The sequence below is a fragment of the Cucumis melo genome, chromosome 1 (genome assembly GCF_025177605.1).
Source record: "Cucumis melo cultivar AY chromosome 1, USDA_Cmelo_AY_1.0, whole genome shotgun sequence".
Taxonomy (NCBI): domain Eukaryota; kingdom Viridiplantae; phylum Streptophyta; class Magnoliopsida; order Cucurbitales; family Cucurbitaceae; genus Cucumis; species Cucumis melo.
Genome location: NC_066857.1, coordinates 22,137,126 through 22,281,304, shown reverse-complemented (window position 1 = coordinate 22,281,304; position 144,179 = coordinate 22,137,126). Strand labels below are relative to the sequence as shown.

The 144,179-nt window shown below is 36.4% G+C and overlaps 3 protein-coding genes and 1 long non-coding RNA gene across 18 annotated transcripts; 2 read left to right on the top strand and 2 right to left on the bottom strand.

The window, feature by feature from the left end:
* The first annotated feature begins 28,324 nt into the window (after nt 1-28,324).
* LOC127148281 (uncharacterized) lies at nt 28,325-30,843 on the top strand. 3 transcript variants are annotated; one of them, XM_051081745.1, is made up of 3 exons: nt 28,325-28,429; nt 29,590-29,929; nt 30,030-30,708. In XM_051081745.1, the coding sequence occupies exons 2-3, from the start codon at nt 29,840-29,842 to the stop codon at nt 30,606-30,608; spliced, it is 669 nt and encodes a 222-aa protein (XP_050937702.1). In that variant the 5' UTR covers nt 28,325-28,429; nt 29,590-29,839; the 3' UTR covers nt 30,609-30,708. The 3 variants fall into 3 exon arrangements, with proteins under 3 accessions (XP_050937702.1, XP_050937708.1, XP_050937704.1); XM_051081751.1 differs by having other exon boundaries at nt 28,383-29,480; nt 30,030-30,843; XM_051081747.1 differs by lacking the exon at nt 28,325-28,429 and adding an exon at nt 28,475-29,499 and having other exon boundaries at nt 30,030-30,758.
* Nucleotides 30,844-46,487: 15,644 nt separating this feature from the next.
* LOC107990858 (uncharacterized mitochondrial protein AtMg00750-like) lies at nt 46,488-46,820 on the top strand. The gene has a single exon (XM_017044847.1). The coding sequence runs from the start codon at nt 46,488-46,490 to the stop codon at nt 46,818-46,820; it is 333 nt and encodes a 110-aa protein (XP_016900336.1).
* A 2,422-nt stretch (nt 46,821-49,242) lies between these two features.
* LOC103489697 (la-related protein 6B) lies at nt 49,243-89,347 on the bottom strand. 7 transcript variants are annotated; one of them, XM_051086568.1, is made up of 13 exons: nt 89,207-89,347; nt 88,520-89,109; nt 83,948-84,029; nt 83,644-83,738; nt 83,467-83,538; nt 83,167-83,246; nt 82,980-83,079; nt 75,398-75,445; nt 75,239-75,307; nt 65,215-65,355; nt 62,657-62,717; nt 52,251-52,314; nt 49,243-49,942 (listed from the first exon to the last, which is right to left on the bottom strand). In XM_051086568.1, exons 2-13 carry the CDS (start codon nt 89,036-89,038, stop codon nt 49,759-49,761), a joined length of 1,515 nt encoding a protein of 504 aa, XP_050942525.1. In that variant the 5' UTR covers nt 89,039-89,109; nt 89,207-89,347; the 3' UTR covers nt 49,243-49,758. The 7 variants fall into 7 exon arrangements, with proteins under 7 accessions (XP_050942525.1, XP_050942542.1, XP_008447184.1 ...); XM_051086585.1 differs by lacking the exons at nt 88,520-89,109; nt 89,207-89,347 and adding an exon at nt 83,835-83,868 and having other exon boundaries at nt 83,948-84,035; XM_008448962.3 differs by lacking the exons at nt 52,251-52,314; nt 62,657-62,717.
* A 28,736-nt stretch (nt 89,348-118,083) lies between these two features.
* On the bottom strand, nt 118,084-120,900 carry LOC103489698 (uncharacterized). Of its 7 annotated transcripts, XR_007818862.1 has the most exons (6): nt 119,801-120,840; nt 119,602-119,701; nt 118,904-119,340; nt 118,649-118,702; nt 118,418-118,545; nt 118,084-118,315 (listed from the first exon to the last, which is right to left on the bottom strand). It is a non-coding gene; the product is annotated as an uncharacterized LOC103489698 (long non-coding RNA). The 7 variants fall into 7 exon arrangements; XR_001762613.2 differs by having other exon boundaries at nt 118,418-119,340; nt 119,801-120,068; nt 120,709-120,900; XR_007818860.1 differs by having other exon boundaries at nt 118,649-119,340.
* Nucleotides 120,901-144,179: the final 23,279 nt, after the last annotated feature.

Sequence of the window (144,179 nt, the reverse complement as noted above, 5' to 3'; positions counted from 1 at the left end):
CAATCATATTGAATTTGATACACGATCATTTAAAGACGTTGATCGTTTAAACAATTGTATTGAATTTGATGCACGATCGTTTAAAGACGCTGATAATACAAACATTGAAAATTTGTGTTCATAAAGATGAACGATCGTGTTCATATAACAAAACGATCATCTGTATATTGTTAAACGATATATTACAAAAGAGTTTTATATTAATAGAGGTAAACGATCTTCAAAATGATCGTCTGTATATTGATGTAAACGATCAAGTAATTCAATGAAAATTATCCTGAAAACTTCAAACTATCGATCTTCATAATAAAATACACAATTCTTACAGTGATTCTTAAAAGTTCAAAACGAAAAAAAAAACCTCAAATTGTTACAAACAATAAAAAACTCAAACGACATTCATACTGAAATATATATTCTTAAATCAACGTAAACAGTAATCAAAATCTTCAATGATCTTCATAACCAAATACAGAATGTCTTACAGTAATACCTACATATTCTAAACAATCTATCTTCACACCGAAATATATAATTCTCAACGAAATTTTATAATAAACTAAATAGTTCAAAGAAAAACCAATATTTAGAATACCCATCGAAACCAAAATAAGTGAGATGATATTAACAGAGCAATATACACGACCTTGAATGTCCAAGATGACAAGAGGAGAAACAATGTTATCGAAGATGAAAGATATAACAAAACAGAAATGACGAAAAATATATGAGAGCAAATGTTGTTGAAAATTACAAAAAAGGCAAAGAATGATCAAGATGAAAGATATATAAAAGACGAGATGAATAACTTAGAAATGACGATCGTGAAAAATAGGAAAGAAGAAGAAAATCATATTTGAAAGATTGTTATAAAAGATTAAGGGCAAATAAGGAATTTTGAAAAAATAATTTTCCTTAATGGACTTGTTATACGGACTGTAAATAGTTTACAGTTTTGTTACATTTATGTAAGTTACCCAAATTAATAGCTGCATTGAAATACCAAAGTTTAAATTTACGAAATTATAACATATTTTATATGAAAAAACAGAGAGAGCGAGAAAGAGAGAGAGAGAGAGAGGGAGAGAGAGAATACTCTTACATTGTTCGTTTGAAACAAATACATAAATAAGAAAAATACATCATCTCTCATCGCTAGACATCAACTTCGAACAATCTCACACCTACAATCACATGAAATTAAAATACATTACTTAAATTTAAAACAAACCAAAATCGATGCCAAAAACGAAAACCTTTTTCACAAACAATTATCAAACTTTACTCCATGATCGACCTACCATTTCATAATAACCAACAAACTCACTCTAACATCAACCTACCTCATAAAAACCCAATGTAGCAACTTTGACTCTTTGTACAGATGTAACAACAATAGAATACAAACTTGTTACACAAAAAACTAACTTCGGCATGACCCACATAAGGTAACAATGACATTAAGACATTTAAAGTGACGTTTAAGCCTTACCCCACCCCTCTCAAAGTCACTCCATGATCAAAATGCCCGATAATAACCCAACCTCTCAACTTTGACTCTTTCTGTAAATACAACAACAATGGAATCGCTAAACCTTGACTTCTTACACAAAAACTCACTTCGGCATGCCATCCAATGTAATAATTACATTGAAGCCCCCTTCGCTCAAACTCACACCATGATCAAACTACCTATCACGTCCTGTCCTAAACACCACTTCCTACGACCAGATGAGAGAGTACCACCTAGACACCCACTGCGTACCTCACTGCGAGATGATACGATGAATTCCTAGTAAGCAAAATAACTCAGTTCAACTCGTCTCATTGTGAAGGCTTCACCTCAAACCTTAGAGATTTACTTATCACATAAGAAAATATATAACTTTTAGACTTTACTTTATCGCCTAGTACTCTTGCCATAACTCAAATCACTTACTAGGTGGTAAAATACAAACAATGCAACTGAATAAATGTAACTTCTTTCTTGATTAACTTAACACTTTACTTAAAGTTCACACTTAAAAATTACATGCCTTTTCTCGCAAGGCACATAAATAAACCTAAGTTGATCTACACGTCTTCCTTCACCCACTGAAATCCTGCTCCTTGCAGCAAGTTATTTAGAGGTGTAAGGACCTCATTTTCATCCTTCTCCTTGTCGCCCATCAACCATTTCAGGGACAACCTTCTAGGCTTCCTTTCCCTGATTCAGTCCTTTCACACTCATCTTCTTTGGCCTCACCAACTTTGAAGTGTTAGATGATCTTTCTCCAATCTAAGCGGTAGCCCTTGGCGTTAAGAAGTGAAGTTCTTACCTACTAACTCCTTAAGAAATGAACCATGAGATTCTCAGGAGATGTTGATGATTATGCGATCATTACAGTAGGTTATGCGTAAGAGAGATTCATGTTCTTGGTGTAAGAAAAAGAAAAGACTAGTGGGTTTCTCAAATGAGGCGTGAGAGCTTGTTTTACAGATTGTGATAATTGAATGTATGGTTTTTCCCCCCCAAAAAGATTTGAAAATATTACTCACTAAGTATTTGACATATGTGTTAAATTTCCCTTCCTCAGGTGACAAGGTGTTGTTAAGATCGAGTTATGAAGGGTTGGGAAAATTGCTACGCAGTGAGGCATTAGTCAGGAAATCTAAGTTTATACTCAAAAAGCTGAGCTAGGCATTGAAAACCTTAAGTTTATTTTACGTCTTATTGTAAAGAGAAAGGCATGAATATATATTGTATTTTGGAACACGTATTTTTAAGTTAATAAAAGATTTTTTGTTATATTTTTCCATTGTCTTAGGGTGTTCTTTATTAGATTTAAGATTATAGTATTCAATATCACTAATAATTTCTCAATGACGACTTTACTGAATAGAATATGACTAGAAACTACTGGTGATGACACCAAGCCACTAAGAGAAAATGCAATGGTGCATAATTTCACTAATAGTAAGTGGAAACTGAGGTGTTGAAATTGGGTGAACTAATTACATGCAATAGTTGCATGTAATTAGGTTTTTCGTGAAAGGTTTTTCAAATTCTGAAAAACTTTTTTTTTATAATTTCAAAATTTTAATTTCTTTTTTAAAGACATTCTCCACCAGAAATAAAATCTCAATCTTCAAACCTTAGAATATTTTTTTGACCTACCAATTTCATCACTTTCTCTCTCAAATCTATCTCACGATTCCTTCATCCATCAGATCCCACAACTCAATTTTGAGTTTGGAGAATAGTGGGTGACTATTAGTGGTGGTCCGAGTTCATGATCGAGGAGTAAAGGATAAATTCAGAAGCAACAAAGGTAATTTCTAATAAAACCCTAAATCAATTCAGTTTAGGGTTGTATGTTAACTAGAAGTGATTAGGGTAAGTTCTCGATTCTATTTCCGTTGCACATGTTTAAATTTCTGCAAGTGGTATCAAAGCATGCTTATTTTTACTTTATTGCATATAGTGGGTTCAAATTTATTAGATAAATTATGGTGAACTAAAATAGATACATTACATTTTTGGCTCTAGATTAAGAGAATTTTGTATTAAGTATAGTAATTGGCTCGAGTTTTATGGCCTAATTTTCATGTTAAAGGGTCTATATTTTTCTAAGAATCTTTAGAGTTGTAATTTGGTTGTAATTACAAAATCGAGAGAGAGAAAGTGAAAGTTTTTGAAGAAAAAAAGACAGACCCAAAAAAGGCCTTCAGACTTGGTCCAGACTTTTCAGCCTGACCTGTGACCCTACATCCCTTGCGCACGCCCAGCTTTTGACTTGTGGTCCCTCCTTGTGCATGATACGCCTTCGCTTGGTCTTATGCACTTGCTTCGAGTACCCAATATGTGTGTCCATTCTGCATCTCACGTGTGCACAAACCCGTCTAACCCGTGCTACGCTCCGACCTGACCCTTTTGGTGGCTTGTGTGTAGATTGATGGGTTCTGAAGGTTTACGCGAATTCAAGCCCAATTAGTTGGGTCTTGGGCCGGTTCAACATGTTTTGGTTTTTCTTCAACCAATTCGACTTGGTTTAGGATCGGTTCGGATTTCTTCAACGTATTAATTGTAATAATTTAGCTTTTAACTTAATTTATGAACCAAAACTAGTTCATTTTAAGGCGTTTTAATTAACTATGCATGTTGATGTATGTGTTTAATTAAATTATATGTGCATAATGTATGCCATATAGATTTAAAATCCAACCATAATTTAGCATGTTCATTATTGAATATATATTATAATGGTTATAATGTATATTATGCATACTTATTCATTAATATGGAAATAAATTAATATGATTAATTAATTGTTTAATTAATTTAATTAATTTTGATTAAATATGATTTAATGAAGTTAATTAATTAATTAACTATTGGATTTATTTAATTTAATTAAAGGTTAAATAAATTAAAATCTATAACAAAGATAACTTGCATGCTCACTTAGGCTAAACAATATTAAACAAGCTTTTCATAGAAATATGTTGATATCTTGTAAAACTAGTTATAAGAGGTCCATCTGATTCAATCGTTTCAACAAGTCAGATAAGATGACTGAGGTTCGAGGTTCTTAATTTGATGGTTTACAGCACATTTGCTACTTGAAGATCGTAATCAGTTCTTTAGCCTAGTTAACCTAGTTTTATGAGCATGCGAGAGAGATGTAAGGTAATAAAACTGGTTTATCACCTAGACATCATAGGTTAAAATATGGTATAATGGTTATGCTCGGATGTTTCACCTAGACTTATGATTTGTTTAAGTTAGCCTAAAATAATCCAAAAGTATTTGAATACCCTCAAAATTGTTATAAAACACTTTAGCTAGTGAGAAGTAATGAACTTTTAGGTATAGCGTCCCTAAAAGTTCACACCGTGAGGTCCATGCAGGACTTTGGGTCGTGCATAGGAGCGAACTACCTTTATAAGTGTTTGCATGGATCAATATCAAGGTGAATAGGGGAAGTAGTTCATAGTAAGTGGGTGAGGGATATGTGACAACACATCCCACGTCTCTTTCATTAGGTCACACCGTGAGATTTTTATAATGCGCTTGTTTGTCTGTCTTGGAGTGAAATTTCCTTCAAAAGATTGTATTATAGAATCCGAAATACTGCAAACTCCAAATATGGATAGGTTTTATTAGATCGGTTTTTATATTGACTTTCTACTTTTAGGAGCATGTTGATTTTGATCTCTGAGATCCAAAAATGGTGGGTTACACTTACAAGAATTACTAAGTTGTAAATACATTCTCTCCCAAAGTAGCGATAACTAAGTGCTATAAAGAATAAAAAGTTATTCTAGAGTTAACATCTAGTCAAAATTGTCTTGGTTTAAAGGAAGAATAATCGACTACCCTTCTATGAAGGTTATTTTAAACATTTGAAATATCGTTGCTAAAAGAAAATAATGAAGGGTACATTATTAGTAATTGCTAAACCTGATTGGTTTCTATATGATTATAGTTTTTACTAAGAGAATATGTTTGTCTTTTCCACATGAATAACTCAATAGTTCAACTTTTAGCTTCTGAAAAACTTAATGACGATAATTATGCATAGAGAAATCAAATCTTAACACGATACTAGTGGTTGATGATTTAAGATTTGTCTTAACTGAGAAATGTCCCCAAACCCCTGCCTCTAATGCTAACCAAACTAGTCAAAAAGCAGATGATCGATGGGTGAAGGCTAATGAAAAAGCCTTTGTCAATATTCTCGCCAATATGTCTAATGTTTTAGCAAAGGAACATGACTCCTTAGCCACAACTAAAGAGATTATGGATTCGTTAAGGAAAATGTTTGGACAATTAGAATGATCCCTAAGAAACGAAGCAATTAAATGCATTTATACTGAGCGAATGAAGAAGGAGACCTCTATTAGAGAACATGTCCTGAACATGATGATGCACTCCAACATCGCTGGAGTAAATGGTGGTGCCATCAACAAGGATAATTAGGTTAACTTTATCTTAGAGTCTCTTCCGAAGAGCTTTATACCATTTTAGGCAAATGCATCTCCCAACAAGATGGAATATAATTTGACAACTCTTTTGAATGAGCTCTAGCGATTTTAGAACCTTACCGTGGGTAAGGGGAAGCAAGTGGAAGTAAATGTTGCTACCATAAAAAGGAAGTTTTCAAGAGGATCATCCTCTAAAAAAAAGTTAGACCCTAAAAAACCAAATGCTCAAATAAAGGAGGAAAAAAGGGAAACTCCTAAGCAGAACAAGGGAAAAAGAAAGCTGTAGAAAAAGGTAAGCGTTACCACTGTGGCCAGAACGTGGCACTGGTTAAGGAATTATCCAATGTCCCTTGTAGAGAAAAAGACAGAGTGATTTACTAGTTGTTCAAACATGTTTAGTGGAATATAAAAATTAAACCTCGATACTAGATTTAGGAGCCACTAACCATACTTCCTTCTCATTTCAGGTAAATAGTTCTTGGAAAATTCTTTCAGAAGCTGAGATTACTCTCAGGGTTAGAACAAAAGAGATGGTCTTTTGTATTTTTAAGATTGATATATCATAATTAAGAAGGTATTGTATGTATCTCAATTAATATCCATCTCTTGTACTTTGGAACAAATGTATAAAATATTTTTTGAAATTAATGAAGCGTTCATTTTCTAAAAAGGTATTCAAACATGTTCTAATATACTTGAAAACAACTTATATAAGTTAAGACCAACTAAAGTAAATTTTGTCTTAAATACTTTAATGTTTATAACAACCAAAACTCATAATAAAAGACAAAAAAGTTTCTTCTAATGCCTATTTATTACACTTAAAACCTGGTCACATAAATTTTAATGGGATTGGGAGATTGGTTAAGAGTGGACTTCTAAGTCAGTTAGAAGATAACTCCTTACCTCCTTATGAATCTTGTTTTGAAGGAAAAATGATAAAAAGATCTTTTACTGGAAAAGGTCTTAGAGTGAAAGTAGCTTTAGAGCTCGTACATTGGGACCTCTATGAACTAATGAATGTCAAAACTTGAGAAAGGTTTGAATATTTCATTATCTTAATTGATGATCATTCAAGATTTGGTCATATTTACCTAATACTGATTCTCTTGAAAAGTTCAAAGAATATAAGGCTGATGAGAATGAATTAGGTAAAACAATAAAGAAACTTTGATTAAATCGAGATGAATAGTATATGAACTTTCGATTCCAATACTATTTGATAGAACATGGAATCCAGTCACAACTCTCTGCACCTAATATGCCTCAGCAGAACGGTGTATCAGAAAGAAGAAACCAAACCTTGTTGGATATGGTTTGCTTTATGATGAGCTTTGCTTAGTTGCCAGGTTCTTTTTGGGGATATGCTTTAAAGACAACTATATATATTTTGAATAACGTTCTCTCTAAAAGTGTTTCTAAAACACCTTAGAGGAAGACCACATCAGAGATCACCGACCTCGTAGTAAACTAGTATTAAATAAGATTTCTAAAGATGCTACTGACATACCTTGTTCAACCACTAAAGTAGTTGATAAAATTAAAAAATCTAATCAATCACACTATTCTCAAGAGGTGAGAGAGCCTCGACATTGTAAGAGTGTTGTTCATCAATCTGATCGCAACTTGGGTTTAACTGACACTTAATTCATCTTACCTGACACGTCGTTTGGGTTCTTAAGGTGGTGACGTAATAATTACTTTCCATTTAAATTTGAACGTGATGTTTGGTGTTCTTGAAACTCTAAATATTCCATGGCTTTTTCAATACTTGATAAACTTTGCAAGGAAGTAATAACGCAAGATATGTTTTAGGTTAAGCTTATTTCGCAGGGTGGTCTTATCGCGTATGTACCCTATCCTTATGGCTTAATTGATGTGCGAAAGAACTTGTAGTCTTCCTAACTTGTTAAAACTCACTAATCTAAAAAGAAAATAAATAAAACTATAAAAGAAAGTTTTACACAAAAGAAAGAATATACACAAAATTGTTGATGCCTTTTTTGGCAAAGATAGAGAAAGTTATACTTTACAAAAGCATCTATGCCTTCAAATTCTTGAGTGTGAATGACTTGGTCTTATCGCGATCAATGCTCCGCATAGCCATCGCAATGCATTGTCCCTTTTTAAACGACTTTGATCAATTGCTACATGATTCTCTGCTCCACGACCGTTCATTGCAATAAGTCTCTGCTACAGCCGCTCATCACAATGTTGCAATTGATTTTATGGTCCTTTCATCGCGTAGTCAGGTAAGACAAGGCATCTTACTATACTTATCACTTGGAAACTTCTTTGACGCCGTAATAAATGTTATTTTCTATAAGAGATTAGACAATTTCTGACTCAAGGTGTTTGAGGTACTATGTTTCATTTGCGTTTAGTCGCATCAACTAAGGTTTCTCTTGTCATAGCCAAAAGATTCACTCAATCTCTGAAAGGAGTCCATGCATCACAGAATGCTCCGATATCATCAACTTTTTCAGGCGATCTTCAGCTGAACGTATGATTCACCAGAATTGAGTGTTTTACCCAAAATTAAATTAAAACATCATATCTAATTTTGAAAAAGCAATTCCCCTCCAATGGCTCTAAAAGCTTGCTTGTTGATTAGTTTGGATTGAATTGGTTTTGGTTTGCAACGAGTCATGGTCATTCCATGCGAGATGCTCACTGTCTTTAGGTCAGAGCTATGCAATAAAAGGTATAAGCTTCTATCCTTGTGTAGTTACTAAATCCTCAATAAGTACAAGTTTTCCTATCGCTTGCCTAAGTGTAAGCGAAATGATAGGTTTTCTCGAACAGAGGGAATTGCTATCAAATTTTAGTTATAAAGTTTACTTCTCATCTAGACAGTATACAAACTCTATATAGTATAAAGTAAAAGTGTGTATATGTACTAACTCTACTATGTACACTAGAGATTCATTACAATGAACAAATACAAAAATGGAAAGTAAGAAAGAAGATGAGTCGAGTCGAGAATGCCTAAGCATTCTTTGGCTCTTTTACAAGTTAAGGGGAAGAAGATGATGGAACCTCTTTCTAGTCTCTCTCTAAGCTCCTACTTATAAGATTAACTGGAGAAAAGGATGAAATTTTACAGAAGGTGGAAAGGCTAGTCCTTTCCACTAGCCTTTCCACCTAGCCTTTCCACCGGCTTCAATCGAACTCTCTAAATTTTGGTCTATTCACACCTTTGGCTGCTCCATTTAGACATTTGGCCTTTTTTACTTTGTTAAGATGAAGACTATATAGGCTACTTTTCACAGGAATCCTCTATTCTTTCTGTTCAGGTCGACCTCATTTGCAGCCTTCTCATTATTCTTCTGATCAGATCGACGCCGAATGTGCATCAATGCTTGTAGTCTTTGTCAATTCACATCAACTCCAACTACCATTCTTGTCTTCTAGTGAATCTTCCTCGCTTGCTGATGTGGTTCCTCGCCTAGAGATGTTTAGTCGCTAAATAAGCTTCTTATCGCGTAACAAGCGCACCTTTTTTATTTATTGTCTTTCTTCTTTTCTTGATAATCATGCGATATAACATTGAAAACAGGGTAAAATTGACATGGAGACTTAAGCAAGTTATATTCTCTTTTGTTTATAAATTTGTTATAGAAGCTACACATTTTGATACATTTATCTCGCATTTTGGCTCCCTTGTTCTATCAAAAAGGCCATAATAACTTGTATTTCTACAATTTATCATTGTACAGATATAGAATTCATTTGTCAAAGGAACAATGTCCAAGAACACCTCAAGAGATTGAGGATATGAGAATATTCCATATGCTTTCGCTGTTTGGAGTTTGATATATGTAATGTTATGTACTAGAACTAACATATGTTACTTAGTAGGGATGGTCATAGGTATTAGTCCAATCCCAGATGTGATCACTGGACAACTGTTAAGAATATTCTAAAATATCTTAGAAGAATAAAAGACTACATGCTCGTGTATGGTATTAAGAATCTGATCCTTACTAGATAAACTGATTCTGATTTCCAAACTGATAAAGGGTCGGTTTGGATTGCCTATGAAAAAATAGTTTTTGCAAAATGAGTTTAAGATCTAAATACTCACATGTTTGGTTTGACCTATTTATAAATGTTTATATACAAAATTATGTTTGCTTTGATTTATATTTATGAAAAAATTTCATAAAAAAATATAAACATTTTGAATCTTTTTTTCATAAATATATTTTAAAATTAATTGTACATTATCTTGAAATTATTAATTTTTTAGTTACTTGAAACTAAACATTAATTTCATTTTTTGTATTAATTGTTTTAAAAATTCAATTTTAAAAGCACAAATATCTTGAAATGTAAATATATATTCATAAAAAAAATTGATTTCCATCAACAAAATATAAATAAGACTGTTGAATAAGAAATTTTGGAACCAATCACAAATTGCCACATCATTTACTAAAACAATTGTATTGGGGATTAACTAAAAATTGACATGTGTCCCAAATTAAATTTAAAGACAAATTGGACAATTCTAATGATCTCTAGTGTATTTATTATGGCAATTGGATCCAATTAATTATTTTGGTTCAATTACATATTATTTACTTAGGCTAAAATTCAATTGAGCCAAAAAATAAGCTTAATTTAGCCTAAAATAAAATATGACCCAAATCCATGTGATTGAGCCCATAGGTATGATCCATGGACCAGACCTGGCTCAAGTCCATAAAAGCCCACCAGAGAACTCTATAAATAGAGGAGTCCTTTCATTTGATGAAGGCAAAATTTTTTACTTCAGAAGGTCTAGAGAGAATTCTTCCAAGAGATAGAAGACTCCTCAACTCTGAAGCTCCTTTGAAAAAATAAGCTTTCTTCCAAGACGCCAAGAACACCTTCGAAGATTGAAGCTCCTTTGAAGATACAAGGTTTCTTCAAAGTCTCCAACTTCAAGAACACCCCCGAAGATTGAAGCTCCGTTGAAGATACAAGCTTTCTTCCAAGACTCCAACTTCAAGAACACCCTAAAAGATTGAAGCTCCTTTGAAGATACAAGGTTTCTTCCAAGACTCCAACTTTAAGAACACCCTCAAAGATTGAAGCTTCTTTGAAGATACAAGCTTTCTTCGAAGACTCTAACTTCAAGGATACCCTCGAAGATTGAAGCTCTTTTGAAGATCCAAGCTTTCTTCCAAGACTCCAACTCCAAGAACGTCACGTGCTTCGCTTCCTCAAATCAAGCATAAGCATCCAGTCGAGAGAGAATCAGAGAATCAAATTCTAGAGATCGGACCACATCGCATCAAATCAACGTAAATACAACATCAACACAAGTTTAACTCCACGAATCAAATTTCTCAGAAATCTCATGTGAAAAAATTAGCACGCCCAGTCGGACATCTCTACCTCTCATCTCTCTCTCTCGTCATCCATATCTACAAGAAAATCAATGGCATCAAAGAAGGTTGCATCCAAATCTTCCTTTGCAAGCGACAGTTACATGGGACCCATCACCCCTAGTCGTTCTAAGGGAATCACTCAAGAGCAGGATCAAGGTTCTGATGTCACTCAGAGCATTCTTAAGCAATTGATAGAGTCTCCTAAAGCTGAGATTGTCATCAAGGAAAATCCTTTGTATGATAATTATGATTCTGCCTCTAGCAAGTGAAAGAAGGAAGCACATCTTGACGTGATGTCTATTATGATGACTGATATAACGGTCGAAGCTGCCATGGCAGAGATGGAGAGGAAAATTAACTTCCTGATGAAAGTTGTGGAGGAACGAGACCATAAAATCACAGCTTTGAGGGAGCAGATGCGAACTCATGAAACTGCTAAGTCAAGTCAAACTCCTGTTGTTAAAGCTACTGATAAAGGGAAGAATGTGGTGCAGGAAAACCAACCACAACAACAATCAGTCCCTGTTGCTTCTCTTTCAGTTCAGCAGCTACAAGATATGATCGCGAATTTCATTAGAGCTCAGTATGGAGGACCGCCGCAAACTACTTTCATGTACTATAAGTCGTACAACAAAAGAATCGATAACTTGAGAATGCCACTTGGGTACCAACCTTCAAAATTGCAGCAATTCGATGGAAAGGGCAACCCAAAACAACATATCGCACACTTCGTCGAAACATGTGAGAATGCAGGATCAAGAGGAGACCAACTTGTCAGGCAATTCGTTCGAAGCTTGAAAGGAAATGCCTTCGAGTGGTACACCGATCTGGAGCCAGAAGTCATTGATAGCTGGGAACAGTTAGAAAAGGAGTTCCTCAACCGTTTCTATAGCACCAGACGTACCGTAAGCATGATGGAGATTACAAATACCAAACAGCAGAAGGGAGAGCCAGTCATCGATTACATAAACCGATGGAGAGCTCTAAGTCTTGGCTGTAAAGATCGACTCACCGAACTGTCAGCGGTAGAAATGTGCACCCAAGGCATGCATTGGGGACTCCTCTACATTTTATAAGGAATAAATCCACACACATTTGAAGAGTTAGCAACTCGCGCTCATGATATGGAATTGAGCATTACCAGCAGAGGAACCAAGGATTTTCCCGTTCCTGAAGTAAGAAAAGATAAGAAGAAGACAAAGAGTGCCGAAAAGGTAGTGAAGAGCACTGTAAAAGAATCTATGGTCGTAAACACGACACCACTGAAGTTCTCTAAAAGAAAAGAAGGGAGAGCTGAAAAGAAGGATGATGGAAGCGAGAGACGACGTCTTACTTTAAAAGAAAGACAGAAAAAAGTCTACCCATTTCCTGATTCAGATATTGCTGACATGCTAGAGCAACTATTGGAGAAGCAGCTGATTCAACTGCCGGAATGTAAACGACCTGAGCAAGCAAGAAAGGTGGATGATCCCAACTACTACAAGTATCATCGGGTCATCAATCACCCAGTAGAGAAATGTTTTGTGTTGAAAGAGCTAATTCTAAGGTTAGCTTGTGAGAAAAAGATCGAACTAAACCTAGAGGAAGTAGCTCAAACAAACCATGCTACAGCAATGATAATGTCAGAGGCTCTTTCGCCAAGATTGATTTTTGAGTAAAGGGAAACCTTGGTCCAGTACGGAACCTTCGAGCCTGTAGTGGTCCAATTCCATCAGAAAGTTGCACCCAAGGATTCTTAAGAAAAATAAATATCGATCGAAGAAGACGATGAAGGGTGGACTGTTGTGACCCACCGAAAGAAAAGAAAGTCAACTCTGATCCAAAAAGAGCCTCGCTTCTACAGAAATTATAGAAGAGGGAATAAGGCTCAAAAGAATAAGAAAAAGAAGAAGACTTGAAAGCTTAAGCTCGTGACGAGGAAGATAAGGATTTCCTCGAACTCAGCGCTTAGTAACCTTAGCATACTTCTTTCCAACAAGATTCCTTTGTGATCATCAGGATGAAAACCCAGGAGTTGTTGCATGTCATGCTATTAATGCAACGGAGGAAGAAAGCATCCCGCTAAGATCATTAAAGGAGGAAGGAGTGTCAAAAGACCTATCAAGGTTCAATGTGGATGATTTGTTATCACTTCCTCAAGAAACCAAAACCATCCTCATTAATGCATTGTTGAATTTAGCAGCATCAAGTTCAAGTGCTCCAACTTCGACATACGAGAGTACTCTTTACTGCATGTCTATAGACTTCTCAGATGAGGATTTACTATTGGGATCTAAACTTCATAATAGACCCTTGTATGTTTCTGGATATGTTCGAGAACAGAGAGTCGACCGAATTATCGTCGATAATGGATCAGCTGTCAACATAATGCCAAAATCTACTATGAGGCAATTAGGCATCTTAATGGAGGAACTCTCAAATAGTAAACTGGTAATTCAAGGTTTCAACCAGGGAAACCAAAGAGTAATAGGTATGATACGCTTAGAACTCATAATTGGTGACCTGAAGGTTAGTGCATTGTTTCATGTCATAGATTCGAGGACCACTTATAAGTTGTTATTCGATCGTCCTTGGATTCATGGAAATGGAGTAGTAACATCGACACTGCATCAGTGCTTTAAATTTTATCAAGATGGCGTAAAGAAGGTTGAAGCCGACTCCAACCCATTCTCTGAGGCTAAATCTCACTTTGCAGATGCAAAGTTTTATTTAAAGAATGACAGTAGCCCAGAAGCCGTGTATGTAGAAGTTCCTCTTGTAAACAGAGAAGATAATTTACAACTGAAATCACTTGCAAACAGTGAACCACATAAAAGTACAGGAACCTTTCATTCTGGAAAGAGTGAGGCGTCCACAAGCACCGCAAAAAGTGTGATCTTGATGGATGAAAAGACTTCAAACCCATCGATTTTGCGCTATGTCCCCCGTCGAGGCGCAAGAAAGGCGAATCACCATTTGTAGAGTCCCCACAAGGCTTGAAATTTGGTGACATTGAAGTCCTAAAAGAAAGCTTCACTACACCGCTTACCAAAATAACTAAGCAAGAAATAAAGATAGACCTGACAAAAGCAAGCTTACCTCAAAGGCGGACGAAAGACGGGTTCGACCCCAAGGCTTATAAATTGATGGAAAAAGCAAGTTATGACTTCACAACTCACACCGAGTTTAAAAGTTTGAAAATTCACGAACAACCTAAGCTTTCCTCAACCGAAAAGAAGATGTTACGAGAAGGACCTGCTATACCCATGTCAAGAAAAAGACTCAGATACAAATCGCCAGAGCCAATCCGTATAACTAGAGAGGGGAAGGAAAAAGTGGTTGACAGCAATCATATAACTGTAAAGGAGGTCGATAGTATGGAAGAAAAAGAAGGTGACAGTCAAAGAACCTCAGCATTTGATCGAATTAGTCCACATGTTACACGCGCCGCAGTATTTGAAAGACTAAGCATGATAGAGGAAGAAAGAAAAAATCATCAGTCAACATCTAACCTTGATTGACAATTGACCTTTCAAAGGGTAACTGTGACCTTTAAAAAAGAGAAAGGTATATGTTAGGCCTCGATGACTACAAGACCATCGGCCTTTGAAAGGATAAGCTTAGCTGAAAAGAAAAATGCACAAACACCTCGTTCTCCAATTATTAATCATCTTGGGGATGGAGACCCACATGTCCAGACTGATTCTAACATACACACAAAGAAGAAGGAATCAACATCTCGCACGTCAGTCTGACACCGAATTAAGCATGTAGACGTCGAGAGTTGCCATGGTAAGGAGTTTCCTTGTGAGGTAAAGGGAGAGAGAGAAATTTGTAACAATGTTCCTTCCTGAATGAAAAGAAAAACTTTTGTTACTCTCAATACAAGTCAAGGTTCCTTAAAGGTGAAAAGACATGATGTTATATTAACTAATATTGAAAAGGAAGACCCAGAACAAGGAGAAGGTGAAATCTCATGTCATCACATCACCATTCTTGAGGAATTAGAGATTGAAACTCCTGAAGAAGATGCGAAAGATGCCCCACAAAGTCTAGAGGATGGTGGCCAATCTACCATACACGAGCTGGAAGAGGTAAACCTTGGTACAATAAAAGAACCACGCCCAACTTTCATTAGTGCATCTCTCTCTAGTGAAAAGAAGGGTAAGTACATGAGGTTGCTTCCAGAGTATAAGGACATTTTTTGCTTGGTCGTACAAGGAGATGCCAGGACTTGATCCAATGGTAGTAGTCCATCATCTCGCAATTAAACCAGGATATCGACTGATTAAGCGAGCACAACAACATTTTTTACCAGAACTTATTCTCCAGATCGAGGTTGAAGTCAACAAGTTGATTGAAGCATGATTCATTCGTGAAGTCAAATATCCCACATGGATAGCAAATATTGTCCCTGTTAGAAAAAAGAACGGGTAGTTTCGTGTTTGTGTAGACTTTCGTGACCTGAATAATGCATGCCCTAAAGATGATTTTCCTTTACCCATCACAGAAATCATGGTTGATGCAACTACTGGACACGAGGCACTATCCTTTATGGATGGGTCGTCTGGATATAATCAAATACGAATGGCCCTTTCAAATGAAGAAATGACAACTTTCAGGACCCAAAGGGAATATATTGTTACAAGGTGATGCCTTTTGGATTAAAAAATGTTGGTGCCACTTATTAACGTGCTATGCAAAAAGTGTTTGACGATATGCTACATAAGTATGTCGAGTGCTACGTTGATGACCTTGTGCTCAAACCCAAGAGACGGCAAGACCATTTGAAGGATCTAAAAGTTGTGTTCGACCACTTGCAAAAATATCAGTTGAGGATGAACCCTCTCAAATGCGCGTTCGGTGTAACTTCAGGAAATTTTCTTGGCTTCATTGTAAGGCATCGAGGGATTGAGATAGATCAGTCCAAGATTGATGCCATTCAGAAGATGCCAAGGCCAAAGTGTTTGCATAACCTAAGAAGTCTCTAGGGACAATTGGCTTACATTCGAAGGTTCATCTCCAACCTTGCTAGTCGGTGCCAACCTTTTCAAAAGTTGATGAGAAAAGGAGAAAATTTTGTGTGGGATGAGGCTTGTCAAAATGCTTTTGATAGCAATAAAGAAATACTTGCTCAATCCCCCAGTATTAGAGCTCGAATACCTGGCAAGCCATTAATATTGTACATTGTTGCACAAGAAAGATCTCTAGGGGCATTGTTGGCATAAGAGAAGGAGAAAGGAAAGGAACGTTCTCTCTACTATCTAAGCAGAACTTTAGTTAGGGCCGAAGTTAACTATTATCCCATTGAGAAAATGTGCCTTGCACTTTTCTTTGCCATCGATAAGTTGAGGCATTATATGTAGGCCTTCACGGTTCATCTAGTAGCAAAGGCGGACCCTATAAAGTATGTTCTGTCTAGGCCAATTATCTCTGGACGCTTGGCCAAATGGGTGGTTCTACTCCAGCAATACGACATTGTCTGTATTTCCCAAAAGGCGATAAAAGAACAAACGTCGGCAGATTTTTGGCGGACCACCCAATTCCTTCAGATTGGAAGTTATGTGAGGATTTTCCAGATGATGAAGTTTTCTTCACGAAAGTGATGGAACCTTGGACTATGTATTTTGATGGCGCAGCGCGAAGAAGTGGTACAGGGGCAGGCATCGTCCTCATTTCTCTTGAAAAACATATGTTGCCTTATAGCTTTGCGCTTGCTGAATTGTGCTCAAACAATGTGGCTGAATATCAAGCCTTGATAATTGGCCTTCAAATGGCATTAGAAATCGGAGTATCATTCATAGAAATTTACGGCGATTCAAAGTTGATAATCAATCAACTCTCGCTTCAGTATGATGTGAAACATGAAGACTTGAAGCCATATTTCGCTTATGCTTTGTCAACAATGGATTATGCCTCCACTTTTGCCTGAATGTCAGGAAGCGAACGTAACGACATCTCATTTGATTGATGAAGAAGATTGGCGTCAACCCATCATAGAGTATCTTGAGCACGGAAAGCTTTCAAAGGATTCTCGTCATAAAACGAAGGTACGAAGAAGGGCTGCACACTTTATTTATTACAAAGGAATCTTATATCGTCGTTCTCTTGAAGGACTCTTTCTTAGATGTCTTGGAAAGGAAGAGTCGATAAGCTCTAGAGGAAACACATGCAGGCGTCTGTGGGAGCACACCAATCGGGACCAAAGCTTTAATTTCAGTTGAGAGAATGGGCTATTATTGGCCTAAGATGGTTCAAGATTCAATGGACTATGCAAAGAAGTGTGAAGCTTGTCAATACCATGCAAACTTCATACATCAGCCTCCAGAGCCTCTACATCCCAACTGTGGCTTATTGGCCTTTCGAGGCTTGGGGACTCGATCTGGTTGGTCTTATTACACCAAAATCATCAGCAGGACATTCTTATATCCTTGCAGCAATAGATTATTTCTCAAAATGGGTTGAGGTCATTCCCCTGAGAGAAGCCAAGAAGGAGAACATGGCGAAATTTATTCGTACCCACATCATCTATCGATACGGTATTCCTCACTGGATTGTGACAGATAATGGAAGATAATTCTCCAATAGCATGATAGATAAATTATGTGAAAAGTTTAAGTTCAAGCAATACAAGTCATCTATGTACAACACAGCTACGAATGGCCTAGCAAAAGCATTCAATAAGACGTTATGCAATCTTCTGAAGAAAATTGTCTCCAAGTCGAAGAGGGATTGGCAAGAAAGAATCGGTGAAGCATTATGGGCTTATCGAACCACTCATCGCACTCCTACAGGGGTTACACCATATTCGCTTGTTTACGGTGTAGAGGCTGTCCTTCCCCTCGAAAGAGAAATCCCATCATTAAGAATGGCAGTGCAAGAAGGGTTGACTACTGAAGACAATGTCAAGTTACGTCTTCAAGAGTTAGAAGCACTTGATGAAAAGCAATTAGAAGCTTAGCAAGCATTGGAATGTTACCAAGCCTGAATGTCTAAAGCTTTTGATAAACATGTAAAGCCTCGATCATTTCAAGTTGGTGATTTAGTGCTTGCAGTAAGAAGACCTATCATCACGACAAGGCATACGGGGAATAAGTTTACACCTAAATGGGACGGACCCTATCTTGTCAAAGAAGTTTACACAAATGGCGCGTACAAGATTGTTGATCGAGATGGATGAAAAATTAGCCCAATCAATGGCAAGTTTCTCAAGAAATTTTATGCTCAACGCCATTATGTAAATAAAAAAATTTGAACTATGTTATGACTTGATCCCTACATTATAAAGGGTACGTAGGCAGCTTAAGGAAAACTTTAAGTTCAATCACACGTAAAAAAAGAAAAATCATGTTTCATCATCATCTTATATGCAAAAAAAAATTTGCAAAATAAATGTAAATGTAGCCACACTATAAGAATAAAAAAAATTCTTTTGCATTATCATTAGACAATTTTTATTTACAAGGATTGCAACAAAAGAAAAGGGGGCAAAGGGGAGCATAAATCAAAGCTTCCACTTGAAGTTCTTAAATTCTTCTCATGCAGCTTCCATGCTCCTGCGAACCGTAGCCAGGGCCTCAATCGCTTCTTCAATAATAGTAGGGGTGCTTTCAAGGATGTTAACTTCATCTTGAAGCTTGGCAACTTCTATTTCTTGTTGATCTATGGCCTCTGTTTTCTCGTAAGATAAGATTGACAGTTGTTCAGATTCATCATTTATGCTCTGAAGTTTCCTCTTCAGTTCCTTCTTTTCTAAAGATAACTGTGTGGCTCTTTCTTGAATAACTTTGGCATCCTCTCGTAGTTGTTCCATCAAAGTTAAAGCTTCTTCAATGGCAGAGGTCTTCTCATCTAATTGACGAGCTTTATCTGTTGACAACTATGCAGAATATGAAGATTGCACATCGTTAAAATTGTCTACCCTTTTAAGATAACTATTTAGATACTCTTCAAGAGGAGTCAAGCCATCTGCATAGATCTTCTCAATCCCCGAGAGAACTGTTGCTATTTCTGGTCTAAGTCTTGGGATATATTCAAAATGAGTTTGCATGATCTTATCTTGTATATCCTCACACATATATGAGGTTGTTTTCTTGAAGAAGTTTGAAACCACCTTTCCACCAACCCATTGAGAAGGTTCTAGACTTCTCGTAATCTGTCTATTAGAAGCGTCTAAAGGCAATTCAGAATACTTAAGGGGAGCATGTGTCGAGCTAACCTTCTGTAAGGGTTCTTCAGGACAGGCATCTCCTTTGGATGGAGGACTCCCAATGCTTTTTCCTCCCACTGTCAACTACATGAGGTCCCGTCAAAGATTCATCGTTGTCTAGTTTTACGAGGCCTTCAAGATGAGCGTTCAAAGGCGACTGCAGAAGCAAACAATTAATAAGTCATTTGTGAAGAAGATGAACAAAAAATTTTAAGAAAGGAAAATGTGCAAACCAATGGTGGAATATTAAGGACTCCCAAAGCACTTGAACCCCTTCCGTCGAGATCATCACCTGATACCTTTGCTTTCTTCAAAGGTCTCTTCCAATGACGATCACTTTTGCTGCTATCGCTCTCATCTTTATGTTCATTTATCTCCTTTTCGAGAGTAGTAGCCATCGCCTCAACTAGACGAATTTCTTTACCACCCAGGTTGCTTCCTCGATTCTTGGGTAGTTTGGGTTGTGAAGGGGGAGGAATGGCACTACTCACCAAATGATGTATGTTATCCTTAAAATAGCTCCCGTGCCTCATGGCCCACAAGTCTGTAAATCGCTGCGTCACATGCTTAGAAGGCTCTAACGAACGGGCGGGCAAGTATAATTCAGATAAAGTATTACGCCTCGTACATATCCTCCAATGGTGTAATATATTATTTGGGGTGATCGCAGGTAGTGTGCCCCCTATATCATTAGGGATATCCTAGTAAAAGCCAAATTGTCGTCCAAATCGATACGGACTATATGATGTTATGATCCAAGTATTTCCACAACGAGAGGAAAAATAGCAGGAACGCATGCTCACAAAATAAGAAGTCTGCAAAAATGATGAATCATGGGTATCAACCATGTGTTCGTGTTTATTCCTGTTTGGGAGGTTAGCATGCCACTGAATTCTTACACCATTATGGATCAGTTTTCGTGCCTCATATTCTTCAAAATAAATAGATCCACCTTTGCCGGAAAAGTTAGTCATTTGGGACCTCGAACTTCTGTGGGAAGTGGATAATGCGTGCCAAAATAATAGGCTAACCAGCCGTGGACGTAATGCATAGGAAAGTGAAAGTACATACGTCCTATCGGATTGGAGGCTTTGGTTATCAAACCTAGCCCATGATATATGTTTGCTAAAACTAGAACTGCAAGACTATAAATAGTGCTAGTGGCCATTAAGCTTGCAGCCATAAATACTCTGGGACGAAGAAATGATCCTTTCTATGGAAATACGAAAAGGCATAACCAGCAAGATAAGAAGGCAACTAAATATGTTTCATCCTTCAGATCGTTCCTGATTCCAAGTTCCACAAATAATAGGTTCTCTCTAGAGGCCCAGTCACGAGCCTGGATCTTCGAACCATCAGGGTTCTGGGTAGATTTGGAGCATGACACTTTCTTTTGTTTTCGTGTAGTTGGCGTATCATAGCTTCTGGACCCAAGGTACCAAAACGAAATCCAGGAGCTAATAGTCACTTGGGGTTCTTAGAGGATGTCATGTGATCCTTCCTCTGCATACAAACTATTGAATAATATGCCTGGAAAAGATATTGATAGGATGTCGGAAGATCTCGCGATGAGGTCAATTCCTTAAAACGAGGGATCATTTCCTCGTAGAGATCTCCCTTTGGGAAGACCCTCAAATGACCACAGGTCCCATAAAGAAATGGATAATTTGCCCGCCATAGTATGAAGAGTATTAGTTGAAGGACACCATGCTTCACAAAATGCTCGAACAACATCAACATTACAATCGTAAGTGTACAAAGAGGCTGTTATGGCACCATATAAACGAGCATTGTAAAGAAGTCGCGCATTTCGACCAACTACAAGCTCTAGCCACTCCCAATAGCAGTCAGTAAACCAGAACTCTCCAGGGACCTTGGTCATAGCACCCCAATGTGTTTGGCCTTCAATTAAACGTTGTCCGAGGGTAAGAGCTCTATCAGAATTAGAACCCTCGTTATGGATAGAAGACTGTAGGACCGATGTAGTTTTTCCCATTCATAAAGGTATCTCCACAGACAATCTGGGAAGAATTAAATTGTTGTCTAAACGTGGCCAACGACTGCAAAAGAGCCAGTCCATGGCTTCTCCACAAGAAAATTAAGTTCATCTTCTCTTGGATGATTTCTATCAGAAGAAACTATAAGGTGTCGGACTCTAGACAAAAATCGTCCTGTGAAGTAAACCATCGTTCTGCAAAAGAAGATCACCAGAAGCAAGTTAGTGTGCTGATAACGTGGTCTTGGAACAAAGGATATATGAAAGTAAAAGTGGACGGAATAGGGCGTCATGATAGAGTTGCGTGTCTATCATGAACAAACCCTAAGAAGCAGGAGGGCATCATGATAGAGTTGCGTGTCTATCATGAACAAACCCTAAGAAGCAAACTGGCATCATGATAGAGTGTCATGTCTATCATGAACAAACCCTAAGAAGTAGGACGGCGTCGTGATAGAGTTGCGTGTCTATCACGAACAAACCCTAAGAAGCAAGAGGGCGTCCTGATAGAGTGATATGTCTATCATGAACAAACCCTAAGAAGTAGGAGGGCGTCATGATAGAGTTGCGTGTCTATCATATACAAACCCTAAGAAGCAAGAGGGAGTCATGATAGAGTGACATGTGTATCATGAACAAACCCTAACAAGCACGAGGGCGTTATGATAGAGTTGTGTGTCTATCATGAACAAACCCTAAGAAGTAAGAGGGTGTCATGATAGAGTGACAAGTCTATCATGAACAAACCCTAAGAAGTAAGAAGGCGTCATGATAGAGTTGCGTGTCTATCATCAACAAACCCTAAGAAGCAAGAAGGCGTCATGATAGAGTGACATATCTTTCATGAACAAACCCTAAGAAGTAGGAGGGCATCATGATAGAGTTGCATTTCTATCATAAACAAACCCTAAGAAGCAGGAGGGCATCATGATAGAGTGGCATGTCTATCATGAACAAACTCTAAGAAGCAGGAGAGTGTCATGATAGAGTTGCGTGTCTATCATGGAAAAACCCTAAAAAGCAAGAGGGCATCATGATAGAGTGGCATGTCTATCATGAACAAACCCTAAGAAGCAAGAAGGTGTCATGATAGAGTTGCGTGTCTATCATGAACAAACCCTAAGAAGTAGGAGGGCGTCATGATAGAGATGCGTGTCTATCATGAACAAACCCCAAAAGTTGACGGACAAAGAAGTAGGACGTCGATGAGTCATATATACTTGCATGGGACCTTCAAAGGTTTGAAAAAAAAAGAAGAAAAAAAAGGGAAAGAGAAGTCGTTTTTCTCGTACCTTTGTTCTGCTTGGTGAGTAAAGAATGATTAAGGTATGGGTCTATTTATAAGGCTAACAAATCCAATTCTTAAAAGGATTTGGAATTATTAAATAATAAAATAAAATTAAAAGTGAATTATCTTATGTTATTTTATCATGAAATAAAATCTCGGATTTCACTTATGAGATATTTAAACATATTTTAATAATTTAATTTTTTTTAAAAAAATTAAAAGTGGATTATCTTATGTTATTTTATCTTGAAATAAAATCTCGGATTTCATTTTCAAATATTTAAACATATTTTAATGACTTTATTTATAAAAAAAATTAAATTAAAATTCAATTATCTTGTGTTATTCTTGGAATAAAATATCGAGTTCCACTTTTTGAGATAATTAAGCATATTTGAATATTTCAAAGTTTAGATTTTACCCCCAAATTAAAATTAAAATTTAGATTTTATCTCCATCTGTTTTATCTTAAATTTAAATTGGAGCCATAAATCCAACTTTATCCCAAGATTGAGATTTCATATTTATCTCAAAATTAAATTTGGTCATTTTATCCCAATATTAAAATTGGTCAGCATCTAAGGTCAAATTAGTGTATGCCAAAAATCTCATATTTGTCTCAAATTAAAATATGGTTCCAAATTTTTTTAAAAAAAAATCATCAAATTTTTATCCTCCAAACAAAACTAAGTTAGGGATAATGCCTTAAACTTTTCTCAAATTAAGAATTGGTCATATCCCCAACCCTTATTTCAAATTTAAATCAAACTCATGTACTAAATTCATAGTTTGATTAATTGGATATGTCAAATTGAGCAAAAAAATGCTCGTATTTGGACTTTAAATTTATCTTTTCGAGATTCACCCACCCATACATGTGCATAAATCTCGGAAGGGACATTTGTGGAATAAGAAATTTTGGAACCAATCACAAATTGCCACATCATTTACTAAAACAATTGTATTTGAGATTAACTAAAAATTGACATGTGTCCCAAATTAAATTTAAAGACAAATTGGATAATTCTAATGATGTCAGGTGTCTTTATTATGGCAATTGGATCAAATTAATTATTTTGGTTCAATTAAATATTATTTACTTAGGCGAAAATTCAATTGAGCCAAAAAATAAGCTTAATTTAGCCCAAAATAAAATATGACCCAAATCCATTTGATTGAGCCCATGGGTATGATCCATGGACCAGACATGGCTCAAGTCCATAAAAGCCCACCAGGGAACTCTATAAATAGTGGAGTCCTTTCATGAGGCAAAATTTTTGACTTCAGAAGGTCTAGAGAGAATTCTCCCAATAGATAGAAGACTCCTCAACTCTGAAGCTCCTTTGAAGATGTAAGCTTTCTTCCAAGACTCCAAGAACACCTTCGAAGATTGAAGCTCCTTTGAAGATACAAGGTTTCTTCCAAGTCTCCAACGTCAAGAACACCCCCGAAGATTGAAGCTCCTTTGAAGGTACAAGCTTTCTTCCAAGACTCCAACTTAAAGAACACCCTCAAAGATTGAAGCTCCTTTGAAGATACAAGGTTTCTTCCAAGACTCCAACTTCAAGAACACCCTCAAAGGTTGAAGTTCCTTTAAAGATACAAGGTTTCTTCCAAAACTCCAACTTTAAGAACACCCTCAAAGATTGAAGCTTCTTTGAAGATACAAGCTTTCTTCCAATACTTCAACTTCAAGAATACCCTCAAAGATTAAAGCTTCTTTGAAGATACAAGCTTTCTTCGAAGACTCTAACTTCAAGACACCCTCAAAGATTGAAGCTTCTTTGAAGATCCAAGCTTTCTTCCAAGACTCCAACTCCAAGAACATCACGTGCTTCGCTTCCTCAAATCAAGCATAAGCATCCAGCCGAGAGAGAATCAAAGGATCAAATTCTAGAGATCGGACCACATCGCATCAAATCAACATAAATACAACATCAACACAAGTTCAACTCCACGAATCAAATTTCTCTGAAAATCTCGTGTGAACAAAGACAAATAATTTTTTTCGAGACAATATAATATCAACTAGACAAAAAGATGTGCAATTCGATCACGTTCTTCATTCATCTTTATTTCACGAATCGAACGATCATGTTCTTCATTGACGTCCTCATGATTTCTTTCATAGATGTTAAGTCGAAATAGATTTGACTGAAAGAGAAACATTTGCTAATCTCTATATTTAAATGTGTGTTCATATATATTGAAAAAATATATTCAAAGTGTTTAAAAATAGAAAAAAAAACAAAAAGAACGATGGAGTAAAAAATAGATAGAAAAAAAGAATAGAAAAAATAAAGGAAGAAAAATAGATATTTGGAAGGGATTTCTTATTAAACATAAAATAAAAATTTATTCTAAAATTTGGTTGCATGTGTTTTCTCTAAAATGATTTATTTCATAATCTCATTTTTCCAAAAAATATTTCAAATGAATGCTAAACACCTCAATTTATCTTAAAATGAATTATTTTAAAAATTAAACACTTAAAAAACCAATCCAAACACACCCAAAGATGTTAGAAATTCTACATCAGGATGAGTATTCACTCTAAGTGGAGGAGCAATAGTGTGGAGAAGCATAAAGCAAACTAGTATAGCTGACTCCACAATGGACGCTCAATACATAGCAGCTTGCAAAGCGGCAAAAGAAACAGTATGGCTAAGGAAATTCTTGACAGATCTGGAAGTTGTTCCAAATATGCATTTGTCAATCACTTTATATTGTGACAACAGTGGTTCAATTGCAAATTCAAGAGAACCTAGAAGTCGTAAACGGAGAAAGCATATCAAATGCAAGTACCATCTTATTAGGGAAATTGTATATCATGGTGACATTGTAGTGACCCAGATATCTTCTAAGCAAAACATTATCGATCCTTTTACAAAACCCTCAAAGCTTAAGTGTTTGAGGGTCACCTACAGAATTTAGGTCTACGATGTTTGTAAACTAGGACAAGTGGGAGATTTATTGGGAATGTATCCTAGTTTATTATATTCATATGTTTATTGTACTCATATGTATTTTCTCTCTCATGGTCAAATTCAACGTTGTTTTATCCCACTAGGAGTTTTAGTCCAAGTGGGAGTTTGCAAGTAATGAGACTAACCTGAAGTGTCATCCAACGAAGATCCCCTATGAGGGGACATACCCAACTCCTCGAACAAATCATTTGACTCATGAAATCTATTTGGGAATGCTGCCTTAGTACCTGTAGACACAAAGATAATATTAAACAAAAAAAACTTTTTAAAATAAATCTAAAAAAAGAAATGTGTGCATACGTGGTTTGTTATGATTCACCGTCACTTTATTCGTTTTTAGAAGATTTGTTCATCATTATTGTTTATGAAGTCGTTAACGAGATATTTTACAATTGATCTTTCCACCATTGTAGGATCAACGTCAACTACACACAGAGTGTCATCCTCAATGTGTTCATCCATATGATGTTCGACAACAATTTCCAAGACATCCAACTGTTCATTCTCAACATCTTCCACTTTGACCACATCTTAGTCTTTGAGTTAGCTCCTCTACGATTCACTAACTTCTCCTTTTGTTCTTAATCCTGTGTTTAGACACTAAAAACATGGTGAAACAAGTATGAAGGCTTATGTAGTGTATTTCTAAATACTTATGAATTTACACATATGCTACACGTTTTGACACCTTTCTTATGCATTTTGGTTCCATTATTTTATCTAAAAGGCTACAATAACTTGTATTTCTACAAGTTATCACTATCATTATTCGTTCATCTCAATGAATCACATTTCAATTCCACTTAGATATCGCGAATAAAAATTTCCTGATTCATTCATCACATATGGTTCTATAATAGACCCCTTAAGACGTGCTTTGTTCCGGAAAATTGTCTTAACGTTCGTAAACTTCTTTCAATGAGATACATCCAACTGTAACTAATCAGACCAATAACTTTGGCTTCATTTGGTAGGTTAACAGCAAGATGTGTCATTACGTTAAAGAAGGCAGGTGGGCATATTCTCTCCAATTTACAAAGTATGGTTATGATATCCAACTGCAATCGATTGAAATCACTTATACGTATCCTTTTTAACACAAGTCATGAAAATATCTACACAATTAAGTAAAAGTAGTGGACACATTATTTGGTAGATATGCTTAAACACCAATAAAGAGAAATCGATGTACCAAAACCTGACAGTCGTGTGTTTTAAGACCTGATATTTTTCCATCATTGTCATTCACACATCATAAAATATTAGAAACGAATCCATCAGAAAACTTAACTGAATTCAGAAACTTGTAAAACACAATTTTTATGCCACCTCCCAGGTCACCTACTCTTAACCTAGAAGATGACGGATGTCAATTGACATCATTCCCTTTCGAATGACATCAACCAAACCTTAGCCTTATTCCTTAAAACAATTTGCAAGCAAAAGTCTTTGATAATCATGGAAAACAAAATCTGAGGTGCAATCCATTAATAAAACAGGTTTTATAAAAGCATTGATTAAACATAAAATAATTGAGATTATAAGAACTTTAAAGTTTTCTCAAATCTTGTCAAGGTATCTAGTTTTATCAAAACAATTTCCTTTTCATAGTTAAAATCTAATTAGGCTGGCAGTCGTAAGTCCAGCACTCGGAGATTCACAATCTGTACCTGGAAAGAGAGAAAACATTTTAAAAGAGTAAGTTAAAAGTCTTAGTGAATGATGGTTTTATAAAACATGTTTTTATAAACAGTTTAGAATAAAACCTTGGTTTGAGAAACTTGATTGTACTTGGAAACATTAAACTTTTCAGTAGCATTGCATAGAGCTTTTGAAAAACATGATCCATAGACACTGGCAATATTAAACCTCCTTGTCCTAAGACGGGACAGTCGATAGGTAACAACTTTCACTGTTATCCTCATCTTTTAAGGCATAATAGTTTATAGCCTTCATGATGGCCCATAGTTAAAATAGACTCGTCTACCCTACCATCAGTATGAAGTTAACTACATATGCAAAACAGGTCCATGGAACATTCAGGCTAGGATAAAACATTTATGAAAATGTTGAAATACACTTTTGAACACGTAGCAATAACATTCATAACATAGTTTTTTGTAAACCACGCTTTAGAAACCATCATAGAAATCATTTAATAACTCACAACTATTGATTTGATCCTTGATTCGAAATTTCCTTTAAAAACTTCTTGACCTGAAAAATACATATTTCGGTCTTAATTAATCCCTTGATCTAGAAAATAACCAAGAATTCCTTAAAATTTCCAAAATTAGCAAAACAACCCAAAATAGCACAATAGCGCCCAGTGGTATGGTGGTTGTGCTTCGCGCACGTGCATGGCTTAGCAAGCTTGTCGTGTGCTAACATCACCAATGGGTGCCACGCATCACTTGCTAACCTCTCAATGAGGTGCCACACATATCATAGCCACACACCTTTCGTAAATTACGATCATTTTATTAAAGCTTGGTCTCTCCGATTTCTCTTCTCCCCTATCAGATTTTCCCCTTTTCTCCACTTGGAAGTTGCTCCAATTCCTTCTCATAACCATTCTTCAATTTCTTTTTCGTTTGTTTTCCTCATCCATGGTTGTTGTTGCATGTATGTAATATATCTAAGGTTTAATTGATTTCTAGGGTATTCCCACAATTCGCTTTTATAGAAATTCTTTTTTACTTTTTTGAGTTTTGGGTTGATTGATTTTCTTTCTCTCAGATATAGTTTTTGTTTTGCGATTGTTGAGGAAACTGGTGATTTTGTTATTGAAGTTAAGAGTTTAGGTAGAACAGAAAATAGGAAAAAGGAGAGTTTTTTCAGAATGGATGTGATGGAAGGATGAAATAATAAAGAATGAGAGATCATGGCATAATGCATAGCTTTAGTGTTCTATGTGTAGAGGGAATTTGTTTAGTTTCTTGTTCTCAAGATGATGCTGCCACACAACAAATGATATTTTGTATGGGATTTTGTTCTTTAGTTGAATAAATGTTTTCTTTTCATATCTTATGTAAACAAGATTGTATAGACGGTTTGAAACAAACTATGTAGGAAAATACAATCTATTGAGCCCTAGTTCAGATGTTTTGATAGAGTATACTTTTATGGTTAAGATTCTTGAATCCACAATGATTTAAAAGAACTTATACTTAGAATAAAAATGTTTCGTTCCAAAAGGGTTCATCCAAAATCTTGCAAATTTTCCTGAGATTCAATCCCATCTGTCCATTTTCAATTCCATCGATAGGATCCTTCAAAACAACAGCTAACAACAGACCAAAAAAGTTTAACGTTGGTTAGATGTAGAAGTAAAGTAGCTTGTTCGTCATTTTGTTTTCCTAAATTTTTTTTATAGCTAGTCTAGGTTTTTTAAGAGTTTTTGCTTTTAATTTTTAACCCATTTAGTTTAGAGTTTTAGAGTTTAGTTTCAATTAGATGCTAACCACATGTTTATAATCCATTAACTAACTCCACGTACGAGACGACCACCGCTTCAGAAGACATTCACTACATTGAGACAACAAATGAGTGGTTTCAGTGGCACAACGAACTAGCTGAATCGATGTTCACTGATTGGCGGTTGCATAACGCTTAGATAAGACAATCTTACATTACAAGTCATCGATTGTATGCGAATTTCTATCACCTATAAAATGTACTGTTGCATATGAAATGTACGTGTGCCTTTTGTTTGTGACTGTTAAATGTGAAATTGTGAAATTTCTAACGTACTCCGTGTATTTCTTGTAATTTGTCATTCTTAGTATGTCAACCTCAAACCGTGCCCCGAGACATGTCTAGACGAAGGAGGAGGAGGGCACTCTTGTGGAGTGTTTAATGGAGTTGGTGTCAATGGGGGGATGGAAATCAGATAATGGTTAGTTCCGGTCAGGTTGCCTGGCCTAGTTGGTATGCATGATGGCAGAGAAACTACTTGGATGTTAGGTTCGCACAACGACTGTAATTAACTGTAGAATAAAGACACTGAAGCGGACATTCCAGACCATCGCCGAAATGCAGGGGCCAGCGTGCAGTGGCTTTGGGTGGAACGATGAAATGAAATGTATCATTGCAAAGAAAGAATTATTTGATAATTGGGTTAGGGTAAGGAAAATAATATAAATGTCACACAATGTTCGCAATGTACATTTACTTAACAATTTTTCTATCAGTACTCATAAGTGATCTTTTTTTTTCCTCGTAGTCGCATCCTGCAGCGAAGGAACTCCTGAACAAACTGTTTTCATATTACGATGAACTTACATATGTGTTTGGTCACGATAGGGCAATGAGTCGGTTCGCTGAGACATTCATCGACGTGGGGTCTAACGAGCCTGGCGGGTATGACGGATTTGATATAGAGGATGGAAACGAGGATTTTCCGCTTGTGTACAGGCAGAGGATTGACCTATCACGAAATGATGTACGCACATCACGACCTTCTTGCGCTTCAGAGGGTAGGACCGGATCGAGTGGATCAAAGAGGACGAGGGGAAGTCCGCGAGAGGTGGATGTTGAAGGCATACATCTGGCGCTCGACCAAACAAACGAGCAACTCAGGATGATTGCGGAGTGGCCTGCACGCGTCCTTGCCAATGACAACCATGTGCGCACGAAATTCTTCCACATATTGCATGAGATGTCGGAACTCACGAGTTTGGATAGGGCGTTATTGCAAAGGCATCTTCTGTCTCGTATGGACAACCTTCGGGGTTTCGTACTCATGCCTGAGGATGAGAGGGAGGGATTTTGTAGAGTCCTCCTACAAGACATGACGAGATAGTTTATGTTTGTACTGACCTGGGTTGCTTCTTATTTGCTTACTTTTTTTTGTATGATATTGACTGTTTATGCTTTTGCTATTGTAGTCAACTATTTTTTTCTTTCATAATGTTTATTTAAAATTAAGAAAAATAGTCATAATTTCACCCAAGCGTTATACCAGGTAATTATATATGTTCAAATAGGGGGACATCGCTATCGCCAATTACAAATAAGAAATAATTAATTTGTCTTTATAAAAAATGAATTTTAAAAATTTTTCACAATATGTTTAGAAATTAATTCCAAATTCGACAACTATCTTTACTAATTTAATAAAATTACAGATACAATAAATTATTTGCAATAAGACGGGTTTAACGCTTTCGTAAAAAAGTATACAATAAGATTTTTTTTATCATATTTACAATCTCATTTAAAAAATATTATACTACATAAAAAAAATTATTAACCAAACCCATATAACACTTTCCCCAAATAAATTTTATCATAAATTTCACATAAACCTACCCACCTAACCCTTCCCCGAAACACATCTTATCATAAAATCCCCATAAAACTACCCACCTAACCCTTCCCTCAAACACATCTTATCATAAAATCCCCATTAACCCTTCCCACCTAACCCTTCCCCCAAACACATCTTATTATAAAATCCCCATTAACTCTTCCCACCCAACCCTTCCCCCAAACACATATTATCATAAAACTACATTTCTAAATCCTTCACCCAAACAAGGGTTATGATAAAACTAGTTTTATCATAACACTAACCCTTCCTTAAATCAACCCTTCCCCCAAACGCACCATCAAGGATTGGGATACCTAAAATCTAGTTTCTCTTGGTTTGTACTTGATATGCTAGATCTATTGCTCTAGTAAAAATCTTGTTTGGAGTATCAATTAGTTGAGCTCTGGTGTATCTAATGATGCTAAGAGCAGATAACTAGGACTGGTACCTTGAAGAGTTTGTAAACATCCATAAAATCTTTCTCCATCTACAAGATTCCCTGACATGTGCAACATTGATGACTGTGTAAGATAGCAAAGAACCTTGTGAGTCAATTGGGCCACTAAATTAGCTCCTTGCTGGAGTGCAAAAAGAGGCAGCTAAGGTTGAAACCCAAAGTGTGTCCTATAAGCCTCGTCGACAATCAAAGGAATTCTATTAACATGACATATATGATAAATTTCACTCAAGTTACTGCAAATGCAATGATAAGTAGGTGAAGTAACAAACACTACTGATGCTTTTTGACCTTTTATTTTTAAATCCTTGATTGCTTTATCTACCTGTGGATATAATAAAAAATTTCACAAAGAGGTATTAGACTTGTTGAAATTGAGGGGAAAATAGTTCAACCGTTGGTTTCAAGTATTAGACTTGTTGGTTTCGGACAATATTTCTTTTTCTTTTTCTTTTGTTATCAAGGTCTTGAACAAAGAGGTTACATCTGGTGTTGAAATTACTGTATGTTATGCTTCTCTTTAAAATTCCTTGTTGTTCTTGTGCTGTGAGTGAGGAAATGTATACGTTGTCTCTATATTTACTGTTTGCTTGGTGAATATGAGCTTTTTTCTTTAATTCGATGCGCGTATAAGTTCGGTTTAGGGTGGTTTAACATACCAAAACAAAACTACTCAAAATATAACCTAAGTATCTTGTCTCTTCTATTGCAAACAAGTTTGACTAAGTCCTAACTTTTAAGATATATAAGCCGTACAATATCGTCTAATGGACAAATGATGGATGGTGAAGAATAGGATATCTATGGAGTATGAATTGAGAGTGGAAGCGTTCATTCAATATAGTTTTCATAATGGCAAAGGTTCCAATACTATTAGATGTCCATGTTTGTAATGTGGGAACCATTTGCCACAGGACAAATCAACAGTCAGATATCATCTATATGCCAATCAGATTGATCAAAGTTATAAGATATGATTTTTTCATGGTGAACCTTTTACATCAGAAAGTTCATGCAATCGATAGGCTTACACAAACGAAGAAACGATCGCCGATGATTTATTTCATATGCTAAATATAGTTCAAAATGTCTGTGATCAATTTTCTAAAGTACCTAATACGTTTGACAATATGTTCCATGATGCAAAGAAGCCTCTAATCCCTGGTTGTAAAAAGATTCACAAAGTTGTCAGCATTAGTTAGGCTATACAATCTGGAGGTTAGATTTGGATGGAGTAATGCTAGCTTCTCCAAACTACTAGTAACAATTAGTGAGTTCTTGCCTAAACATAACGAAATTTCGATATCCATATATGAAGCAAAAAAAAAAACGCTTACTACTACATTGAGCATAGTTATAAAAAAAAAATGCATGCCCAAACGATTGCTGCTTGTAAAGAAAAGATCTGGCAAACATCAGTAGGTGTCCTAAATGTAACATTTCGAGGTGGAAGATAAGTAAGAACTCAAATGAAGAGATTAAGAGAGTTGCAGCTAAACAGTTGTGGTATTTTCCAATTGTTCCAAGATTCTTAAGGATGTTCAAGAACTCCGAACATGCAAAGAACTTGTGTTGGCATGCAAATGACAAGAAAGTAGACGATGTGTTAAGGCATCTAGTTGATACTCCATCTTGGAGGTTGGTAGACCATTTGTGGCTAAATTTTGGGTCCGAACCGAGAAACCTCCACTTGGGGTTGTCCACAGATGGCATCAATCCATACGGAGATTTATCGACAAAATATAGTCGTTGGCCTATGATTGCTACAATATACAACTTTCCACCGTGGCTGTGTATGAAAAGGAAGTATTTGATGTTAACTATGTTAATCTCGGGACCTAAGCAACTAGGATATGACATAAATGTCTACCTAGCACCTTTGATTGATGATCTCAAACTTATGTGGGAGGAAGATGTTCGGTGTTTTGATGCACATAAAGAAGTTTTCACCTACGAACTGTTTTACAATGGACTATCAATGACTTTCCTGCCAAGAAAGTTAGAAGGAAGAGCAAGTTGATTTTGGCATTAAGTGATTCTTCTCATAAAATATTTTCAAAATGAAAAGATTTCTAAAATGTGTTTAAATCCTGAAATCCATTTCTATCATGTCCATGATATGTATGGTTTTCGTTACTCTATCGAATCCTTAAAATGCTTTTAACTTATAAATGAAGTGGACTTATTGTTGAAATAATGTATACGGAAGAGTATATGAAATATGATAAAGTTAAAAACGAGATGATCTTTTGTACCCTATGTGACAAGAATGTCTTATACTTGTTGTGTGATCTAGTATGTGATGCTTTATTCTTGTGGTGTGATTTGGGATAAGATGCTCTATTCTTGTTGTGTGATCTTAAATAGAATGCCCTATACATATTGTGTGATCTTGAACAGCATGCCACATACTTTTGTGTGATTTGGTAGCGGATGCTCTTTGCTTGTTGTGTAATCTGGCATTGGAAGACACGTTATGCATAGTGGAATTAATGAAGTTTGATAAATGCGTTGAGTTTACTCTGCATAACTGCAAATTGACAAAAGAGTGATTCTATGCTATGATGAAATGATGAGTTCATAAAATGTGTTCTATGCAATATGAACTTTTGTGCATGATTTTCAAGGGCATGATTTACAAGGAAATGGTTTCTATGCGATTTACATATAATTGATGATGAGATTTAACTTGTGTTGAATTTCTTAAGGCATTGGGATGATTGATTTGAGACTCAACGTTTCACCATTGATACTTATACTATTTGTATCACATAATTTGACAAAATGATTTATAAGCGTTAATACGAAACTTTGATATAATAAAGTCGATGACCAAAGACCCCATTCACTAGACATTTTGTCTAACCTTTCTAATTTTTTGTTTTACCCCCCCCCCCCCAAAGTAGCGAAGGACATTAAGTGTTGAACTTGTAGCCTTGATTGCGTATTGTGTCTGCGAGACGAGTCTAAATGTTATTAAGTTGTGTTTTGTTTTCTTGATAATTTGTAGAAATACAAGTTATTATGGCCTTTAGGTAGAACAATGAAGCTAAAACGCAAGATAAAGTGTCAAAACGCATAGCTTCTATCGCAAATTTATAAACATAAGAGAATATAACTTGAATAATTCATATGCCTGTTTTACCCTGCTTTTGAGTGCTTTATCGTAGCATTATAAAGAAAAGAAGAGATATAGTGAATCACAAGAGGAGCGTGTACAAAAGCCCTGCAACAGGAAACTTATCTGGCGATTAACATCTCTAGGCAAGGAACTACATCAACACGCGATGAGGATTCATTAGCAAACAATAATGGTAGTTGGAGTTTGTGAGACTTGAAAAAACTGCAATCAGTACTGACATGAATAGAAGAATAGAATCTTTCCGCCTAAAGTAGTTTATATAAAGCCTGCTTCCATACTATGTAAAATTGTCTGGTCTAAATAGACTAAAACCTGGAGAGCTTTATGAGAGTAGGCGGAAAGGACTACTCTTTCTACGTTCTGTAAAACATCTTCCACCTCTTCTTAGGTCAATTATAAGTGAGAGATCAGAAAGAGAATCTATTATCTTTTTCCCCCTAACTTGTAAAAGAGCCAAGGAATGATTAGGCATTTTACAGCTCGACTCCCATCCCTCGACTTTCCATTTTTATATTTCATTGTAATGTTGACATTTATCATATTTTACAATGGCCTAAAGGCCTACATTCTTCAATACATTGCAGCTTTATTCCATTTCAATCTATCATTTCTTTAATGTTCTATTAGAACTTATGTTTTAAAACTTGTAGTTTGTAGTTTAAAATTATGTTCTATTCAATAAAGTGGTTGTTGAGGACTTATTAGTGAAAATAGAATACTATAATATTGAATCCAATAAACTAATGTCTTAGGACTATCTAGTGTAAATTTAAACTTTATGTAGAGACATAAATTGGGATCAAGTTCAATATATAGCTCAAATGGTCTATAGTGTATGAATAAGGTTAGGTGTCTTATTCTAGGGCCACTATGGACATGGACCACTTTGTAGTTAGTACAAACGATGTGATCCTGACTTGTAAGACCGCAATCAATATTGACACGAAATTATCTTTAGATCTGTATAGGTGATGGTAGCTCAATAGCACTGGCCCAATAAGCCTCTCATTACAAGGGTAAAATTGGGTGGATGGCTAAAGCACATAGGGTGCAAGATGGAACTCACTCCTACTTGCTTCAGGGTAAGACTGAGAAGGATTCAGTTTACTGGTTGGACCTAAAACCAATTGTTCAATAATGGACTAGTGGAAATTAAGAAGTAAGATGTAGTCTCAAGGGTAAAACGGTATTTTAACCCAGTCGATGTTACGAACAACTTGTGAAGGATTAACTTACTGATCATGGTTATATCAAATGGAAGAAATATATTTATAGTGATGGAGTGCAACTACGAGAATTTAGTTGAATGACCCGTTAGTTAACGAATGTTGATTAGTGTAGTCTAAAAGAGTTTAGTCAATTAATCTCAAATCGTTTGAGCCATAATCTATAGGTCTATTAGGTTCCCCTGCTAGCTCATATATGGAATTAATTTAGAACAATATGTTGGAATAATTCGAATTGTTTGAATTAGGTAAAGAGAGAGAAACCAACAAATATATGTGATATAATTGACGGTTATCAATTTAAGATAGAGTTTTATATTTAAATTTGATTTAAATATAAAACTATGAATCTGGATTCATATTCGGAAACACGGAATTGATGTAAATAGTCAAAGTTGAAAAAATTCAAAATGTTGACTTTTTGACTTTGGAAAGTCAATATTTAACTAGCCTTATATTCAAATGTGATCTGAATTTCTAAAAAGTGAATACGAATTCATGATCGAGAGGTCAAAATTAGTCAAAATATTGACTATTGACTTGAAAAATTCAAAGTTTCCCCTTGGGCTAAAGTTAGTGGGAAAATTCAACATTTTGTTGGATAATCCTATTAACACTTAGTGATTAAGTGGCTATATAAGATGTAAACACGTAGCTCATTAAAATTCAGTGGAGAATGAGGTGTATTAATCATAGGTGAAGGTTTTTCTTGCATTTTGCATGTAATTGTTTTATAAAATTGTTTTGAAAATTCATTTTTAAAAACTTTTGATAATTTAGTAGAAATTATTCTTGTTCAATATTTTTTTCTCACCTTTCTCTTAACCAAAAGTTGGTTTCCTCCTCCAATGTCCATTTCTCTCTTAATTCCTTCATCTAATCAGGTCTCACAACCTTGTTCTATGTCTGAAGAATAGCGGATCAACACTAGTAGTGGTCCCAAATTCAAGTTCATGAAGAGATTACGAGGAACGAAAAGCTTCAAAGGTATGTTTTTTCTTCAACCCTAATTTTATTTAATTATGGTAGTTTTTCAGCATGTTAATTTCTAAATTGTTTACTTACATTTAGAGTAAAATTTGATCCATTTTTTTCGATGTGCGTGTCCCGATTTCCTTCATGTTCATTTATCGAAGTGTTATAAGTAGTTAGGCTTATGTTAAGTTCATGATAAAAAAGCGTACGTATGAGGTTCATCGCGTATAGCTAAGCTAAACTCTATCACATGGCTAACGTATGTTGCCAACTGCTCGAGAGAGTAAGTAGTAAGATCATTGCTAAATGCGCAAAAGAAGTTTGGAGACAAACTCCATTTTTGTGATTAAACCTCCATCATTTTTGTCCTGAAAGGAGAACAAGTGTGGTAACTTGGTGCCAAGAGGTTTCCACCCTTAAAAGAGAGGCAATATGACCCTTACAAGTAATGAAGTCTACATAACTATCGCATAGCTAATCATTATCATTTACATCCCAAGAGGAGAGTAAGTGTGGCGTTGAGACAGTGACAGGTGCTCACCGTAATTAGAAAGTGGTTACGTGACAACAATCGCATCAAGGACCGCCACATAGCTTAATCACCTATAACGTAGAAATTTTCCTTCCTATTTCCTTAACACAATTTAGTTCATTCTCCATAATATCACCACTCCATGTCACCTTTTACAGAATCTCTAGTATAGATATTAGGTTAATACACATACACCTTTACTTTACCCTATTGATATTGTATACTGCCTAGATGAGAAGTAAACTTTATAGCTAAGGTTTGATGGAATTTCCCTGTGTCCGACCCTGGCTTACCAGGAAATGTATCACTTTGCTTACACTTGGAATAACGATAGAAAAACTTTTATTACACACATATCATGAGAAGTTTAGCAACACATAGATAGTGATTGCATCTTTTATCACATAACCCTATTCTAACTACCTAGTAGAACGCTTAGTTAGAGCCTTAACACAACACATCTACGAATAATTGTATGCACATAACTCAAACCAAGCAAGTTTTTGGTGTCGTTTCTAGAGAACTTCTTTTTCAAAATTAGAGATAAGTTTAACTTTGATTTTGGGCAAACACTCAATTTTGTTGAATCACACGTTCAACCGAATAATGTGTGAACCAGTATGTGGTACTAGAGTAATCTATGATACAGGGACTTGACCCAAAGATTGAGTGAATCTTTTGACGATGACAAGAGGAACCTATCTTGATGTGATATAAAGGAAAAATGTTAAAGGTATCTCAAACGCCTGGGGCTAGAACTTTTAACCTCCTTTGTAGAGAATCATTATTAAGGCGTTACAGGAAATGTCTGCGAGATAGACCCAATGAGGCACCTAGTCATCGCTGGCTATGCGAGACTGGACAAAATTCAAATGAAACATTCGAATGATTGGGAGTAAAGACTGATTGCGATGAGCATAAATGCTTTTGTAATGTGTCCCTTTCTCTATCACCCTCGCAATTGCATCAATTATTTTGTATTTGTTGTTTTTATTTATTGCTTTCTTTTAATAGGTCTTTTATTGCTTTTTAGCTTAGAAATTCTGGCAAGTTAGAAGAAAAGTTAAGAGTTCTATCGCATGAAAGTTAGGCAAAGAAAGAATAAGGTTCTACGCGATGAGACCACTGGGCGAGTTAGGATCAAAGTCAAAATGCATCATGTGTTATAGTTATCTCGCGAAGCTTATCAGGTAAAGAAAATCCCATGGGCTAATAATTAGAGTTTTGGAGAATATAAAGCTGGTAACCTATAGAAATACAAATTTTTATACCCTTTTATGTAAAATAATGAAGTCTTATCACATACGAATAAAAGAAAACAAAGGAAACAGTAAGTGGTTTAATTAACTTGTGTATTGCACCTTTCAAAAGAACTTTATCCCTATTTTTTCATTTTTTAAATGATTTTACCGCGGATACAGGCAAAAAGAAGTAGAACTCAGCGATAGAATGCTACACACAGAGATGTATCCAGTCAACGCGGCGACAAGCAACTAAGCTAGGCAATCAGCACTTGCAGATAAATTTGGTTAGCATGAATGTCAGAGAAAGGACAAAAGGATGTCTACGCTGAACTAATACAACTTTTCAGATGCAAGCTCCCATCACTTTCTCCTTTTATTTATATTAATATTTTCTAAGTTGTGAAAAACAAGTTTAAATCTAATTGCCAATTATTTAAGGTTGATTTGTTTTAATAAGGAAATTGGAAAAAATTTAGTTTGGGGTAAGACTTGGAAATTAGAATGTTGAAAGAAGAATACTAAGGGCAAAAAGATAAGTTAATATGGAGAGAGGGGCATAATGGTCTTTTCTTAAAATATTTTTATTATTATTTAAGTTTAAATAAAAAAATTAGGGGAATATTTTTTTCTCTCTTCTTCTCCTCCCACAAGCTTTTAGAGATATCAACTACCCCTGATTTCCTGCCAACCATCTCTCTCTTTACTTCTTCTCCGTTCACTATCTCTCTATCTATAACTCCCCCACCAACTCGAAAACGACGCGGCTTGTCGATGATAACACATTCGTGTCGCTCATCTCCTCCACACCACCAGGCATCTGCAATGCACCTCTATTCATCAATAATTGAAGCGTCACTCAATTCACCCGATGACAACCAACAAGCCTCGCCTTTGCTATCCTTGCAGATCTAAAGATGGAAGCCTTTGCATCGTTGTCATCCAGCTCGCGTCGCCCTTGCCATTTGCATCCAACCAGTCGCAAGTCGCTCCTCCACGATGGACGACAACAGCATGCCATGCCTAACATCTGTGAGTAGTTGAGCCGTGAAACTATGTCTCCTTTGCCATTGGTCAGCATTCCTTACTGCCGAAAGTTGAACCCCATGGTTGAATATCTCTTGTGTTGAAAGTTCACCCTTCGAGTTTCGTGGGTAAGTTTTTTTGTGAGAAATTATGGAATTCATAGAAATATTGAGCACCCATAAGCTTTTGACCCAAATTCGTTAATACACATCATGTTTCGTTGCCAAATTTGAAATCATGGGAGATTTTTAGCTGCTGTCCAGCCTTTAGGAAGTTCAAAATTGGGCATTTTCACACAACTTGGGTAAGATTTTATGTTTTATGGAGTCGATCTTGAGTATCCATCTAATTTTTATGATGATATTGAATAACCCATAATGTCGGATGCTAGATTTTGAATTTAGAAAGTACTTATGGTGCTATGCATTGAAGCTTAGATTACTTGGTTAGGTTCTTGGGAAGTTTTGGAGTATTTTCGTTGAGTTGTCCTAGAGTTCTTGAATGCCCATTAAGTTTAAGTGTTAAAAGTGAATTATCAATGATACTTAGGTCATTGAGTTGAATGTTAAAGTTTAAAAATGGACTTTCCATTAACTTTAGATTTTACTTGGGTGTTACTTATATAAGCTTCGAAACATACAATGATTTTAGGTACTAGATTAGAACTTAGGAAGTCGTTAATGTACTGTCAAGACAATTTCAACAAGGTTTCGATAAGATTTTAGATAAATTTAGTGGGTTCTCTCATAGTTCCTAAATATCCATTTAGTTTTAGCGTAAAATTGACTTTACCAATATTGTTTTGTATGAGGAATTGAAGATTTAGAGAACCTGGAAGCATTGATCAACATGGTTAAGGTTGTTTTAAATGAGTTTGGGTAAGTTCCTAAGTTATTTACTCATTAGTTTGAGAGTGAGGTTGTTAATAGATCTAAATCTCTAAGGTAAGGATATTGGGTATAAAAGCGTATCTACATCAAAGACACATTGAATTTGAACTATGTTGGTGCTCATGGGGTTAAGTATCTAGATTTCAAGTCCAAGGGTTCGTAGGTAAAAGGCTGAGTCTAATCCTAAACCCTTTGAAATTTGAGGACCTTAGAAACATAAAATAAATTTAGGTGGCCTCATGAAGTGTACAATTAGTTGACTCATGTTGATTTAGTGGAACTAAATCTAAAAGTCATCGATAGTTGAAATAAAAGTGTATTGAAACGAAAGACCCAATGAGTTTGACTTTAGTTTGGACATCCATTTTACTAAGGAATTAAAATTGACTTTTAAAGGTTTGGAAGTAAATGTTTAGTCTGGTCTAAGAAGATTCGAGAATGTAAGGACTCTAGAAATGTAAAACAGCTAGAATGCTCATAATGAAGTGTTTTTAGAGTTTAGTGTGTCATCTTGCCAAGTGAAGATAACTGAGATAACTTAAATCTTTTTTAGGCCAACTTGAAATGGAAAATGCATATAATCCCGAGGGATCGAGTCATTGATAGTGAGTGGTTCATTTTCAAACTTTCTTTGTAGATATACATTTTATTTTATGATATCGCTTGGAAATTATCATGATTTAAACTTGTTACGACTACACTTTATTATATGTTTAAACAATGTGCTTATGTATCGTAATTTGGATAATGTTTATGACTTGGATTTTATAAAAGCGGGTTTTGAGTTCTTGTTTTCATTTATACTAAAACAATGTGTTTATTCATCACAATTTTAAGAATGTGTATGACTTGAACTTTATAAAATCATGTTCCATGTTTTGATTATCCTTGATCTTGAAATATGTTTAACTGATAGTTATGGTGAACGAGAAGGGTTGACTACAGGTTTGTTGGTTGATTCGTGGCTACAAGAAAATGATGTTTTAACTGATATTTCATTGCTAATGCATATTTACAGATTTTCTATTTAAGCATGTTTTACAAGTTTTACTTCTAAGAAACTTGCCACTCACTTAGTTTTCAACTTATGTTTTCAATGTTTTCTCCCCCCCCCCCCTCAGGTAGCGGTCGTGAACCGAGCTTTGGTTACGTTTTCCATCATTAATTTGAACTCTGATTCTCTTTGTATGTATACATTAAGTTCTATATTTCCTTCATGGATAGTTAGAAGTAGCGAGAGTCACACTATGATGTGTGTTTTGAGAAATTCTTCTTTGAATTGTAATTATTTTGTAAATGATATCTAGTGTGGATATGAACTTTGCTTGAAACTCTAGAATAGTCTGGATAAGTGTGTGGTGAGATACACTTGATGAGATTTTGAGTTTGAGGATTGCATAGCTGTATAGAAGTGAAAATCTCTTCTCTTTTTAGGTTTGGCTAACCCATATTATAGGGGAGATACTGCCGAAATTTTTATAAAAATTATTGAAAAGTGTTTTACCAATGTTACAGTTTAAAAGAAATGTTATCTAGGTTAGAAGGGAAAACTTAAAACGGGATGTGACATCAGAGGCATTAATGAAGCGTGATTTCCTATCAACATCATTCCTCGCATATAAATAAAGGTCTTTACTTCAAAATTGGTGTGCATTCTTTGGCTGGAGAGCCCGTTCATTTTGTTCATTCTTTCTTTTTACATTGAGTTTAGGTGAGAGCTTTGAATAAAAAGAGAGAGAGTTCTTCCCCCTCCATTTCTCCCTTAAGAACAAGCAAAAATCAGAGCCAAAGAGTATAAAATATCATACTTTGAGGCTTAATACATTTCTCTGTGTTCCATTTTCTATTTGTATTGTATTGCTGCGTAAAATGTACTCTATGGATGAAAGGCATAAAGTTTTCTTTATAATAGTAATGCATTTCTTCTTTCATTCTCTCGTTTCTCTTCTACTATCCATGTTCAATCTGTTTAGTTAGTTTATGAGTAATGGAATGAGTTTTTAATACTAGAGAATCTTTTTGTTTCTCTTATAAGTTTTGTTTAGTTAAACACAAATGTCAACACATTGTGTATTTGAAAGAAAGACAATGATATCGATCTTAATCATCTAACAAGTGAGGCCACGTAGTTAACTAAGCGACAAGGTTGCAAAGAAGTTAATGTGTGCGGCAAAAGCACTGAAAGGTTATATGCCTTAATTAAGGATGATTTACTAATAATGCAAACCAGACGATTAGATATAAGTCATATCTTAACTTTAAGTATTTGGATCCCAAAAGACGAGCAAGTATGGCAAAGGCACTAAAGGGTAGCTCGCCATAATTTAGAAGTTAATACATATTGCTTTGTATCACCTCAAACTATTAAAGCACAATCTATTGCAATTAAGCAGGAGATTACCAAGTGGCTTGACGCAAGGGTCATCTATCCAATTGCAGGCAATGAATAGGTTAGGCCAGTCCCATATGTTCTAAAGAAAGGAGGGATGACTAACGTAAAGAATGAAAATAATGAGATAATTCCAACGCGAACAGTCACGGGGTGAATAATTTGTATGGATTACTGCAAGCTAAATGCGGTGACGAAGAAAGACCACTTCTCCCTACCGTTCATAGACCAAATGTTAGACATGCTTGCAGGGAAGAAGTTCTACTACTTTCCAGATGGTTATTCTGGTTATAACCAGATCACTATTACCTCTGAAGACTGGCAGAAGACCACGTTTACATATCCCTATGACACATTTGCATTTCGCCGCATGCCTTTCGGCTTATGATGGATATCTTCTTAGACTTCCTGGAGAGATCAGTTGAGAGCTTTATGGATGACTTCTCAGTTTTTTGGGAATCTTTAAAAAAATGTCTCTGCAGTTTGGAAGAAGTACTAAAGAGATGTGAAGAGACACATTTACTGCTTAACTGGGACAAGTGTCACTTCATGGTCACAAAGGGAATTTGATGGAATACCAAACATGTGCAGTGGAAAACAAAGATTGAACTTTACTCTATATAAACCTAAACACTTTAGTGACTAACATGCTAAAAAAGACCTAATTCAAACTCAATTAGGGTTAAGAAAAATACTTACCTTTGAAGCTTCCCAATCCTCGAAATCTCCTCATGATCACGAATCTAGGATCACCACTAGTGTTGACCCGCTATTCTCCGAACTTAGAACTGGGTTGTGAGAGTCGTTAAATGAAGGAATATAATGAGAGAATGATGGAAAAAGAGGAAGAAACCAACAATTTGGTTATGGGAGAGAGGTGAGAAAAATTTGAATGTTGTTAATAATTTCTCCAAAATACCAAAAGTATCAAAAGAGTATTCAAAACATATTTTTATATACAATTTACATGCAAAATGCATGAAAATGTTTCACAAAAAATCAACACCTCATTTTCCATTTCATCTTAGTGGACTTTGTTGTTTACATCACATGTAAACACTTGGCCCACTAACTCTATTCCAAGTGTAATATGGTCATTTGACTAATTAAGTCAAAGTCAAACTTTGACTTTACAAGTCAAAAGTCAACATTTTGACTTTTTACCACTTTGTCCATTTTGACTGATTTCGACCTTCCGAGCATGAATCCACATTCATTTTTCCAAAATTTAAATCACATTTGAATATAAAGCTGGCTAAAGTTTAACTTTTCAAAGTCAAAAATCAACATTTTGACTTTTTACAACTTTGACATTTTCCATCAATTTCGAGTTTTCGAATATGAATACATATTCATATTTTTAATATTTAAATCACATTTAAACATGCAGCTCTATAACTAATGGCTATATCACATATATTCGTCGATTCTCTCTCTACCTAATTCGAATAATTAAAATTATTCCAACATATTGTTTTAAGTTAATTCCATATGAGCTAGCAGGGAAACCTAATGAACATATAGATCATGGACTCCAACGATTCAAGATTAATTGGCTAAACCCTTTTAGATCGAGCTAATGAACATTCGTTAACTAACGGGTCATTCCACTAAAGTCCCGTAATTGCACTCCCTTCACTATAGATATATTTGTATCCATCTGATATAACCATGATCGGTAAGTTAATTTTTCACAGGTTGTTCATAACCTCGACTGGGTCAAAATACCATTTTACCCCCAAGGCTACATATTGTTCCTTAAATCCCACTGATCCACTATTGAACATTTAGTTTAAGGTCGAACTTATAAACTGAATCCCTCTCAAACCAATGAGAGGGAGGAATCCCTTGTTCAAGACTTGGATTTAGTCCTTAAGGGAACAACCTATCTACTAACCCTAAAACGGGTAGGAGTGACTTTTGTCTTGCACCTATGGACCTAGCCATCCACTTGTCTTATTCCTAAAATGGAAGGCTTAGCTTATTGGATTAGCGTTATTGAGCTACCCACATATATGAAGATCTAAGGATAATATCATTTGAATAGAAGTTCATAGTTAGCTCAGGATTAAGATTAAGTTACCTAGGTCATCATAATCAAAATAGTCAGTTTATATAATCAATAGTGTTTACCTTAAAAGTGACTATTTCATAGTTCCAGTCTTATGTAAACTCTTTACATAGGATACCCTCACTCTCATGTCTCTACATGAACGATTCAGGATCACATCGTTTGGACTAACTGCAGAGCGGGCCACACCATAGTGTTCCCAAAATAAGGCGACCAACCTTATTCGTACACTATAGATCGTTTGGACTATAAACTCAAACTTTATCCATATTTATGTCACTACATAAAGTTCAAGTCTACACTAGATAGTTTCAGGACCTTAGTTAATTGGATTCAAGATTATAGTATTATATGTTCACTAATAAGTCATCAATAACAACTTTATTGAATAGAATTTAATTTTGACTACAAACTACGAGTTTTAGGACATAAATTCCAACAAAATTGTGTTTGGGCACAAAATCTCTAATGTGGGATTAGAAGTGGATCCCGCAAAGATTGATGTGGTTAACAAATTACCACTGCCTTCAGATGTCAAGCCTTTGAGGAGATTTTTGGAAAATGTTGGGTTCTACAGAAGATTCGTCAAGGGATTTTTCCAAGTCGCCAAACCTCTCAATAACCTACTATGCATCGATTAACCCTTTAACTTCAATGAGAAATGCAACCTAGCATTGCAAACCTTAAAAGACGTGTTGACCTTAATGCCTATCCTCATTACTCCTAATTGGTCATAACCATTTGAACTCATGTGTGACGCGAGTGATGTGGCGGTAGGGGCTATGTTGGGTTAAAAGCAGGATAAAGTAATCCACCCCATATACTACACGAGCAAAACCTTTAATGATGCACAAGAGAATTATACAATCACTGAGAAGGCATTACTCGCAGTAGTCATCGTAGCAGAAAAGTTTAGAAGTTATATTATTGGCTCCAAAGTTACAGTACATTCTAATTATTTTACGATCACATATCTCAAGGCAAAAAAGGACGCCAAATCGTGATTGATCAAATCGGTGCTATTGCTCCAAGAGTTCGATCTAGAGATTATAGACCACAAATGTACCATAAACCAGGTGGCGGATCACTTATCCGTCTGAACTATAAACTATTCCAACACAAAAGGAAGGAGATTGAAGATGGATTTCCTAATGAACAACTCCTCCACATTGAAGCAAAGGGGCCCTGATACACAAACATAGTCAATTACCTAATTTGCAAAACATGGCCACAAGACTTCAACAACCAACAAAGAAAGAAGTTATTTCATGATTGTCGTTTCTATGGATGAGATGAGCCCTTCTTCTACAAGTTGGGGCCAGATCAGATATTGAGAAGGTGTGCCCCTGAATATGAAACAATTGAAATAATCGCCAAGTGTAATGAAAAACTTTATGGATGACACTTTGGCGAACAAAAGATGGCTGCAAAGGTCTTGCAGAGTGGATACTTCTGGCCTACTCTATTTAAGGATTTAAGGAACTTTGTGGTCAACTGTGATAGGTGCCAAAGAACAGGAAACATGTTTCATCTCGATGAAATGCCTCAACAGCCCATCCTGGAGATTGAACTCTTTAATGTGTGGGGAATTGACTTTATGAGATTGTTTCCTCAATCTGGTGAATACTTATACATCTTGTTGGATGTGGACTATGTCTTGAAGTGCGTTGAAGCTATCTCTTGTACGAAGAATGATGTGATTACAATCAGAAATTTTTCAAAAGAACATCTTCTCGAATTTTGGGACACATAGAGCCTTATCAGAGATAAAGGTTCTCACTTCATAAATCACATCATGGCTAAATTACTAACGAAGTACCGAAGAGACTTCATCTCCCACAAACTAGTGAATATATAGTCCAAACAAACAAACAACTAGAAGGAACATAGGATTTCAGTCAAACCTACAAAAGACGAGCCGAAAAAAGAAACACACTTGCCCACACACAACGAAGAGTAGATCGAACGATAGACGAGGTACAGCAACACATGAGCTTCACACGCTACTTAGATGGATGTCGAATTTTATGGTTTGATTTTGCAAATTGACGATTAGGCTTCTTTTTTGAATGGGAGGTGTCAAAAATTAGATGCAAACAATGGCAAATGATTGCAAAATAGGTTGACAATGACGTAGACAAAAATTCAAAATTTTACAAAACTGTACATGAAATAAGACTTCTGGACACCAAACCCTAAGGTTCGCATGGAAAAAAAAAACATAACCACCTAGAGTGCTCTTATACCTTGAATCTATTGGATGGGATTGGTGTTCTTATTCCACTCACTAATGAGATATATATATACGTACAAGAGCGTCCTAATTAGGAAAACATAAAAAATAATAAAGGAAAGAAAACTAACTATACTTACAATATAACCCTAATATTAACACTTCAACAAAATTATTAAACCCATGGAATATTTTAAGTCAAATTTCAAGAAAATTAATTTTCATAAATATAACAAAACACCAAAATATTTATAGCTCACGTAACAAAATCAAAAAGCTTAGGAAATAGATAAAATATTTTCATAAATTTCAGATTTTTCCTTGATATTGAAAACGATTCATAACTTCTCTTTCTTTTTCTTTTTTTCGATTTATTCATCTTCTCGCTGAAATTTCTTCGGCTTCTCTTCTAGATTTTCTTCTATTTTTATTCATCTTCTTTTTCTTTCTTTCTCTCTTCATCTTGTTTTTCTTTCTTTCTTTCTTTCTTTCTTTCTTCATCTTCTATTTCTTTCTTTCGACTCCTGTACTAGAATATCAAGATCATTTAAATATCACTTTCATATGATCTAAACGATCGCTTACCTAGTCAACGTGATCATTTAACATGGTGTACACGACTGTTAAGATTTGAAATCCCTTTTCTATCGTCTAAAAAAACTTCATAATCGTGTGGATATGATCTAAATGTTCACGTACTATAGTCAACCCGATCATGATCATTTAGCATGGTCAACACGATCGTTTAGATTTGAAACTCTTTTTGCATCATTTAAAAAGAACTACACGATCATGTAGATGTGATCTAAATGATCGTGTACCGTAGTTAACCTGATCATTTAGGGTGAACAACACAATCGTTTAGATTTGAAGCATTTTTCTCATCTTTAAAAGGTATTACACGACCATGTAACAATGATCTATATGATCGCATACCATAGTTAACCCAAACGTCTAGGGAGATCAACACGACCGTTTAGATTTGAAGCACTTTTTCCATCATTAAAAAAACTACACGATTGTGTATCATTTCCTACATAAGCGCATATCATGATCGTTTAGAAAAAAAATTACATGTGCACGTATGGCTGATTAACCGCATATTGATTAAAGCATTTTTTGTATTTTCCATTGTGAGCCTATGAATTATATTTTTTCCAAAATTGTTACATACAGTATAAATATTTTGTCAGTTTGTTATACTTTTGAAAAAACTCTTCCAAAAATTACATTAATTTCAAAAATGTCAAGTAATTTCTGAAAACTTGCATTTGTTATAAAAAGTTGACTAAGAATTCAATTCCTATTCTTGAGAAAGATGCAAATTGTGCTATAAAATTGAAAGAATAAGCATAAGTTTAAAAGTGAAAAACTAAAGAATAAAATAGTTCCCGAACAGGTGCTAAATATATATGAAATGAGAAATACTTTACACCGTAAATTTTTATCTACTTCCTACTCAAGTTTTCAAAAAGATAAAAGAATTTCTGAAAACTAAAAAAATATAAAATATAGGTATAAAGTCTTCTTTTAGATGTTGACTGGGAATTCATGTTTTTCTTCAAAATAGGTGACCATTAGGAGAAAATTTCCTACAGCTACTACAAGAATAAGTAGGAAAAAAATCGAAAAAATAAATGGAAGTAGCAAAGCTAAGAAACACAAACGGAAAAAAAGATTGAAAACTTTTGAAAAATCACAATCCAACATAAAAAAATATCCGTGTAAAAAATTGTCACAATTACATTAGAAAGAATTCAATTACAAGATCACGCTCAAAATTTAATGCATTTAAAAATTGACTGAAAATTCAAGTGTTTCTTTGAAACATACGGAAACCATATTAGAGAATTGAGGAAAACCAAACAAAAATTTCAAAAGTAAAATCTGTCATCAAACAGCACCTAACTAGAGAAGTAAGGAACAAGTAGAAGGGAGAGAATTAGAAAGACAATGAGCAAATATGCATTATACAAGGCAAATTGAGTCACCAACTGCGTATTAGCGAAATGTTGCCAACATCCCCATTGGTTTTTCACATATTGCTTAAAAATAATAATCGTTGCTTCTTCACATTAATTAATGAATCCCTAAAGAAAAGTGGAGATTAGAAAGCGGGGATGGGGACGACACCTTTTCCTTTTCCTTTTTCCAAATACATTAAAAACTAAAACTCTTACATCTTCAACCAAAGCAACAATTCAATGGTTTTTGACAGCCCTACTAAAACCCTGCTATCAACACACCATTGTTTTGCTTTGCCTTTGCTTTTTGCCCTATCAATTAGACAGCTTCCATCCGCACCATACTCTTTCTTCTACCCATACAGACACACACACACACTCCTCTCCATGTATTTTCCATTCCCTTCATGTCATATTCACAGTCACTGGCTTCCCCCGCCCCATCGCAAAGCCTCTTGTCCCATCTGGCATTCGTGGCCCTGGAGGCTGCTGTTTCATCGTACCTGCCTGCTCGATGGTGGTTGAACTACTTGGAGGTGGTGTTCCCACATGGTTCCCATGGTTATGTATATTATTGTGATTATGATGGTATTGTGATCGACCACGCCCTTTACCACGTACCCTATTTCGAACTCTTCTCTGCCCACCACCATCCTTCTCATTTCCATGCTCTTCTCGCTGCAATAAACATAGTAGTCAACAGAAAGAAATGCCTTCTATTTGGTAGGTCAGGTGGGGAATCAAAAGTTTCGCAATCCTTTTTTTTCAAAGTTCGGAAAATTAAGAGATTCGTGGATAGTAAGATAGTTCATATCACTAGTGTTTTTTTCCATTCACAAGTATTTTTACAACTCAAGGACGTAAATGTTTTACAATTTGCACAACAGTTCCTGTTCCAGTAAGGTTGCTTTTTCTTTTTTCCCACAACTATCTGCCTCCCTATATGACCATTTTTCCTCATAAGAATCTGCTCAATATAGACATTAGAAAATTTAATGTTTTTGCATTCCCTGAAACTATTTTGTATACCCCTATTCTTTTATGGGGCTTCCTTTCGTGGGCTTTGATTTTCATAAGTTTTCTTTTTCTTTTCAAGGCAAATATTCTTTTCATTGAAAAAATGAAAAAGAATTCCCAAAATACAGACACACCGAAACATAGCAACAAAAAACAATAGACAACCGAAAGGTAATTAAGCATGAAAAGTAGATGGTTCAATTCAAACAACGATATTGAATAGAAAAATCTACAAAATGTTCATAAAACACCAAGATGAAAATGCAAGAAGAGCAGAACACCAGCGATCCATCCAAAGAAGAGGTTTATCATGAAATATCCCCAGATTCCTATCAAGAAACTAATAATGCATTTGAATTGACTTTTTATGTGTTTGTGAACACTTTTTTTGCACTTAGAAACACTTTTTCAAATACTTATGAAGTCGAATCAAACATGCCCCAAATCTCTGATAGAATAGTTTTGACTGCGTTGGACCATAAAAGTGGAGATTTACTTTACCAAAAGTGGACTAACCAGAATATGAGAAATGTGAACCCTAAACGAGCCACAAAGACCCACTGAAGATGAAAAACGGAAAACAATAGGCGTCAACAATGCCTTGAAGAAATACAATCAAAGATTGCTGCAAATTCACAGGGCAAATAGATGAAAATAAAGCAAGTGTTGATAGCTTTCCTTGAAGAGTTGTGGAAAATTATGCAAACTATGAACATCACCCAAATGAGAACATTTGTACGTTTAAGGCACTTTGATTTCCACAAAGCAAGAATAGACCACCTTATCCAATGGAAGCAGTAAGTGTTTCTAGCAAGACCGCAAAAATTTTACCCAACATCCTGGAAACTCAAAATTTCAGCATTCTTTAATAACCTCTCAAAGGAAACATTCTAAGAAATTGTAACTTCATCCCAATGCACAAAAACCAAACCATTGGGCAAGGAAGCAATGTTGAAAAGGCGTGGAAAGCATGATTTCAAAGGAGAGCCATTAATCCAGGGGAGACAATATTAATGGAAAGATTTGACAACATTACACAATTTAATGCAGATAACTTTCTTCTTTGGTCCCAAAATGTTTGGATGAATATTAGTGGACAAGGGAAGATTGATTACATTCCTGGTGAAAAAGCTACCCCTAGCCCACCTAATCCTTTATTTACCGGGTGGGATGCTGAAAACTCCATGGTTATGACCTGGCTAGTAAATTCTATGGATGAAGACATTAGTGTTAACTACATGTGCTACTCTAGGGCCAAGAAATTATGAGAGAGTGTTACTCAGATGTATTCTGATTTGGGCAACCAACCACAAGGATTTGAGTGGAATCTTAAAATGGATGATATACGACGAGGCAACTCCATTGCACAATACTTTCACTCCCAGAAAAAGATTTGGCAAGACCTTGATCTCTTTGATATATTTGAGTGCAAGTCTACAAAAGACCAAAAGCACTATAGGAAAACTCTAGAAGATGGTCGTATTTACAAATTCCTTGCCGACCTCATTGTTAAGTTTGATCAGGTGAGAGGTAGGATACTTGGGAAAACTACTCTTCGATCAATTAATGATGTTTTTTCTGAAGCTCGCAGAGAAGAAAGTCATCGAAATATTATGATTGGCAAAAGACCTGTTGATTCAGTTGAGAGTTCTATGGCAAAAGACCTGTTGATTCAGTTGAGAGTTCTATATCAGACTGAAAATACTGCTTTGAAGACGTCTTTGACCAATTCAACACAACACATGAAAAATCTCGTGTCTGGTGCGATTATTGCAATAAACCTCGACACACGCATGAAACTTTTTGGAAAATACGCAAATTGGAAAAGCTCCAAGCAAGAGGAGAAGAATTAACATCAATATTCCTTTAATGCTACTGTTGTGGACTCCATCCCTTTTAATAAAGAGCAAATTCATCAAATCCTGAAGCTGATAAAAACTAATTCATCATCCAGTAATCCTAGTGTTACCTTGGCACAATCAGGTAATTGTTCTCAAGCCTCTCTTGCATTAACTCCTCTCCATGGATAGATTCTGAAGCATCAGACCATACGATTAGTCTCTCTTGCCTTTTCAAATCATACTCTCCTATATATTGCAATGAGAAAATTCGTATTGTCGACGATAGTTTCACCTTATTGCAGCAAAAGGAACTGCTCATTTGACAACAAAACTTATGTTACATTATGTCCTTCATGTTCCAAAATTAGCCTGCTATTTGTTATCTATTTGTAAAATCTCTAAGAATGCTAACTGTAGTGTTGTCTTTTATGAATCTCATTCTACTTTTCAAGATCAAGATTTGAGGGAGACGATTGTACTTGTTAAGATGATTGGTGGTTTCTATTACTTTCATGAAGTTTCAGTTAATCATAAAATAGCTCAGGGCTTCGATAGTGTTTGTTCTTCTGCTCTTCAAGAAACTATAATGCTTTGTTTCTTTTACTTGAAGCATTTGTTTCCAAATTTATTTAAAGTTCTTGATTGTTCAATTTTCAATGAGATTAGTTGCATTTTTTCTAAACATCGTCGCTCCACAACCTTACAAGGCTTGCCATTTTACATAATTCATACGGATGTGTGGGGTCTGTATAAAGTTGACCCATAATCGTAAACGTTGGTCTGTTACTTTTATTGATGATCACACTCGTTTAACTTAACTTTATCTTTTAACAAAAAAAAATCGGAGGTAAAAGAGTTTTGGTTCGGTTTTACAATATGATTGAGACCCAATTTCAAGCTAAAATTCGCATTCTCCACTCAGATAATGGTATCGAATACTTTAACGAGCAATTAACCACTTTTTGGCAAGATAAGGGTATTTTTCATCAAGCTACGTGTCAAGATACTCCTTAACAAAATGGCATTCCTGAGTGGAAAAATACACACTTACTTGAAGTTGCTCGTGCTCATTCTCTATGCATGTACCAAAGTATTTGTGGGGTGATGCAGTCTTTACGACTACGTATCTCATAAATCGAATGTCAACTAAATTTTTGAATTTCGAAACTCCTCTAAATCACTTGAAAGATTTTTTCCTACTGTTAGGTTTCTTTCAACTTACCCATTGAAGTTTTTGGGTGTACTACTTACTTATGTTTGTTACATTAAATGCATTTTTGTAGACTATGTCTCCCATCAAAAGGCTTACAAATGTTTTGACCCTTTGACCAAAAAGCTTTTCGAGAGTATAGATGTCTATTTTTTAAAATCAACCTTCTTTTAGCCAAAATTCTCTTCAGGGAAAGACACCTAACCTTGAAGATAATTTTTGGGACATTTCACCTACCCAAAACATTATTGGTCCTAAAATTATGAGTTCTAATCCTTTGATGCCAAAGTGTGGAAAGTTCTCAAGGGCGAGAAACACTACAGAAACTTGAACTTTGTGTTTATACCAAAAGAAACTTGCCTCAAAGTAATCAAGAACAAACAATTGAACTTTCACAAGACCAATCTAATATTCTAATGAACGATTTTGAAAATCCAGGTAACATACATTATTTTTCTCATAATTCTCCCACTACTCATAATTTTCCTAGTCCTCCTCTGAATTCCTTATCGAATGTCTTTGATCTTGACATTCCAACTGCCCATAGGAAAGGTACCCATCATGTGCCAAATATCCCATGGCAAACTATCTTTCTTATCAGATATTGTCTAACACTCATAAAGCCTTCACATCTAAAATAACCGATATGTTTGTTTCAAGGAATATACAGAAAGCCCTAAATGATTTGGATTGGAAATTGGCAATAACATAAGAGATGAATGCACGAAAACAAAATTGCACAAGGGGGCATAGTTGAACTACCTAATTACAAGAAAATAGTTGGATGCAAGAAGGTGTTCATTGTAAAATGTAAAGTTGATGGTTGTATTGAAAGGTACATAGCCAAATTGGTTGCTAAGGCACTTACTCAAACCTATGGAGTTATCAAGAAACATTTGCTCCAGTTGCTAAAATTAAATCCACCAAAGTTTTACTATTTGTTGCAGTTAATTTTTTTTGAAACAGAGACAAGCCTCTTAAATTATTATTAATAAAAGAGCCTTAAGTTCAAAGTATAAGAGTATTATACTAAGACCAAGAGAAAAGAGAATTCAATCTATATCTACAACAAAAGCTACAAATTCCAAATAGAAGAGATCAAGCTAAGCATAGAAGAGACCAAGCTAAACAAAACCATGTCCGAAGAATTGTAATTACAAAGCATAATGCAAAATCCTCTCATAAAGAACTAAATTTAAACTAAAAACTTGCAAGAAAATGCAACCCGCTGCCTCGAAACTGCCTAACCAAATTAATCCATAACCAGAGGAAGCTTGAAAAAGTCTTCCTTGATTCAGCATTGGCATGAAGGATTATCGAAGGTTTTTATAATTTCCTCCCAATCATCAAACTCAATAATCTTGAAATAATCCATAGATTATCGAAGTCTTCTTTTAAAACTTCTGGATTTTTAATGACCAAGTGCTAAGTTGCACGCTGAAATTCTGAGGTTAGAACAAGGAAAGAATTGCTCGGTTTCTGCCAATTCTTGAACAGAGGGTCCATAAAGCATGAAAATTTCATAGCAAAGAGGCTTGTAGCTACTCTAAATCTGAAGGTAAAAACACATCCTAATCCCTACAAGATTGCTCGGGTAAAGAAGGATGGAGAAACTTTAGTGAGTGAGATTTGCACCGTGCCACTTTCCATTGGAAGCGGATACAAAGATCAAATTATTTGTGATGTAATAGACATGGACGTATGTCATTTCCTCCTAGGAAGACCATGGCAACACGACATTCAAACCTTGCACAAGGGGAGAGAAAATACCTATGAGTTCTATTGGATGGGTAAGAAGATTGTTCTACTTCCTCTATCAAAAAATAATGAAGGAGCAAAGCATATGAAGACTAAGGGACAGCTATTTACAACTGTCAGTGGAAAGAAATTGATCAGTGAAAGAGAAAGAGACATCCTAGGGCTAGTTGTTGTTGATAAGTCCATGGGAGAACAACCGAGAATTATGGAACCTGAGTTACAACAATTACTTGCTAAATTTCCTCACTTGAAAAGAGAACCACATGGCTTACCACCTTTACAAGATATTTAACATCAAATAGACATCAGGAACATCTTTGCCGAATCTGGCCCACTATCGAATGAGTCCTCATGAATATCAGATTCTTCATGAACATATTGAAGAATTGTTGAAGGGACACATTAAACCAAGTCTAAGGCTCTGTGCAGTACAAACTCTACTCACACCTAAGAAAGATGGAAATTGGAGGATGTGTGTAGACAGCCGAGTAATTAATCAAATAACTATAAAATACAGGTTCCCTATTCCTTGAATTGGTGATCTTTTAGATCAATTGGGCAAGGCAAATATCTTTTCGAAGATTGTTCTAAAAAGTGGCTACCATCAGATACGAATTAGACCGGAAGATGAATGGAAAACAGCATTTAAAACAAATGAGGGCTTGTTTCAATGTATGGTTATGCCATTTAGATTATCCAACGCACCCAGCACCTTCATGAGATTGATGAATCAGGTGCTCCATCCTTTCCTTAATAAATTTATAGTAGTTTACTTTGATGATATACTTGTTTACAGCAGTAGAAAGTATGAACACATGCTGCATCTCAGAAAACTATTTCAAGTGCTAACTGAACAAGATTATATACCAATCGAAAAAATGCATCTTTCTAAAGGAAGAAATTTCTTTCCTTGGGTTCATCATCAAAGAAGGGAAGATTAGTATGGAGCCTAAGAAAATTGAAGCAATTGGAACTTGGCCAATCCCAGATTCTATCAAAGAAATCCAAGCCTTTCTTGGATTAGCTTCTTTTTACAGGAAGTTCATAAAGAATTTCAGTTCTATTGTTGCTCCATTTACCGATTGTTTAAAGAAGGGAAATTTTAAGTGGACTTTACAGCAACAAGAAAGCTTTGCAAACATCAAGAAGAAACTAACTTCTAGTCCCATTTTACAACTTCCAGACTTCACTTCACCTTTTGAACTTGCAGTCGACGCTTGTGGCATGGGAATAGGAGCTGTTCTATCTCAAAAAGGACACCCGGTTGAATATTTTAGTCAAAAGCTTAGCATATCTAGACAAGCATGGAGCACATATGAGCAGGAATTATATGCCCTAATCCAAGCATTGAAACAGTGGGACCATTACCTATTGTCTAGAGAATTTGTCCTCTGAACCGATCACTTTTCACTAAAATATCTTCATTCCCAAAAAAGCATCAGCAGGATGCATGCTCGATGGATCTTCTTCCTACAGAGATTTGATTTTGTTATCAAACATTAGGCCGAAGAAGAAAACAAGGTGGCTGACGCCCTTAGTAGAAAGAATTCCCTCCTTACATTGCTATCTTCAGAAATCACAGCCTTTAAACATCTCCCTGATCTCTATAAAGAAGACGTTGACTCTGTGATGGTTGTAGTAGACCGATTCAGTAAAATGACCCATTTTGCTGCTTGTAAGAAAACGAATGAGATATATATTGCTAATCTCTTCTTTAGAGAGATGGTACGATTACATAGGAATCCTAAGACAATCGTCTCTGACAGAGATGTAAAATTCCTCAATCATTCCTGGAGAACCTTATGGAGGAAGCTTGATACCTCTCAAATATAGCACCACAGCTCATCCTTAAACAGACGGCCAAACAGAGCTGACTAATAGAACATTAGGGAATCTCATAAGATGCCTTAGTGGACCTAAGCCTAAACAATGGGATTTATCACTAGCACAAGCAAAGTTCGCATTTAACAACATGAGAAACCGGTCAACAAACAAATGCCCCCTTTGAAATAGTCTATACTAAACAGCCAAGGTTAACCTTTGACCTTGCTTCCCTCCCTACAACAGTAGACATTATTCAAGAAGCTGAAAGCTTGGCAGAGAAGCTTGAACAACTACACAAGGAAGTCACCGATCACCTCATGAAAACTACAGATTCCTACAAGGAAGCTGATATGAAAAGAAGGCAAGCTAAATTTGCTAAAGGAGACCTAGTAATGGTGCACCGAAAGAAGAGTAGATTCCCATCCGGCACTTATAACAAATTGAAATATAGACAGATCGGCCCAGTACGAATCCTAGAAAAATATGGAGAAAACGCTTTCAAAGTGGAATTACCACCAGATATGAATATACACCCAGTATTCAACGTTGCCGATTTAAAGCCTTACTATGCACCGGACGAGTTCAAGCTTGCACACTAATGGACTTCGGGGCAAGTCCATTCTAAGGAGGGTGGAATGATGTAAATTGTGTAATTAGAATAATTGTTACAGCCATTAAACAGTCTATTGAAGCTATTAAAAAGACTGTTATAAACTGTTAGAAAAGACTGTTAAAGAAGCTAACTAATCAGCTGTAACTGATTAGTTATCAAGCTGCCTAACCACTTGTAACTACCCCTAGTAACTACTTAAAATTCATCTATAAATACATACACTCTCAGCAATTAGAGGCAGAGAGTTCTTTTGATAAAAATTACCATTTGGAATCACACCATCTTCTATATGGAAGTAATCATCGTCAAACAAAATACAGTAAAAGGCATTCGGTACTTTGCATCTTTCTATTTCCATTTTCACCAAAACTAGACTGTGACTGAAACAGGGATGGACAAGAAGAACCAAACTCTAGGGAACTTACCAAAGAAGAATCATGAGGAACACCGGAGGAAAAAAAGGGGGCCAGAGTGTGGTTAGGGACGAAAGAAAGGAAGGAAGGAGAGAGGAGAGAGCCATTCTTTTTTAATACGTAACCCTACCGGTTGTAATTAATTTTGATTGACCTTTTTATCAACTGGATGTTAAAAATGCCTTTCTTAATAGGGATCTTGAAAAAGAGGTATTTATGGACTTGCCACTTGGCTTCATGGTGGATCTCGAGATTAACACAATTAGGTCAGATTAGTTCGAATGACTCAAATAAACTTGGCAGTTACGATCCCTCTCTTGAATTGCTTAGTGCCTTGACAAAGGGCACGAGGTCCTGCATAAAGCAATCTATGTGTAACTAGCTATCTTACAATAGTCTGTCATCGAAGTTCAAGGCTTTCACTACAAGTCTTGATGCTGCAATAATACCAAAGAACACATATGAAGCTATGGAAAGTCCTAAGTGGAAGGCGGTTGTGGTGGAAGAAATGGGAGCTCTCGAGGAAAACAAGACATGGGATAATGTAATCTTTCAGAAGCGCACAAAGCAGTAGGATGCAAATGGATATCCCATCTGAAGTATAAATCAAATGGGACATTAGACTGGTACAAGGCCAAACTAGTTACAAAAGGGTTCACACAGACATATGGAATAGACTACTCAGAGACGTTTTCACTTGTGGCAAAGTTAAACACAGTTAGGGTTATTTTGTCCGTTGCAGCCAATAAGGACTAGCCTCTTCACCAACTTGATGTAAAATGTCTTCCTAAATGGTGATTTAGAAGAAGTGTAAATGAGTTCCCCTCGATTTGAGGTCCAATTTAACCATGAAGTGTGTAAACATGGAAAATTTCTCTATGGCTTGAAACAATCTCCCGAGGTTTGGTTCGATAGATTCACCACATTTGTTAAGTCCCCAAGGTTATACTCAAGGAAACTCTAATTATACGCTATTTACGAAGAGATCTGAATTTGGAAAAATCGTTTTGTTGATTGTTTACGTCGATGATATTGTCTTATCAGGGGATGATACTACTAAGATTACCTGGTCAAAAAGGAAGATGGTGACAAGCATGAGATTAAAGACCTAGAAAATCTAAAGTACTTCCTTAGGATGGAGGTTGCACAATCAAGGAAAGGAATTTTGGTTTCACAAAGGAAATATACACTTGACCTGTTGAAAGAAACAGAAACGATTGGATGTCGTCAAACAAATACCCCTATGGAGTTCAATGTAAAACTGGGAAATTATGTTGATAAAGTTCCCGCTGATAAAGAAAAGTATGAGTAGTTAGTGGGAAAGTTGTTTTATGTATAACATAGTAGACCAAATATCTCCTTTGCAGCTAATACAGTGAGTCAGTTTATGCTGGCACTGTACAAAGAATACATGGAAGCTATGAACCGTATTATAAGATATTTGAAAACTACTCCAAGAAAAGGTTTGATGTTCAGGAAGACAAGCAAAAGGTGCATTGAGGTCTATACTGACTCAGATTGGGCAAGATCAATGGCTAATAGAAAGTATAGCTCAGGATACTGTACCTTTGTATGGGGCAACATTGTAAGTTGGAAGGAGCAAGAAGCAGGGGGTTATTGCTAGGACTAGTGCGGAAGTTGACTATCGAGCTATGAGTTTGAAAATTTGTGAAGAGATTTGGTTACAGAAGGTCCTTTTGACCTTCACCAGGACAATGAGTTACCTATGAAGCTAGTGATAACAAAGCTGCTAGCAGCATAGCTAATAACCACGTTCAGCATGACAGAACTACACAACCACATTCAGCATGACAGAACTACACATGTTGAGATTGACAAACACTTCATTAAGGAGAAACTTGACAATGGCAATACTTGTATTCCATGCATTTGATCCAATCAACAAATTGCTGATGTTATTACTAAGGGGTTACTCTGGTAGAATTTCAACTCATGGATTAGCAAGTTGATCTACGCCCCAACTTGAGGAAAAGTGTTGAAAATGATTGTACTAAAAATATTTATAATCTTTATACCCCTATTTATTTCCTTTTTTGTCAAGGCCCATTACGGCCTATATATTCCATCCCTTGTATTCTTTCGATAATAGAGAAATATATCGACTCATATCGTGATTTTTTTCTCCATGAACTAAGGTTTTCCACGTAAACAAGTGCTATTCTATCATTCATCTCCTTTTATTAATTTTTATAAATATAAACTTCTATTTGGAAGTGATTATCTTTTCCAAGTGATCCTTCAAATACCTCAAAATTCTGTAAACAGCCTTAAAGTCACTTGGTCCAAGAGCATGCATAAATTGATTTATCTATCTCATGTGCATCTTGATATTGCTCATGACATATGCAATACTAGGACACGTACGAGAGATAAATCAATCTTTCAACAAGTTTATGGTAATGTTCCTTGTCCTTTTCTTCAGCTTTTGCTTCTTGCTCAAGATCCCCGTTCAGAATAGCATTTTTTACATCTAGCTGATAAAGTGGTGAATCTAAATTAACTTCAAGAGACAAAAAAACTCTAACAGAGTTAATCTTGGCAACAAGTGCAAATGTTTTCCGATAATCTAGTTCGTATATCTGAATGAATCATTTAGCTACGATTTATCCTTGTAACAACACTACCATGTGCGTGACATTCTATGGTAAACAGGTATTTACAACCCACTAGTTTCTTATTTGTAGGTAGTTCGTCTCCTCCATAATTGCTACTTTCCCATTTGGATCTTCTAAAGCCTCTTGTATATTCTTTGAAACAAATAGGTCATCTATCTTAGATGTGAAGGCTTATGACTGTTTGACAATTTCTGATATGAGATGAAGTTTACAATAGGTGTCTGGTACAACTATGAACTACCTTTCTAATAGCTGAGGTAACATAGAGATAAGAAACGACTGATAAAGTATTTCGAATGGTAGAAGTAGGAATGACAAAAAGAGAAGGATTACCAATTTCATTCGTTGGAGAATCAGATTGGCTCAGTGAAGGATCAACTATCTGGTCTTTGTTCCTTTGATTGAAGTTCAAGTTTCTTCTAGTATAAAACTTAAACTCATGAAAGTGACCAATATGATCATCTTGTAGTATTTGTCCCCCCCCCCCCCCCCCGAGAAGTTTCTACACTTGGCATCACAGAACTAGATAAAGGAACACTAACATCCCAAAAATTATCATCCAACTTTGATTTCTCCCCTTGAAGAGGATTTTGGGTAAATAAGGTGTATTTTCAAAAAAGGACACGTCCATACTCACAAGAAGTCTTTTTAGTTTGAGAATAAGAACATTTATAACATTTTTTACATGATGAGTGTTAAAAAAAATGTACTTAACAGGCCTATGATCAAGTTTGGACCGAAAGTGACTAGGTATGTGAATATAGATGGTACACCCAAAAACTTAATTCATAGTATACGCGAGAGAATGGAAAAACATTTTTTAGGCAGTCAATGGTAGATATAAAATTCAAGGGCTTACTCGACATTCTATTTATCAAGTAGGTAGCCGTGAGAATGGCTTCCCCCATAGATATTTTGGAACATCCATTGAAAACATTATAGCACGTGCTACTTCAAGTAAATGCCTATTTTTCCGTTCAGCAATCTTATTATGTTTAGGAGTATCTCGATAGGTAGACTAATGAACAACCCCTTTTTCTTTTAAAAATTTTCCAAAAAATTCATTGAAGCAGACAGTTCCATTACCAGAGTGTAGAATCCAAACTTTTGTTAGAAATTGGGTCTAAATCATATTGTAAAAGTGTTCTAAAATATATCACCTTAGATTTTTTTTTCCACTAAGTCAACCCAAGATAAATGAGTATGATCGTCAATAAAAGTGAAACCATCTTTTTCCACTCTGAGTTGCAATTTTAAGGCCCCAAACATCGTTAAGATTTAAATAAAATGGTTTTGATGTTTTGTAAAATTTTTGAAAGATATGTGGACAGTTGATTTTTTGCTAAAATACAACTTTCACAATGAAAGGGGGAACAATCAATTCCCATAAATAATTTTCGAAATAAATATTTGAGATGAGGGAAACTAGGATGCCCTAGCCTACGATGCCAAAGTTTGATTTGTTCTTTAATAGAAAGAGAACTAATACTAGTTAGATCCTGAGTTATTTTACAGCTAAAAGAACTTTCATCAAAGTAGTAGAGGCCATCAAGCATCCTAGCACTTCCAACCATATTAAAAAAAATAATTTGACAGTTAGAATCTTTTGGGTTTAGAAACGGATAAAAGATTACTGGCTAATTTTGGAGTATGTAAGACAGATTGTAGAGAAATATTATCGGTCAATTCAGTAGTTCCTTTTCTTGTTATAGAAGAACTACCATTGGCAATCCTACTTTTCTCATTGCAAAATGACGGAACTAGTCATGTGATCTGAAGCTTCAGAATCGATAGTCCATGGAGAGGAACTACTACACAAGAATCCCTTAGGATAATCACCTATGTGAGTCAAAGAAATACAAGAATTATTAGATGAGAAATTGGTAGGTAGTAATTTTAAGGTTTGATGAATTTGTCCTTGCAACATTATATTAGATAATAAAGATAAAGAGAAAAGTAAATCTGCCAAACCAAACCAGATTTCTTCAGACCAATTAAATTGAACTGAACCAGCAAGGCAAAAAAACAGAACTCTTGAACCAAACCACGCGATGAAACCAGCAACCCACAAAAAACTGACCTGGTCTGAGCTTGCTTTGATTGATCGAACTGGTCTGACCAAACCGAAGGGCGAAACTGATCTGAAACAAAAAGCTGCTATTAGGTTTGAGCAAAGGCGACGGTTTGAAGCGTGTGTCTATCAGTGCGAAACCTTGAATGATGTATTTGTGCACGTTTGTAGGAGGGAGATGTTGACAGAAGGTGATGTCGATGAAGGTGACTTGACAGAAGGTGATGCAGATAAACCTCCAACAGTTATCTGCTTAGACACAAGGGAGGTTGCAGCAGAGGCTGGCAATGTGCACGGCGAATCTGGGCGAGCTAGTGCGACAACTAGGAACCCGGCTCACCTAAATAGCGTTGTGCAGTGGTGTTGGCAGTGTTGACAATGGCAAAGGCAAATGTGTTGGGTGATGTGTGGCCAGGGTTCGAATGCGCCAACACAAATGCTAAATTGTGTATTTGATACCAACTTAAATTTGAGAGAATAAAATAAATTCTTTTATTCTTTATTCAGAATCTTAGATCTTCTTATATAGGAGAAAGACCTCTTACAATTATGGAAAATAATAAACACAATAAAGGAAAATATTTAACAATTAATATTTCTATTTTTAAAAAAAGGAAATCAGCCTCTTATTAATAATATATTCTTTTTAAACGGAAACAAATCTCTTTATAAATGATAACGAAACTAAATCTCAAAGTACAAGAGTATTATACCAAGAGGGAAACAACTAAGGGAAAAAACAAGCGAAAACATAAACAAATTAAAGACTATAATCGGGCAACATAGATATGATGGAAACCTAAAAACAAAAAAAACCCATCAAAAACCCAATCAATTTTAAAGATAGGGAATATACTATCCAAGCAGTAGGATGGAAAAGGACAGGTCATAAAAAGATGAAGCAGATCCTTGTTAGCCTCCACAGAGAGAGGACAACCGAAGGAAGAAGGCACTTTTTAGGGGATTTCTTTTGTAAGATTTCGGAACAATTAAGGAGCCCAAAAGCCATTATCCAAACCAGAATATTGATTCCCCGGGGGCTGCTTGATTTCCAAAGGGCTTTAAAGATACCTTTATCCATCGGAGAAGCTATATAAAAGTGAACCGAGAGGGACTTAACAGTGTAACAGCCTTGGTGGTCAATGGACCAATACCTATAATCATCTGAATCTATCACCTTTTCAGACGAGGAGGTATGATAGGGATTGAAATTCTGCAAGTTCTTCTTTTAAACATCTTCTAAAAGATAAAGACCATGACAAAGTTTCATCGTCCCGTTCAGCAGCAGAGCAATTTTATAAAGCTTGGAAAATTGATCCTTAAAAGGGATAACACCAATCCAAGAGTCTGTCCAAAACCTGATTCTACAACCATTACCAAGTTTAAATAAAGTCAGTGATTCCACCGACCTTCACACTCTTGAGATGCTTACCCACGGGCTCCTTAGGCTATTTCCAGACTTTCTCATTGTAAACCAATTGAATACCTCTTTTCCATGGATACTTCTTATTATTTGCCTCCATAAAGTTGTCTCTTCCTCTGAGAATCTCCAGCCCCACTTAGCAAGCAGAGCGGTGTTATATACTTTGCTGCCACCTAAGTCGAGTCCCCCATCCTCTCTCTTTTGATAATGTAACCTTACTCCAATCCACAAGATGATTGATTTTACTGCCAGCGTAACCTTCCCAAAAGAAATTCGTCAGAATTTTCTCAAAAGAGGCAGCCACTTTATCCGGAATAGTAAATAAAGATAAATAGTAGATGGGGAGACTAGCCAATACTGATCTGCACAAGGTATGCCTACCCCCAATAGAAATGTTAAATCTTTTCCATCTATCCAATTTCTTGTGAACTCGGTCAATAACTGGTTGCCAAAACTCCTTTTGCCGTGGGTGGCTCCCAAAGGGAAACCTAATACAATAAAGGTAACTTTTCTACCTTGCACCCTAACCGACTTGCTGTTTGAAACAAGACTTCCTCCATATTGACGCCGTCAAGGCTGATTTTTCCTAATTAACTTTCTGCCTTGAACACCATTCAAATAGCCTGATTGCATCCTTTAGCTTAAAGAGCATCTTCTTATCATATTTGCATAAGAGAATTGTGTCATCAGCGGATTGGACCATTGCAATAACTCAAGCATTGCAGAAAAGAATTCTTTCATTAGAGAGAATGACATTACCAAAAGATGCAATAACTCAACCAATCCATTTTCGAAGTTCGAACCAATGTAAGGATGAGGAAATGAAGATTTTCTGCTTATGACTCATTGTCTTCCAAGAAAAATTTGTTCTGTTCATGCTAAAATACAAAAGAATGTATTATGGATACAACAAATTTTAAATCCTAATGCCTTCTGAACATTTTCGCTTCCTTTTCTTCCCTTTCCATCTTGTTGGCATACAAATTTTATCTTTTCGCATTCCTAATATCCTTGATTGCATAGTAATACTTGGTCCTCTTCACTCCTTCCATCAAAAAATAATTCAAGAAAAATATAAAGAGAACATGCATTAATTTTAAAGCATCTAGGAATTTAAAGAAGCTTAGTGGGAGTTCAATTATACTTGTTCAGGTGGATGAACATCGACTTGATCAGAAAGATCATCTACATGCTTCTCAATAGCCGGCTGTTCAGAGGCATCCACATCTTTGTAGTTCATCTCCCCATTATGTCCCTTCTTCCCACGAACTGGAGCAGATTTTGACTGTGAACAATGATAAATTTTAATTACGACACACAACCAAAATAAAGAAAGAAAATAAATAAAGAACGATGCTTCAAAAATATAATTTGGAACTAGTACACATTTTTGCATACATAAATAAAAAAATGGTTAAAAATGTAAAGAAAGCACCTTATCATAGCCAATGTGTTTATTTGGTATTGACTTTTAGTATGAGAGTAAATAAACCCATGGAATCAAGACACAGGAAATGCAGTAATATATTAAGCTATGCAGCCAAAAGCTACTCAAGCATATGGAAAAAGTATTTGTACGTACTTTTTGAAATGGGAAGAGTCAATTCACTTTATCCTGTTGGAATTTAAAGACGCTGAAATATGTAAATGAATGACAAAAAATTATTCCAGCTTTCCTTAAGTACTATTGTTAAAAAGGTGACTCAATTCATGTATTCCGCAGTAGAAGTTAATTTTTATCTCATTGATGAAGGTTGTACTCACGCACAAGTGTCACTAGATTAAAAGTTAACTTTTATGTCTATTGTTCATTATTTCCTATTTTGTATTATATTTTAAGAAGAATAGGTTGTATCATTTTTGCCAACATTATTTTTTTCCTTCTTTGTAATGGATTTTACTTCTATTTAAGAAAACTCTTCTCTCTTTGTGAAATACACAGAAAATTACATTATTTGGAATGATATTAGGTTCTTGAAAACCTAAAAAACCCTAAAACTCTTACAGCCGCCGCCGTCGCCTCGATGGATGTTGCCGTCAATCATACTACTCCGACCGATTGCCACTGCCGACCACCACTTGCCAGCAGCCGCTTTTCTTGTGTGTTTTTGTTGTAAGTTGGTGTTTTTTTTGTCTTCATTGTGGTCCTTGCCGGTCACCCGTTTCTATGCCGTCAACCGTCGTTTTCATCGTTGTCTGTCACTGCTCTCTGCCAGTGACAAGTTAGGTTGGTGTTTTCAGATCTGTTCTCTTCGTTTTTCGACCTTTGTTGCTTCCACCATGCCAGATACTAAGTGAACAATGGCTAAAGTCGACATCGTATCCATTCCAACAGCCCCACTATCCAAATCACCACAATCCAACTTTATGGATACAATTTTCTTCATTGGTATATTCGTGGACAAGGGAAAATTAGCTACAATAAAGGAGAGAAAACTGCCCCAAAACCAGACGATCCTTTGTTTGCTACATGGGATGCTGAAAACTCCATGGTTATGACTTGACTTGTAAACTCCATGGTTGAAGACATCAGCTGTAATTACATGTGCTTGTAAACTCCATGGTTGAAGGCCATAAATTGTGGAACAGCGTTTTTTTCTTTCTTTTACTTTCTTTTACTTTTTGTAACAGAGACAAACTTCTTTATTAAAATAAAACTCAAAGTACAAGAGAATTACACAATGAGAGCAATAAAGAAGCAAAAAGGAGGATTAGGAGACACGTCCGGACATCTCAACTAGGTTAACACTCCTTAGAGCCAATATCATAACTGATAGTACACCCAAAAACATAGAAACTCCAACTAAACCAGAGCAACTACCAAGAAAGGAAAATACAAAACAGAAAGTAAAGAACAAGAAGATAAACAGTTCCATAACAAGCCCAAAAGAAATAGAAATAGGTGGTCTTCCACTAACAATCAGCAAACTTGCGTATGGTCTGAAACTCTTAAAGGAGATTATACTTTATCTTTGTAGTGTATATCTCATGGTAAGAAGTTCCATTGGGTAACTAATGTCTATGGTCTGAAAATTACATGGAAAAAAGTCTTGCGGCGTGGTTTGATGTCCTTGTCAGAGATGTCTTTAATTTTACTCGTTGGGCTAGTGAGTGTTCTCCAATAAGTAGACTTAAAAGCACCGAAAATGCACTTTCTTGAACTAACGATTCAGTTATTTTTGTTTAGTAATCATGTTCTTTTTTTAAAAAAAAAAAATTTGCAAGACCTTTTCTTCAGCCTTTAAGTTTCATCTGCCTCTATCAGTTTAAAGATCCATTGTTAATTGAAAGGCTGTCCTTTGTTCTTCAGCATTCTGTTAAGTTGAGTTAAGTTGATACCAAAGGATTTCTATTTCTTTTCAAGGCCTAGTTTTGGTTGTATTGGTTGTATTTGCTATTTTCTATTTCTTTGTTTATCTGTAATTTAAGCATCAGTCTCTTTTCACGTTATCAATGGAAGACCTTGTTTTCTTTTAGGCTTTATTTTTTTATTTGCTAGGAACCAGGTGATTGGACAGATTTGGAAGAACTTGAATGAATTACGGAGGAAAAAAGCCTGAGGGAGGTGAAGATAGACCTAAGGCATGAGGAGAGAGGAAAATAGACTGAATTATGCAAGGAGGACGAATTACAACACTCAAAACGGCAACGCTCAACGTTTGAAACCCGAGAGCTCAAAAGGCAAGATCGTCACGACACTAGGGGTGGAATTGCGATGCTTTGAAGTGGATATTCCGCAAACGTGGGTCAGCACTGCGGCATGTTGAGAATGCTCAATTAATGTTTTCGAGCATTAAAAGGTCTTACATAAGCTATTTGAAAGGGGTCGATTTGGAAACCGTAGACCCCAAGCACTAGTACTCCTTGAGGAGCATATCAATCAAGTTCGAATCAGATAAGACCCATTTCCTGCTTCTTGTGTAAGGAATCCCGTCGAGTAGTCGAGTGTCTGCACGAGCGCTCATTAACAACATTATAAGCCTCCTTGTAGTGTTCTAACAATCCTAAGGCAAAAACAGAAGTGGAAAAGAAGGATGAGGGGGAGACCCCTCAAATAGGTGCGTTAAAATTCTTATCGGCAATTCAGAAGGTCTGTCACGAAAAAGATGCTATCGAAAAGAGACTCATGTTTGTCAACACGGTCATTAACTCCAAACCCCCAAAAGGCACCATTACCGATTTAGGTGCAACTCATAATTTCATTTAAGAACAAGAGGCGTGTCGTTTGGAGTTGAAAGTCGAGAAAGGCACAAGCAAGATGAAAGTTGTTGATTCCAAAGCTTTGCCAATTGTTGAAGTATCAAAAAGGATGACTTTGACGTTGTACTCGATATGGAATTCCTCTTGGAATAAAATCACTCCCATGTCACTAGCTTAGTGTCTGGTAGTAACAAGCAGTAAACCGACATTGGTCCGCAAAGATCAAGCAACCGAATGGGGTGAGAATGATTTCAACCCTGCAACTGAAAAATGGGCTCAATAGAGGGAGCCGACTTTTACGGCTATCCTATTGGTGGATAAACGAATCAAAGTGGGGCCTGTCCCAGTATAATTCCAGGAAGTTTGAAACAAATATATTGATATAATGCCGCCTGAACTGCCGAAGACATTGCCTCCTAGACGGGGATTGATCATGAGGTTGAGCTTGTCCCTGGAGCCAAACCTCAACAAAGAATGTCTATCGAATGGCTGCACCTGAGTTAGCTGAACTCAGGAAACAATCGGATGAGTTGTTGACTGTCAGATTCATTAAACCAACGAAAGCGCCCTATGGGCCTCTGTGTTGTTTCAGAAGAAGATAGACAAGACACTCTGACTATGTATAGACTATAGAGCTTTCAACAAGATTACAGTTCAAAACAATTACCCACTTCCGATCATAACCGATTTGTTTGACCAATTGAATGGAGCGTGGTATTCTACAAAGCTCAATTCCGATCAGGCTATTACCAAGTTCAAATAGCACAAGGGGATGAACCTAAGACTACTTGCGTAACAAGGTATGGGGCTTTCGAGTTCCTCATAATGTCCTCCGGCTTGGCAAACATCGCACCCAGATGATCTAGGTATTCCACGAGTATCTAGATTAGTCTGTGGTGGTCTATCTTGATGACATTGTGATTTTCAGTTCCAGTTTGGAAGAACATCAAGTTCATCTTCGATTTGTTTTTAACAAACTCTGGCATAATCAATTATATGTAAAGAAAGAGAAGTGTGCTTTTGCCCAAGGCCAGTTTTTTAGGTCACATTATCAAATATGGAAAAATTCGAATGGATGAGGATAAGTTACGAGCTATCCAGGAGTGAAGAGCCCCCACTTCTATGACAGAATTATGCTCTTTAGGATTGCCTAATTACTATCACGATTCACTGAAGAATTTTCAAAGACTTCACCATTGCCAGAGTTGTTGAAGAAAGGTACAACCTGGAAATGGCCAGTTGAATGTCAAACTACCTTTGATGAACTACAGACGACGATGATGAGGGGTCCTATTCTCAGATTGGTTGACGTTTCTAAGTCGTTTGTAGTTGAAACCAATGTGTTAGATTGTGCTCTCGAAGGCGTCCTTACCCAAGATCACCATAACTAGGGGTGATCATCGATCGGGTGGAGGCAGTTTTGTATAAAAACAGCCATCGAAAATCGACTCGGTCAGTTTAGAAGGGTAGAAACCAACCACCGAGCGCCAACAGTTTGAACTGATCGGCCGAACCACTGGTTAATTTCAGTCAGTTCGGTTTTTCCCAGCCGAGATGAAGAAAGAAGTGAAATCAGGGGCTAATCTTGGTGTTTCCTGGCCAAGATGGACAAAAAAAAGCTTTAGAGATTGAGTTCTCGAGCTAATCCCAGTGCTTGTCCAGTCGAAATGGAAGGCAGAGAAGTTATTGATCCCGAGCCATCTCGGTGCAATTGACCTGAGATCCAATAACTAAAAACAGAAGTCTTTCATTCTGGGGCATCTCGAGGCAATGTATGCCTGAGATCGAATAAAATAAAGGTAAAATTCTTTCACCTCGAGCTATCTCAGTGCAATTAAGGCCCAAAATCGAATAACTAAAGGCATAAGTTTTTCATCCTAAGGCATCTTGGGGCAATGTCTGTCTGAGAACGAATGAAACAAAGACAGAATTCTTCCATCCCAAGTCATCTCGATGCAATTAAGGCCCGAGATCCAATAACTGAAGGAAGAATTTTTTCATCTCAAGGCATCTCGAGACAACGTATGCCTGAGTTCGAATGAAGTAAAGGTAGAATTCTTTCATCCCGAGCCATCTCGGTGCAATTAAGGTCCGAGATCCTACTAAAGGAAGAATTCTTTCATCTCAGGGCAATGTATTCCCGAGATCGAATATAACAATATATATATTTATATATTTTTAATATTTTCAAATTTTGAGCAGGTTTAGTCGGCAAGGATATAAATTCAATCAGTTTGATTCGATTTTTAAAAAACCTCCTCCTTAAACCAACCACCGAGTGTTGGTTCTTCGGTTTTGGTCATTCAGATCAATTTTTCAGGTGTCGATGCTCACCCCTACCCATAGCTTACGAGAGTCGAAAGATCAATAGTGCTGAAAGAAGATATACTGTCTCCCATAAAGAAATGCTTGCAGTGGTCCATCATGTGAGGGCTTGGCGACAATAATTATTGGAATCACCCTTCATTGTGAAATCTGACAACAGCGCTATTTGTCACTTCTTCAGCTAGCCAAAGTTGACCTCTAAGCAAGTGAGGTGGCAGAAATTGTTTGCTGAATTCGACTTTAAGTTCGAGCACAAGAAAGAAACCAGCAATCAAATTTCTAACACTTTTAGTCGTAAAGGCCAACATGTGGCCCTGTGTATGCTAGACCTCATTCATACAAGTAAAGTTGATGCATGAATGCCCAAGTTGTTATTGCTCTAGCCAAAGCCTGTAAAACAAGATAGTTTAGGTCGAAAAAGACTCGTTATTGACAAGAGGAAACCAGCTGTATGTTTCGAGGGCAGGTGATCTGAGGAAAAAGTTACTACAAGAGTGTCATGACAACTTGTAGGCCGGGCATTCTGGGTGGCAGAGGACCTGTGTGCTGCTAAAGAAAGACTACTTCTAGCCTAATATGTGAGACGATATATAAACCCTAGACCTAAGAATCCTTAAGTCATTTAGGAGCTTTGGATGGATAAGTTGAGGTTGGAGTTATGTTGAGAAGATAGAAGGAAAGTCAAAAAGATGGTTGTTAGTCAAGTGACCTGGTTTAAGTGCCATTGTAGCAAAGGGGAGTTTGTTTAAGTGTTAATGGTAGGTAGTTATAAAGAGGTTAGCAAGGTGGAAATTTGGCTTAGTAAATGACTAGTCAAGTAAGGGTTGTGAGCTAGGCCACGTGCACAGGGGAAACTTTGCAGCCAAGTGAAGAAGGTTAGCAAGGTGTTTTAATTAAACACTTGAGGGTGTGGAACCTTAAGTTAGGCGAGTTGGTGAGACTTGTAGACGTTCTAAGCATGTCGACTAAGTGGAGAACAGGTGCCCACAGCATGCAAAGCCATTTTTACGGCAAGCAGGAGGTGTCATTGGTTGGCATGCAAAATGCACTATCAAAGGGTCCGTTCAGACAAGGAAAGCTCACAATCTACTCGTGCACTTTGCTTCAAATCACTTGCAAAAGTTTCCAAATTGAGTCTAATTTTCAGTGTGAGGCTAACAGACAAAAGCAAGGCGATGAAGCTTGACTTTGAGTTCAAGAAAGAGTGAGGTCAATTTTCGAAAGAATCTGAGCAATGTGGAGCTTTTTGGAGCCTACAAATCGGTCCCCTTTGAATTTGAAGCTGAAATTTCGAGGTAAACAAGTTAAAACAATTCTAAGCAAAGTTTGAAGGAACTTTTTCAGATGGCTGGATTAAAAGTTATGAGCGTTGGAAATTGAAAGATGTTTTTTGGAATTTTCATAGTTTCCGGGCAATGTTTGGGGTTAGCCGAGTGTCAAGAAGGGTGAGGCGAGCTGGGCTTGAGATTTAAGCAAAATAAGGGTAAGGCAACAGGGCCCAATGCATGGCCAAGTAGCACAAGGCGTGCGCCATGCCCTACGTGCGAGGTTAGCACGCGGCCACGCTTTCCAGAGCCTTACGTGTGTGCCAACCTCCTTACTGCCCATGCCTGCATGCTAGCCAATGCCAAAATGCATTTTTTAGCCATTTTGGATATTTTTGTCATTTCTAAGTATAGTTTTGATATTTTCTTGATCAAAGGGCTTAAATTGGACTTAATTACCATTATTTCAAGTCAAGAAGGAATTGGACAAATCTATAGGTCAAGGATATGAATTTCAAATAGAGATTTATACATGCATTTGCTAACCTTGCATTTTAACATGCTTTGAGTTATCTGATTTACGAATTATTTCTAAAGTGTGTGACTTATTTAAAGTATTTGATAAAGCAGTAAGTGTTGAGGTATATTTCTGATTAGCAAGAAGAAGTGAGTTTGTAAAAGTTTAGCAAGGCATGGTTTATGGTTTATGGTTTGAGATTTGCTTTATGCAAAAGATTTTTTAACATACTGAGACATTGTTTTCAAAGCTTATGATTCTACACATATTTCTAATCCAAGTTATCTCTACAGCCTGCGGGGAAGGATATTAGGCGCCGAGGAACTTTGAGGTAAGAACACCTATCTCTGAGGATTAGAGGTAGGGATGCCTATCTCTGAGGTAGAGTTGGGGATACCCATCTCTAAGGTTTACAACTTCTAGTGGGTTTAACGGAAGCGAACATTCATCTCATTCTACCTTTGAGCAAAAGAAAAGAAAAACAGCTCCAAGTGCAATAGAAAGATCCTTTAATATGGCTTTGAATGACCAATTGCATTCAGCTTATTGCACAAATGTTTTGTCATTTAGGATTGACTTTTCATTTAGCTAGAAATTCATACTACGTACACTCATACCCTTATTCTGCAAATAATTTATTGTCTGGATATTTGCCTCCTGGATATAATTTGAGAACTCTTATTCAGAGAGAAAAGGCAAATAGTGAAAGATTGTTACAACCCATTAAAGATACATGGAAGGAAAAGGGCGTCAGTATTGTGAGTGATGGTTGGAGTGACTACTAACAGAGACCTCTGATAAATTTTATGATAATTTCATATAGCAAACCAATGTTTTCCAAAGCAGATGATTGCTCAAGTGAGGTCAATGATAAGTATTTTATTTCAAATTTTCTGAAGGGTGTGATTATTGAAGTTGGCCCTCATAATGTGATTCAAGTAATTACGAATAATGCTCCTAACTGCAAGGGTGCAGGACAGCTTATTGAACCATAGTTTCCCACAATTGTATGGACGCCATGTGTAGTACATACTCTTAATCTTGCCTTGAAGAATATATGTGCAGCGAAAAATGTTGAAAATAATACGCTTGTTTATGAGGAATGTGGTTGGATTTCTGATATCACTAGTGATGTGATTGTGGTGAAGAATTTCATAATGAATCAATCGATGAGGCTTGCTATTTTTAATGAGTTCGTACCTTTGAATTTACTTTCCTTGGTGGAAACACGTTTTTCATTAAACATTATCATGCTTAAAAGATTCAAGCTTATTAAAGGTCGGTTGCAAGCTATGCTTATTAGTGAAAACTGCAGATAGTATCGAGAGGATGACATGGAGAAAGCAAGATATGTGAAAGGACTGATCTTAGACGATATTTGGTGGGATAAAAATGAATACATCCTTTCATCACAAAACCTATATACGACATGATTCGGATTTGTGATACGGATGCACTTATTCTTCATCTGGTTTATGACATGTGGGATAGTACAAATGAAAAAGTGAAGACTAGAATCTATACGCATGAAGGCAAACGTGGAAATGAAGACTCTTCCTTTCATGATGTTGTCCATAATATCCTCATTGATCGTTGGAACAAAAGAAATACTCCACTTCATTGTTTGGCTCATTCTTTGAACCCAAGGTACTTTATAATAATTACATCTTCCTATTATAATCGTATTTTACTTGTCTTATAATTTCTAAAATTGATAGATTAAAATTTGTAACTTGTAATTAGGTACTACAGTGAACAATGGCTTTAGGAAGATCCTAATCGAGTACCTCCAGATATGGACATTGATTGAAGTAACTCGTGAGAGAAGGAAATGCCCCAAAACATATTTTCCTAGCGCAAAAGATCAGGCAAAAGTGAACTTGGAGTTTGCCAAACTTTCAACTATAGGAAAAGATTTTAATGATATTGATTCTACAACGGCCAAGTATGATGAGGATTATCCGCATATGATTGGTGGGATATACATGGTGTTTCTGCACCAATGCTTCAATCAATAGCTTTTAAGCTACTGGGTCAACCTTCCTCATCTTCATGTTGTGAAAGGAATTAGAGCACGTACTCTTTTATTAATTTAGTTAGGCAAAACAAGTTGCTAGCTCAACGTGCAGAATCTGGTATATGTTCATAGTAATTTGCATATTTTGTCAAGAAAACATCCAGAATATTCACAAGGGGAGACGAAATTATGGGATATTGTTGGAGATTCTTTTGAAGATGTTGGGATGCTTGAAGTGACCAATGTGTCGTTAGATGAGCCAGATTTAGAGGCAGGAATTTTCACTGGTGATGGTAGTGGTCCTAGTCAAAATGAATTGTGGGGATGAAGATGTCATGGAAGTTGAGGATGTTTTAAGCTTCTAGTTTAGTTTTTACATTTTGTTTTGGATGAAAGTGTGATTTCTATTTAGGATTTTCTATTTGTATTGTACTTTGGAACTTTTTGATGAACTGACACAACTAAGGTTCTCTTTATTTATGTTTTAACGAAGTATTGTTATGTCGTAACATATAGAAGCAATTTATCAACAAGAATTATCACATATATAATTTTAGAAAAATAAAAAAAAATTATGTGTCTTTAACGTGTCGTGTCCTACTATTTTAGAAATTGGGCATATCGTTGTGTCGTGTCGTGTCGCATGTTGCGTGTTGGTGTCCGTGCTTCCTAGTTTCCTTGTATTTTGAGGATTCTCTCTTTTCATTTCTTCATTTCTGTTTCAAAAAAAAAAAAGATTTCGTTGTACTTAAGGTATTTTCATTTTATCGATAAAATGTCTTGTTATGTTTTTTTTAAAAAAAAAAAGTACACGGAAAAAGTATATTAGCCTTAGATTAAGTACCGAGCATGAAAGCATCAAACGAAGCCTAAGCGCATTTCTCCAATTCCCTTCATCATTTAGTTCTGCAACCTGAAAAATTATGAAACTTCGTTTACATCTGAATTTCCTTTACAAGAATTAATATACTATCAGGTGTAAAGAAAAAGATAAAGCACTCACAGCCTTCTCCGCCAGCTCCACTGATTCATATTCTACAAATGCATGCAACTGAAAAAGAAAATGTTAAGTTATAAGCTATTAGTTATGGTAAATTTAATTTTATCAATACTTTAACAGTCCCCCTCACATTGTGGAGACAGTCAACTATAAATTTGTAGAAGACTCACAAGTGGATATCATCAATATTATTTGAGGAACTGCATAGATACCATGTAAAATCACCAATCAAACCAGAAGTTTAACCTTTTTGGGTTAATTGGTGACTTTACATTCCATCAAAAAAGAATAAAAACTATTGTAAGTGAATTTAAAATCTTGTGGATATTCAGTTGATTTGCCTGTTTAAGGCTACAAAGTTATATTACTCAAATGTACCCTGATTATTCAATATTAATAAACCCAATTATATATGGACATATTACACCAGAACAGTTATACTTAAATTATAGGGTTTAGGGTTTATTTAGGCCTTATGTTAGGTGGATACCTGAGGCAAGAAGCCTTCTGGCAGCGGTGATTGACAAGGTTCACAAGAAACTCGATAAATGGAGGAGATTTAATTCGTCTAGAGGAAGAAGAGCAACAATTTGCCACTCCTTTTAGCCAATCTTCCCACTTACTACATGCCTCTATTTGCAAAGCCGGACAAGATGATTTCTTCTCTAGAAAGACCCAGTGAGAAATTTTCATTGGGTAAGACATGCTAGAAGTAAAATTAATCATCTCGTGAAGTGTGAGCAAGTCACTTGCTCGTAGAGGGATGGAGGCTTAGGTGTGGGTGGGCTCAAACGTAAAAATATGGCCTCCTTGCCAAATGGGGCTGCCATTTAACAAAGGAGGAAGCTTCCTTGTGGAGACAAGTTATAAGAAGCATTCATGGGCAAGAATCCTTTGATTGACATACGGCTGGAAAGTCCAAAAATAGCTTGAGAAGTCCTTGGATTTGCATTTCTAGGACTTGGAGAAGAAATGTGGAAGCTTTGGCTACATTCAAACTTGGAAATGGCTCGTGCATTGTGTTTTGGCCTTATCTGTAGGTTGATGCCATTCCACTCGGTATCTGATATCAAAAACTGTTCAAGGTTGCACCTATGCCAAATGGCTCAATAGAAGCTCATTGGGACCATTCAATTTCTTCATGGCCTATCATTTTGATGGAACTCCTTCTGGTAATCAATTACAATCTCTCTTTATTGATAGTAATTCTCAATTACAAGTAATGATCCTCTCTCTTGGTTATTCTGTCTTTCAAGAATTAACCAAAGACTTCCTCGTAAGATTTTCCTCTCTATTCACTGGACTTCTATAGCTATTTATAATGCACATATTCAACTACTTCTTTAACAGATTTTCTAACTAATTTGCTAAATGACCATAACAATTTTCTGTTAACAGATTTACTAAAAAACTTAATTGCTTTTCTTTCTTCTACTGTACGTTTGGATGATAGGGGGTCTATCATTACACCCCTTCTCCAAATTCACCTTGTCCTCAAGGTGAAGATCAAGGTAGCGTTGCTGAATTTCATCGTAATCCTCTCATGTTGTCTCCTTTCTCGATAATCCTTTCCATTTAACTAAGACATCCCATCCAGCTACTTTGTTTTTTTGATATCCACAGATTTCTTCCGGAATTGCTTGCCATTCATGGTTTTTTTCTGTTACATAGGGCAGCTCAGCTATTTCAACCTGATGTTCTCCCTTCAACTTCTTTAATTGAGATACATGGAAAACTAGATGAATGGATGATGATTCTAGCAATTCCAGTTTATATGCTACTGGACCAATCTTTTCTATAATTTTGTAAGGTCCAAAAAACTTTGGAGCTAGCTTTTCGTTCCTTTTTTTGCACAGTGAGACTTGCTTATAAGGCCTTATCTTTAGGAAAACCATATCACCCACCATGTATTCTACTTCTCTCCTCTTTTGATCTGCATTTCTTTTCATCTTTTCTTAGGTGATCCTCAAATGTTCTTTTACTGCCCTTAGGGCTATATCTCTTTCTTTCAATTGTTCATCCAGTGCTGAATTTAGAGTGTCTCGAACTCCGTAGTAGATTAGAGGTGGTGGTGATCTGCCATAAACTGCTTGAAAAGGGGTGATCCCCAATGATCTTTGAAATGTAGTGTTGTACAATATTCTACCCAATGTAACCATTTGGCCCACTCCTTTGGTTTTTCATCACAAAAACAGCATAAGTATGTTTCAACCACTCTATTTACTACTTCTGTTTGACCATCTGATTGAGGATGGTAAGTTGTACTTCTATGTAACTTGGTGCCAGCCATTTTAAAGAGTTCTTTCCAAATTTGACTTAGAAAGACCTTATCCCTGTTCGATACTATAGACTTAGGATATCCATGGAGTCTTACTATTTCTTTGATGAATAGATCAGCAACTGTCTTTGCGGTATAAGGGTGTTTCATCATCAGAAAATGTGCATACTTGCTGAAACGATCTACAACCACAAAGATGATCTCAAATCCGTTGGATTTAGGTAGACCTTCGATGAAATCCATAGAAATGTCACTCCATATACTGTTCGGTACCTCCAATGGAAGCAAGAGGTCGGCTGGTGATAGAGCTAATGATTTATTTTTTTGGCATATTAAGCGTTGTTCTTCACATCTTGTTTCATCCCTTCCCAATACAGTTCTCCAGCTAATCTCTTATAAGTTCTAAGAAATCCAGAATGTCCTCCAAATATGGAGTCATGGTAAGTGTGTAGTATTGTTGGAATCAATGTAGAAGTCTTGGATATCACTAGTCTGTCTTTATATCTTAGCATACCCTGTTGGATGGAAAAATTGTTTCCCTTGCCCTCTCTTTTTTCTTTCAATTCAGCAATTGTTTTCTGCAATCGTTCATCTTTTAAATCCAACCAATTCTGGAATTTGAATCGCTCTTCCTGCGCTCTATACCAATTTAAGGCTGGTCCTGTTGCCACAGTCATCTTCTCAAAATCTGTCAATTTGTGAATCTGAAAATATCGATCCGCACAAAATAACCACGCGTCTAGATCTTCACCATTAAACACTGGCATCCCGACTTTTTTGAACTTACTTCGATCATTATTTTTCTCTTCACCATCTTTTTCGTTTCTGTTTACTTCATCGATCAATTCTGCCACTTTTGTCTTCATTTTGCTCGACGAACCTTCTGATTCACATGTTGTCGACTGTTCTTTCATCATTCCTTTGATATACTTCAGGATTAATTGTTGCTGACGTTGATTCTGTTCATTCTGGGAATCTATCTTCTCTAAGTGTTCATGATTTTCGCTTCGAGTATTGGTATTCTTTGTAATTCGGTTTGGATGTTGATAATCTCCTACTCAATAGCTTTGAATCTCTCTTCGGCTTTCTTTGCCATTTTTTTTTCTTGCCCAAGATTGAACTGCTATGATACCAATGTGATGGAACTCCTTCTGGTAATCAATTACAATATCTCTTTATTGATAGTAATTCTCAATTACAAGTAATGATCCTCCCTCTCGGTTATTCTATCTTTCAAGAATTAACCAAAGACTTCCTCATAAGATTTTCCTCTCTATACACTGAACTTCTATTGCTATTTATAATGCACATATTCAACTACTTCTTTAACAGATTTCCTAACTAATTTGCTAACTGACCATAACAATTTTCTGTTAACAGATTTACAAACTTAATTGCTTTTCTTTCTTCTACTGTACGTTTGGATGATTGGGGTCTATCACATTTTCCATCACTTGCTTAAAGATTATGAAATTATGGAAATCCAAGACAATACCTGCTGGAATTGATTTCGGATAGGGCAGTCTTGGAGGGCAGTCTTCAAGAGCTTTGTTTAAATTGGAGGGCTTTTATTTTCCCAAATAGCTAGTTTTCAGTAGCGGTCAAGTCAACCATATTGTTGTTTATTTTTTGCTTTGTTAATCAGTTTTTTGTAATGCTTGTTTGTTTATTTTCAGCCCCTTTGAACCTTTTATGGTGAACATTTTTCGGGGGCCTTTTGTCTATCTGCGGGTTTGGCACTTGCTCTAGTTTTTGTTTTTTTAAACGGAAACAAGTCTCTTTATTAATGATAACGAGACTAAAGCTCAAAGTACAAGAGTATTATACTAAGAGCAAAACGAACTAAGGGAAAAACAAGCTAAAACTTAAACAAAGACTATACTTGGGCAACATAAATATAACGGAAACCTAAAAACGAACCCGAACAAAAAATAGCAAACTAATCAAAGCTACTCAAAGACAATATGTCAATAGAAAACTAAATACAAAACAAAACTTAAACTCTCTCTCAAAATTAGCCCACTCAAATTTAAAATCTTGCACACCCAAATCTTCAAGATGAAAGGAGAAAGGGATAGCTAAGAAGATGCAACCAACTGCCTTAAAACTATCTTGCCAATGCAATCCAATGCTCAGAGGAAGTCAAAGCAGTCTACCAATCCACAAGATCCTGCCAGCACTGCCTTCAACACATTACTCCAGTCCTCAAAGAGAAATCTGCTTTAGCAATGTCAGTCTTTGAAAAAACCTTCATCCATCCTTGTAAGAATCCCCTGAACTTCCTTAAAGTTAATACTATGGACTGCCTTGCGAGAAAGTTCTTCATTAGGTGGCTCATTTTGCTGTAGTTTCCATCAAAAAGCATACAACTTCGATCACATTCTTTGAAGATGTGATTTAGCCAATTCCATCTGGAATCTTTTGGCTTTTCGTTTGCTTAAGCAAATGGAATCAGTGATTTGATGGAGAACTTCCTCCTCGGACCCTTTCGAGAAAAGGGTTAGTTCTTATGGCTTATTGGGGTGGGTTCTATTTAGTGGGACCTTTCAAATGTGTGGGATGAGATATTTTTAATTACTCTTTAGACTCAATTTTGTATAGATGAAACCCTTTCCTTTAGTGAGGCATCCTTTTGTGGGCTTGGCTTGGCTCTTTGTATACTCTTTTCATAAATTCTATTTAGTGAGATCTCTCATTTTCTTTCTCAATGGAATTCGTAAAAAATAAATAAAAAATAAAAAAAGAAAGCATGTGGTGTCTTTTTGCTCTCAAACTAATGTTAAGTTGGTTGGCTACCTATTATTCTTTTTTTAAACAGAGACACGCCTCTTAATTTATTATTAATTATTAATAAAAGAGCTTTAAGCTCAAAGTACAAGAAACAAATTCCAAACAAAAGAGACCAAGCTAAACAAAACCATAACCGTAGAAATCTAAATACAAAGAATAATGAAAAATTTCTCTCATAAAGAACCAATTTGAAACTAAAAACTTGCAAGAAGTTGAGTTGCCTCGAAACCGCCTTGCCATATTATTCCAGAATCCAAAGAAAGCTCGAAAAGTCTTCCACCATTTCAGAATCGACATGAAGGCTTTACTTGCCACCCACATGAAGGGAAATCCAAGAAAGACTAAAGTTGGACCAACATCGAGGAGGAATACATTAAACGGCTGAAGAATCAAATTAGAAAAATTCCACAATCCGCAACTATTGATTTTAAATGATTTGGTATTTTGTAAGAATGGGACAAGAATGAGTTGAAGAAGGCAAATTTGTGGATCTTGGCTCTTCCTCACATTGAAACAGGAGATTTAGATCTGTTTCTAGAGGTTCAAAATGTTTTTGACTTTCAAGCTCGGTTGACCTATCCAAATGCTCCAATTTCTCACAACTAACGTTGAAAGGGGAGTCGAAAAAAGGCTCACCCTTCTTGTTGGATTGATTGAGAGGGATTTTCTCGAAAAGCCCATCAAAAATTTTACCTTGGAGTTGGGCAAAGAGAACTCATAGTACTTTAACTGGGTAGAGTGAGAATTATGAGAAATCGACTTAGAAGAATGAGTTGGGGCTTGAATTTGAGTGCAACTAACTTCCATGTAAATTTGCATTAGCCCCTAAGAACAACTTGGAGCTGCTGGAATAAACTGATGAAAGAGAATGGACACGATTTTCCTCAATCAGATCGAGTACTTGATCTTCAAAGATTTGGGTTTTTAAGGAACGTTTTGCCAAAATCTTCTTTGCTTTTTTCTTCCAGATAAAGTACTTCAGGTAATGTGGGAAGATCCTAGCATATTTCTTTCTTTTCAAATTTGCTTTGCAGCATGACTTTGTTGAGGAATAAGGAGAAGAAGAGGAAAGGGAAACAGAAATGAAGGGTTGAAAGGAGGAACATCCGTTGAAACGGGAACAATATCGTCTTTCTTTAGGAAAATATCAGTCGAATTAATTTGAGAGTTTAACTTCTTGCTCAAAGGATTAGAGGAGAGAGATCACCAAAAGATGGGTTGCTGACTGGTTGTGGTGACTTTCCAGCTGTAAAAGAAGACACAGCCGGTTTTAATCACCCAATGCTTGGTTGCAATTTATGAGGTCAGAGCAGAGGAAGAAATGTTATGTTTTACCAATTTCTGAACAGATGATCCATTAAGTATCACCTTTTCAACATAACTTGCCCCTAGTGACTCGGAAGGAAGCTGCAAGGAGGTTTAAAGATGCTTTCTGTACCAAATCTATTAACCATGCTTCATCAAGAAACTTTCCAACATTTTGCGAAAGGATTTCCAACCTTGTCGAGAGACACTAGAAAAAATATGGATAAAGGATAGTTTTTTGTTCGTCTTCCAAGCTACACAATTCATAACCCCAACCTATTTTTGACATAAATTTTAAGAGCCTTATACTTCCAAATCATCAAAATCATTCTCAAGGTCAGACAAGAATTTTGAAATCTCCTTCAAGAATCATCTGAATTGAGTGTCGGATAATGTCAAGATCTTTCGAGCTTCCATGTCTTCTATATGGAAGTATTCTTTGTCGAACCAAACACAGTAAAAGGTGTTCATTAATTTGCATCTTTCTACTTCCATTATCACCAAAACCAGACTGCCACTTAAATAGGGATGGACAAGAAGAACAAGCTCTATAGGACTTACCAAAGAAGAAGGATGAGAAACGCCGAAGGAGAAAAAGGGGGGCGGAGTGCGGTTAGGGGCGAAAGGAAGAAAGGGAGAGGAGAGGAAGTTTCAATTCACAGTTTCTATTCTCCAACAAACATAATGTATTCAATGGTTGGCTACCTATTATAAAATTGAATTTAAGAAAGAGTAACAATGGATATATCTCCCTAAGATTTAGCTAGCGCAGGGCAGACACACATGCTATAAATAGTTAGACAAAGGTTTGTTTTTCTCATTTATTTACCGTGTGTGACCTGCCTGGTCCATTGTAACCATCCAACTAGAGCTGATATTAAAAAAAAATGCATATCAAATTGCTCAAACAAAAATGGATTGGCAAGGGGGACATCCCCAAAAAATCAAATAAGGGGAAAATGCTCCCCTTTCCCTCCAAATCCATTGCCAACCGTTGTTTCCCACCGGATTTGGAACAAGTTATTATGAGTTATGGGTTTGAAACGGTGTTCCCCATTTGATTTGGAACCAATCATTATGGAAATTGTGGATAATCCCTACAGCAGAGACTTTAAGGAAATCATTCATTGTCCCTGCAATGCAAGAGGTTAAAGGAGAAAAAAGATTGCAGCAGAAATCCCGGATATCCCTAGCTACAGCAAATAAGTATACCTTGTTACTGTAATGCATTCCATCAGCTTTTGCAGATTTAGATGTTGAAGAAGCTCCACTATCTGAGATTTGAGGTTGACAAGTTCGAATATTCTTAACACTGGCAAAGAGTACAGCAGCATGGTAATTCAATATAACTTTAGCAAGTTGCTGAAGAACATGCGACAAAATCATGCAATACTTGTACCTCCCAACAGCAGAAAATATCTTCATGAGGTTTTGGTGGCAATGATCCTCTGGTAAGTTCTCCGCAATTACTATACGAGACTACAGGGGGAAAGTAAAACAAGAGACAACATGCAAAGATTTAATACATTGGTTTGAAAATCAATAATATATTATTCTGGACAGTGGGATGGAACCGTCAAAAATGTGTAATGCAAAACAGAACCGATCCACAAGGTTAAAATTAAACTAATTTTTACAAAATATATCGAAACATTAATTTAAATTTTAACAAAAACACAAAAAAAAGAACAAACCATACTTGCAGCTCCTCCATATCTGACTCAGAAAATGGCTGCTTACGTTTGACTTTCTTTCCATCTTCACTTACCAACTACAGCATATTAAACCAAAAAACATGAGGTGGACAAAACTAGAAAGACAACTGAGAATAAGTCGAGAACAACAATGGTAAAGCACGAACAGATGAAATACTCACAAGCTTAGAAGAGTTCCGCAAAATATTGGCTAGCTGAAAGTGACTATTAATGAGAGCCTTAATCTTCTTGAATGATGCAACAACCGATATAGGAACTGAATTAAAATGGACCTTACTCAGGTGAAGGGTTCATAAGAGAGAGACGGCGAAGGCAGTCCAGTTGACTATTCTAAGAGGTCATTCTAAATTACCATTAAGTTGTGAATTTAACACCAAACAATCCTCCTGTGGTGGGATGGTAAAAGCAGAAGTTCGACACATCAACTTGTGAAATTCAAACAAAGATGCCATGAGAGGATCTTACCATATCCATCGGGATCTTTATTGACGAACCTCATCAAATGATCAGTAGTCGCCAAGTTTAAATCACTGAAATAATATTCCACCTAAAAACCATGATTTTGCAAAGAAATCAATGAAGTGAAAAAGATTATATGAAAAGTAAGTACAGAAAGTAATATCTTTCGTTTTTTTTCAAACGGAAAAAAGAATTTTCATTGAAAAGTACAAAGGAGGATACAAGCATAATACTCAGACTTGCAATAAAAAGAATAATACAAGAAGAAAACAAAGGTTTAACTATTAGAAAAGATAAAAGCATTCCAGTTTAACAAAAATATCCAATTAATATTGGACGTTTAAAAACATAGTACCAGGCATAAAACGTACTATATCAACCATTCAACTTCTAAGGAGCCGTTTGAGGCAAGGAATTGGTTATTATATGTGGACTATAATAATTTGTGTTTTTGGGATGTAGATTATTTTAATTTAAGTTATAATAATATGTGCTTGAGATGTAAACTACTTTAGTTTGAGAAGGAAATAGTAAACACAGTAGCAAATAATAAAAAAAATGATGAATGTAAAACAGTAAAAATTGTTGCAAATAGAGAACCCTGTAGCCAATGAGGATATCGAAATAGTGTTTATTGTAGCTAATTTGGTACTTTTAAATAGTACTTACTAACTTCAATTTTCAAAGTACATTTGTTAAACAACATCCTAGACGGACAGTCACAAACATTTAACTTTATCATTTCAAAGTCATCAAAGAAAAACGCCAAAGTTAAACTATTTGAAAGAATATTGAGCACCAAAAGCTTTAAGGAATAATCCAACTTACTAAAACTGGCAATCATTAGAAACTTTCAACATAAATTTACTTCAATAATCACAGAAGTAAAACCCAGGGACTCAATGTCAAAAACCTCAAAGTGTTGGATTCTACTGACACAGCAAGCATTATATATAATCTTGAAAATGTCGGCTCCAACATCCTTAAAACAAGTAGTAGCTGCATTTTGTAATTAATTATGAGTAGAAGATTTAAATTTTATTCAATTTCCAATTGTAAGTGGTAGTTTTCCAGTCATGAGGGGCATTAGCTTAATTATTTCAACGATACCAACCTCACCACAATTACATAAACACTAGGAACAGCACCTCCAGGCCAAGGAGGCAAATACGTGAAGCAACTCCCTGTTTTAAGAATTACATCATAAAGAGACTGAAAAAACAGTTCACCACTATAGCAACTTCAAAAACCATTGTTCCACAACCCACTTCCTTTTTTTTTTTGCCCCTTAGTGTCAGGTATAAGGTACCTACTTCAATCATCACTCCTGGAAGATATACGGTAGATGTAGAAAATCCATTTGACAGCTTTAAAGTCTTTTGTAGCATCACCTTTCAATTTGCAACCAATCAATTAGTCTTCTGGATGACAATGGAAAGTCATCATCCAGCAGATAAATGATCCAATGTGTTATGGTGTAGCATGTTAATTATCGTCCCAAAAAGCAGAGGTTGATATGCAACCTTCGAGATCATGTTCTTCAGTCCCTTCAATAAGCAAAAGATATTGATATACTAACAGCTTTGAGCCTTCCAAAACATCAGCATATTGAAGTAGATCAGTAATTATACAATGTTGGATCCTAGATGCCCTAGTCAATCAACGGACTAAAAGGGAAAAGGATGAGTTTGGGAGAGAGTTTAGAATTGGGCGGCATGTTTACCTCATTAGTTTGTCAAACTTGGGTTTATTAGAAAGGTTCAATGGTGCCCCAAACATATTTGAATATTTCCCATCTCGTTACTTTTAAAATGGAAACACAATTTTCATTGATTTAATGAAAAGAAACGAAGTCTCATAGTACAAGAACACGCTAGGATCAATAGATGCACACTAGCATCTCAACTAGGTTGGAACTCCATCTCTTGTTCTTCAACCAGTTTTTTTAAACTTAGGTTTTCATTTACACCTCAAACATAAATTTCTTCATTTTCTCTTCTCGAAATGCCATCCACATCCCTAGAGTATGCCTCAAAGTGTCTACCAATTCGTCCAGTGAGTCCCATAAGTGTCACGACCCGCCCCGCATGCATCCTAACCTCGCATTATGACACGCAACGCAACCTGAGCAGCCCTAACACCTCAGGTGAAACACCAAAACATTCAACTTAAGTCCTAGATCTTGGCATTATTGCCTAGTTCAACTTAACAACTTAAACTACTAAGCAATGAAAATAACACAACGCATTTGAAATATTAACAACAATCTCTTTATTAAGTTAGCACGATCCAAATACATTTTACATGCTTTCTTAAATACATGAACTAAAACAATAAGCTTTTAACGCCTTCCATAGCTTCAACGTTTGGTAGCTCGCCTTTCTTATCCCAGCTTAGTCTTAACACCTTGGGGGGGGGGGGGGGGGATCTTAAAGCATAAATCAAAACTTAGTGAGTGATAGTTTTGAAAAACTTTTTGGCACATTATACAAAATCATTTTCATAAGCATGGCTTCCTTCGCCTCATTTCATAAAACAGAAATCACACATTAGTCTTTCATATTCCTTTCTTCCAAGAACATGAACCATTCCCACGCATAGACTATTATGATGTCCTTTTCATCAACAGCATCCCTTGGAGAATTTCTTGGTTCACTTCCCGTTGCTTAGGCCGCTAAGCTCAATACGCTCCTTTTACGCATTGGCCAACTTCAATCCACCATGCAATCCTTTTTTACATGGTTGCCTTTACTCCTTATGTGCACATAATAGTTAGCTTCATTGATAGGAAAAAGACTAATGGTTTACAAACAAACATAGCATACAGTACAATCATTAAACATAATACAAGCTTTCTTTCAAAATCATTCCTTTATAAACATTAACATATGAACATCATTACAAATCAACAAGAAATTTAGAAGAAAACTTTAAATCTTTGAACATTTTGGAAAATCACTCACTACGTTAAGTTCTTCCTTCAGAACGCCTAGCTTCGGGTCTCTTCTTCTCGCCTAATACTTCTTCTTTTCAGCAGAGTAACTCTTAAGAATTTCAACGTAATCCTCCTTTCTACTAACCTTTCTACTTACCTTTCTCCCCTATTTATACTAATCCCAAATTGGATTAGTCATCCTCAATTTCTCATAAACTCTTTAAATCCTACTTAAAGTACTACTCATATGAGCCTAATAACTTTTCAAACCATGTTTAGCTTAAACTCTTACATGTGGCCCGTTAATTAAGTTCAACTAGGAAATTTCCCAGAAATTCCTATCTTTCAACGCCACCTCCTTTCCTCGCATCGCCTAGCTCCAACGTGATTCATCAGAACACTTAACTTCTCAAAACATTGCCTCATGACGCCTTCTGCAAAATCCTTTACTCAAACTCTTATTTGAAGAATGAACCTTCTATTTCAAACATGGTCTCACAATAAATGTCTAAAATTGGGACAAATTAAAATGAAAATGAAAAACCCACATAACAATAGCTTACAAACAAGAAACCCAACTAGTATTTGGGTTAGGCTATAATTAAAAGAGAATTTAGAAGTAAAGGATCAAGTAGAAGCAAAAAGAGTGACCAAACTCCAAAAGAAGTTGCTGTTATCTTGATCATGAAAAATTCTAGAGTTTCTTTCAATCTATAGCCTCCAAAGGAGAGTGAAGATCCCATTGAACCAAAGGATTTTCGCCTAAGTCTTAAATTGAGAACCTTCAACTAACTGTAAAAGGGCATCTGAAGCTTTCTGGCAATAAGGAAAAAGACCATAATTTCAAAGGATGCACCGATCACAGGTGTTTAGTCTTTCAAAAGAATAGATCCACAAGAAAACCATAACTTTCTTAGAACAAAAGGCCTCAAAGCCCTATTTAAGCCTACGTGACCAAAGCTAGGAAGAAATTAACATCTTTCACCTCCCTACACCTGAGGTAGAAGCTTTCTTTATTGTGAACTAGGTGTTTGCTTTGCTTTAGCAGATGGACCAGACCATGTATGTAATTGTCCGACTTAAAGAATAGACTTTCTTCTCTGAAACATGATATGATTTAATTGAGCAGTTTCATCAATAGTGGACAACTGAGCCATAGAAAGCAATTTGGAGGCATTTTCATCTCCTACGAACTCTATGGCACCTAACGTACAAGCTTAAAGAAGGCACTCTTGGAAAGATAGGTCTTAGTTGCTACAGTTACTTTGTAGTTTCGTATTCCCTCAACCATAAAAGGTAGCAATCAATTACGGATAGCAGACACTCTTTTTCTATCCAAAGATATAACATCAGAGAAGGCAAGTTGGTAGCTAATCTACAGTCTCAAGCAAACATAAATTTTGCAGATAACGACAATATTAGTACAACAGGAAAAGAGAGACCAGAACAAAATTCCCAGCAAGTTCTGAAACCTTTCTCAAGTAACCACGACTAGCAGCTAACTGAATGTATGCCTATAGAAGCAACAGAATTCGCAGGCCCAAAATACAACAGCTCCATTAGCAGAGTAATTATAGCAAAATATTAACAAAGAAAGAAGAACATAAACATAAAAGATCTAGTAGTCCAAAGAAAAAGGCAACCTGATTCAAAAGCTTTTGGGAGACTTCATCGGTGAGTTTACTCCTAGATGGAGCAGCGTAGTCGGACTCAAGCAGAGGCTTCTGAGCTGGCTGCACAACCGGCGTGTCGGGGTCATGAAACCCGCCATTGTCCGCATAATACTGAGGATTATGAGGGTGATAGAGCACAGGAACGTGATGAGAATGGTGGTGGTGGCGATGATGAGGATGATAGGGATGATTCTGAAGGGAAACGACGTGAGTGGGGACAGGGACAGGGGTTGTCTGAATGGGAACATGGAAGGGAGATCCAGGAGGAGGGGGAGGATAACCATGCATCATAGCCGGAGGAGGAGGAGGAGGAGGAGAAGGGATGAGAATACGTGGAGATTGCTTGGGTGGAGGGGGCAGTGGTTGTAGATCGGGACGAGTGGAGGGACGAGTGGGGACGAACTCAGGAGCCTGAGCGTTGAGACGACTGAGAGAAGAGTTGCGAGAAAGAGATAGATCGGATTGAGAAGAGGAAGAATGTTGTGCCATCTGGTCGAAGCAAAGGGATGGCTATGGAGTTTGAGATCGACTCCAAGAGGAACAGAGACTGTCCTCTGCCTCTGACAACCAACAAGAAGAAGAACAAAGTAAATATTAAAATTATATATAAAAATTAAAACTAAAAATTAATACTATATATGAAATAAAAGAATAAACCCAGTGAGGGCGAAGATGGCAACTGAGGTCTCCGAGGGAGAAGATCTCTCAATTCAAAAGAATCGCGTCACTAGTACTTATACTACTTTTTTCTCCTATCCGAAGCCTTTTTAGTTTTTCTCGTAATCTACCAGTAATAAGATGAAAATTAAAATTGCACTACAAATATCTCACGGGCATTTAGTTTAAGATTTTATGGAGGTTAGAAATTAAAAAAATGCCTTAGAATGGAATACCTAGAAATAAAATGTATGAAAATTAAATATCACTGTTTGAAAATCTTTTCACTTTTTACTTCTATTTATTTTTTCCTATTGTATTTATTTATCAGAAAAATTATAAAATTAAAATATCCTAGATATTCTTCCAATTCTCAGGTTTTCATGTAAGCCTCGTGTTGGTGTTAATTGCTTTCAATAAATGTCAATTACAATAAAACCAAAGTTGTAAGTAAGTAAATCCAACTTTTAAAAAGACCAAAATGGTGAGAACTAATTCTCCGTATAGATTTTTATATATAGTATAGGTTAGTTGGGCTCAAGAGTCAGGTCCATGAATAAACTAAGGAATTCTCTTCATTTGAAGAGTTCATAACTTTTAAATTTACTAGAGGCTAGAGAGAATTCTCCCAACGATCAAAAGACTCCTTAGCTCCAGAGGTTGAGCTACATCCACTTACACATTCAACCGAGAGAGTATCCTAAAACAATTGATGGAATCTCCTAAAACTGGAATTGTCATTAAGGGTATTCCCTTGTATGATAACTATGATTTTTCCTCTAGTAGATCAAGGAGAGAATCACACCCTTATGTGATATTTGTCAAGATGGCTGATGCAACAGCCGAGGCTGCCACGACAGAGATGGAAAGAATAATTAATATCTTGATGAAAGTTATCAATGAATGAGACCATGAAATCGTAGGTTTGAAAGAGCAAATGTAGACTCGTGAAACCGCTGAGTTAAGTCAAACTTCTATTGTTAAAGTTAATGAGAAAGAGAAGAATGTACGGCAGGAAAACCAATCACAACAACAATAAACTTTTGTTGCCTCCCCGTTAATCCAACAATTATATGGTATGATCGCGAATGTCATTAGAGCTCAGTATGGAGGTTTGTCTCAGGCATCTTTTATGTACTCTACACCAAAAGAATCGACAACTTGAGAATGCATGTCAAATACCAACCTCCAACGTTCTACTAGTTTGATGGAAAGGTAACTCAAAGCAGCACATCACCTACTACGAGAATGCAGGATCAAGAGTAGACCAACTAATTAGACAATTCATTTAAAGCATGAAAGAGAATGCTTTTGAGTGGTACACTGACCTAAAGCTCGAAGTGATTGACATTTGGAAACAATTAGAAAGAGAGTCCTTAAATCAACTTTATAGCACCAAGCACACTATAGGCATGATGGAGCTTACAAATACAAAAACAATGAAAATGAGAGCTAATCATGAACTACATAATTGATGAAGAGCTCTGAGTCTTAACTGCAAAGATCAACGCATTATACTATCTGTTGTAGAGATGTGCATCCAAGGTATGTACTTTGGACTTCTCTATATTCTTTAGGAAACAAAACTCTGCATCTTTGAAGAAATGGACACGTGCTCATGTTGAGAAGTTGAGCATTGCCTACATGGGGACTAAGAATTTCTCAAGGACTAAGAATTTCTCGGTCTTTAAATTAAAAAAGATAAGATGGTGAAAGCATGACAATGGAATTGAATGGGGTTTTTGAGGCAAGGGTCATTATTGTTTTAAAGATGCAAGAATAGATTCAATTGCAAAATAAATTAATGGTACAAAAATCATGCAAGAGTAGTTGGGTATTAGTTGATATTAATTGAGTACTAGAAAATACCACAACCTCAAACTCTTCAAGAAAATGAGAGATTTATTGAATAAGTGATGAAATAAGAGGAGAATTAAGCTACGAAAAGTAAGTCAAATATAGCTCTAACAGAAATCTAAGGTCATTAACATGACCCCTTTGAAGTTTTCTAAATAGAAAGAAGTAAGAACATAAAAGAAAGATGATGGAGGCAGGAAACCTAACTTTGAAGGATAGGCAAGAAAAAGTGTACCCATTTCCTGATTCCAATATTGCAAACATACTAGAACAACTTTAGATGAAGTAGGAAAGGTAAATGATCTCAACTACTTTAAGTATCATGAGATCATTAGCCACCCAATGGAAAATTGTTTTGTGATGAATGAGTTGATTTTAAGGTTGGCTCATGAGAAAAAGATTGAGCTAGATTTAGATGAATTAGCTCTAACAAATCATGTGACTGTGACAATGATTTCAAATGTTTCTCTATCATGGTTGTTTTATGAGCAAAAGGAAGCTTGGTTCAGTTTAAGACTTTTGAGCTCGTAGTGGTCTAGTTCCATTAGAAAATTGTGATTAAAGATTTTCAAACAAAAGATAAGACAATAAAGGGTGGGTAAGTGTGACCCGTTGAAAAAGAAAACAACTAAATTTAGTCTAAAAGGAGTCCCGCTCTTATCAAAACTATAGAAGAAGGAACATGCTCGAAATAATAAGAGGAAGAAGAAGACTTGGAAGCCTAAGCTTATGCAAGAGGAAAACAAGAATTTCCTCGACCTCAACACTTAGTAACTTTAATAAACTTCCTTTCGAAAATTTTTGCTATGAATGTTTTAGATGAAGTTCCAGAACCGTTTTGTGTCACGTTATCAGCGTGGGAGAAGGTGAAAGAGTATGTTCAAGTTCAATAGAAAAGGAGGGAGTGTTGAACAACTTGTCAATGTTCAATGTAAATGACTTGTTATCACTTCCTCAAGAAACTAAGAGCATCCTTATTTATGCATTGCTAGATTTATGAGCATCACATTCAAGAACTCCAAACTTTATAATGAGTGTGAATGCTTCTTGTTGTATGTCCATAGGCTTCTCAAATGAGGATCTAACGTTGGATCAAAACTTCATAATAGGCTCTTGTATGTTTTGTGATACGTTCGAGAACAGAGGTGTTGATTGAATTTTCATTGATAATGGATCAACTATCAACATAATGCCAAAGTTGACTATGAAGCAGTTAGGCATCTTGATGGACGAACTCTCCAACAACAAGTTAGTAATTCAAGACTTCAACAAGGGCTGCCAAAGAGCGATAAGCATGATATGCTTAGAACTCATCATTGGCGACCTAAAGACTAGAGCATTGTACCATGTCATAGACTCAAACACCACTTATAAGTTGTTATTATAGCGTGAACCTTTTTTATGACACCTTAATGAGCATCCTCCATAGAGGAGGACGCGAAAAGCTTTGCTCTGGGCGTTTGAAGAACCTTTTATGTGTTGCTTTAATCGCATGCATCATAGCTCCACATGTTTTTCGTTAAAAGACGCACTCAATTTCTGGCTCAAGCCTACACTTGCAGACTTCTCCGTTTCACGTAGACTCATACTTGTGTTTTTCGGGTGAACTAGCGATTCAACACAAAAATTGAGTGTTAGTTTGAAATTAAAGTAAATTATTATAACTAATTTGAAAAAGAAATTCCTCGGCAATAGAGCAAAAAACTTGGTACTCTTGGGTTTGTTCATTGAGGATTTTTATTTTGTTTCTTAAATTCATTCGAAAATGCATCATGATAGGTTCTAATGATGCGACTCAGCTAGCGTCTAGGTTAGAGTAATGCGATAAAAGGTGCATGTCCTAATTATGCATTGCTAAATGCATAATGATCAACATTTAGTACAAGTTTTCCTCATGTTTGTCCAAGTGTAAGTGAAATGAGAGGTTTCCTAGGTAAGTCAGGGTTGAACACAAAGAATTTTTATCAAACTTAGTTATAAGGTCTACTTATAATTTTAGGTGGTATAAATTCTATACAATATAAGTATAAAACTATGCTAATCAAATTATTTACCATGAGAATTCTGTAGTAAATGAATGGAATAGGATTACTATGGAACATGAACTAACTTGTATTAAAAAAGATGAAGAAAAGTATATACATTATAGGCAATTTAAGACATGTGAGATGTCCTTGATGCGATATAGATCACTTAACCATCTTTTATGAAAGGCAAATAACCTATCAGCGTCTAAGCACCACACTTATTCTCCTTTTCGGACACAAATGGTAAAGATAGATTAAGTGATATATATCTAGGTTTCCTTACTTATAAGCTTCATTTTGACTCTCTATTTAAGATGAGTAACCTTTCGGCACCTAAACACCACACTTGTTCTCCATGCAGGACACAAATGATTGGAGACAAAATGCTATAATAAAGTTTTTTTTCAAACTTATTTATACGTGTCTTTAGCGAGATCCTTGCTACTTAGTTTCTCGATCAATTGACGATGAGTGTTAGGCAAGCGATTGTTAAGCTTAGGCTAAATATGATGAGTCTTATAATTAAAGATTCCTGATCAAGTACATAATATATACTTAAAATATTTCAACAAGATGAACAGTAAAGAAAATGGAAGAAATATAGTAGATAAAACTATCACATCAACTCTAACTACCACTCTTGTCTTTTAGAGAATCATCTCACGTAATAATATGTTGGCATCTCACCTTACAACGCACCAAACAACTTCTTATCATTAAGTTCTCATGAAATTCTTCTTGTGATTCGCTTCTTTTCTTCTTTTCGATAGCCTGCATGGAAAAACACTTGAAATTAAAGTTAATCGGGCGTAATGACTTATGTAAGGTGAATTCTCTTAACATCATAAATTTGTACTAAAAGCTACACGTTTTGGTCCTTTATCTCGCGTTTTGACTCCATTATTTTACCTAAAGACCCATAATGACTTTTATTTAAGTTTCTCTTCCCCAAGTAAGTGAGGCATTGAAGCTGCACTATGAAGGTTAAGGCGAGCTGCCAAGCAATGAAGTGTTAAAGCAGCGTTAAGAGCCAGAAGTTTTTTATTTAGTATTTCTTAAAGTATAAGTTCGTATCTATATTAAGTTCAATGTAATGATTGAATAAAAGTTATTTAGTTTCCTCAAGTTTAAGTGTTATTGAAGTTTATCACATTGCATGCTCTTAAGTTGTGGAAGTCCAAGTTAAGTTTAAGCTTTAAGTCCGGGTATTTTGGCGTTTCAAGTAGTGGTACCAGGGCTGTCCAAGTCATGTCCACATCCGAAACGTGAGAAGGTGGCATTGCAGGTGGGAGCATGACATGTTTAATTCCTATCTTGCTTTTAATAAAGAATTCATTACTTCATTGAATTAGCTACCCAAGAAAGCATGAATTAAAACTTAACATTAGAGGCATTAAGCACAAAAATAAAGCATGATTATTTGATGATTTTAGAATAATCTTTTGCATAATCATCCTATTAAATTGTCTTTAATTGTCAATTTGAGATTTACATAAAACAATCTTCTTTTAGTTGGAGGCATTCCTCGCTTAAGAAAGTCTCAACTTGATTCCAATCGAGCATGTGGAAACGGTTAAGATGAAAACATTTCATTAAAAATAGGATGAATTTTGATGCATGTCTTAGTTTATCATTCTAGGACAATTGGTTCTTGGACTAATTAGTTGAGGATTGATCTAATTAGCATTGAAAAGAATTTTGCTAAAACATCCAATTCCCTTATTTTACTATTGGAAAGAATCAAATCTTTTGTTGTGCTAGTTTTAAATCTTGAAAATTTATAAAAACATCTTATTGCTTTCTTTCCTTTTCTTGTCGACATCATAAATTTCCCTCCTATATTGTGTATAATCTTGATTCTTGAATCTTTTGTATTCCATTTTTTCCTTAAATTGAAATCCCTATTGATGAAATCCTTGTGGGTTCAATCTATTTCTTTCACTATTCTACTATTCTTTTTTAATAAATCTTTTAAATAGTGGAATTGGCTATTACCTTTAAAGGGTTTTGAGGTTGTGGGAATTTCTTTTACTCAATCAATATTAATTTTTTGATTTACACTCCTTTCATGTACTTTTGCTTAATCTTTGTACTAACAATTCTTTTATACAAATTGTACTGATTCTTACTATTGGAAAACAAACTAAGGCTAAACGCAACATAATTAACATAAAAATTTTATCTAACCCTAGAACATAAACAGATTGTGCATAAACAATTAAATCACGAATAAACATGCCATTATTCCAAACTTCTTCAAATCGAATTGCCTCTATTCTTGATAAGAACAATCCTTTAATTCGTATCACCAAAACGCTGCAAAATCACAACCGTTCTCTGACAGTATCCACACGCGAATTGGAAATTCAACTCCTCGAATTCGAGTTTGCTAGAACCTCACAAAGTGAGAATTTCGACTCTCCTTTCTGTGATTTATAGGCTTCTTGGGGTTTCCTAATAAGCTTAGGATTCCTAATAAGCTTCCAATTCTCCAATTGAGCTTATTAATTACATTTTCTAATAAGTTTTCAATTCTTCAATTGGACTTATTAATTACTCAGTTCAAAGACAAATTCGACCTAGTTCTTTTGTGTGTGATCTGTTAGGTTAATTTAATAAGGCAATGGGCTCATAACTCGTTTTATGGATTATAATTGGTCTTTAGCAATACATCATGGCTACCCACATTAAATTAAGTTGGTGATCCAACATAATCTAATATAATTATTGTTTTAATTTTTTATCACGCGATATCTATAATTGAATATAAGGCATGGACAACGTCACCTTATCTAATCAATTGATTTCTCGATCAATAAGCATACTAAAATAATATTAATACCCTTATTAATTCATTTCTAGCACGACCATGCATTTCTGCAGTCTTGCTTAATCGAGGGGCTAGAGATATCTCTCCATAACAAGAGGGATTAATTCCATCTTGATTAATCATTGTCAACTACATAATTCAGAACGTATTTGAGTACAATCTTTATAATTATCCCGTTAAAGATAACCTTTGATTGCATCATAATAGATTAATTCTTATGTTTGACACTATGATAGTCTCAGGTCTAAGGATCAAAATTTGAGATTATTTATGGCACATCTCCATGTAATAATTTCAAAAGGGGTCAGTCTAATTCTTATTCTCTAATAAGAAAATATGATTATAATTTATGTCTCTACATATATAATCATCCTATGATTATCAATTGTAACTCATGCTAATCTTAATTTATTATTGTTCTCACAATATTAATCGATTAGGGACATTTAGAATATAATATCATATTCATGCATATTATTATACAATAACATGCAATTGAATAGCAAAGAGAACAATAACTTTTATTAAATAATTAAACAATAAACCAATTATCCATAAAATTATTGTAGAGCACAATAAAAAACCAATAGTTCTCCCACTTGCTCTACATAATCGACTAGGTATCTAATACTCATGCTCTTAGTATAATAATCATGTTTTAACTAAGGAAGAGCCTTAGTCAAAGGAGTTGCTACATTATCATCCGTAGGTACTCTGCAGATTTTCACATCTCCTTTTTCACCAATTTCTCTAATGAGATGGTATCGCCTAAGTATGTGTTTCAACTGTTGATGTACTCTAGGTTCTTTTTCTTGTGCAATGACCCCGTTGTTGTAAGAGTACAAGGCAACATGGTTTAAAATACTGGGAACAACTCCTAGATCCCCGATGATCTTCTTTATCTAAACAACTTTCCTTAGCTGCATCCGAGGTAGCTATGTACTCAGCTTCTATAGTAGAATAGGCAACATTTACCTTTTTGGAACTCTTCCAACTCATAGCACGTCCATTGAAACAAAACACATATCCTGATTGTCCTTTATAGTCATCTTCGATAGACAGAAAATTTGCATCCACGTAACTGTTTGTTTGATTATGTGCTATATTTTACAAGTTTTATGCTTGTAGATTTGTCATGGGGGCTCTAATTGAGCAATTAGTAGGTGACTAAATAGGGTTATGCGTTAAAAGGTGCACTCCTATTCATGCATTGCTAAATCACTAGAAATATACGTTATCGTGCAAGTTTTCCTCATTATCGCCCAATTATAAGCAAAAAAAAGGTTTTCTGGTAAGTCCAAGGTCGAACACAGGGAATTTAAGCTCCTAATTTATCCTATCGTGTAACTAAATGTGATATAAGCTATATAGTATTATTATGAACAATATACTAATTATCCTAACTATTTACACTACAGTGCTTGGTGGTTCAAGGTGGAGATGGCGAGATGGAAAAATTGATTATGAACTCATTATAGACATGGCAAAGAAGGAAAAGTTTAATTGTCTAAACACAATAACTTGTGCTTTAACACTTCAAGGCGATATAAAGCATATATTAACTCAGAATTAGGGCGAGTAACCTTTCAATGCTTTTACCATACTTGCTCACCTTTCGGAATGCAAATACACAAAGTTAAGCTATGACTTATATCTGATCATCTTGAGTGTGCTAGTAGTAACTTATCCTTAATTAATGCGAGTAACCACTAGGTGCTATCGCCACATACATTATCCTCTCGGTGATGTATGTAAAGGATGAGTTTGGCGATAAGATCGTATTGCTACAATCTTATCAACACTCGCTTAACTAAATGTTGGTTTTCACTTGTTAGGCAATTACAATCTATATCATTGTTCTTCTATCGAATGTACAAAGTTAAGATATCTATTTCTCTAAGTATTAAAAACACATTTCATTGCTAGCTAGCTAATCAAACATATTGAACATGGAAAAAATAAGAAATATGGGAGAATGAAAGAAGAAATACATTGCTTTATTAAAAATAACTTTAGGCCTCTTGCCATGGTATACATCTTACAAAACAATACAATAAAAATACAAATTGGAATACAAGAGAATGGAGAAGACAAATGATGTAAGAACTTGCTCTTCAACCAAAATGTGCACATTTTGTTTTGAAGTGAGAGACTCGATTAATAGGCGAGGCTTGATGTTAACATGACATTCCATGCGTCATTAATGCCTCTAAAAAGCTGCCTTTAGCACCATGCAGTCGTCCTTTGTCCTTTTCTGACATTCGCACCAACCAAATTATCTCCTTGTGCATCGTATCGCCTAGCTCGTACTACTTATCTTTGCAAAAGTTGAACAGGTCTTCTCGTGTAAACATTATATTGTCGTGCTTCACTTCTTTTTGCCTAAAATCCTGCGATTAGAGCACTAAAACATAGTAAAATAAGGACAAGGTTCTTTTGTATCATGCATTTCGCAAATTAATCAAATCGTTAAATTTCTCCTCCATTTTCTTCTATTTTCATGTGATAAGACATCATTATTTTACCTAGAAAGCTATAATAACTTGGATTTCTACAAGTTATCACACCTCTAATTTAAAATAATGCTTGTTTTCAAGCATCTCTTAGGATTTTAAACATGATTTCTTTTGTGCACAACGCTAAACCTTTCATAATGCTTTTCCAATCTACCTCGCACTCTGGCATTTCTTCTTTTCTTTGCCTACTCTAAACTTGAAAATATTTTTAGATTCTAAACGCTACGAGCTTAAGTCTCAAAATGCTGCAAGCTTGATATGCCTTGCTAGATTTCAATAACGTACATGTTGAGTATTTTAGAAAGCTATTCTTATTAGTATACATTTATATTTACAGCTTGATTAAAGAGATTTATATGTGTAAAGTTTTCACGTGCTCTTATCTTTAGATTTATAGTTTTAAACTGAGTCACTCGCCAAGCTTTATAGCTTACCCTTCCAAAATATTTTTCCCACTTTCCAGGTAGAGATCGAGCTCCTAGTGCCTGATAGACTGCCTTAGTTTGTTGAAGCTCTCATATCGATTGCCAGTACGTGGTTAAAGTTGTACATAGAGTCTGTTGTGTTATGCTATATATGTCTTTGTAAGATATAGATATGCTACAGTTTGTGTAAGCTCTAGGTGTTGTAGTTGTGTAAATCTTTGTTGGTTATGTTTTTGGTTATGGTGTCTTCATCAGGTTTACTTGCTAAATTAGTTATTTCAGGGCTGCACTTCATGTATGTCTATGATTGGTCTAAGTTTCACTATATTGTGTTGCATGTAAAATAGTTTATAAACAAGATTAGCATGTTTATCAAGTTCACAATTTAGCAGAGTCGGCAGCTATTGTTAGAAGAGAGCAATGTCAGTTCAAAACATTTTAACTAGCATGACAAATCTACATTGTGTAGGACGCAGTACAACCATTGTTTACAAGATCTACGATGTAGTGGGACCCATCCAACACTCCCATCGTCTTTGTTGTGGTGGGGCCCACTCAGCACTCACGATAGCATCGTTGTTAAGGAGTACGCTCAACGTCAACAACAAAATCTAACATGTGTGCACACGTTACCATATTGCCTCGGGCTCAACATCTCAGTCATATAGTCAACAAAAACATTAGAAAATCATATGAAAACATTAAAACATGCGTACTATCTTTATTTTTCATAAACTCAAGCTTACTTAGATTGTTCGTGAAAAATTGTAGTTCTTAAAACAAAACTTGCTAACTCATGCTTTACTTGAAACATTGTGGTTCAAATACTTTCCAGACATACGATATTCACGTGCTAGCATAAATTTTCAATAAGAAATCTAGTCTCAAAACACATACTTGAAAATCGTCATGGAATTCAAATGATTTTCATAGCTTCATAAAAAAACGAGTAAAGCGGTCAATCATAAATAATATTTAGGAAAAATATTTTCAAAACTGGTTTTGTCACTCACTGTCTTAAGTTGGATCCTTGGTTTGTAAGCTCGGTTTAATTCTTCTCGACTTATCAACAGCCAAATCAAGTATTAGAACCCTAAATATTCTGGTTTTCTAAAGATAGACTTAACATGACACACTAAAGATGACGCTCACGAATTCAAAGTTTAAGAAATAAAATCCTATTCCACAAAACTCTCTACTTTTTTTAGATTTTGAGTGCAAACTTCAAATGACCACAACTCCCTCAATACTTAACCAAAATGTGTGTTCTTTATGTTAAATTCTTCATTTGGATGTCCTCTATAATTTATCTGAAGACGTGTAAACCAGATTGCTAGTCAAAAATCTCAGAAACACCTCGAAACTGAACCGCCCTAAAATCACGCACTCTGCAACCCTTCAACTTGTCCCTATAATTTAACACATTTTCAGTCATAATTGGCTCTTAACATCTTTATAACAGTTATAAGAAATTGAATAAGTTTTCCAACCATACCACATAGAGAGTTGAACTTAATGTGTACACACCAAAACGGATATTTGATTTAGCGTGGAAAGCATCTACTCTGTCCTCTCTGTCAAATTTCACTCAAATAACAACTAAATTGACTCAAACTTCCTACATGAAAATTGTTTAAAAATGAATTAGATTTTAGGAAATTCAAACCTAGCCTCTTAGTTCTTCTTGAGAAGATCAAACCGAATTAAAAACCAGAAGTGTGCAGTGTGTGCAAAATCTGCTATGGTTGCAACTTCCATTGAGTTTTTCCCCTTCTTCTTCAACCTTAGAACCAACAAAACTTCTTCTTCTTACTCAGGTTCTCTCCAATTCCTCTCTCAAAAGAAAGCTCTAAAAGTTTGGATGAAAATGGTGAAGAATTTTCTTTGGGAGGTGGAGAGAAATATGCACCGAAAAGAAGTAAAAAAAGAATTTGCTTCCCTCCTTTCCTCTTTCTTCCCTTTTATCCTTTCTTTTCTTTTTCCTTTTTTTTAAATAAAACCTTTAATTATATAAAAATATTATATAATTACTTTCCATTTCCTTTTTGTTTTCTCTCTTTTCTTTCTTTTATATAAAACTAATAAAAATAATCCAAAAAAAATCTCAAGTTTACAACTCGTGTGACACATAATTTCAAATGGTTGTGACCAATCTAGCGTGATGAGGATAGGCGCTGAGGTCAACACGTCTTTTCTAGTCTGTAACATCTGGTTGCATTTCTCATCAAAGTTATAGGGTTGATCGTGGCATAACTGGTTACTAAGAAGTTTGGCGATATGGGAAAATCCTCGGATGAATCTTCTGTAAAATCCAACATAACCTAGAAAGCTCTTTAATGGTTTGACATTTGAAGGCGGTGGCAACTTACTTACCACATCAATATTCACGGGGTCCACTTTCAATCCCGCATGGGAGATCTTATGCCCAAGCACAATTTCCTCTTTAACCATAAAGTGACACTTCTCCCAATTTAAAACGAGTTGCATCTCTTCACACTTCTCCAAAACTTCTTCTAAGTTGCTTAGACATTCTTTGAAAGAATCCCTAAATACTGAAAAGTTATCCATGAATATCTCAATTGATCTCTCCAAGAAGTTCGAGAAGATAGTCAGATTGCACCTTCGAAATGTCCTTGGTGCATTGCATAAGCCGAAAGGCATTCAACGAAATGCAAATGTACCATAGGGACATGTAAACATCGTCTTGTGTTGATCTTCCTATGCAATTGTAATCTAGTTGTATCCAGAATAACCATCCATATAGCAATAAAACTCCTTTCCATCAAGCTTGTCCAACATTTGGTCAAAGAAAGGTAAGGGAAGTGGTCCGTTTTTGTCGTTGCATTCAGGTTTGTGGTAGTCGATATAAATCCTCCAACTCGTGTTTATTCACGTAGGAATCAATTTAATTTGTTTGTTCTTTACAACATCCATCTCACCTTTCTTAGGAATGCATTGGACTGGGCTAACTCATTCACTATTTGCAATTACTTTCGAGTTAAGCCATTTGATAATTTGGTCAATGAAAGGTAGGGGTTTAATTGCCTTTGAAACTGAATGGTTCCCGTTTGACCCTCTTCCAATCTGATCTTATACATGCAATAGGATGGGCTTATGCCTTAGATGTTTGCCAGGGTTCATCTTATTGACTTCTTGTGGCGTTTTAACATATTCAATAAAGGCTTCTCTTCTATGGCATCCAAATGGGTGGAGATGATGATGGGCAAGGTGTCTTCTTTTCGCCTTTGATTTGTAGGTCCAAAGACTCGAGCTTCTTTTTGCTAGACACGACGTTTACTTCTTCCAGTACACAGTCTGGTTCATCTTCTTCGAGGAATTCTTCAACGTTAAATAGCTCATAATGGGCTTCTTCCTCGCAATAGTCTCATCCAAGGGACTCTATCGCATTGCAATTTTTAACATCGGAAGGGAACTTCATCGCGCTGACAATGTTAAACTTAATCTTTTCATCATTAAAACGCATTGTCAACTCCCCTTAGTGGACGTCTATGAGGGTGCGATCTGTTGACAGGAATGGTTACCCCAAAATAATTGAAAGCTCCTGATCAGCTTCGTAATTCAGAATAATAAAGTTTGTGGGGAACAAAAACTTATCCACCTTTACCAAAACATTTTCAATTTGGCCCTCTAGCTTGGCAATGGATCTGTTAGCAAATTGGACCTCATATGAGTTGGTTGAACCTCCATTATCTCTAATTTCTTGAAGATAGAAAGAGGCATCAAGTCGATGGTTCCCCTAAGGTCACATAGAGCACGACCCAAATCCATTTTGCCTATTGAGTAGGGGACTGTGAAGCTATTATGGTATGTAATCTTCTCTGGTACCCCATTCTTGAAGACGTTGCTTGTTGCCTATGTTAGAGCCACAATTTCAAAATTATTAATCTTCCTCTTCTTTGCCAAGATGTCTTTTAGGAACTTGACGTAGGAAGGCATTTGCTCTAATGCGTCAACAAACAGGATGTTGATGTGTAACTACTTCAAAACGTCTAAAAATCTGAAAAAGTGTCGATCATCGCCATTTTTCTTAAGGCAACGGGAAATGAAGGAGATGACAATGGGTTAGAGCTCATCGCCTGATTAGACGCTTAGCCGCGTTGTTCTTCTTGCCTTATGCTCTCCACTTCCTTGTTTTATACGTTTTTATTTTGCAAAAAAGAAGCAGTGTTAGTTCAAGAGAAGTTTAAAGAATTGGAATCATTACTTGAGCTGCCAATCTCGACAGTAGAAGTAGAAGTAAAATTTATATGTTTGGATTCTAGTTCGCGGATGGTTAAGTTCCTTCCGCTTCTAAGTGTTACTACATGACACTTTTCTTTTTCTGATCCCCCGCTTGATTAGGTATTTCTGTGTTGCTTGGGAGGGATCCCTTGGGTCTTTTAGAGATGTCACTGGCGAGTTGCCCAGTTGCGCTTATTAATTACGTTTTCTACTATTTTTCCAATTCTAAAATTGGACTTATTAACTACCTAACCCAAAGACAAATTTGACCCAGTTCTTTCGTGTGCAACTCGTTAGGTTAGTTTAATATGATAATGGGTCCATAACTCGTTTTATGGCCCATAAGTTATAATTGGTCTATAGCAAGATATTATGGCCACCCATATTAAATTAAGTATGTGATCTAACATAACCTAATATAATTATTGTTTTAATCCTTTTATCACGCAATATCTATAATTGAATATAAAGCATGGACAAAGTCACCTTATCTAAATCAATTGCTTTCTCGATCAATAAGCATATTGAAATAATAAATGACACTAATACACTTATTAATTCATTTATGGCACAACCATCTATTTTCACAGACACGCTTAATCAAACGGCCCGAAGATATCTCTCCATAATAAGAGGGATAAATTCCATCTTATTAATCATTGTCAACTGCATAATTCATAACGTATTCTAGTACAACCTTTATAATTATCCGATTAAAGATAACGTCTAATTGCATCATAATAGATTAATTCTTATGTTTGAAACTATGATAATCTCAGGTTTAAAGATCAAAACAATCAATTATTTTAGATTATTTATGACACGTGTTCATGTAGTAATCTCAAAAGACGTCAGTCCAATTCTTATTCTCTAATAAGAAAATATGATTATAATTTATGTCTCTACAAATATAATCATCCTATGACTATCAATTATAACTCATACTAATCTTAATTTATTATTGTTCCCACAACAATAATCTATTAGGAACATTTAGAATATAATAATATATTAATTGATATTATTATACTATAACATGTAATTGAATAATAATGAGAATAATAACTTTTATTAAATAATTAAACAACAAACCAATTATCCATAAAACTATTATAGAGCACAATAAAAAATCAACACTTGGATCTTTATTTTAATTACGACCCCACCTCAAAAAAGCTTTTTCATTCATTCTACTTGATTTCCATTTGTAATAGTTATTCATGTTGTATTGATACTTTGAACCCCATGACCAATAGGCCTAAAGTTTACATTATGAATACAATGAATTTTCACTTTTATTCTCCCATATCTTTACTTTTCGAATGCTTGAGTTCTTTGTAATTAGTAATAGTTCTAATAAAATCTGAATGTTTTATTACTTGTCTTATTTAGTCAAAGCTTCATTCAACACTTCATTCCATTATGCATCATTGTACTTGGAAGAAGGAATGAGGCATTGAGCATTACCACTTGAGAGAGTTAGTAAATAAGACTTCACTAAACATCTGGTGAAAGAATTGTAGTAATACAATCTCTTCATTTGATTCCTCCTTAGCATACTTATCATAAATATGAGTATATTCGGCAATAAGTCACTGAGAGGTTGCTTGCCTTAATATAGGATGGATTGCAATTAATGCAACTAATAACTTGTAGAAATACAAGTTATTGTAGCCTCTTTTATAGAATAACGAGGCCAAAAGGTTTGTGTATCAAAACGTCATGATTATGTTGAAAAAGCACAAGTATTTAGAAATACACTTTACATAAGCATCCATGTCTGTTTAACAACGTTTCAGTGTCTTAATGCAAGAATAAAAGCAAAAGAAGAGATTAGTGAATCGTAAAGGATATCAAGCAAGAGCTACGCGAGAAGAGCCCGTCTGGCGAGAACAAATTCTTGGAGAGAAGCTTCATCATTAAGCGAGAATGGTTCACTAGAAGACAAAAATGGTAGTTGGAGATGATGTGACTTGACAATGGCAGCTTTCTATGCTGACATGATTAAAAGAATAGAAGTTTCCCACCGAAAGTTGCCTATATAAAGTCTCCTTCTACCTTAAGAGAAAGCGTGGTCGACTGTGTGAAAAAGCCATATGATTATTTTCGGTCGAGATCTGAATGGACTTAAGAGGCTCAATTAGGCCAAAATCTAGAGAGTGAGAGAAAGGAGTAGACTTTTCGCCATCTGTAAAGAGATTTCTTCTTCTTTGTCGACCAGGTTGTAAGTGTGGGCTTAGAGTTTGAAGAAAATGAAGTCTATTTCCCACTTTCCCTAACTTGTAAACATTTTCCATTCACTTTTCTTCCCATTTTTTTTGTATTCTTTGTAATATATGTTATTCATATTGTACAATGGTTGAAGGCTTACATTCTTTAATATATGTTACATGTTTATATCTTTTCAATCCATTTATCTCTTTACTGTTCATATATCAATGTGTTACTTGTAGTTTAGTCTTCTGATAAGTTCTTGATAAGTTGCGTTGCTTATAACTCTTATCGCGTTAGTTGAGCTATTTTCATCACTAGGCCAATTCTTGTCGTGAACTACCCGAGAGGACAAGTAGCAAGGATATGTCTACCGCGTGCAAAGGACGAGTTTGGAGATAAACTCTACGTCGGTGAGATAACTTCCATCATTTGTATCTCAAAAGGAGGACAAGTGTGGACAATAGGTGTCGAGAGGTTGCTGTCCTTAATCGCGAAGCTCTATACATTTTGTAAGTGAATCTTCTAGATATATCTTGCCTAACTAGGTTAGTCATTTGTACCCCAAAAGGAGGACAAGTGTGGTGTTTAAAGACTCCAAGAGGAGCTTGCCTTAATCATCAACTAGTTATGAGAGTCATATCGCATCAAGGCTTTTATGGTCTAATCGCCTAGACATGCATCGACATTAATTCACCAATTCTTCATACAAGTTAGTTTGCATCTCCATTTCGCATCCATATAATTCCCTTTTACAGAATTTCTAGAGTACGTAAGTAGTTTTAGTTCCGCTTACATTCATTTCTTCATTATTCATTATTCTTTTATACCGCCTAATTGATGAGTAACTCCTAGAACTAATCGTTGGTATCAATTCCCTGTGTTTGACTCTGGATCATCCGGAAAACTTGTTGTTTCACTTATACTTGAGCAAGCAACAAGAAAACTTGTACACAACAAGGACTTGGCTTTAATATGATGAATAGAGACATTAGAAGTATTTTGCATGCAATGATCATGCCTGAACGCATAATGAAGAGATTAATAAGGAGCATTTTGTATGCAATGATTTTGAATCAATGACAAATTATGAAGGATAGTTTACCTCACTAAGTCTGCAACAACAAACAAACAAGTAGTTGGCAAACACAACAAACAAAAGACAAGCAGCAACCAAAGGCGTATTAGATATAGATTGCATGGTAATTTCAAGTATTTGCATCTCAAGGGGTGAACAAGTATAGCGAAGGCTTGAAAAGGATGCTCACCTTAATTTGGAATTAGCCAGGCACTTTATATCGCCTGAATGAACTATTTACTTTCTTTGTACTACACCATTCTATACTAAACTTTCCTTCATTATCTTGCTAAACACAGACTGAGTTCAAATGCATACATATTAACCATCTCCATTCCTTCTTTCACTTCACACATTTAGTGTAAATAATATTAAAAGAACTAGATTATACTGTAAACCTCAAACCCTAAAGAAGCTTAAGTCTTTTGAAAAGATTGGAAGGAAATGTTGTTTGGAGTTACAATTTAAAAGAGATTCAAAAGTATCATTTAAGTATGTTTTGGTAGGTGGGAAGAAGGAAAACTAAGGAAGGATGAAGAAGTTGAGGTTGAAGTTTAGTTGAGAGTTTGGGAGTTTTGCTAGATCTTGGGATAGAGTGTTTAGACTCGGTTTTGTTCGACCAAGAGAAAAGGCAAAAAGCAAATCTCGATGCTCTTAGGGCCATGACAGACTGAGATGAAAAATATAAGGGTCAAGGAGTGAAACCCCAGTGTAATCTCAGGGTTGTGGCAAGCCGAAATGAAGGACATAAAGATTTGGAGTTTTGCTCTCGAGCAATCTTAAGGTCGTGTCCGACCGAGATCTAAAGCTCGAAGTGAAAGGTAAAGAGTGCTTAGGTCATCCCGAGGCTGTGTTTGGCTGAGACTGGAAGCAAAAAAGAGATTTAGGGTTCTCGAACAAGATCTCAGTCCTGATCTCGGTGGATCTCAGGGCAATCTCAATTGAGATCATTTAATGGACACATGACATACATTGTTATAAAAATTTCTAACGTGCAAGGTTAGCATTTTTCGGACACAAATAGTGTTTTTAAGGACAAAAAACTCTCATTTCTCACTATTTTCACTTTCAGGGTAAGGTAAAGAGAAGAAGTAGAGAGAAGTTGAATTGCTTGCAAGAGTTGAAGCTAAAACAAGAAGGTAGTTTGGCACCAAGCTTCAGTTTGGGTGTTTTTTTGGCTGTTGTGTTGATGTTCAAAATTTTCTAAGCAAGTTTCTAATGTTTTTCTTGGTCAAGGGAACTTAATGGATTATTTTTACCATTATTTCAAGACAAGAGGAGATCAAGCATATTTATAGACCAAGGATCTAAGGCTTGTATCTGTGAATGAAAAATGAATTTATTAAGTGATTTCAAAGCATGTTCTTAAAGGTGATGTTTAAAGAAATGTTTAAACTAATGTTTGGGCTAAATGTTGAGTTATCTGATTTATAAATGATTTCTAAAACATGGCTCTCATCAATGTATATACAAGTTTGTTCACTGTTAAATGTTTAAAGCTAAAGAGAAAATGAGTTTATTAAAGTATAGTTATGTTTAAAGGTTTGCTTTATGCAAAAGGATTCTTAAAAGGTTTGATGGTTATGTTTAAATGTTTGCTTTATGAAAAAGAATTCTTAAAAGGTTTAAAGCTTGTGGTTTTATAAATGTTTTATTGGAACCAAAATAACTCAAATTAATCCTTAATGGGGTAGGTATTAGAGCTCCAAGGAATTTGAGGTAAGGACACTTATCTCCAGGATCAAGCTAGGGATGCCTACCTCGCAGGAACAAGGATTGAAGATGTCTATCTCTGAGATTTGGAGGGGGTATAAAGTAACCTTTACCTCCTCCCAGGAGTAGATACTTGAGATTCGAGTAGGAAAAACAAGGATTTAAGTTACTATTTTCTAAATGTTTATAAAGTTCAAGTATTCATGTTATTGTTCATTGTTTACTGTGTCAAAGGGTTATCAAATATCAAGGATTTGAATTACTATTTCTTAAATGTTTAAAGTATTGATGTTATTGTTTATATTATTGTTCTAAAAACCTTATGAATTAAGTTACTGTCTTTGAAAAGGTTTATGAAATGTTATTTGAAAACCAATCATTCACGGGGCTTGTTTAGCTGATACTCTTCAAAATGTTTTCTAATTTTCAAGTAGAAACTACGTCTTTGGAGCCTGATTTTTCACCGTCTGTCTACTGAAGGGTTTTTTTCTTACTTTTGAATGTGTCTTGTCGGTTTGACTTTTATGTATATTTTGGTCTTTTAGTTGTACTAGACTGAGGTAAGTTTTGTTGAAGAAGGAGTTTGTTTCATGTATTAAGGGTTGATAAAGGTCTGTGTAAAACTTATGTAAAGTTTATGTATTCGAAAGGAGTTGCTTCCAATTGTGTTTAAATGTTACGTTTAAGTTTTACGTCTTTTAGCTTTTGCTTTCATTTTTATTTAAAGGTTAAAGGTTGAGGGTTAGCTAGTGTCATTCAGAATAGGGAGCGACATCGGTTAACTTCAAGCCACATCTCGGGCCTAGTGAGGAGGTGCTATAAAATGGAGTGTGACAAATATTGTATAGACACCACATGAAATCAACTTATGCATTATAATTAAAAGAAACCAAAATTACTTATGTTCAATCCTGGCTTTCCTAGAAAACTTCTTTTTTTGCTTACACTTGAATAAGAGAGAGAAAAACTTGTACATAAATGACACATTTATAGAATTAAGCAACATATAAAATAAAGTTTGCCTCTTTTATTGCATGACCATAACTTAGTTGCCAAGCTTAGTCACATACTCAGAGTCGTAACTTTATATTCACGATAACGCTAATGAACATGTTCTAACAAAAAAGTAAGTTTTTATATTGTAATTTAAGCGGTACAATCAACGATAGTCTTGCTAAAAAGGGTAACGTTGTAACAGAATTTAATCGACACTATCATCATTAATGTTGCTAGGCTATGGTGGAGTGCTTGTAAGATTATGTGTGTGCGCATTACGTTGCTCATTTTCAAATAACAATCATGTAGGACAAGTTTTCCTATAGCTTGTCCAAGTGTAAGCAAAATGATAGGTTTCCTAGAAAGTCCAGGATCGAACACAAGGAATTTCTATCAAACCTTAGCTATTAAACCTCCCTCATTTGTATCATGAAAGGAGAGCAAGTGTGATAACTTGGGGCCAAGAGGTTGCCACCCTTAAAAGAGAGGCAATTTAACCCTTGCAAGTAATAAAATCTAGATAGTGGTCGCCTAATAAATCTTTATCATTTGTATCCCGAGAGGCAAGCAAGTGTCGCATTTAGGCACTGAGAAGTGTCCGGCTTAATTATAAGATGGTTAAGTGATCTTTATCGCCTCAAGGACTACTACATGGCTTAATTGCCTACAACATGAAGACCTTCCTTCACATTTCTTTAACACAAGTTAGTTCACTCTCGATATTCACACCATTCCATGTCACCTTTTACAGAATCTCTGGTGTAAACAGTAGATTTAATATACATATACATTTACTTTATACTGTATAGATATTGTAGACAGCCTAGATGAGAAGTAGACTTTATAACTAAAGCTTAATAGAAATTCACTGTGTTCGGCCTTGGCTTACAGAGGAAACATCTCACTTCGCTTACACTTGGGCTTACTAGTAGCCTACTAAGTTGCTCACTTAGAGCTTAATATGACCTAATTGTGAATGAACGTTGCAGTTAACAACAAGCATCGAACCCAAGGGATCTTGTTGAGCAAGAATCAATCAAATCATTAGTATCAGGAGCACCAAAAGAATTGTAGGAGTAATTTTGGGGATTTTTGGAAACAAGCATGGAACAAAGTAAAATGCTTAATAAAAGGGGAAGTATTAAGAAGTGTACTCCGAGAATCAATTAAAATTAAAAAGAGCTTTTCTTCATGATTGAAAAATTAGGAAACTTTGGTGTGCAACATCCATTATGTGTTGAAGTTTTAAAAAACAATTGCAACAATCGTGACCCTTGAGCAATTAATTCAAGAATCAAAACTATTATTTGATTCTTGGATTAATTGCCTCAAGTTATTAATTAATATGTAAAACTTACAATTAACCAATCTAATTCTTGTTCACAATGCTTCCATTTTGAACAATTTTCACATAAGAACAAAGAAATGCTTTAAGATCAAGAGGATTCCTATCAAGACTTATTAGAATGTGAATAACCACTAAATCCTAACAAGATTTATTGAAGCAATTTTAAATGACCAAAATATGCAAGGATCAATTTTAGACAAAAGAAACTTAGAAAAGATTCATCAACAATTATTTCTCAACAATGGTGTTAAATCACTCTAGTAATTAGGATTTAATATCAATGAATTAGGGTGATCAAGACTAATTAAAAGCTATTATTCCCTCAATGAAATCAAGGAAGCATGCTTCAAGATCACAATTAAGCAATTGAAAATTAAAGAACTCTCAAGTATTGAAAATCACACACTTAACTCCCTAAAAAACTACCTTAGGCCTTGCATTTGGAATGAAAAATCTTCGCAAACTGATAGAAGAAATTGGGTAAAATCTTGAGAAAATAAATGGAGATTTTATTACTTTGAGAGAGACTTTACAATTGGTAATTGAGTATTGGTGTAGAATTGAAAAAAATGAGATTTGATATGAATTGATTAATGTAAAAAATGAGAGAAAAGTGTGTATTTATTATTGGTGTAAAAATAACCCGACAATTCGAATAACTCGGACTATCCAACTCATATTATAATAGTTGTGTTGGGTTAAAAAAGTTTGTTTTTTCGAGTCACATCTCTCTAACTCATCATCTCCCTCTTGTCTTGGCTTCTCATCTCATGTCGTCACCGGCGTTACCTTCTCCCTCTCATCTTGGCTTCTCATCTCACGCCTATCCTTCTCAGTCTCTGTCGTCGTTGGCTTCTCATTTCACATCCTTCGATCATCTCTCCTTCTCAATCTCCATTGCATTGTCACCGACGTTTCGTTGCGTTCTGTTGTGTTGTCTCACTGCGTTGCCGTTGACATTCTCTCAATCTACTTCTCAGTCTCTGAAGTTTGAAGTCCATATATTAGTTATTATTTATTTTGAGCTTTTTTTCTTCATTAAAAATTTCATAGATCTGCATTTCTTAGTAGTTATTTGTTTTGAGTTTGAAAATTTAGTAGATCTGATTCTGTAATTGTCTCAAGATGTTATATCACATGTTTTGATAGAATGGTTGGAATGCGTTAAGACAACATTTGATTTATAAAAGTGTTCATAAAGAACCCCACTCACTAGACATTTTTCGTTTAACCATTCAAATGTTTTGTTTTATCCCCCTAGGTAGTAAGGACATCTAACATTGAACTTGTTGCCTTAATTGCCTGACGTGCCCTGAACGCATCACTTGATAGTGGCCACTGTCAAATTGCATAACATGTAAAATTAGGCGAAAGGATTTAAGATCGTTATTTTAAGATCATTGTGTTTGAACTTAATTAAGAAGGCTTGTACTCATGTTTAATGTACTGTTGATCCACTATCAATCAAATCCTTTTGTTTTTCAATTGAACTCTTTTCGCATTAAATTTTTACGAACATTTAATTTGCTCACTAGGCTTTCTATATATCATCTCGTGGAGAGGAACAGGTAGAATGTCTAGGCGGCCACATCTTTCCTTAGCTACATAAAGTGGTTTTGGATAGGGCATGACAAGTTGGATCATAGCATAAGTTTGTAGGAAAAAATTTTAGAATCATGCATTGAGAGTCACATGATAATATGGATGCCTAAACATATGGATGTGTTATAGGAGTTATGGCACCACGAGGATGACCAAGGTGGGTCAGACAAGCAGTAACAGATTTTTCGGCTACTGAGAACGCTAATAGAGAGCAAGGGTCGGGCGAGATGTCTAGTAACCCATAAACCCTACGGGGCAAAACGTGGAGGAAAACATGTTTAACTTCTTTGCTTAAAGAGTAGCCAATCATTTTATGCCTTTGAACCCCACCATAAACATGAGGTTTAGCATTGGATGGTTGAAGGGGTTAAGGACAATGACCTTTGAAGGGACCACTCACTGACGTAGCGGAAGCAAAGAAGTGGTTGAGTTTGATGGAAAAATATTTTGAGGTGATGGAGTGCCCTGAGGAAAGGAAGGTGAGGTTGTGGATATTCTTATTGAAAGGTAGTGCAGGACTGGTGGAATCTCCATGTGTTGAGAGCGGGCGGAATGAGATGTGTTACATGGGAGGAGTTCTAGAAAGCGTTTAAGGATAAGTTCTATCCTGACCTTTGGCGACGCAAAGAGGAAGGAATTCATGAGTTTGGTTCAAGGCAACATGATCGTCATAGAATATGAGAAAAGATTTACCAAACTAGTAAAATACGTTGTAGCCTTTGTAATTGATGAAACTAATAAGTGCAAATGGTTTGAGGAAGGTTTGCGGACTGGGATCAAGGCACCAGTAATGGCCACATGAACTAGTCAGACTTTTTAAATCGATGGAAGCTGTCGTGCGGGTCGAGAGATGCTTGGTGGATGAAAAGAACTAGGTTTTGAAGGAAGACCTATACAGTCAAGATTTTAGCGACAATGCAGAGTGGCGAACGACGTAATGAGGCTAGGCGTCACACACTAGGCATTCAACAGCCAGAAAACTTCAAAACTCGCTCCCAAATTGTGCCTAGGTCTAGAATGAACTAAAGAGGAGGCTTTTAGAAACAAAATGGAAGTCAAGAAAGAGGAAAGACTTCCGTTTAGACATGGAATGTCCCTAAAAAAGACAAGCACCTAGACCAAGTCCAAATTTAAGTAAAGGGGCGATCTCCAAAAGAATTGATTCAGTTGCGGCCAATGATAACTTGTAGAAATACAAGTTATTATGGTCTTTTAGGTAAAACAATGGAACCAAAAGGCATGATAATATGTCAAAACTTACACCTTCTATCGCAAATTCATAAATATAAGAGAAAACAACTTACATAAGTATTCACGCCTGTTTTACCCTATTTTCAATATTTTATTGTAGGATTGTTAAGAAAAGAAGAAACAGTGAATCGCAGAGGAGCGCGTGCAAAGGCCATGCAATAGGATCCTTGTTTGGCGATTAGAATTCCTAGGTGAGGAGCCACTTCATCACGCAAGGAAGATTCACTAGCAGACAAGAATGGTAGTTGGAGTTGATGTGACTTGACAAGGTTGCAATCAGCACTAACATGATCAGAAGAGTAGAAGTTTCTCACTAAAAGTAGACTATATAAAGCCTCAGTTTCCCACTAAAAGTAGACTATATAAAGCCTCCTTCTACACTAAGGAACATTGTCTGGCTTGAATGGGCCAAAACCTAGAAAGCTCCATTGGAGCCGGTAGAAAAGATTAACCTTTTCGCCCTCTGTAAAAGTTCATCCTCTTCTCCGGTCAATCTTGTAAGTGAGAACTTAGAGAGAAAACCAGAGAAAGATCCACAATTTCTTCCCCCTGACTTGTAACATCTATCATCTCTCTTACTTTCCATTTTTGTATTTCATTGTAATGTATGATGTTCATATTGTACAGTGGTTTAAGGCTTACATTTTTTAATACATTGCATATATATTCACTTTCAATTTATCATTACTTTAATGTTTACTTGTTAAATTGTTATAAGTAGTATAGGCTTGTGATAAGTTATTAATAAGAAGTCTAACTTATAAGGTTTATCGCATTAGTTGAGCTTTACTTCATTGCTAGGCTAGCGTCTATCGCCAACTACTCGAAAGAGAAAGTAGCAAGGATATAGCTAGCGCACAGAGGAGTTTGGAAACAAACTCTACCTTGACAATTAAACCTCCATTACTAGTATCCTGAAAGAAGAACAAGTGTGGTGACCTGGTACCGAGAGGTCGCTACCCTTAAAAGAGAGGTAATATAAGTCTTATAAGTAACAACTTCTAGATAGATATCGAGTGATCAAGCTTATTCATTTTCATCCTGAGAAGCGAGTAAATGTGACATTTAAGGCACCGAGAGGTGCTCACCTTAATTAAAAGCCAGTTACTTGATCTCTATTGCATCAAGGTTGCCACATGGCTTAATCGCCTAGTAATGGGGAGACATTCCTTCACTTTTCCTTAATACAAGTTAGTTCATTCCCCATCTTCTCACCATTAAGTTAGTTCATTCCCCATCTTCTCACCATTCTTACCAACTTCTACAAAATCTCTAGTATAGATATTAGGATTAACACATAGATATACTTTTACTTTATATTGTATAGATATTTTATACCCATAAATGAAGAAGTAAGCTTTATAACTAAGATTTGATATCAATTCGTGTGTTCGACCCTGACTTACCCAAAAAACCTATAGTTTCGCTTATACTTGGGCAAGTGAAGGAAAATTTGTACTCAACAAGGATTTGGTAATTATGCGAGAATAGGAGCTTGTACCTTTTATTAGTCAGCCCTGACCTAGAGACATAGTGAGCATCTTGCATGCAATGACCATGACTTGCCACGTAGAGAGGTTTATGGCATGAATTTTGAAGGAATAAATTCCCATAGTGGAAGCGTATGAATGTCGTGCAAATGAAATTCAATTTGAACACAAAAAAGAATTCAAACGAAACAACAGTAAAGTCTAAACATGCTTCTAAGGAGAAAAAATGAAACAAAAACTAACCTTTATAGAATCTCCCAAGATCTCTTCTTTGATTATCCGAACACCACGAAGTCTTCCTCATTATTTTCAAGGCTAAACAACAGAGAGTTGTAGGCTTCTGTGATTTGGTGAGGGAAACTTTTTTAGAGATTTTTTTTTTGGAATACAAAGTTCATCCAAAAAAATAATAGAGAGCAAAGAAATTGTTCTTTGTTTATTGTATATCTCAACCATTTTAAGAGAGATGGGGGAAAGTTATCAAATAACTTCCTCCCTTTCTCTACACGTAGAATAACTCCCTTGAGAGTTATTTTATTGATTAAAAATATATTAATTAAAAGAAACCAAAATTAATATAAATTTAATCCATATTATATCTCATATAATATAAACTTTATATTATATCATATATAATATAACCAATAGTTTAGATCTCTCATATGATCTATAATACTAATTTGAATCAAATTCATATTAATTTTAACCTATATTTTATTTATGAATCTTATTCATATTATTATTATTTGAATATATTCAAATATTAACTTCTATCATAAAAACCTTATATTACAATGTATCAAATACATTATATTAATTGTATCATATACAATTTATTCCTTTTAATCAATTTGAATAATTAAAATTAAATCAAAATAAATTTTATTCTCATTTATCTTTATTGAGCTAACAAGGAGATCTTAAGGACCTACAGATTGAAGCTCCAATGATATGACATTAATTAATTAAACTCTTTAATTAAATTAATCTTTGTTCATTAACTATCAGTCATTCTAGTAAAGACTAATAGTTGCACTCTTCTTACTGTAAATATATTTTTTTATCGATTTGATATAACCAATCAATAGTCCAATGACCCTTTACAAATTACTCGTAAGTATAGTTAGGCCAAAAATTACCATTTTGCCCCTGTAGTTACATTTAACTCCTTAAGTACGACTAATTCCTCTAATGAACAATAAGTTATAGTCCAATTATAACTGAACTTCTTTCAGGCCAAGAGAGGGTGTGAAGCCTTAGAATTAGCTCTTAAGAGAGTAATTGCTCTACTTACTCTATCTATATAGAAGGAGTGAATTCCTTCTTGTGTAATTGTATTCCCAACTCCCCAATCAGACAAATCCCCAAAATGGTAGGCTTATTAAGTTGGCGACATAGGCCACTCTCACCCATGAAAATCAAATGATCGCCTTCATAGGCAGGAGTTCACAACTCACTCGTGATTCAGGTCAAGTCACCTATGGTCATCCTAGTGAAATGTAGTCTCAACTAGTAACGGTGTTAATAAGAGAGATTATTTATTTCATGGTCTGATCTTATACAAACTCTTTGTATATAATACCTCCGCTCTAATGTTTTGACATGAATGATTAGGATCAAATCATTTGAAGCACTTTAGAACAATTATAACAACTACAAAGCAGACCGTATTCATAGTGTCACTAAGATAAGATATCTAGCCTTATCTATCTACTACAGACCATTTAGGTTATCACCAAACATGATTCACTTGTATGTATCCACATATATGTTTAGGTTACAGAAGATAACCTTGGATGTTGGTTTATTGGTTTTTAGGTTAATGCAACTAAATGTCAAATAAAATAAAACACTTTATTTGATTAGATAAATAAAATGTTTGTATAATATATACAATTACAAACTACAAGACCCCAAGATTTAGGGCATCAACCCCAACAAATTTAACTTACACATCTCACTTATGCAAACCCATGCAATAAGACTATAAATGAAACGCAACAGATTTCCAAACACGAATCAAACAAGCAGCCAATCGGGACACTTTGCTAGAAACTGCCCTAATTTTGGGATCCCAAAGAACTCACGGATCGTACACAATCCGTCAATCAACCTTATCGCCTAAATGTAGCTGAACCTAAACCGAGTAGAGTTAGAGGATCGGAAGGCCAAAGACATAGGGAAAGATCTGTGCTATGACCCAAAGTGAGGTCAGGAACAACTCTCATGTGATCTCAAGTTTGTTGATTATCTATAATTCCCCTGCTCTTGTGTTATTTAATTTTGAAGTCATACATTCTTTTATTTCTTTATCGCATGCTAAGTTTTTGAATCGCAAGATAGAACCTATAGAGAGTGGATTGTTGATTTGCATGTCTTCAGGAGAGGTGTTTTGTAGTAGAATCGTTGTGTAGGAATTGCAAAGTACAAATCGAGAACGTTATGTTGAAGGCTGTCTTGATCCTATTTGAACTCGATGAATTGGATGTGATTTTAGGAATGAATTTCTTGACCCAATACCATGCGGTATTAGTACTAAGAGAATCGAGAAAATTTGAAGTTAAATTTGTAGCCGATAAGAAAGTAGAATTAACATAGAAGGGTATTAAAGAAAGGGCACACTACCAACCTAACCCAGGTGGATGTCCAGACAATAGAAAGTGATCCAAGTCGTGCACATAACTTGTGAGTATTTGGATGTATTTTTGAAAGAGAGGAGCGGGTTACCTCTAAAAAGAGAAATTGAGTTTACCTCTAAAAAGAGTAATCATGCAACAATATGTGCTAATTATAATGGACAATGGAACACTAGTTGCAAGTAAAAATAATTAGGAAAATGGTAGAGAACTACCAATTCACCTTGAAAAAAGATTATTTATAAAGACTCTTACTTATTACCATAGTGTGGTGGCAAAGGTGTCGAACCCAAAGAAGCGGAGGTGATTCTAACTTGAATTCAAACTAGGAAAGATTGTTAGACAAACTAAGAAAGCATTAAAAGATTAAGCAAGAAATTTAAAGAATCATGTTGTGACGAGTAACAAAGTGAAAAATAAGTTGTTCCAACTGAAAATACTAAAATGTGGGAAAAAACTACTTAATTAATAAAAGCGAGAAAGAATAATTGGACATTTGATGGTTTTCTTTATCATTGGGGATCTAGAAGTGCAAAGTAAAAATTGAGAGGTTTTAAAGGTTCTTGGTGAAATTAATTTTAGAATCAAATTGCATGAACATCAAAATTAATTTGTATAAGATCCACACCTTTTTACATTGCAAGAATCAAACAAATGTGCAAAAAAGAAATTGCTTCATTCACACATCATTTGTTTAACAAAAAAAATATTGAGAAATCTTTATTCCAAGAAATAGCAAAGCAAAAGATTGTCAAACACTACAAAGAGGAATAATCCCAAGAGGAAGAACAAGGTTGCTATATTGTTTGCAAAGTTCTGCTAGACTTCCCATAGCCCAACCAACAGTACCATCACCTCCTGCAACCAGCTCCACCAGTTCAAGTTTTCTTCATCAATTTTCCAATACGAAATAGTTCCATTAGATAACAAATATGTAAAAGCAAAAGAAACAATCTTTTTATGTAGGGTTAGTGTGAATATCAAAATACCATAATCCTTGTCTTTTGACGAGCATGTTTAGCACAAACATCACAGTGATCAGCTAAGATTTCTAGGCAACACAATCCAATCCGTACTGCACAAATTCATGAGGCTTCACATCTAAAAGACCAAACACCTACAACAGTACAAAGATTTTGTAGATACCCACTCCGGAAGCAAGAGAAACTCGAAATCAAGATCAACAATACCATCCTATCTTAAACACTCAATAACCCCACCCTTTTCGTTATTGTACGCCATATAGTTACCAGTTTCAACATAAGGAATTATATCTGCCAAAAGAAAAGTTAAAAACAGATGGGCATAGTTGTTAATTCGGTGGAAATGGAAAAATAATCTAAACACTAGTCTCAAACTACAAAAAAGCAACGAGAATCAAAACCCAATGAAAGCCACTCGAAGCATAAAATTGGGGAGTGCAAGTAAGTCGAAGGCAAGAAGGAAGGAATTAAAGGAAATACATAGGAGATTACCAGATTCAGGGTAGATGAGATTGAAATCCAAATAGAAATAAAGATTGGCAAATCTTTGACTGAGAATGAAAATAATGAAACCACCCGCTAATTAGTCCAGACAATCAAATGAGCAAATTAAGTTAGTCTCAAACGAAAATAAATAAAATTTATCAAGATGGGACATCAATCATAACCAAACGAGAAATTCATTGTAAAAGTGAAAAGGATAACGACTGGAAACATAAAGGCGAAATAAAACATATCTCTCATACGAACATATCCTTATTATACTAGATTTAATCTCCCATTTTAAGATAGTTACCGGGAAAACGAGAGAGTGGGAATCACAATAATAAGAAAATCTACAACAGTCGCACCTAAGTATCGCTTCAAACTATTTGAGCAAATAATTAGACCATCACTTTTCTTTGATGAAGCATTTCCAGCAGTATGATCTGCAAGAGCAATGAGATTGAAGATTTAAAAAATATCTAGAACAACTCCCTCATACAACCAAATACCTAAATAATGAGAAACCCAAAATATCAAGATCTTTCTGCACTAATTTTTTGCGTTCATAATTTCAAACGTCAACTAAAATCTTTGTACGACAACTTTATGTTTGATAAAGAGATCACAAGGTTGACTGCTTTTGGTAAAAATATTAAAATTCAAATAACAATTATAGCAAACAAATAACAGAGGAATTGACTAACCTTCAAATGAGCAGCAACTTTGTCTTTGTCGGTGAAAACACCGGTGAACTCTACAATGTATTTCGCACCAGTCTTACTCCATAGGTTCTCCCCCGAATTTCTATATTCAAGATATATTCAACTTTAAGTTCCAATCCGTAGCAAAGAAACTCTCATATTCAAATCAATTAGCACTCAGAAATTGAATAAATTACCATACCTGACGCCAAAAACAATGACAACCTTTTAGGCGGCGGACGAATGCAACTTCACTGGAAAGCGGCGCACGAACGCAACAAAGCTTCAGCGGCGGTGGCTTGTGGCGAACTTGTGGCTTGCGACGAACTGTGAACGGCGGCGGACGAACTTACGATGCGCGATAAACTTCTGAACGGCGGTGGACAAACCCAACTTTGCTTGAGCGGCGGACGAACGCAACAAGTCTTGAGCAATGGCTTGCGATCATATGGAAGAGATGATCGTGAAGTCTTCGATCGTCAAGAGAAGGGGGGGGGGGGGAAGTTAGGGTTTTTTTACAAAAATTTGGGAGAAAAGGGAAAATGTGAGAAAATAAAATTAAAAGAGGAACAAATTTAATTGAAATATTGAAAAGTATATATTACTTACTTTTTTACATTATTTGACAGTTTTACGTTAAGTTTATAAAAACGTCGAGTAAACCCAGTTTTGTACTAGTGAAAAATAGTACTAGAAAAAGTTCATCATTCAACTATCTTTACTTTAAATTTACAAAAAAAACATATTGAATGGTTTGAATTTCGTGACAAATAGAGTTCAAAAAATAAAATTGGCGAAAGAGAAAATATACCATTGAACATCATTTGTATAGAATTTAAAGTAATTCTAGCAATCTCAATCCAAATTATGAAAAAGAATCAAGAATTATCAAAAACTAAAAAATTCTCAACTTTATTTCTCTAAAATGAATACATTGCATACAAAGCAAAATCTTGCTTGAATTTAGAGCATCATTACATAAAAAAAAATAAATTACAAACAATTTTATGAGAAAGTAAAGTGATAGTTGTTGAAGAAACAAGCAAAAGTTATACAAATTCTTACTAAAAAGTAAACCCTCAAACGAAAACTCAACTCACTATTCTTTACCTCAGAAAAGTTTTACCCCTCCACGAGAATCTCAAAAATGGATGAAGTTTTATGGATTTGGAATGGATTCGGAATGAGATTTGAGAGAGTTTTGGAGGGTATTTTTCAAAGAATTTTTTAGTGATTTTTGAATGAGAACTTGATAGATGAGTGAATGGGAGTAAGGAAAGTTATTTATAGGATTTTAAGGCGATGGAAATGTAACATACGGTGAAAATCTTGGAAAGAATTGGCAAAAAATGGTGAAGAAGACAGAAGGAAAATGAGCTGGAAGAGTCAGATTGGGGTTTTTCACACGGATAAAAGAAAATGGAGCGTATTGGATTCGAACCGATAACCTCGAGGACGCGCCGGAGGACCAGACGTCGAAAAGTGGCGAAAAATTAATGGCAGAAGAAGGGCGTATGAAGTTTTTGGATTGAAAATCCGAATTATGTTTTCAGCGGGTGAGATTCGAACTTGTGATCTCAGAGTGCCGAACACGTGTTGATGGAAGACACGTTTCCAGGTAAGTTCGCGATTTTACCAAAATACCATCCGATTAATGCTGAAGAAATTAATTCGCTGATTAGAACATGCGACCTTAAGGTAAAAAATGCTGGAAAATAAAGGACAACTATGATTCGAAATCTCGACCATAAGGTGGATTGCGCGCGTGAATTTTTTAATTATTTCTGGTTATTTACCATTTTTCCCTTCAATTCTAATTTAGCCTATTTTCCTCGTTCGGGCTTCGTTTTAAGTGCTTTTTGTTGCGTAGCGGAGTCTACAATCATATTCTGTATAAAAATATCAAAATAATAAATATATATACACTATGGTTCGGGAATAAGCTAGTAATAAAGAGTTCAAAAATTTCCCCAACAACCATCAAGATTATACTTGGAATTAGGTCAATTTCTCAAAACTCTTACTACATGGCACTGAGCAAATTGAAGGAATTGAAGAATCAACTGGAAGAGTTACTTGAGATATGTTACATCCGACCTAGTAGGCCCTTGGGGAGCCCTTGTCCTGTTTGCAAAGAAGAAAGATGGATCATTGAGGTCGTGTATCGACTATTAACAATTGAACAAAGTGATAATTAAGAATAAATATCCTTTACCACGTATAGACGACCTCTTCGATCAACTGAACGGAGCCTCTGTGTTCTCCAAGATAGATTTGTGTTCAGGTTACCACCAACTGAGGATTAAAGAGTTAGATGAGCCTAAAACAACTTTCAAAATGTGTTATGGAAATTACGAATTCTTGGAAATCTTTTGGGTTGACAAATGCCCCAACTGCCTTTATGGACTTGATGAATAGAGTATTTCATCATTACTTGGATCAGTTCTTCATAATCTTTATTGATGATATCTTGGTTTATTGGCAAGACACGAAGAGGCACTTGAAACACTTGTGAATTTTGTTTCAAACCATACGAGAGAAGTAACTATTCACAAAGTTTAATAAGTGCGAATTTTAGCTAAATCAAGTGGTATTCCTTGGACACGTTATATCCTTAGATGGGTTGAAGGTTGATTCATAGAAAGTTGAGGCGGTTGAGGGTTGGGAGCACCTTAAGACAGTTTCTGAAGTGCAGAGCTTTCTTGGCTTGGCAAGCGATTATAGACACTTTATTGAAGGATTCTCCAGAATAGTCCTTTCATTAACAATACTTACAAAGAAAGCAATAAGATTTGAGTGGACCAATGAGTGCAAAGAGAGTTTTCAAGAACAAAAACATATACTTACCTTTTCCCCTATTCTCGCATTGCCAACGCCCAGGAAGGAATATAAAGTCTTTTGTGACGCATCCCACCAAGACTTAGGATGCGTTCTAATACAAAAGGGAAGAGTAATAGCCTATGCATCCAAACTATTTAAATTACATGAACGCAACTACCCAACACATGACTTAGAACTAACTGCCATAGCCCACGTATTAAAGATTTGGCAACATTATCTTTTTGGAGGAAAGTGCAACATCTTCATTGACCATAAGAGCCTCAAATACATATTTGACCAAAAGGAGTTAAATTTTAGGCAAAGGCATTGGATGGAACTTATTAAGGATTTTGATTGCACTATTGTGTATCATCCTGGAAAGGCTAATGTTGTAGCTGACCCATTGAGCAGAAATAGCTTCCATGCAAGAAGTAGAGGAAGAATAGCCTTACTACAAGAGTTCGAAGACCATAAGGTGATCTTGAGTTCGGGATCTCGATTGAGAATTTAGTGGCTCCATTTCAAGTTAAGCTTACCTTCGAAGAAGATATTGTTAGGACATAACCCGAAGATCCCGTACTAAGAAGATTGGCCGAGGAAGTAAAATGCAAGAAATGATCAGACTTCCCGTTTAGAAATTATGGCACATTGCTAAGGAATGATAGATTATCTGTTCCAAACAATCAGGCACTGAAGGATAGTCTTTTGGTGGAAGCACACAGCTCGACTTATATGATGCATCTTGACAGTATTAAGATGTACATGACTTTAAAGGCCCATTACTAGTGGCCAAGAATACGAAGAGAGATAACCGAGTTTGTGGTCATGTGTTTGATTTGTTAACAAGTCAAGCCACAACGCCAAATGATTGGTGGATCATTGTGTCCCTTGCCAAGTACCGAGTGGAAATAGGAACATATTACTATGGACTTCTTATTTGGGCTACCTAGAATCCTAGGCGGTTTTGATGGAATCTGGGTAATTGTGGACAAATTCATTAAAACAGCACATTTCATCCCAATTAAATAGACTTTTCCATTAGAAAAATTGGCTAAGTTATATGTTGACAAAATTAAAAGCCAATACGGAATGCCTATGTCTATAGTTTCGAACCGAGATTCACATTTCACCTCCAAGTTTTGGTCGAAGTTGCAAGATGCACTGGGGACTAAGTTGTGTTTTAGTACTACGTTTAACCCTCAGACGATGTTCAATCTAAAAGGACCATTCAAACATTGAAAGATATATTGGGAGCTTGCGTTCTTCAATTCAGGGGGATTTGGGATGACCATTTGTTTTTAATCGAGTTTGCTTAGAATAATAGCTACCATTCCAGCATTGGGATGATCTCTTTTGAGGCGTTATATGGGAAACGATGTAGAGCGCCAGTATGTTGGTGAGAGAAATCTTTATGGATCGAAGTTGGTCTAAATGATGACAAAAAGCTTAAAAGTAATCAAGGATAATTTGAAAATTGTTTGCTATATGCAAAAGAGCTATGCGGACAATCGTCACAGAACACTGAAATTCAAAATTGGAGACAAGGTTTTCCTAAAACTATCACCATGGAAGGGAGTGATCAGGTTTAGAAGGAAGAGAAAACGAAGTCCAAGATATATAAGACCTTATGAGATTCTAGCACTCGTAGGACCAGTAGCTTATAAACTAGAGTTGCCTACGAAGTTGTCTAGAATTCATAATGTCTTCCATGTTTCCATGTTGAGAAAATATGTATCAAATCCCTTACATGTCTTCCAAGAACAATCCATCAAAGTCCAAGAAAACTTGGCCTAAGAGGAAAGACCTTTACGAGTGTTGGATAAACAATAACAGGTAGTGAGAACAAAGGTGATTCCTAAGGTGAAAATTTTATGGAGCAACCATGGCGTTGAAGAAGCCACTTGGGAAAATGAAGAGCTAATGAAGGCTAAGTATTGGCAACTTTTTCCAATAAACTTACTAAATTTCAAGGACGAAAATCCAATAAGGAGGTAGTAGTTGTGAGGCTTTGATCGTGATCTACCCTTTATGTGGTAAGGCCCTATACGGCAAGGACAATCTACACAGTAAAAGGAAAAATCTTATTGGAAAATTTGACGCAATGAACTGTTAGGCATTGGGCTCACTTTACCCGAAAAATAGTGGTATAGCCCTTGCATCAATAGGCCACTGATTGATTTGACCTTATGCTGCCTAATTTGAATCTAGAATAAGGATTTTACAGAGACACGTGCCACCTTGTGAATGGACTACCCTCCCCACCAAATAGAAGCCATCATTTCTATATAAAAAATACCACTAGAAAGGCTTATAAATAGGTGAAACCCGACCATTTTAAAGTTGCTTCTACTTTACGACATTTGAGAAAGAATTGAGAGAATTTCTAGGATTTCCAGACATCTTCAAAAGCTTAAAACCAACGTGAAGTGCAAGGAAATACATAAGGATTTGGGGCTAAGGAGTAGGCAACAAAGCCAGCTTATTTGTGAGTGGTTCTCGGTTAAAAATGTTTCCAAAGCAAAAAGGAATTTCCAATGTATTTAAATATTTTAACATGTTTCCCTTGAGACCTAGAATATAAATTATTTCTACTATGCTTCCAAAGATATGGATTTTAAAATGTGTAAAATGATGAATTAAGATGACCCTTGTACACTATGCATGAGAAACCTCGCACTTGCTATATGTTTTGGTGTGAGATGCCTTAGCCTTGTGGTGTGATCTGAGATAAGATGCTCTATTCTTGCTATGTGTTCTGGAATAGAATGTCTCATACTTGCTATGTATTATGGTATGAGATGCCCTTTGTAGCGACGTGTTCTGGCATTGGAAGACGCAATAGACTGGAATTGATAGAAACTTGTTAAATGCATTGAGAGCTCTCTGCATAGTTGTAGCTTGGCAAAAGAGTGTTGTAAACGCTTGAGTCGAGAAAAGGATACAAAGATGTAACTAACATGAAGAATGATTTTGTGATAAGATGAGAAGGTTGTAAGAACAAATGCATCTCCACGCAATACGAGCCTTAAACTTGATTTAAAAAGGAAAACATCCTTCCATATGATTTATGAATGTTACTAAAGGAATTCAAAATGTGTTACTACCTAACCTATTGGAAGAAATTGTTTTTAACCTATTGGAAGAAATTGTTTTGAACCTATTGTATTATCTATTGAGATGCAATATATTATATTGTATGTTTTAATATAAATGGTTGCAACGTGTTAAGACAACATTTGATTTGTAAAAGTGTTTATAAAGAACCACACTCACTAGATGTTTTTTGTCTAACCTTTCAAATGTTTCATTTAACTCACACTACAAGAAATTGAGAGGTTTCTTATGCACAAAACAACGTCAGAAGAGGGGACGTGGGAACAAATGCCTATACCCGATGTCATTTTGCATACGTCTGGACACAATGAAAACATTATTTTAACATTACCTTGTTCAGACGTTTCATGAAGAAGATCGAGAAATAAAAAGTCATTTCCGACGTTAGGGTCTAGGGCATCAAGAATAGTTCACAATTAAAAAAATATTTAATGTTTCCCGATGCCCTAGCATGGCATCGAGAATGGGCACACTTGGTCCCAACGGTTCTCGTCCAACATCGAAAATGGGTAACATAGTTCCCGACGACTTGCATGGGGTGTTGGAAAAAACTCAAATATTAATTATGTTAGAGCAAGGTTCCCGATGCCTCATGCACGACATTAGGAATGATTATATATGTTCTCAACACCATTAGTGATTCATTGAAAATGTTTCAAACTACTCCCGAAGAATCCATAATGGCGTCGGGTAGTGGGAAAAACTCTCGATGTCTTCAAGGTACGTCGAGAGTTCTTCTATATATTTTTTTTAAGTTCTGTGAAAGAAAAAACTAAAATGAAGGACAAAAGAAGAAGAAGGAGAAGTTCGAAACGAGCAATTTACCACCATGCTTGCCTTCCCCTTGCCCCAAATCGTCGTTCTTCCATTTCTGGTAAGTTTAAAATATATTTTTTTAGTTTTGAAGTTAGTTTAGGTTAATTAGTTTATAGCTTTATTTTTTGAAGTTAGTTTAAGATTGAATATTGAATTAGTTTTAGGATATTGAATTAGTTTTGGAATGTGGGTTAAAAATTTGAGGGGGGATTATTTTAGAAATTGGGTTGGGAAATTTAAATATTGAGTTGAAAATTTAAAAATTTGAGGGGGAATGAGGTTTAGAATTAATTGAATGGAATGGAATGAGTTAAGAATTAGAGGGGGGGTTGAATTAGAATTTTGAAGGGGGAATTTATGGATTGAACTTTTCAAGGGGGTGAGGTGAGTTTAATTGAATATTTGAAGGTGATGGGTTGAGAATTAGAGGGGAGTTAAGGATGAAATTTTAAAGGGGGTAAGGGTTATTACTATTTTTAAAATTTTGTAATTTGTGTTAAAATTTGTTTTGGCTATCTTGCAGTTATGGTAGTCTTTAGTTCAATTTTAGTTGTTTATTTCTTAGTAGTTTTGAATAACTTTGTTGTTGATTTGGGACAGATATCTTGCAGTTATGATAACCTTTTTTGTTTTGAATTTGTTTGTATTTCCGAGGGTTTGAAGATGTGGTAGTAGAGTAGCGTTGTTGTAAGGGATGGGTAGTATGCGAAGATTGAAGTTATTTGTGGTTAATTAGGTTGTGGTGGCTAATTTGAAGTTATGGTAGCCTCTGTAGTTTGAAGTTAGTTTGAGTGAAAAGTTTGGGAGATTGTATATTCAGAGGAGTAACTTTAAGATGTGAGAGGAGGAATATGCTTCTAATCAAACCTATTTATGTTTTAGGGCTTTAACAATGGAAAAAGGTTGGATGAAACTTAGGAATAAGTTTTTCCTTGAGAATAGAGAGGGAGTGACCTAATTTTTAGAAGTTGCTAAGTTTCACGTTGATGCCCACAAACGAATAAGGTATCCATGCAATAGATGTATGAACTCAAATTGAAACTGATTAGAGGGTATGGAACGACATCTACTTACTACTGGAATAGCCTCCTACAACACAGAATGGGTGTATCATGGAGAGTTGGTTAACTTTAGAGGTACAGAAAAGTTTGATAAAGAAACTAGTAGTAACCCTTTTGATGAAGGAACTAGTAGTAGCCACTTTCATGAAGAAAATGATATGTCTGATATGCTAAAAGATTTACAAGCCTCGATTGAATAGGAAGAGGAAACAGAGGAAGGTCATTTGGAGGATGAAATGCCGAGGAATATTGGGATAGATATAGAAAAAGATACAACAAATATGTTTCAGGACTTATCGAATGAAACACCTAATGAGTTGTACCCCGGTTGTTTTGAATTTTTCTCCTTGGATTTTTTGGTTAAGTTGATGCATGTGAAGGTTTTGAATGGTTGGAGTAACAAGTCCTTCAACATGTTGTTAGAACTCTTAAGAGTAGTATTTCCAATGTATAGTAATATTATCCCTAGTTCATTTTATGAAGCTAAACGAAAACTTCGCTACTTGAGTTTGGGATAGAAGACTATTTACATATGCAAATACGACTATGTATTGTACTGGAAAGAGTTTGCTGATTTGCAACAATGTCCTAGATGTGGTGAGGCTTAGTACAAGGTTAATCATAACAGAGGATTTTTTTTTTGCATAAGGTATTGCGCCACTTTCCTTTGGTATCGAGATTACAGCGCTTGTTTATTTCGTAGGAAGGGTCCATTGACATGAGATCATAGGGATGAAAGTGTCAAAACAGATGATGTGTTGAGACATCCAGCTGATGCAGAGAGATGGAAGCACTTTGATTGTGAATTTCCTGATTTTACTTATGATCCACGGAATGTGTGCTTTAGGTTAGCTTCAAATGGATTTAATCAATTTCATGCAGGAGCAATCACAGACCAAAAAGGCTGCTAAACAGAAGCAACCTTACAATCATAGCAGCGGATCAAAGTCATTTCTGCAACGATTGCATGAGCTCATTGAGCAAAGAGGGGAGTCGATTAACCGTATGGAGTTGTTCTGACAAACACACGTTTGAGATGAGACTTTCATATCGCAGACTGCAGAGGATGCACATGTAAGTTATCCAAGCAATAGTTCTGCTCTTATTTATCATCTTTAATTTATTTGTGATTTACTAACTTTAGTTTTTAAATTTGTTGCAGAATTAAATGTTGGAACTCTGGTCCCAACCTACCCCAGAAGGTTCTCAGCCACTCTTTAAGGATGAGATATGCAAGACTGTGTTGGGTAGACGACCAGGCTACTCAAAAGGCCTTGGTTAGGGGCCCAAGGCTCGCAAGACGACCAATGCGAGCAGTGCCATGACCTCGACACAATCCACGATAGAGCTCCAATTACGAATTAAGCTTGATGAAGCTAAGCGAGCGATTGAAGAACAAACAAGAAAGCAAGATATGTTAGCTTTACAAATAGAACAAATGCGAAAGCTTATAGAAGACACTACTCGGGCACAGAAAGGACCACCACATGATCCCTAGCTTTGTGGTATGTATATATATTTTCATTATTCTTCGGTTCTTCAAGTGACATCGTTTAATAATGATATGCATATGTACTAAACTTAGGCACTTTTGTATCATTATAGGTCCCGCGGTGTAGAATGACGTACGAGGCTCGTTAGAAGACATACATTATTTTGTATGAACTTTTGTGTACTTTTTTTTTGGAACATTTACTATTTTTTATTTGCATTATGAACTTTGTTTAAATTTTTTAACTTTGTTGTATTACGAACATTTACTACTTTTGATTCTGTAATCATATTTAAATTTTTGTTCAATTTGATATTTTATTTCGATGTTTACTAATTTATTGTGAATTTTCTATAATTTAATATCGCATAAATCGTACTAGAATCGAAAACGAATATGAATATTATAATTGAATAAAAATATTTCAAAAAATAAAAAATATATATATTTAAACTATTTCCCAACACACCACATACGTCGAGAATAAGGTATATATCCCGATGCACCCAAGAAAGTATCGGGAACAAGGTTCCCAACGTTGCGTCAGGGATGGTTATTTTTTATGCATGGCTAATGTCGGACGTTAGGGATGAATTGTTGGACGTTATTTTTTATGCATGGCTAACGTTGCGTTAGGGACGTTAGGGATGAATTGTTTCCAACGCACGGATGACGTTGGAAATGCTGCTGTCGGGAGACATATATTCCCGACACCGTGTTGGTGATGCATCGGGAATCTATCTCTCGATGCATTTCTTTCGACATTCTTTCTGACGTCTCTTTTGGCGTCCAAAACTTAATTTCCGACGTGATTTACACGTCTTCCGATGTTTTTATGCATCAAAAGTGATCCCACTTCTTGTAATGAATTGCACATATAAGTTGAAATCAACAAACAGTTTGCTAACTGCTTTGCTAGATCTTGAACAAATAAAAATCACATCCAACCAAAGAGAGAACCAATAGTAAGTCTACCTTATTCCGAATAAGAAACAAGTTAATAGTAACTTTAAAAGGACCATTATTTTCGTAAAACATAGCCAATTCACTACTACATCCTGGGCCCCCAGTTAACCAAATAATGATAGGATCTGATTTACTGTTGCGGGACTCAAAGAAAAAGTAGAACAACCTACACAAAATTTCCGTGGGTATTGATAAACACTAACACAACTTTGTACTATACTCATCCTAAACATAAACTACATCGCAACAAGTGAAACATGCATAAAGTATTCCACATGAAGTGATTGTTATCAAATAGATAGTAATTTGTTAGAATGCACAGTTACATCCAAAGATTGAAACATGTTCATTGACATAGACAAATAGAAAAAGAAAACATTTTCCATAGGACGTGAACAACACAAGGATATGTTTGATTTGATCGAATTATTTTTGAAAAATCCATATGCTTTGGTTTACTCATTTTTTTCCCATCTCAGTTGGTAAGATGTTAAGATGGGAACACTAACCATATCTAGTCCCTGAAAAACCGTCCTTTTGTTTCCACCTTCTTCACTTTATTGACTTTTATCGAAGCCAATCATTGGTTTCCCTTGACACTTTTTTGCTTAGTTGTGACCATATGCTATAACAAGACAAGAGACATGCTAATCAGATGATACATTATACCCCGAAGGCCCAAATTATGAGATATTGTGCCACAATTGTCCGATAAACATAAATGAATAATCACAAATAGGAAAGCAAGAAATCAACCAATGCTATTAGTTTCCTAAGAAATAAAAGCCCAATAAGTTGCTACCAATAAAACAAGAAATAAATTATACAATACAAAATGAACTTGAAAAAAGATACAAGGTGTTCAAAATGAAGCCCGACAGTTGCTTCTGTCGCATATATCTTTGTAGAGAACTCTTTCATTCTTCCTTTCTTAAACCTTAAAACTTTATGAGGCCAAGTAAATTGTAAATTCTTTCAAATTTTTTAGGAAAAAAAGAAAAAAGTACCAACGACTGGCGAGGAATGCCAGTAATTGATGGCATGTGAGGAATGCTAGTGACAGACGCCTGAGGAATGGCCAACAGCTGGATGTTGGAATTGTGTTTTGGTTGCGGTGTTTGAAGAGGTTGAAAGGGTTTACGTGAGATGGGATCCAATTTGGGGGAAAACTGAATTAAATTTTATTTTAATAAAATAAGTTTTATATTTTTATGACCACAAAAAACTATCATAGAAAAGTGGAATCTGAAAACAAAAATGCAAAATTTAACATTTATGACATTTTTGTTCCCTCCTTTCAATTTGGGTTATAGTGAAGTGTCATGGTATGTCATTTTTCTTGTAGTGCCTCCTCACCTAGCTCATTACCTGATAATTGGTTAAGTGTTTGTTGTTGTCTTCCCTTCTCGCATTATCTTGTTGTACCGTATTGCATTTCTTCACAACGCGTTGTCTGATTCCTTCGAATTCTGCCCCTTTCCTCACTTTGTCTCAAAATGCCTACTAAAGCTTAATTCTACTAACTTCTTAATTTACAAGAAACTCCTCTATTAGGACACAAGTTTCTCAATTACAACATTTAAGAAATAATCGTGAAGTAAGAGAAATCGTGAGATAACCCTAGCTTGTTTTAAAGACCAAAAATTTTCATTAAATATAATTTATATTTTCTTAACATTCTTGACATTTAAAAATGACAAGAAAATATCGATTTCACTTGATCTTTTAAAAATGTCAATGTTAAGACTATATTTAACATGATTTTTAGTGTGTAACTCTTCCCCTATCACTCTATATATTCACTAAATTCAACATTTTAAAGGGATAATAAACTAAACATCATAACAAGTCCAGCACAATAAGAATAACTTAAAATGAAGCTAAAACGAGCAAGAACGAGTTGAAACGAGTTTTAGGGGCGATTTGGTAAATTTTTGGAAGAGGTGTGTTGCCCCAGCGCTACGGAGCACCGCGATGCCAAGGCAAAATCTGGGTGAGCGTAGCGCTTTGAGATTTTTGATGTGAATTGAGGTACGTGTCTTCGTGCATCTTTACCAAAATAACTGCCATTATGGTGTTAAATCCTCCATTTCACTCCACTAATTGGAACTTTCAATCACTCTTTAGTTTGTAAGCAAAAATTCTTGAAACTTAGTGTAAAAACTTTCTTAATTACTCAATAAAATTCTCTCCAATTTGCTTCAAGAATGTCTACCTTTCTCCATAAATTCACTTTAGCATCTTCAATCTCCATGATGGGCGAAGGTAACTTTTAGGAAAAATGGGTATTTGTTTAATTCTATGAGATTCATTGTATAATTTTGCATTGATAATTGATATTGGGGCTTTTTCCTTTTTTACTTTTTAATAAAAGATTCTTTAAAAGTAGGCTTGATCACCCTATGATTTTAGAATTTAAAAGTAGGCTTGATGTGCTAAACTCATTGTTAAAGCATGAATGTTGATAATCTTAGATTGAATTCTTTAGCATCACTTAGCATGCTATCGAATATACCCTTGATTGTTAATTTGAAAATGTATGAATGAATCTTTTTAAAAATAGAGGCTACCCACTTTAAAAAGTCTCTATTTGAAACTCTTGATTTTAATGCAATTCAATGTTTGTTGAAAATACTAGATGAATACTTAATTGCATGAATTAATATGGATTTTATTCTTTTACATTGTTCAAATTAGGGTAATTGGTCCTAAAAAAGACAAACTGATTGAGGATCAATTTGATTACAATTACCCTTTTGTTTCAATGATTAGAATTAAAGTGAATAACCCAATTCTCTATTCTTTTTAATTGAGAGAAACATTTATATTCATTTCTTGAATTTCTTTGCTTCCTACTTGCAATTCAAATTCTATTTCTATAAAGATTGATAGTTCTTCCAATTATTTTCATGTTCTTTTGCTTGTGACAATGAAACCTCCCCTTTTACTGCTACTTTCTTTTAGATTCTTAAAATTATTGACCCTTTTGATTTCTTGATTGAAGTGCTTATCAACATTTTTCTTGGAACACGACCTCAACTTCTAGTATACTACCCACAATTTTATTGAGAAAGTTGGGTAAAATATACTTGAAAGTCTTTTAGGTAGTGAATTCTTTCGTTCCCAATTGCTTAATTCTTTTGTATAGTTCTTTTGCCTATTGTATATATGTTGTTGTAATCCCTTGATAATCTTTTGTGCAATAGCTATTATCTTTTGTATACATTTTATTCTTCAAATGACCCAAATCAACGTATTTTTAGTCAAACAATGTGCCACGTGAAAAAATTGAGAAAATTTATCCCACCTTTACGTTTTTAAAAAAATTCATGACGTTTTTGTTTAAAAATTCACCTATTACTTAACGTTTTTGTTTAAACGGCAAGAGAATCTGTTTTTGTAGTAATATTAATTTAGAGTAACAAAATACTAGTGAATCATATATAATCGATTTTATACAATGTTTAATATCAAAGGTTGTGAAAGAAGATTCATAGTATATGTATGGTCGTGCAAAATATGTATCCATCCCAATCGGACTTTTTTTGGATAACTTATAGACCCACCACGTAATTTGCACATAGATTTGGTATTTGTTATTTAAACTCCATACGAGCTCGATGTTCGTTGAAAAACTATGTTGTATTATCTTCTCGGCCATTACAATAAATTTGAAAGAAATAGTGTTATTTACAAGCTACTAATGTAATTTTGCATATGTACTAATTTTGTGAAAAAGCAAATTTAGAATCATGTCATTTTTAACTAATTTAATATATTTACAATTATAAATTGAAAATATAAATTATCTTTGAAAAATAAATTGTAACGACCCAACTTTTCCGGACTAAGCTGAGGTCACTACCAAATATCAAAACTCGACCATTCAACATAAAAACTTAAAACAGACCAGTTACGATTCATTAAAACATTAGAAACCTTACAAAAGACAGTTTCGGGCCCTATTTTAAATAAATCAAGAAAGTCACAAAATAAAAATATCAAGGCACCAGTTCAAAATCACAAGTCAAAATATTCAGACAAAATACATAGCGGAAGCGATTAAGAAAACCAGACGCGTCCATATGGCCTTCACGCATCCTTCCTGCCTCTCGTCGGTCTGCCCCTCGCTGTGCCCCTACCTGAAAAGTTAAAGAAGAGAAAGGGTGAGTATAAACATACCCAGTAAGGGACCCACTACTGGGCCCGTTAGGGGACAACAGTTAACTTCCTATTCGGGGGTACCCTACATATCAGTCTAATGCTCCCGAAGGATGCACATATCAGTCTAGTGCTCCCGAAGGATGCACATATCAGTCTAGTGCTCCCGAAGGATGCACATATCAGTCTAGTGCTCCCGAAGGACGCACATATCAGTCTAGTGCTCCCGAAGGACGCACATATCAGTCTAGTGCTCCCGAAGGATGCACATATCAGTCTTGTGCCCCCGAAGGATGCACATATCAGTCTAGTGCTCCCGAAGGATGCACATATCCGTAAGGCACACTACCCCATAGATGAAGCTAACCGTTACCCCTCAGTCCAAACTAAACTGTCTACGTCAATCACATCCCAACGACATTCATATCACAGTCCCGCCCTAGGCTTTATCAGTCAGATAGTATAAGTTTAAACATCTACACCCTCAGTTGCTATATGCATTACCGATTCGCACACCAATAGGGAAAACCCTAGGTCCAAACGACTAACCAACCAAAACCGGACTCACGGTCCATCCCCGTCCAAATTCCATGAACCACATCCAGACCGGTGTTTACTACATACTGAACCATAACTTCAAGGTCCATCAACATAAAATCTCAATCCACAATTATCAGTCACAGTATAATCACATCAGACAGCATATAATATCAGTATTTAACAGCCAACACGCATACAATTATTCAGTACAGTCACTAACGTGTAATTCCCTGTGAATTACTACGTTTTCAGCCTGGACTCGGGGTCCAGTAGTAGGAAAACCCTTACCTGATACTCGGTTATGCCTCTCGATTGAATCCACTCTCAACAGATCAACCTAAACGAAAACACAACGGTTTTAGTTGATGACGTTAGTAGCAGTTGTTTTAAAAAGGTTATCCGTTGACTTACTCAAGGAAAGGAAGCTGTCTCCAACCAGGTCTGCCGCGGAACCCGAGGACTTAAGCGTCAACTCTGTACTACCTTCAAGGGAGAAAAGTAGGGCCACATCTTAATCCAACGTTCAAACTCGAATCGGACGAGGTAACATTAGGGAATTCATCAAACAATCCTTACCGAAGACTCACCGTGAACCGAAGTGGAGGAAAGAAGGCTTAGGTGGCTCGGCTCGGCTCGGCTCGGCTCGGCTCGGCTCGGCTTGGTTCGGCTCGCAGCTCGGCTCACTCGGCTCGCGGCTCGGCTTGGTTCGGCTCGCGGCTCGGCTTACTCGGCTCACGGCTCGGCTTACTCGGCTCGCGGCTCGGCTTGGTTCGGCTCGCGGCTCGGCTCACTCGGCTCGCGGCTCGGCTGGGTTCGGCTCGCGGCTCGGCTCACTCGGCTCGCGGCTCGGCTTGGTTCGGCTGGCGGCTCGGCTTGGTTCGGCTCGCGGCTCGGCTCGCGGCTCGGCTCACTCGGCTCGCGGCTCGGCTTGGTTCGGCTCGCGGCTCGGCTCGCGGCTCGGCTCGCGGCTCGCTCGGCTTAGGGCTCGGCTCCGACAAGGATGGCGGCTCGGGTACGGCTCGGACTGGAAACAGGTTCCGGTCGGGTCAGCTTGGAACCGGGTCGGGTTGGGCGAAACGGCAGCACGGTTCTGAGACTTCTTTCTCCCGGCGAACGACGGCGGCGGCGAATCGCGGACGACACACGAGGGATGCGGGTGGCTGCTTCGTGGAGCGGCGACGAACGGCGGTGGCGTTGGCTGGGATTCGACGGACGACGACGAAGAGACGGGTTGCGGCTTGCGGATGGTGGCTGCGGCGAATGTCCGGCGAGGCTACGCACACCGACGGAGATGGAGATAGGGGCAGAGGACGGAGACAGAGAGGATGGTGATGGTAAGGACGAGAGATGGTGGCGGAGACGGAGATGGAAGCGAAAACGGTGAGGCGCGGCGTGGCTTGAGGAAGACGACCGAAGAAGAAGAAAATTTTGGAGGAGGGGGGGGGGGAACGGCGCGCGTCTCCTTTAGGGTTTCTCCCTCCCCTTTTTTTTTAAAATATATATATATATATATATTTATATATTAAATTAAGAAATTAATAATAATAATAATAAAATAAAAAAAATAAAATAATAATAATAATAATAATAATAATAAAGTAATAATAATATATTAATAATATTAATATTAAATAAATAACAATTTATTATATTTCTATAATATTAATTAATAATAATAATAATTATAATATTAATATTATAACAAATAAAATAAATATTAATAATAATAATATAATTAATATTATATTATTATTATATCAACTTGCACATTACGTAAAACGAGGAAAATTTTACCTTAAATTTTCGGAGCGTTACATTCTTCCCTCCTTGGGGAACTTTCGTCCTCGAAAGTTTACTTCTCGAACAGTTCGGGATAACGGGATCTCATGTCGTCTTCACGCTCCCATGTAGCCTCTTCTACCCGGTGATTCCGCCATAAGACTTTAACTAGGGGAATTTGTTTATTTCTCAACGTCTTCACCTCTCTAGCAAGCACCTCAACAGGTTGTTCAACATAGCTCAAGTTTTCATCAATCTCTAGTGGCTCGTAATCCACTACGTGAGATGGATCTGACACGTACTTCCTCAACATAGAAACGTGAAACACATCATGGACTGTCGAGAGTGATGGAGGTAACGCCAAGCGATAAGCTACAGGGCCAATCCGCTCCAGAATCTCAAACGGCCCAACAAAACGGGGACTCAACTTTCCCCTCCTTTCAAAACGCAAGACACCTTTCATAGGTGCTACCTTTAAGAACACCTTATCCCCTATCTCAAACTCAAGGTCCTTCCGCCTCACATCTGCATAACTCTTCTGTCTACTCTGAGCGGTATGCATGCGTGATCTAATCTTCTGAATCGCTTCATTAGTAGACTGAACTAACTCAGGACCCATCAATCTCTGCTCACCTACCTCATCCCAGCAAACCGGGGATCTACAACATTTGCCGTACAGGGCCTCAAACGGTGCCATGCCAATAGTAGCCTGATAGCTGTTATTATAAGCAAATTCCATCAAATGTAAGTGGGAGTCCCAGCTACCTGGAAATTCCAATGCACACGCTCGCAACATATCCTCTAAAACCTGGTTCAGACGCTCAGTCTGACCGTCAGTCTGTGGATGGAAAGCCGTACTAAAGTCCAATCTCGTGCCCATAGCAGTCTGCAAACCCTTCCAAAATTTGGAAGTGAAACGGGCATCTCTGTCAGAAACAATCGACACTGGCACTCCGTGCAATCTCACTATTTCAGACATGTACAACTGTGCCCACTTACTAGCAGTATAGGTGGATTTACCCGGAACAAAGTGCGCTGATTTAGTAAGTCTGTCCACCACAACCCAGATCACTGTAAATCCCCTCAGAGTTCTCGGTAGCCCTGTAATGAAATCCATGGACACGTTTTCCCACTTCCATTCCGGTATGCTCAAGGGTTGTAATAAACCCGCTGGTTTCTGCCTTGGTGCCTTAACCTGCTGACACACCAAGCATTTACTGACAAATTCTGCTACTTCCCTCTTCATGTTACGCCACCAATAAACCCGCTTTAGGTCCTGATACATCTTCGTACTACCTGGGTGCATAGAAAATGGGGAACTGTGAGCCTCAGCTAATAATTCTGTCTTAACCGCACTATCTGACGGGACACAGAGGCGCCTCTCAAACAACAGTCCACCATCAGAGGATAACGAGAACTCAGCCGTTTGCCCTGCCTCTGCTAGGCCACGTTTCTCAACCAGATAAGGATCGTTACTCTGAGCATCAATGATCTTCTGCCTCAAAGTCGGCTGTACCGTCAACTGGGCTAACTGCATAGTAACTGCACCCACTGACACTGCAATCTCAGCCCGCTCAAGATCCCGATGCAATGGGGCCTGTCGGGTAATAAGTGCTGCCGAATGTGATACCTTTCTACTAAGAGCATCAGCTACCACATTCGCCTTGCCTGGATGATACAGTATCTCACAATCGTAATCCTTCACTAACTCAAGCCATCTCCGCTGTCTCATATTCAATTCTTTCTGAGTAAAGAAGTACTTCAGGCTCTTATGATCTGTGAATATCTGTATCTTTTCACCGTATAAATAATGCCTCCATATTTTCAAAGCAAAAACCACTGCTGCCAACTCTAGATCATGTGTAGGGTAGTTCTGCTCATGACTCTTCAACTGACTAGACGCATAAGCGACCACCTTACCCTGCTGCATCAAAACACAACCCAGACCCTTCTTGGAAGCATCACTATAAATCACGAAACTGCCAGAACCATCAGGTACCGTAAGAACCGGCGCGGTAACTAGCTTCTGTTTAAGGGTCTGGAAACTGTCCTCACATGCCTTGCTCCAAACAAAAGGAGCTCCCTTTCTGGTCAACTGAGTAAGAGGAGTAGCTATACGGGAAAAGTTCTCCACAAACCGCCGATAATAGCCTGCTAAACCCAGAAAGCTACGAACCTCACTGACTGTGGAAGGTCGGGTCCAACCGGTGACTGCCTCTATCTTAGCTGGATCCACAGAGACTCCATCCTTAGAAACCACGTGGCCCAGAAAGGACACCTGCTTCAGCCAAAACTCGCATTTCGAGAACTTTGCATACAACTTATTATCCCGAAGTGTTTGCAAAACCATACGTAAATGCTCCTCATGTTCGGCCTCCGTCTTGGAGTATATCAAAATATCGTCGATAAACACGATAACAAAAGTATCTAGGAACTCCCTAAACACTCTGTTCATCAAGTCCATAAACACTGCCGGAGCATTCGTCAAACCAAAAGACATCACAATAAACTCGTAGTGTCCATATCTGGAACGAAATGCTGTCTTCGGTACATCCTCATCCTTAATTCTCAGCTGATGGTATCCCGACCGAAGATCAATCTTAGAGAACACTGTGGCTCCCTGTAACTGGTCAAATAGATCGTCAATCCTGGGCAAGGGATATCTGTTCTTTACGGTTACTTTGTTCAACTCCCTATAGTCAATGCACAGACGCATCGATCCGTCCTTCTTCTTAACGAATAAGACTGGCGCACCCCAAGGCGACACGCTCGGTCGAATGAATCCCTTATCAAGCAATTCCTGTAACTGTACCTTCAGTTCTTTCAGTTCTGCGGGGGCCATTCTGTAAGGGGCCCTGGATATAGGGACCGTGCCGGGCTCCAACTCTATGGCAAACTCAACCTCCCTGTGCGGAGGTAACCCTGGAAGTTCCTCAGGAAAGACATCCGGATAGTCCCTCACTACTGGTTCTGATGACAGGGATACATCGGCCTCTCTAGTATCCACCACGCTCGCTAAGATACCCCAAGTACCCTGACTGAGCAGTTTACTGGCCCTGATGGCTGAGATTACCTGAGGCAACGACTTTGACCCTCCTCCCTTAAATTTAAAACTGGCCATCGAGGGAGGGTTAAACGTTACCTCCTTACGTGAACAATCTATACTGGCGTGGTTAACGGCCAACCAGTCCATACCCAGGATTACATCAAAGTCTAGCATATCCAGAACTATCAGCGTTACTTCAATCACATGACCTGCTATCTCAATCTGACATGCCTTCACCTTTTCCTTCGACAACATACATTCCCCGGAAGGAGTAGATACTGACAGAACATGGTGTAAGGGCTCTACCTCTAAGCGGGCATGCGACACAAACGCGGAAGAGATAAAAGAATGCGACGAACCCGAATCAAACAAAACTAAGGCGTAATGCCCCAACACTGGGAGCGTACCTGTTACTACTGTGCCTGCCTTCTCAGCCTCGGTCCTGTTGGTAGCAAAGACTCTACCCTGATGTGGAGCACCTGCTCCCTGATTCTGCGCGATCCCCGTGACTCTCAACGGGCATCTATCAGCTGTATGACCCTCTTGCCTGCACTTAAAGCAGGTCCTGGTCCCGAATAAGCAACGGCCCAGATGGTGCTTCCCACAAGTGGTACACAACGGCTTTCCTCTGGCAGCCTCTCCTGTCTCAAAAGGTTTCTGCTGGAAGCTGCGAAACTCACCACCGGGTCTGAAATTCCGCTGTGGCACTGGAACAGGCTGCTGCTCAGCCTTCCTCTTCTGTCCAGACGTCGAACCTCTACCAGCGGTCTTAGACGAGTTGGCCCTCTCCTGTAAACTGAGATCCACTGCCAGGCGCAGTGCATCGGCATGAGTAGCAGGTCTGAAAGCTCGGACCAAACCCTGAATGTCCAGTCTGAGGCCTCTAACAAACTTGTCAGCTCTGGCCGCCTCGGTCGCTATCATCTCGGGAGCGAAGCGGGATAACATGTCAAACTCCGCATCGTACTGCTCCACGGTCATGTCACCCTGCTCTAAGTTCAGGAACTCCTGCCGCTTGGCATCTCTCAAACTGGCAGAGAAGAATTTCGCATAGAAACTCTCCTTGAACTGCTGCCACGTGATCTGACTCACATCACCACCTAGCATCCTCTCTGTGGTCTCCCACCATGCAGTACCTCTGTCAGTCAACATAAAAACAGCACACTGAACCTTCTGATCCTCAGGGCATTTCATGTAACGGAATATGGTTTCTAAGGACGATAACCACATCTGAGCCCTGGTGGGGTCCTCCAAAGACCCATCGAACGTCGTGGGATTATACTTCCTGAAATCCCTCAGATGCTTAGCCTCTGCCGACAACTGATCCGGCACAAACTGGGGCGCAACTGGTACTGGAGCCGGAGCTGGAGCAGGAACTCGTGCTGGAGCTGGCGCCGGAGTTGGCGAGGCAGGCTTCTGCTGCTCCCGCATCTGCATAATCATATCTCTAAACCTCTGCTCCATGGCGGCTAGGTCCGCATGAGTAACTGGCGCAGCCGGGTCAGGGGCTTGGGCTACAGGCTGCACCTCAGGCTGAACGCGTCCTGCTCCCCTTCCTCGGCCTCCTCGGCCACCCCTACGTGCACCTCTCCTTGGTGGCATTTTCCTAACAACCACCAAACGATTCCTTTAGTCATAAATGGTGATTGAATTTGCAGTTTAACTTAGGTAAGGTAATGCATGTAGAGTTATACATATACTTTCATGAGAGCGTACCTGACGAGCGGCAAGGATCGTTTCAGCCATAAGGACACAAAACACAGACTCACATTATAAGTCAGTCTACAGAACCTAAAACTTAGGCTCTGATACCAACTGTAACGACCCAACTTTTCCGGACTAAGCTGAGGTCACTACCAAATATCAAAACTCGACCATTCAACATAAAAACTTAAAACAGACCAGTTACGATTCATTAAAACATTAGAAACCTTACAAAAGACAGTTTCGGGCCCTATTTTAAATAAATCAAGAAAGTCACAAAATAAAAATATCAAGGCACCAGTTCAAAATCACAAGTCAAAATATTCAGACAAAATACATAGCGGAAGCGATTAAGAAAACCAGACGCGTCCATATGGCCTTCACGCATCCTTCCTGCCTCTCGTCGGTCTGCCCCTCGCTGTGCCCCTACCTGAAAAGTTAAAGAAGAGAAAGGGTGAGTATAAACATACCCAGTAAGGGACCCACTACTGGGCCCGTTAGGGGACAACAGTTAACTTCCTATTCGGGGGTACCCTACATATCAGTCTAATGCTCCCGAAGGATGCACATATCAGTCTAGTGCTCCCGAAGGATGCACATATCAGTCTAGTGCTCCCGAAGGATGCACATATCAGTCTAGTGCTCCCGAAGGACGCACATATCAGTCTAGTGCTCCCGAAGGACGCACATATCAGTCTAGTGCTCCCGAAGGATGCACATATCAGTCTTGTGCCCCCGAAGGATGCACATATCAGTCTAGTGCTCCCGAAGGATGCACATATCCGTAAGGCACACTACCCCATAGATGAAGCTAACCGTTACCCCTCAGTCCAAACTAAACTGTCTACGTCAATCACATCCCAACGACATTCATATCACAGTCCCGCCCTAGGCTTTATCAGTCAGATAGTATAAGTTTAAACATCTACACCCTCAGTTGCTATATGCATTACCGATTCGCACACCAATAGGGAAAACCCTAGGTCCAAACGACTAACCAACCAAAACCGGACTCACGGTCCATCCCCGTCCAAATTCCATGAACCACATCCAGACCGGTGTTTACTACATACTGAACCATAACTTCAAGGTCCATCAACATAAAATCTCAATCCACAATTATCAGTCACAGTATAATCACATCAGACAGCATATAATATCAGTATTTAACAGCCAACACGCATACAATTATTCAGTACAGTCACTAACGTGTAATTCCCTGTGAATTACTACGTTTTCAGCCTGGACTCGGGGTCCAGTAGTAGGAAAACCCTTACCTGATACTCGGTTATGCCTCTCGATTGAATCCACTCTCAACAGATCAACCTAAACGAAAACACAACGGTTTTAGTTGATGACGTTAGTAGCAGTTGTTTTAAAAAGGTTATCCGTTGACTTACTCAAGGAAAGGAAGCTGTCTCCAACCAGGTCTGCCGCGGAACCCGAGGACTTAAGCGTCAACTCTGTACTACCTTCAAGGGAGAAAAGTAGGGCCACATCTTAATCCAACGTTCAAACTCGAATCGGACGAGGTAACATTAGGGAATTCATCAAACAATCCTTACCGAAGACTCACCGTGAACCGAAGTGGAGGAAAGAAGGCTTAGGTGGCTCGGCTCGGCTCGGCTCGGCTCGGCTCGGCTCGGCTCGGCTCGGCTCGGCTCGGCTTGGTTCGGCTCGCGGCTCGGCTCACTCGGCTCGCGGCTCGGCTTGGTTCGGCTCGCGGCTCGGCTTACTCGGCTCACGGCTCGGCTTACTCGGCTCGCGGCTCGGCTTGGTTCGGCTCGCGGCTCGGCTCACTCGGCTCGCGGCTCGGCTGGGTTCGGCTCGCGGCTCGGCTCACTCGGCTCGCGGCTCGGCTTGGTTCGGCTGGCGGCTCGGCTTGGTTCGGCTCGCGGCTCGGCTCGCGGCTCGGCTCACTCGGCTCGCGGCTCGGCTTGGTTCGGCTCGCGGCTCGGCTCGCGGCTCGGCTCGCGGCTCGCTCGGCTTAGGGCTCGGCTCGGACAAGGATGGCGGCTCGGGTACGGCTCGGACTGGAAACAGGTTCGGGTCGGGTCAGCTTGGAACCGGGTCGGGTTGGGCGAAACGGCAGCACGGTTCTGAGACTTCTTTCTCCCGGCGAACGACGGCGGCGGCGAATCGCGGACGACACACGAGGGATGCGGGTGGCTGCTTCGTGGAGCGGCGACGAACGGCGGTGGCGTTGGCTGGGATTCGACGGACAACGACGAAGAGACGGGTTGCGGCTTGCGGATGGTGGCTGCGGCGAATGTCCGGCGAGGCTACGCACACCGACGGAGATGGAGATAGGGGCAGAGGACGGAGACAGAGAGGATGGTGATGGTAAGGACGAGAGATGGTGGCGGAGACGGAGATGGAAGCGAAAACGGTGAGGCGCGGCGTGGCTTGAGGAAGACGACCGAAGAAGAAGAAAATTTTGGAGGAGGGGGGGGGGAACGGCGCGCGTCTCCTTTAGGGTTTCTCCCTCCCTTTTTTTTTTAAAATATATATATATATATATTTATATATTAAATTAAGAAATTAATAATAATAATAATAAAATAAAAAAATAAAATAATAATAATAATAATAATAATAATAATAATATAATAATAATATATTAATAATATTAATATTAAATAAATAACAATTTATTATATTTCTATAATATTAATTAATAATAATAATAATTATAATATTAATATTATAACAAATAAAATAAATATTAATAATAATAATATAATTAATATTATATTATTATTATATCAACTTGCACATTACGTAAAACGAGGAAAATTTTACCTTAAATTTTCGGAGCGTTACATAAATTGGTCGACAAATTTAAGTTTTATAAGCGTACAATACATATTCAACTTCATCGATGTTTCCAGTAACAATTTTATATCAAAACTATATCATTTTTTTTATGTTTCTTGTGTCGTTGAACTCCTAACCTAAACTATTATTGTTTCAATGAAATTTACAAGTTTGTATTTAAAATATTGTCCTAAAATTAGCCTAACCACAATATCATCGAATATCATCGTGATAAATCCTAAACATGAAGACTTTACATTGAAAA

Excerpts from the sequence above, each read along its gene's own strand:
- LOC127148281 (XM_051081751.1), top strand. The coding sequence starts at position 29,840 with ATGCAGGGGCCAGCGTGCAGTGGCTTTGGGTGGAACGATGAAATGAAA. Across the intron at positions 29,930-30,029 it reads TATTTGATAATTGGGTTAGG|TCGCATCCTGCAGCGAAGGA; the intron begins GTAAGGAAAATA and ends TTTTCCTCGTAG.
- LOC107990858 (XM_017044847.1), top strand. The coding sequence starts at position 46,488 with ATGGCTGCAAAGGTCTTGCAGAGTGGATACTTCTGGCCTACTCTATTT.
- LOC103489697 (XM_051086568.1), bottom strand. The coding sequence starts at position 89,038 with ATGGCACAACATTCTTCCTCTTCTCAATCCGATCTATCTCTTTCTCGC. Across the intron at positions 83,539-83,643 it reads TGCGGAACTCTTCTAAGCTT|TTGGTAAGTGAAGATGGAAA; the intron begins GTGAGTATTTCA and ends AATATGCTGTAG. Across the intron at positions 75,446-82,979 it reads GAATGCATTACAGTAACAAG|TTGCATGCATTTGTAGAATA; the intron begins GTATACTTATTT and ends TTTCTTTTTCAG.